At 50.7% G+C, this 126,715-nt stretch overlaps 11 protein-coding genes and 1 non-coding gene across 29 annotated transcripts; 6 read left to right on the forward strand and 6 right to left on the reverse strand.

Moving 5' to 3' along the window:
* Positions 1–1,638: 1,638 nt before the first annotated feature.
* Positions 1,639–4,486, reverse strand: TNNC2 (troponin C2, fast skeletal type). 4 transcript variants are annotated; one of them, XM_072943600.1, is made up of 6 exons: positions 4,361–4,486; positions 2,885–2,936; positions 2,602–2,745; positions 2,394–2,508; positions 2,101–2,237; positions 1,639–1,818 (listed from the first exon to the last, which is right to left on the reverse strand). In XM_072943600.1, exons 1-6 carry the CDS (start codon positions 4,361–4,363, stop codon positions 1,787–1,789), a joined length of 483 nt encoding a protein of 160 aa, XP_072799701.1. In that variant the 5' UTR covers positions 4,364–4,486; the 3' UTR covers positions 1,639–1,786. The 4 variants fall into 4 exon arrangements, with proteins under 4 accessions (XP_072799701.1, XP_072799700.1, XP_072799702.1 ...); XM_072943599.1 differs by lacking the exon at positions 4,361–4,486 and adding an exon at positions 3,074–3,157; XM_072943601.1 differs by lacking the exon at positions 4,361–4,486 and adding an exon at positions 3,066–3,144.
* A 3,626-nt stretch (positions 4,487–8,112) lies between these two features.
* Positions 8,113–13,500, forward strand: SNX21 (sorting nexin family member 21). Of its 2 annotated transcripts, XM_072944304.1 has the most exons (5): positions 8,113–8,692; positions 9,135–9,306; positions 10,617–10,753; positions 12,239–12,249; positions 12,414–13,500. In XM_072944304.1, the coding sequence occupies exons 1-5, from the start codon at positions 8,431–8,433 to the stop codon at positions 13,086–13,088; spliced, it is 1,257 nt and encodes a 418-aa protein (XP_072800405.1). In that variant the 5' UTR covers positions 8,113–8,430; the 3' UTR covers positions 13,089–13,500. The 2 variants fall into 2 exon arrangements, with proteins under 2 accessions (XP_072800405.1, XP_072800407.1); XM_072944306.1 differs by lacking the exons at positions 10,617–10,753; positions 12,239–12,249 and having other exon boundaries at positions 8,118–8,692; positions 9,135–9,313.
* ACOT8 (acyl-CoA thioesterase 8) lies at positions 13,497–24,439 on the reverse strand. The gene is made up of 6 exons (XM_006202488.3): positions 24,195–24,439; positions 22,777–22,913; positions 17,892–18,117; positions 15,838–15,995; positions 15,126–15,320; positions 13,497–13,742 (listed from the first exon to the last, which is right to left on the reverse strand). The coding sequence occupies exons 1-6, from the start codon at positions 24,311–24,313 to the stop codon at positions 13,624–13,626; spliced, it is 954 nt and encodes a 317-aa protein (XP_006202550.1). The 5' UTR covers positions 24,314–24,439; the 3' UTR covers positions 13,497–13,623.
* Positions 24,440–24,604: 165 nt separating this feature from the next.
* ZSWIM3 (zinc finger SWIM-type containing 3) lies at positions 24,605–38,428 on the forward strand. Its single transcript, XM_006202487.3, has 2 exons — positions 24,605–24,971; positions 36,015–38,428. The coding sequence occupies exons 1-2, from the start codon at positions 24,817–24,819 to the stop codon at positions 37,930–37,932; spliced, it is 2,073 nt and encodes a 690-aa protein (XP_006202549.1). The 5' UTR covers positions 24,605–24,816; the 3' UTR covers positions 37,933–38,428.
* Positions 34,854–44,286, reverse strand: SPATA25 (spermatogenesis associated 25). 2 transcript variants are annotated; one of them, XR_012061770.1, is made up of 2 exons: positions 44,141–44,232; positions 34,854–35,266 (listed from the first exon to the last, which is right to left on the reverse strand). XR_012061770.1 is itself a non-coding variant. In XM_006202485.4 (2 exons), exons 1-2 carry the CDS (start codon positions 44,193–44,195, stop codon positions 43,126–43,128), a joined length of 687 nt encoding a protein of 228 aa, XP_006202547.1. In that variant the 5' UTR covers positions 44,196–44,286; the 3' UTR covers positions 43,095–43,125. The 2 variants fall into 2 exon arrangements, 1 of the variants encoding a protein (XP_006202547.1); XM_006202485.4 differs by lacking the exon at positions 34,854–35,266 and adding an exon at positions 43,095–43,757 and having other exon boundaries at positions 44,141–44,286.
* Positions 39,451–42,135, forward strand: ZSWIM1 (zinc finger SWIM-type containing 1). 3 transcript variants are annotated; one of them, XM_006202486.4, is made up of 2 exons: positions 39,451–39,536; positions 40,380–42,135. In XM_006202486.4, exon 2 carries the CDS (start codon positions 40,526–40,528, stop codon positions 41,894–41,896), a length of 1,371 nt encoding a protein of 456 aa, XP_006202548.1. In that variant the 5' UTR covers positions 39,451–39,536; positions 40,380–40,525; the 3' UTR covers positions 41,897–42,135. The 3 variants fall into 3 exon arrangements, with proteins under 3 accessions (XP_006202548.1, XP_072800408.1, XP_031543619.1); XM_072944307.1 differs by lacking the exon at positions 39,451–39,536 and adding an exon at positions 39,548–39,694; XM_031687759.2 differs by lacking the exon at positions 39,451–39,536 and adding an exon at positions 39,550–39,746.
* An 868-nt stretch (positions 44,287–45,154) lies between the features above and the next one.
* On the reverse strand, positions 45,155–47,330 carry NEURL2 (neuralized E3 ubiquitin protein ligase 2). Of its 2 annotated transcripts, none has more exons than XM_015237772.3 (2): positions 46,155–47,330; positions 45,155–45,410 (listed from the first exon to the last, which is right to left on the reverse strand). In XM_015237772.3, exons 1-2 carry the CDS (start codon positions 46,894–46,896, stop codon positions 45,364–45,366), a joined length of 789 nt encoding a protein of 262 aa, XP_015093258.1. In that variant the 5' UTR covers positions 46,897–47,330; the 3' UTR covers positions 45,155–45,363. The 2 variants fall into 2 exon arrangements, with proteins under 2 accessions (XP_015093258.1, XP_006202546.1); XM_006202484.4 differs by having other exon boundaries at positions 45,155–45,396; positions 46,155–47,328.
* On the forward strand, positions 47,183–53,079 carry CTSA (cathepsin A). 2 transcript variants are annotated; one of them, XM_006202478.4, is made up of 15 exons: positions 47,183–47,314; positions 47,522–47,703; positions 47,867–47,978; positions 48,208–48,258; positions 48,349–48,435; positions 48,678–48,833; positions 49,168–49,259; positions 49,595–49,679; positions 50,230–50,321; positions 50,402–50,480; positions 50,564–50,703; positions 51,292–51,367; positions 52,019–52,108; positions 52,283–52,387; positions 52,626–53,079. In XM_006202478.4, exons 1-15 carry the CDS (start codon positions 47,261–47,263, stop codon positions 52,707–52,709), a joined length of 1,485 nt encoding a protein of 494 aa, XP_006202540.1. In that variant the 5' UTR covers positions 47,183–47,260; the 3' UTR covers positions 52,710–53,079. The 2 variants fall into 2 exon arrangements, with proteins under 2 accessions (XP_006202540.1, XP_015093257.1); XM_015237771.3 differs by having other exon boundaries at positions 47,283–47,349.
* Positions 52,996–61,396, reverse strand: PLTP (phospholipid transfer protein). 2 transcript variants are annotated; one of them, XM_006202479.4, is made up of 16 exons: positions 61,229–61,392; positions 60,519–60,629; positions 60,332–60,431; positions 59,534–59,662; positions 59,093–59,248; positions 58,035–58,098; positions 57,874–57,937; positions 57,000–57,091; positions 55,769–55,945; positions 55,627–55,686; positions 55,312–55,476; positions 55,148–55,215; positions 54,035–54,077; positions 53,889–53,952; positions 53,727–53,803; positions 52,996–53,333 (listed from the first exon to the last, which is right to left on the reverse strand). In XM_006202479.4, the coding sequence occupies exons 2-16, from the start codon at positions 60,616–60,618 to the stop codon at positions 53,202–53,204; spliced, it is 1,491 nt and encodes a 496-aa protein (XP_006202541.1). In that variant the 5' UTR covers positions 60,619–60,629; positions 61,229–61,392; the 3' UTR covers positions 52,996–53,201. The 2 variants fall into 2 exon arrangements, 1 of the variants encoding a protein (XP_006202541.1); XR_012061772.1 differs by having other exon boundaries at positions 53,193–53,333; positions 53,889–53,968; positions 61,229–61,396.
* Positions 61,397–73,422: 12,026 nt separating this feature from the next.
* Positions 73,423–85,720, forward strand: PCIF1 (phosphorylated CTD interacting factor 1). Of its 3 annotated transcripts, none has more exons than XM_015237768.3 (17): positions 73,423–74,037; positions 75,787–76,057; positions 77,320–77,462; positions 77,569–77,693; positions 78,848–78,985; positions 79,143–79,273; positions 79,395–79,549; positions 80,230–80,377; positions 80,478–80,561; positions 80,767–80,866; positions 81,906–82,068; positions 82,710–82,882; positions 83,024–83,110; positions 83,196–83,380; positions 84,082–84,175; positions 84,271–84,446; positions 84,532–85,720. In XM_015237768.3, the coding sequence occupies exons 3-17, from the start codon at positions 77,339–77,341 to the stop codon at positions 84,758–84,760; spliced, it is 2,112 nt and encodes a 703-aa protein (XP_015093254.1). In that variant the 5' UTR covers positions 73,423–74,037; positions 75,787–76,057; positions 77,320–77,338; the 3' UTR covers positions 84,761–85,720. The 3 variants fall into 3 exon arrangements, with proteins under 3 accessions (XP_015093254.1, XP_006202539.1, XP_072800414.1); XM_006202477.4 differs by having other exon boundaries at positions 73,424–74,037; positions 75,787–75,957; XM_072944313.1 differs by lacking the exon at positions 73,423–74,037 and adding an exon at positions 74,587–74,681 and having other exon boundaries at positions 75,787–75,957.
* ZNF335 (zinc finger protein 335) lies at positions 82,921–104,092 on the reverse strand. Of its 6 annotated transcripts, none has more exons than XR_012061771.1 (28): positions 103,045–103,701; positions 101,498–101,738; positions 100,616–100,693; positions 100,054–100,359; positions 99,832–99,963; positions 98,860–99,006; positions 97,439–97,691; positions 97,182–97,359; positions 96,356–96,468; positions 95,451–95,469; positions 95,191–95,307; positions 95,024–95,100; positions 94,782–94,942; positions 93,798–94,030; positions 92,806–92,899; positions 92,591–92,685; positions 89,864–90,123; positions 88,813–88,924; positions 88,356–88,730; positions 87,492–87,634; positions 87,257–87,411; positions 87,021–87,124; positions 86,850–86,927; positions 86,534–86,617; positions 86,387–86,452; positions 86,221–86,302; positions 85,949–86,127; positions 82,921–84,437 (listed from the first exon to the last, which is right to left on the reverse strand). XR_012061771.1 is itself a non-coding variant. In XM_015237767.3 (28 exons), exons 2-28 carry the CDS (start codon positions 103,243–103,245, stop codon positions 86,000–86,002), a joined length of 4,032 nt encoding a protein of 1,343 aa, XP_015093253.1. In that variant the 5' UTR covers positions 103,246–103,295; positions 103,965–104,092; the 3' UTR covers positions 85,722–85,999. The 6 variants fall into 6 exon arrangements, 5 of the variants coding, with proteins under 5 accessions (XP_015093253.1, XP_072800411.1, XP_072800413.1 ...); XM_015237767.3 differs by lacking the exon at positions 82,921–84,437 and adding an exon at positions 103,965–104,092 and having other exon boundaries at positions 85,722–86,127; positions 103,045–103,295; XM_072944310.1 differs by lacking the exon at positions 82,921–84,437 and having other exon boundaries at positions 85,722–86,127; positions 103,045–103,295; positions 103,473–103,701.
* A 7,256-nt stretch (positions 104,093–111,348) lies between these two features.
* TRNAD-AUC (transfer RNA aspartic acid (anticodon AUC)) lies at positions 111,349–111,421 on the forward strand. The gene has a single exon. It is a non-coding gene; the product is annotated as a tRNA-Asp (tRNA).
* Positions 111,422–126,715: the final 15,294 nt, after the last annotated feature.

Genomic DNA, 126,715 nt, shown 5'->3' on the forward strand with positions numbered 1-126,715 from the left:
GACCTCATAGATGAAGGACCTTAGAAGAGTCCTGGCACGTAGTAAGCACTCAATAAATTTTGGGTGCTAGGCTCACATGTTGCTAGGAAAGCTCAGAGGTGGGGCACCTAGTGAAGACTAGGAGGGTCAAGGAAGGCTCCAGGGACAAGGGGATTGGGCAGTGAGGAAGGTAACCGGCAGTTAATGAAGTCTTGAGCAGGACAGTGACATGATCAGATTCAGTTTTCAAAAAAACATTCTGGATGCCACCTTGTCTAGGGAGTGGATGGCTGGGAGGAGGTTCTCAGCACCTTGGTAAGCTGTGGTGATGGCGTGAGTTATGACACTGAGTGGACTTGGAGAGGAGGAGTGAAGTGGTAAGGAGACAAAGGAGAAGGCATAGTAAGGAAATTCAAGGTACAAAACAAGCTCCAGAAGTCGTGACTTGGGTCGCATCCCTGAGATAGGGGACGCGGGAGAGCAAGATGGGGCAGGATCTGTTTAGGGCAGGACCGGTTTGAAGTTCTCAGGACGCCCAGGTAGAACCATCAACAGATAGGTGGGACCACAGTTAAGAGCCCTGATCCTGTTTCCACCACACAGCGATATCATCTAGGTTGTTATCTATATGGCTGGGTACCTCACCCCACTCTGCCCTATTTCCTCAACTGTAAAATGGGAAAAAGAGCATCTGCCTCTGGGGTTGTGTGGATAGTTGAGGCGATGCCGGCACAGCACTGTTCCTGGCTGGAAGTACAATCTGGGAAATGTGAGTGAGACAGAAAGGGGAGAAGAGCACATGCAGCTGGAGAGGGAGGGCTGCAGCGATGAATAACAGACTTCAGTGTTTCAAGATGATAATGATATGACTAATAGCATTTATTATATGCTCACTCCGTGCCAGGTTCTGTTCTAAGCACTTTGCACACATTAACTCGTTTTCACAACCCTGTGAGGTAAGTACGATCATTGTCCACATTTTACAGATTAGGAAAGGAAGCAGAGAGCAGTTTGTCACCAGCACTGAGGATTCACTCTCAGTCTGACTAAAGCTCAACTGCCACTGCACTTAATTAGTTTTGACCCAACACCTGCTATAACCGAGTTGTGTATAAAAGGGCTGTGGGTGCCAGAGGGCAGCCAGTCAGGGCAAGGATCAGGGAGGAGATGCTGGTACCTGATCTGGGTCTTGGTAACTTGGAGATGGCATCTGAGCCGGGTAGAAGGATTTGCCAGACTTCAAAAGGAAGAACGGCATTCCAAGGAGGGGGGAACAGAATGTGCAAAGGCCCAAGGGCTTAAAAGGCACCTTAGCTCCATAGCAAGAAGGAGGTCATTTGCCCAGGGAGGCTGGAGCCTCTCAAGGGGAGAGGCGGCTGTGGGAAGGCGGGGAAGGAATCTGGAATTGATTCTAGAAGCAAGGGGAAGCCTTGAAGCGTCAGGCGCCACTCAACCCACCGGCTGAGCTGCTCACTCCCAGCACCAGCAGCCGAGTGCGTGGAGCGCCGCCTCGAGCTCCTATGACCCAATGCTTTGGGTCGTCTCTCCTTGTAACTCGAGGGCGCTCCGGTGGCTCCGGCCCAGGTGGCGCGCTGGACGGTGCCCAGCCAGGCGGATCCCGACCCCCACTTCCCAGGTCCGCCCCTCACTCAGGCCACGCGCTTTGCAATGTTTGCTTTTATTCCTTCTAGACACAGACCCAGAAGGGGCCGCGCCTCCCTCCCGGCGCGGAGAATGGGACCCGGCGGGGGTGGCACCGCCCGCGTCCGAGGGGCGCGCGGTGCCAGCGGAGGCGAGGGCCGACTTCTTACTGCACGCCCTCCATCATCTTCAGGAACTCTGCGGGGAAGGAGGGGGAGAGGCGGTCACCGGTGCCCTCGGGACGAGAGAGACCTGCCCAGGCTCCCGGCCAGTGGAGGGGGTGCCTGGTCATTAGTTGATAAATTAAATTGCACCAAACCGCGGAGAGCTCCCTATCCGCCACCGGTGGGTGGGGAGGAACTTGGCCCCGCCCCTCATCGCCCCGCCCACAAGGCTGAGGAAGCCCAGCTGCACACGCGTGGTGCCCTGGACCTTCGGCGTCGCTGGGTCCCCCACTCCCTGCGCTCCCGCGGCCCTCACCATCGAAGTCAATGCGGCCATCATTGTTCTTGTCGCCGTCTTTCATCAGGGATTCGAGCTCCTCGTCCGTCACGTGCTCCCCAGAAGCCCGGAAAATCTCAGCCAGTTCCTCAGCATCGATGTAGCCGTCTGCGTTCCTGTGGGGGGAGACACAGGGCGGGGCTCAGAACAGGGGAGCTGCCCGGGCCAAGCCGGACGCCCCTTCCTGCACCCCCACCCTAAGAACCTTCGTGCCCTGCCGGCCAGATTCGGGCTGCTCAGCGCCTTGCTCAGCTCCCAGGCCCCCAAAGCACCTGTCGAAGATGCGGAAACACTCAGCCAGCTCCTCCTCACTCTTCCCCTTGGCATCCTCTTTCATCTGGCGCACCATCATGACCAAGAACTCCTCGAAGTCGATGGTGCCGCTGCCTGAGGGAAGCAGGTGGTGAGTGAGCCTGGACCCTGGCTGCCAGCCTCTCCCCACCACCATCGCATCCTTGTCTCCAAGGGCCACGCGCTCACCGTCCTCGTCCACCTCCTCGATGATGGCGTCCAGCTCCTCTTTGGTGGGTGTCTGGCCCAGCATCCTCATCACCGTGCCCAACTCCTTGACGCTGATGTCCCCACCACCATCAGCATCAAACATGTCGAAGGCGGCCTTGAACTCTGCCCAGGGAAGGAAGGCAGAGGGCTAGGGTGAGCCTGGCTAGACTGTCAGCCTCACATCTACCCTCCCACCCTGCCCAGAAACCAAACATTCCCCAGCACACATCCACCCAGCAGCAAGCCTGCCCACCCCACTCACCAGCGATCATCTCCTCGCTGAGGTAGGACCGGGCCTCAGCCTGCTGGTCCGTCTGCAGAAAACATGCACAGTCAGAGAGCCAAAGGCGTAGCCCCTGGGGCACATTCCTGCCTTAACCCCATTCTCCTGCACCCCCACTTCTGTAAGTACCCCTTGGTCCTCCAGAGGAACAGCTCCAAACCTGCACACCCTTTGCATTATCCCACGGCAGCCAACCCCAGTTTTAAAGAACTAGGGGTTATGCCAAGACTCCCTCTCTCGTCAGTAAGAGGTCAAGTCAGGAACCCTGCCCAGGAACCTTGGGCAAGTTACGCAATGTACCCTCACCCACTCATCTCTTCTCAGCAGCTTTTCAGGGATGAGATGAAATCAGAGGTGTGAGAAGGCTTTGGAAAGAGCCAGCACCATCCTAGTGTGATTTTCCAGTTTGCCCCACCTCCTCACAGTGCCTGGGACTTTAATAGGTGCTCAATAAATGTTTGTTGTCAAATAAATAATAATGCAACACAAACTCATGTAGCCCCTCCTGAGGGTCAGGCACTGGGAGCCCCAAGAAGAGACAGACGCATCACACACACACCCCCTCCTCCGTCTGAGAACTTGCAGAAACGGAGATTTTAAGCTTCCTTCTTACGATTCAATCATGGGAGTCAGTACCACTCATGCTGGGCAGGATGTGATGGGGGCCTTGTGAGAGAGACAATAAGATGGCAATAGGGAGTTCTGGTCACATCCTAGCCAAGCCAGCTAGCCAGGGGGCTTTGGACTGAGGCTGGCAACAGTGAGGAAGGGCTGAGGCATCCGAGGAGTTCTTCAGCTGGCTGGCTGCTGGCTCTCCGGCCTATTTCCCTCCTCCTCCCCTCCCCGCCTCCCCTCCTCCTGGCTTGTGCCAGAAGGGCAGGCTATTTTTAGTCAGGAATGGGCAACAGCAGCTGTCCTCCAGGGTCTAGTTACTCCTTGAAGTGAAGTGGGGAGGGCAATCTCAAGAAAAGGACAGCCTCAAATCACAACCCCTCTCCGGGAGGCTGAAGTCTCTCTAACTCGAGTCTGTCATCTTCTGCCCCTTCTCAATCCCCTTGGAGCTCTTGGGGTCCTGCACCTGAGCTGGTTCGAGGCCCTGCAGGTCTCCCATCTTCCAGAGGAGTTCTTCTCTCACTGGCTTGCTGGGTGACTCCCTCTGGCCCTCAGGGTCCCCATCTCCACCATGGAGACAAACTAAGACATTGCTAGAAGCCTTAGAAAGTCCCAGGGAGACGGCAAGGCTTGAGGATGTCTCTGGGAGTCCCAGCCCTCCCCTTTCAAGACAAGTCCGAGGCCTTCTTCCCAGCCTTCCTCCCAGGCACCTGGGTTCCAGGAACTTTCATATTCCATCTTCAGACATCCAGGTTATTGGCCCACAGAGCACCCAGATCTGGCCTGAAAGAGGCCCAGAGGTGCTCGAGTGAATGAAGGGATGAAGTCCCTTCTTGTCCTTACCATGGTTGCTTGTCACCCGGACTCCTCTGCTGCAGGTCACCTCTTCTGCACTCCACCACCCAAAGATACCCTGGCCCACTCTAGCCCCTAGGATTTGTAGGGGCACCCTCTCCTCCCACCTCCCTGCTCCCCAGGACTCAATGCTCTGGCCAATCAGATCCTGGGGTCAGCGAGCCTCCCCCTCCCAGAGTCCTAGCCCATTACCTAATTTAGCCAAGGGCCCTTGCAGAGAAATTTAAGCCTCCGGAGCAGGTGGCAGGCCTTGACATCTTAGATTCTTGGGGGGAGAGCCCGCCCTGCTCTGATGCCTTCGTGACACACACCCCCCCACCAAGAAGCACACTTGATCCAAGATGGGTAATGACAATCAGAATAGAGAAAAGTGAGACAGCATGGGGGAATGGAAGAGCACAGGCCTCGAAAACCCAAGATCCAAGTCCTGTCTCTATAAGCTGTGCAATCTTGGGCAGGTGGTGATACCACTCTGAGCTTCAGTGTCCTTATCTGTGAAATGGGGCCAGTCACAACCTCCTTCACAGAGAAACTGGTAAAGAAGAGCCCAGGTATAAGTCACCTAGCTTGTGCCAGCTCCATAGGGTTGGTGCTTGGTAAGTGGGATGTCCTGTCTTTCAACCACAGTAAGGAGCCGGGACAGGAGGCAGGGAAAGTGACAGTCACAGGTATCGAACCTCGGCAACGTGCCACAGACTGTGCTAAGCATTTTAACGACATGCTCTCCTCCAGTCCTCATCCTGTGAGGCAGCAATTATTATAACTATTCCCTTTTTACTGGGGAGCCTTGTAAAACATAAAGATCTATCGTCATGCTGGTGACTCTTATTAACCCTAACTGAGAGGTCCAGGAAATGAGGTGTGCTCTTGGAGTAGAGATAAACATTGAAAGCAGATTCTTCCCTCAAGCTGACTTCTGTACGGAAAGAGCTATAGGGAGTCACTTTTTTGGTGGGGAAGAGGGGCAGGGGAAGGTTCTCTAGGTGAAGGGGCAGGTGGCCCATTGCTAGAGCTGGCTGGAGAAGTCTGGAGGAGCTCAGCTGGCCATCTGGAGAGTGAAGGGGTGGGCAGATCGAGTCAAGTCCAAAGGGATCCCACCTTGAGAGACCACAGGGTCCACGCTAGGTGTTGGGGGATAGGGGACATTCATGGACAGTATCTGAAGTCAACAGGAGCACTGAGATGGCTGAATACAGGGTCCGGGGCCAGTGAAAGGGAGCTGGACACCAAGGGAAGAAGATGGATAGTGGCAGCTGGGCTGCCCTCTTCCCCTATATATAAATATTCCCAAGGAAAGCTCACCGGAGCCAGGCCAGGCTAAATAAGGCCTCCCCCAGCCAGGCAGAGGGCCAAGGGGCAGTGCCACCCAGGGGATTCCAATTTGGACACAAACATTGAAACCGCTTGATCTCTTTGGAGCAGAGAGTGTAGAAAGCTCAGCAGTCCTTTGTTCATTAATCTGTTCTGTCATTTATTCAGGGAACTAGATAAGGTCCAAACTCAGCGGGGCCACGCCAGGTCCCACTGACCCTTCCATTCTCATCTCCCTTCCTTCTCTACCTCGTGTGCCGCTTTGCTCTATTCAGACTAAAATACAGCTCTAAGCATCTGCCTTTACACCCCCCAGGCCCTTACACATGCTGGGTTTTGTTTTTTTTTTCCCTGTCAGGAACCCCCATCTTCCCCCTCTTCACCTGCCTACTTCCCTATGGTCTTTCTCACCTTTAACATCCCTTCCTCCAGGATCCCTCCTCCCCTAGTCCCAGGCCGGGGAGTCCAAGGTGGCCTCCTGTAGTCGCCCCAATCATAGCACTGGGCATGCCACTGGGTCATGCCCTGTGCTAAGTTCCACAGGCCAGAGACTGTTACCCGCCCATCAGTGCATTTCCACACACCCAGCACTTGGCACTTAGCAAGTGTTCAATAAACCTCATGTTCTTGGTAAGAGTAACAGAACTGAATGGCATCCGGTTCAATAGAAGAAGGAAATTCCTCAGAGTGGTGGATGAATAATCTTCAGAACGGGCCGCTTCAGGAGGTAATGAGCTTCCTGTAACTGAATATATGCAAGCAGGAATTTGATGACCATCTCTCAGGGACGCTGGGGGTAGATATCCATACAGAGTCTAAGAGGAGTGGAGAATACAAGATATCAAGAGATCTCCTAATTCTGGCCCTGTGTGTATGACCCAGGGTCAGCCCCTTCCCTCCACTGAGCCTCAGACCATCTGTAAAGTGGAGGTGCTGGACCAGATTTCTGGACCCTCCTCCAGACCCTCGTGGCTCTGACGACTCAGGGTTTTGTAAACACTTTCTTGGTACCCAGACTTGTGAGGCATTTGCCAAAGTACAAGTTGATATTTAGCCAAGGTCTGGTGAATGGGTGCATGCTGAGTGAATGAACAAATGAAGCATGTCTTTGTTTTTTTTGCCCCAACGCCCCGCTGGGAAGGTGAATGAAGCGTTGTTAAGGCTTTGAAATGACACAGCCTAAGCCTCAAATCCAAGCTCCCCTATTTCCTAGCTGTGGGTCTTGGGAAAGTCAATTTGCCTCAATTTCTTCATCTTGAAAATGGATGATTATTGTCCACAGATAGCCTCCTCCCCAGGATGTTCTGAGGGTAAGACATGACCCCATGTAAAAGACCTAAGGGAAGAGTAATAGTTCAGTGGTAAAACGCGTGCTGAGCATTCACGAGGTCCTGGGTTCAATTCCCAGTACCTCCATTTAAAATTTTTTAAAATAAATTAATTAACTACAAAAAATAAATTTAATGTCTAGAACAGGATAGAGGACACAGTGGAACCTCAAGTAATGAGAGTTCAGCTCCTTCTGCACAGAGGGAGGGCAGGGAGTGTGTGTTCCATTCAAAGCTATTCCCTCACCCCTCTCTCCTGTGCCGTTTAAACAGGGTAGGAGCATATTTCACTTCTTTGGTTGTATAACTAGCAACATCTGCCCTAGTAGGGACTGATATCTAGGCCTTCTGACAGGAAGTGACAATTGATTCTTGACCTTCTGCTGCTCTCTGCATAAAAGATAAAAACAGCGCACTGAGAAGTTGCAGAAATTACCAGGGCCGCAGCGTGAGAAGAGAACATGGTGCAATTCGGGAGACCTGGGTTGCAAGGCCCAACACTCTGAAACCTCTGGCAAGCTGTGTGACTCTGGGCAAGTCACTCAACCTCTCTGGGTCTCAGTTTCCCCATTTGCCTCCTTCCTATATGTGAGGCTCAACTGAGATTTGTAAAAGCCTGTGAACACTGTAGAAACAATAATCATTGTGTAACTGATCGTAATGTCAGCCCCTGCTCTGTGCCGGGCACTGGACAGAAGAGCTGCAAAAATAGTATTAGTATTAATTATTCTTGTTTTACATATGAGAAAAACTAGGATCAGCAAGGTCAGAGGTTAGATCCATCTCAGATCACGTGGCTTCTCTTGGCCTTGGTTTCCTCAACAGAGAGCCGGGCTTCCTACTGTTGTTGGTTGCATAAGGACTTTGAAAAGTTGAAGAGTGAGGGGTGGAAATTTGGAGGCTGGTTAGGGCCAGGCTGGGTCTCCCAGAGGGGCGGGAGGAGTCAAGAAGGGAGTGAGCTCCTCCAGATTGGGCAAGATTCCGCAGGAGGCCTAGGGTCACCCGGGCCTACCCAGGATTCCCAAATCCCTCCTGGAGCAAAGGGCCCGGGATTCCCGGGCGGCTCCGGGAGCGGGCGGGGCTGGAGGCGGGGCGGCGGCAGGAAGGGGCCGGAGCGGCGCTCAGAGAGGCTTGGGCCCGGCGGGGTCCGGTCAGGCTCGCTCAGCCGCCCGGGGCTGCACGGGGGCCCCGAGGGAGCGGCGGGCCCCGGCGTGCTGCGCCGGACGCGGGAGGGGAGGCGCGCCAGGGGGCGAAAGAGAGCTGGGCAGAGCCGCAGGACCCCCGGCGGGCAGGGGCGGGGCCTCCGAGTTGCCCCTCCCTCCCTATCTGGGCCACGCCCCGCCTCCTCCCCGCGCGGGGCCGGGGTCAGCCTCCCGCCCTGGCCCGGGACCTAGCGTCGTACGCTCCCCCTAGGGTGCCATGGCCTCGCGGCTTCTGCACCGGCTGCGACACGCTCTGGCCGGCGACGGCCCCGGGGAGGCGCCGACCGGCCCAGAAGCCGAGCAGTTCCCGGAGAGCTCGGAACTGGAGGATGACGACGCCGAGGGCCTGTCGTCCCGCCTCAGCGGCACCCTGAGCTTCACCAGCGCCGAGGACGAGGAGGAGGAGGACGACGAGGACGACGACGATGCTGGCCCTGACCCGTTGCACCCCCGGGACCAGGCTGCGGGAGACGACGCAGGCGAGTGCGGGAGGATGGAGGCGGGAACCCTGGTGCTCGATTAGGCCTCCGCCCCGGCCGCGTTCCCGAGTTGATCCAGCTGAAACTCGCACTTATTTAAGTGCCCCAGCTACTTCTTGGCTGTGTGACCTTGAGAGAGTCACAACACCTCTCTGAGCCAAGTTCGCTTTTGTCAAATAGGGAAAATCACTCCCATATCAGGGTTGTTTAGGGCATTAAATGTACAGGGTCTGGGAAACAAACGGTAGTAATGGTATTGGCAGCTATGTTTTAGGGGTGGAGATACTTGTTTAACGCCTACTGTCTGTCAGGCAGGTGCTTGGCACCCGGCCCCTCTCTGGCTCTCCGTTTCCTTTTATATCAAATGGGGATAAAGCCTTTATCACCTGTTGGGAGGATGACTGAGGTCATGGCACATAATTTATTTCGAACCTGGCTCCAGGCCCATCCTGTGCTCATGCAGAACGGAGTCCCCCACCTGATGGGCAGCGAGGCAGTCAGCCCCTGACGCGGCAGTTGCAAGATTTCTGGAAGAAGTCCCGGAACACCCTGGTACCCCAGCGGCTGCTCTTCGAGGTGACCAGCGCCAACGTGGTCAAGGACCCGCCCTCCAAGTACGTGGTGAGTGAGGGTCCAGGAACCCCTGGACTGAGTGGAGAAGTCTGGCCAAGAGAAAGCAGGGAAAACTCCAGCTTCTTGGGGGATCTGGCTGTGTAGTGAGAAATGGCTACCCCATTTTAGATGGGGAAACTGAGGCCAGACAGGGGATGTATCTTGAGCAAGTCCTCAGGCAAATGACTTAGCTTTTTTGAAGGATTATGGACCTGCCTCCTAGCCTGACTTTGAGTCTAAGAACTGATATGTGTGTCCCCTGTCCCCTGAGTGTTTTCAAATTGTAGCAAAATGCAAGATACACAGGGAAGAATATTATTCAAGTCAGATTTGAGACCCAAGTTGCATTGGTTAGTGGATAGAAAAATGGGTTTTGGAGCTTGATTCAGATCCTAGTTATTACCAGTTGTTTGACTTTGGGTGAGCTGTGAAACCTTGATGACCCTGTTTCCTCATCTGAGCAATGGGGATAATGCTGGGGATTGTTGCAGGAACTCCAGGAGACGGTACACAGAAAGCTGTTAGCATTGTGCCTGGCATTATGAAGTGTTCCATAAAATGGCAGTTCTGTTATTATTACTTAAGTTTGGGTAGAACATGTCTGGCATCTAGGGCCTGTTGTGGCCCTTTTACAACCCAGGAGAGTCAGTTCTCCAGCACCCACAGCTGTACAGAATAAGCTTGTCCTAAGGATGGGGTTTAGGGGGTTGGTGGGGTCAGGGTGAAGAGCAGTGTTGGGGAGGCCGTTTTCCTCGCTTGTGGAAAGGAGACACTGACATGGAGAATGTGCTCAGCCTCCCTGAAACCCAGCCTAACTGGCTGGCCATGGCAATGGCGGCTCCCTGCCTCTCACTTCCCTCCTCTTCACTACCCTCCTCCATTTCTGACTCAGCAGGAGGGGGGCCTGGAGCCCTGTCCCACATCTGGGCCTCTCCACCCCTCTTGGAGGCTCTTAGTAAAAAAAAAGGGCCACGCCCCTGGGGTGAGTGCTCCAATTCCAGCAGGCGTTGATCTGATGATGAAATCTTAAGTGGCAAAAGTCCTGATAGGGGAGCGGTGGGGGGTCATGCACAGGAAGGGGGCACCAAGGATCAGGTACATAGGAAAAGCTGAGAGGCTAGGAAGTGGGGGGGTAACTCTGGGAAGAGAATGACAAGACAGCCAAGTATGGCCTGGCCCATGTCTGGGAAATGAATCACCTTTGTTCAATGAGGATCCTAAATCCTGATTTAAAATCCCTTGAGGTTTAAGAGCAGAGGCTTTGGAATTAGGTCGGCCTGGGTTTGAATCCCAGCTGGGCTTTGTGACTTAGGGGAAGTCTTCGAGCCCTTTGCCTCCTCTTGGCGCCTACTCCCTCAGCTGTCAAACAGATGAGGACGCCTCCCTTGCAGTGCTGTTGTGAGGATGAAGTAGTAGATGTGAAGTTCCTGGCACAGCACGTGGCACAAGGTAGGTGTGACTCTCACATCTACCTTAATTAATTAAGTTAGTGGAGCAACTCCCTCTTGTTATTACCTATCTCAGTGGGACATTAGAAGGACGAGATGAGTTAATGGATATAAAATGGGTTTTTGTCTAAAAATAAAAGCTAGATGAGCATAAGGGGTCACTACAGACCAGTGCGTCTGATTCCCTGGAATATTTAATAACTGTTCCTTAAAAAAACAAATGAACAAAAAACACAAAGTTTTGCAGTTAATATGTAGTATGTTTGGGGAATGCAGAGTCGAATGAGAGTAAAATAAGTTTCTTTATTGTTAAACTTTCTAACCCTGAATATTAATGTACACGGTGAATCTTCAAGAGAAGGATTCAGCGGGCAAACCTAGTTGACCATGGGTGGCCAGGATATTGGCAGTTTCACAGAACAAATTCAAGAGAAAAATCTGGGTTTGGTGTCAGTAATGCTTTATAGATTAATCCATATTTGGGTTCTCACACCTAGGGGGAGGCTTCATGGTCATCTTGTTCAGTGTTTCCCAACCCTTGGTCACTCCAGCATCGCTTTCCCAATTCTCATCCTATCTAAATGCTACTTGGACCATTCTTTGCCTTCACATTTGTCTTCAAATCAACCTATTTTTAAAAATAAGCTTAAAAGACAACTTTATAGCACATATTTTTAAAAATAAGCTTAAAAGACAACTTTATAGCACAACTGTATGGGGAAAGCCTCCCTTGCCATAAAGAGAAGAGAACCATTATAGTAAAAGCAGTGAAAGGGAAAGTGTCGTGAAGCTGTGCCCAGATGGTGCTGCCTGAAGAAGGCCCTGACCTGAGATTCACTTCATGGCTCTTTTCTAAAAATGGAGATGAGAAGTGTTGGAGAAGAGCTTTTTTTTAAACCAAAGTGGAGAGCCTCTCAATTTCTAGTCAGAAAGATTCACAGAAAATAAGAGGGGGAACCACCTCCTGCCTCTGATTCACTGTTGCTTACTCCAGTACCTGCCAGCTACAAGTCAACATCAGTGCACATTCCACACTTGAGTAAAGACTGAGCTGGGCCAGCGTTGCATTCAGTAGAGCTGGAAGCAGACCCAAGAAGGGGACTGCCTTGCCTGACCTCACCTAGTGAGGGAGTAGCTGATCCGAGGTTAGAATTTGGTCCTGAGAACAGTGTGCTTTTCACGCTGGTCACGATGGGGGCTGCGATGGGCCCTCCAGGTCTGGATTGGGGTAACCTGGCTAGGGATGTGGGGCTGTGTGTCCAGAGTAGAACAAAGCTCCAAGCTGGTATAAAGTTGGCTTTAGAGGACCAAGCAATGGGCCTGGGTCTCAGCACACCGCTGGTTTTTCAGAGAGGCTATCATTAGAGCTAACTGTCCTATGGGAAGGGAGTGCTCCCTGGCAGGGGCAAAAGCGGCAGTGGTCCAGGCACTGAAGCTCATCTCTGTCTTTTTCTTCCTGTGCTGCCTTGGGCCTGGGTCATTTCAGACGAACCTCAGGTAAGATGGGACTGGCCTCCCAAGCTGCCTTCCCAGCAGCTCCCACCCTCCTGGGCCTAGCCCCGGTGGGAAGAGGTGGGGGACAAGAGTTGGAAGTGTGGGGGTGGGGAGGGCAGGGGCCCGTGGACAACTTGCACCCGCCCTGACCCCCACCCTCCCTGCAGCTCTACACCCTCGCCGTGATGGGCCCGGGGCCGCCGGATCGCCAGCCGGCCCAGATCTCCCGCCGTTACTCGGACTTTGAGCGGCTGCACCGAAACCTGCAGCGGCAGTTCCGGGGCCCCATGGCGGCCATCTCCTTCCCCCGGAAGCGCCTGCGCCGGAACTTTACTGCAGAGACCATCGCCCGCCGCAGCCGGGCCTTTGAGCAGTTTCTGGGCCACCTCCAGGCCGTGCCTGAGCTGCGCCAGGCCCCGGAGCTGCAGGACTTCTTCGTGCTGCCCGAGCTGCGGCGCGCGCAGAGCCTCACCTGCACCGGCCTCTATCGGGAGGCGCTGGCGCTCTGGGCCAATGCCTGGCAGCTGCAGGCCCAGCTGGGCATCCCCTCGGGCCCAGACTGGCCCCTGCTGACTCTGGCCGGGCTGGCCGTGTGCCACCAAGAGCTGGAGGACCCTGGGGAAGCCCGGGCATGCTGTGAGAGGGCCCTCCAGCTGCTGGGGGACAAGAGTCCTCACCCCCTGCTGGCACCCTTTCTGGAGGCCCATGTGCGGCTCTCCTGGCGCCTGGGCCTGGACAAACGCCAAACAGAGGCCCAGCTCCAGGCCCTGCAGGAGGCAGGTCTGACCCCCACACCACCCCCCAGTCTCAAAGAATTACTCATTAAGGAGGTGCTGGACTAACCTGGCCCAGACTGAAGGCCACTGTGGGGAGAGGCACTGCCCCTAGAAGGGCGCTAGAGTCGGGGCTGATGAGGACATGGACAGCAGCTGGGAGGCTATAGGGGGTGCTGGGAACCCCTAGAAGTTCCACAGAGAATTTGCAGCAGACCAAGGAAACATGGTTCTGTTGAGCTGGGCTCAGGACAAGCTTGGGCTGGGATGGTGCAGGGAGAAAGTCTGATGCAGCCTCTCCAGCTTATGAATATCTGGGGACTGTGCCCCAGGTCAGGGTCAATGTTCCCCTTTCCTTGGGCCTCCAAGCCAGAGGCAGCCTGGCCAAAGGGCCAGGGACTCTGCCTCTGGAATCCTGGAGTTGATGGCTGGAGGGAAGGCTGCAGTTCTGGCCCAGGGGAATTAAACACCAGCAGCTCCAGTGGTATGCGTCTCTTTATTGGATGCCCCAGACAGAGGGCCCAGCCCTGGACTGTAACTCCTGCGTCAGGAGTCTGGGTAGAAGGGAGAGTCTTGAAGCCCCAGGCCAAGCTGGTACCTCTGGCTACAACTTGCTCTTTGAGCCCTGGGGTGTCACTCGGATCACACCTTCCTGGGCACAGGTCACAGCCAGGACCCCATCCCGACGCCACAGCCGCCCTTGAACCAGGCCCCGGGAGCCACCTGCAGGCAAAAGGAAGGGTGAGAACGGTCTTCTCTCTCCAGCACAGCCAAACGGGCTCCTTGAAAAAGGTGGGACTCAGGGTGGGCTGCCCCATCGCAGGCATGCTGGGTGCTGTGGTCACTCCCAACCTCCACGTGCCCTTTTAGGAGTCCATTACATTCAGTCACTGGGGTTAACGCCTCCCATGGGAACCCCACCTGGCAATTTAAAAGCACTTTCACATATCTGCTGGCTTCCTCAAAAAGATCTCAAGGGGAGAAGTTCTGAGAACAGTCCTTATAGCTTGGTTAAATAGATCTGCCCTGCTTCTGGCCACTTGTGTTAGGAAACTCATCAGTTCCCTTTATAATAAGTCAAACCAGGCCCTCCAGGCTGGTCATTCATTTAAAAAACAAAGAAAAAGAGCTATGCCCAACCCAAAGGGGCAACCCTCCCTCCCCACCAAGGGATTCTCCCTTGCCAGCCCTGGGCCTGAGTCTGATGTTTCGGAAGGGAACTGCTGGTTTGTCTTACCGCAGTAGCGTTCACTTAGTTCTCACAGGAGCCAAGTGAAGCTGGTTTTGTCCCAGTTTTCAGATGACACTACAGTCCATAGAGGCTCAGGAACTTGGCCTTAATGATCAGGCCAAACCCAAACCCAAGAGAATGAACTTCAAGGTGGTTGTTCCTGATGCTGTTGGTACTTGAGAACCCCCTGCCCTGCGTTTAAAGCGTCCTTTAAGTTTTGTCCCTGTTTCACAAAGCTTTTCTTCACTTGAAATGTTACTTCCTTGGGAATTCTGGGCTTCTCTCTTATCACCATAAGGAGTGTCCAAGTAGTGGGGCCCTGGGAGACTGTCGAGTGCCCTGACCACCACCAACCAGGTTAATTGTCAGAATCACTCAGGGAGCTTCTTAAAAATAGTTTCCTGGACCTTATCTAAGACCTGCAGAGTCAGAATCTTGGGGGTAGAATCACAATGTTTTGAAAAAGCTCTCCCAAGTAGTGGTCTGGTGGGCCACCAGCTTTGGATACCTCTGCTTTAATACAACCCTGTTTGTTTAGATGGGGAAACAAGCTCAGAGGAGAGATGGGACTTGCCCAAGATCATACAGAGAAACTGAAGTGGTTCTAGACTAGACCTGAGTCTGAGATAAAGTGAATCACTTTCCCATCATGTTATACAGAAATTAAGAGCTGAGCAGGTGTCCCAATCTCAGGCCTCACCCTGTCATTTTGAAGACAAGGATGCCACAGCCTAGGGGGGCAGGAGAGGAAGTGATCTGTGTGGTGCTCCAGGGGAAGTGGGCTGGAGTCGGGGGCGGGGGAAGCGTCACCCCAAAAAGCAGGCACCTTGCCACCCCAAGGTCAATGCCCTCATCCCACCTGGCCTGACACTCACCAGCCCAGGGGCTCTCACACTCATAGAGCATCCAGTGGTCAGCTCGGAAAGGAGCGTGAAACCACATGGAGTGGTCCAGGGACACCATGAAGCGCACCGTATGCTGACAGTGGTGGGGCAGTAGTGCTGTGCCCAGGAAGGCGTAGTCCGAGATGTAGGCGGCCACGCAGCAGTGCATCTTGATGTCGCCCTCCCCTGCAACAGGTTCCAGCCCCATCATCCCTGGGCTCCTGGGCTTTACAGCTCAGGACCTGCAGAGAGGTGGGGTGAAAGGGGCTGCCATGCACAAATATGCAGACTGTTCAATGCATGAGGGCACCTGGTCAGAGGCTGTTTGTGACGGGGAATAAGGGAGGTGGGGACGGGGGAGGGCGGGGTGAGTGAGGGTTGAAATCCAGTCTTCATTCCCCAGGTGTCCCTCCCTGGACCCTGGAAGTTTTTCCAATTTGCACAAAGGCACCTTACGGTTAACAGCAGACCTGGAGAATTTCGCTCGGCAAGGTGTCTTGCCTTCCCCAGAAAGGGCTGACGTTAGGATGATAGTCACCTCCCCATTCTCCCCATGCAAGGGGCTGAGCCAACTTCCCCATCATGCGGATAAGGAAACAGGCCCAGAGAGGGGAAGTAACATGCCTAAGGCCGCACAGGGCAAATGAGGTGCAGGTCTAGACCCCCAGAGAGTGTTTTCCTCCAGTCCACAGGGTCCTCTTACCAATATAGCCCCTAGCTCGCACCCAGAACATCTGTCTTGGCTCCATGCTCTGCATCTGGCCCAGAGTGGGAGGGTTTACCAGCTTGATCTCAATGGGCACCTCCTGGGCAGCAATTTGGTTCAGCCCCACTCGGTACTCCTCCTGGAGGTTAGGGTCCCTGAAAGTAAAGGGAAGATGGACTGGGGGAGACCCAGGGAGATGGGGGGCCTCTCCTCTGAGATGCCTCTTCTGACCCCCTTCATTCCTCTCTAGGGACTCCCGACTTATCCCCAGAGCTTCCCTCCCTCTGGCAGGCTAGTATTTGCATCCCTTCTTTGCCCCTTAAGAGCCCTGTGGCCTTGCGCAAGTTAGTAATCTCTCAGCCTGCCTTCCCATCTGCGAAATGTGGATAATGCCAGTAACCAAACTGGAGAAAACAAGATAATGCATCTAAAGTCAACACATCATAGAGTCCCATGGCGTACCCAGTAACAGGCACCATTCCAGGCATTTCACACACCTTCCACACCCCTGTGAGATCAGTGTTAGCATAACTGCTGCCTGATAAATGAAGGCAGCACAGAGAGTGCAGATAGCTTGCTCAGGGAGTGGGAAGAAGTGGGAAGAGAAGGCGGGTTTCTGACCCAGGCTGTCTGGCTCCATGGTTCGTACTCTTAACCACTTCTCTATTCTAAATACTCAGCAAACAGGCTCCCTGCTGGATCCAGGTATAACCTGAGTAACTGGGGACACTGTGTCCCAGCCAGGGAACCCCCTTCGCTCCAGTAACGATCACCCCTCATGCTCTTCCCTGGTATTTCCATTTCCATCCCTATCCTCTCGAGCACCGTCTGATAGAACCTTCTGTGATGATGGAAGTTTCTAGATCTTCACTGTCCACTATGGTAGCCACTAGCATCATGTGGCTTTCGAGGGCTTGAGATGTGGCAGTGTGACTGAGGAATAGAACTGCTAATTCTCTTTAACATTAATCAACTTCTTATAGCCACCTGTGGTTAGTGGCTTCTCAAGCACACCGGTAGATTTAGAAACCTTTAGGAACAATGCCTTCCTTTCATTTCCCAAACATCTCTGAGTTCTGACCACATCCCAGGCTCCCAGGCTCCATGCTTATATAGTGCTCTCTGTCAATAGTGCTATAACTTCAATTTACTGAGCACTCACCAGTGCCTTACTACCTATTCTCTCATTTAATCCTAACAGCAGCCTTCTGAGGTAGGAATTATGATTAGGAATTATGATAACTGAGAGCACAGGGTGGGAGAGCAACTCACCAAACTCACACAGCTGGCAGTGACAGAGTCCAGATTTGAACCTAGGGCTTTCCCAGGTTCAAGCCCACCTCCATTCCCATCCCACCATCCTGCCCCACCTCGTGCGGCAGAAGGAGCGGAGCTCTTTTTATGATACAGCGGTGAAGCAGGCAGGGCAGAGATGACCGTTCCCGTTTCTCAGATGAAGAAGCAGGGCTCTGAGAGGCTGGGAAGTTGGGCAAAGGCACACAGCAGGTGGGCTGGCCCAAATCCATGTGACTGTCCTGTGTCAGGACCCAGAGCTCCTTCTGCTGCCCTGGCATTTTCCAACTTTCTTAGCTGTGATCCAAGTAAGTAATCTCTTTGACCAGGTGATGTTCAGAATACTTAAACACACTACAGGAAAGGCAGCGGGGCCATCACTCTGCAGCAGGGACCCTCACCCCTGCCAGACTGCTGCATCATGGGGGACCCCGAAGTAGGGGGCAGATCACTCAGGGATGGGGAAGGTGAGCATTTACCAAGTGGTTATAGAAGTTTTTCAATATTTTAACAACCAGTAAAGCTGTACCACTACCTGAACTGGCTGAATCACAAGCCCTGTATTTCACATTGCAATCCAATACACATGCTCTCACACACAACAGGATTCCTGCCCTTATGACAGGCCAGACCCTCCAGTATCTTCTTTTCTAGTCTATTTTTTTTAAATGCTGGTCAAGATCCACTAAAGGACTCCATGACCCACTAACAGGCAGTAACTGCAGTCTGAACAGTCCTGAAGGCTCCAGGTCTCTCACCTTAAATACCGGTCAATGAGGGTCTTGTAGCCATGAACCTCCTCCGGTGGGGGCACAGTGGGCATGGAGAACTGGTGCTGTATGGGGCTGGGCTGGGCCTGCTGGAAGGAGGCCTGGCAGATGAAGATGGGCTTGCCATGTTGCACAGCCTTCACGGAGCGCACGGAGAAGCTCGCCCCTGTTCGCGTCCGCTCCACCTGGTATAGCACCGGCACCTTCGGGTCCCCTGCAGCAGGCACAGGAGACACGGTGAGCCTGAGTGAACCCCTTAGTCCCGGTCACCATCACCACAGCGGTGGAGTGAGGGGGCACCTCTGCTGCTCGTTCTCCTCTCTTCTTCTGCTCAGTAGCTACTGACCGAGGCCTAAGGCCCAGGTCCTGGAGATACAGAGAACACCGGATTCTGTCATCTAGATGCTCCCGGTGCAGGCGGAGCCCCTCTCTGTCAATAGTACAGAACAGAAGGGACATTGCCAGATTCCCTGTGTTTAAAGCCCAGCTGTACCACTCACCAGCTGTGTGACCTTGAGAAAGTCACTTAACCTCTCTGAGCAGTTAACCCATCTGCGAAACTGGGATCCTTTCAGGATTTTAATGAGGATTAAATGAATTCAGAGTTATAAAGTGTTTAGAATAATATATGGCACATAGTAAGTGCTCTATAGGGGTTTGTTAAATAAATAGCCTCAGTTTTTGTCTTGTTCCCTGTGTGACTAGGATCTTGTCATAAGTCCAGTACCATTTTTCTAGATCAGGGGATAGCAGATCTGGCCTGCTGACTTTTTTTTTCGTCTGTTTTCTTTCTTCTCCTTCTTATTTTTAGAACAAGCAGAGGCTATTTACTCAGAGTTTAGTACAGCAAGGGAGTCAGCCACTATCACTTGAAGTTTGGCAGAGACTCCAAGGCACACAGAGGAGTGGGAAAGCTTGACAGTGAACAAAGAGGTTTCAGGTAAGCCCTGCTTGGAGGCTATTGGCTGGGGGAAAGCTGTAGGCAGGCTAACTAGAAGCAGGAGCCTATGTAATTGGTTAGAGGTACACGTTTGGCTTTCCCTGGTTGGTCTTAAGTTGGAAGCAGGGGCAGAAATTAGGGAAGCTGTCAGTTATTAATCAAGTCCAGGCCATTTGGGGCTGACTGTTACAGGGGCTATGGTCCAGCTTCTGGGATCAGTTGCTAGAGATGATGGTCTGACTTCCCACAAGTCCCATTTGTAGCCAACAGGTTGGCTTCCTGTGCTAGTTGCTACCAACTGTGGGTCGGAGTTCTATTTTCTATATGATCTGGACATTGTCGGAATATTCATTCTCTCAGGAAAAGCATGCTGTCAGTCACTTCATCCTTAATGCAAATGGAAGCCACCTGGCCTTTCTCCTTCAGTATCTGTGATCCCAATGCAGGATGGAAGACACTGGCCCTAGAATGAGGACTATCAGCCCCCAACAAACAGGTTGGAGAGGGTCTTTAGAGGCAGCGAGTCTTCCTGGTGTCCTTGAAGTCCTTTTGTCTGAGTCAGACCGACCTTGGAGAACCCTGCCACATAGGTAGTGAGCTGGGATGATTTTCAACATTGAGATGAAAGAAGCAGTTCTAGGGAAGTGTTACTTCCTCCACCCCATCCAAATGGAGAACCCTCCAGGCACCGGAGACTCATTCAACATCAATAAACAGCACTGTGAACCCTGAAGCCCAGGGGGTTGGCTCGGAGGTCTATTAGCCAACATCGCCAAAGGGGCATTTTTATCAGAATGGGGGTTCCTCAAGGCCAAAACCTATGAGAATGGCTTCCCAAGAGTCCAGACACTGGAAACAGCTACAAGTGCAGCCTGATTCTAGGGGCTGGGAAGGAGATCTCCCTTCCCTATCAATGAACTTAAAAAAAATTAGCTTTCAGCCAATCCTTGGGCTGCAGCTAAATCAGTACTTTCAGTTACTAGTGATTTACCCTTCAGTGTGAACGAGTTCCAGATCTGCTCTTCAGAATTCTTATTGGAGAAGAGCAGGTAGGCTCTGCAATATATTGAAGGAAGGGAGCTAACAGTTACAGAGTGCATTAGTCATGTTGACCGGCAACAAAGAGGCTGCCAGATATTTCTCCAGCAAAGACGAGTTTATTAGGGAACAGAGAATTGCAATTCAGGATCTGCAACCATGACAATCCACGTGCAAGTCCTCTGCACAGCAGAGGAAGGAGAATGCTCTTATTGAGGGGAAAAGAGAGGGCTATAGTATGGTATAGTTGAGAGGGCTATAAAAAACAAAGAATACGTGGCTTTTCATTGGCTGAGTCCTTGGCAGGAAAGAAGAGAAGTCTTTTCTCTTCCTGCTGGTCTCTGCTATTGTTGTAGGGTGTGAGATCTTCCCCTTCTGGCCTCCCAATTCAGTAGAGGTTTCTGTGTACCAATCTTTTACAGTTATTACAGTATCTTTTCTCATGTTGGTCTCACATTAACTATGCAAAGTGGGCTTTACCCTCATTGTATAGATGAGGAAACTGATGCCCTAAAGAACATTTTTTGGAATACAGCCAAGCCCATTTGTTTACATAGTGTCTGCTAGTGCTTTTGCCCACAAAACCTAAAATATTTATTATCTGGCCCTTTACAGAATGTTTTTTGACTCCTGCTATAGAGTCTCCAAGTTCTAAACCTATACCAGTCAGATGACTCCTGGATTACACTCTTCTACCTATCCTATAAATACTTTTTTTTAAATCAAAAAACAAACCGAAACCCCAAACTGACCAACATTCTATTCTAGGCTTTTACAAAAAGAATTGATATGATAAATGGCCAAGGACTCCCAGTATCTTTTATTTTAAAATAACATTGGAGCACCATCACTGTTCATAAATCTTGATGTACCTGGTAGAGGGTCACATCACAAACTAATAAAAGAGCTTCCCTTTTTGCCTTGCTGCCAGGAAGCTCAGAACTAATTTTTATATAAAATTGCAATATGCCTTAGCCTAATTTTTTTATCATTTCCGCCAAATCCTGTTACTACTAGCCTCTTGGCCCTTGAATTTTATTTACCATTATTTTTTAAAATTTTGTACCAAATGTTTTATTTTTTCCATACTTTGTTATTTATCTTTATTTGCAGATTATATTCCATTATAGGTTATTATAAGATACTGAATATAATTCTCTGTGCTATACAGTAAATCCTTGTTGCTTATGTATTTTATGCATAGTAGTTTGTTTCTGTTAATTCCATACTCCTAATCTGCCTTGACTTTTATTTTAATAGGGCTATAATAGCTGTCAATTATTTTAAGCCATCTTGCAGGCTTCCAAGAAGCAGGTAGGGACACAAATAATTGGTGATTATTATGAAATACGAGCGTGGGCCCAGCTCATTTCAGACTGCCCCTGGCTGGAGAATTTCCAAAGAAGTGGATCCTTCCCCTGGAAGCTGGGATGGGCTCTCCCATGGTTTGGAATTATTGCCCAAGAGTGAAAGAGAAAAGCGCAGAAGGAGGCCAGAGTGTAGATTTTGGAGCCACACAAACTCAAGTTCAAATCCCGGCTCTGCAGCTCTGAGCACTTGTGGGAGCTGCTTACATAACCACTTTGGGTCCAAGGTTCCTTACAACTAGAATGGTGGCAGGAATGCTCACCCCCTCTGTTTACTTATGAGGATTAAACAAGGTACAAAGCTGTGCTCTGTAACATGCATATTTTAATTACTCCCATAAATTCATCATCAAAAAATACTGATAGCAATCATTTATGGAAAACCCATAACATGCCAGGCCCTGCACTAGATATTTAACCTGCCTGCAAAGACTCTTAGAATTCTTTTCAGAAACAAGACAATGAAACTGAGTAAGGAATCAGGTAATGTCCCCACCCCCACAAAATAAAACAAGACTGTCTCACTAGGCTAGAAGGATTACAATATCAAAAGGCTAGCAGTTTTGGAGTTTTCAACCAAACTGAGGAAACAAAGAGCACATTTGCTCCCAACTAGCATAAAGGTTTACAAGGTGGCTGGCCTGCCCCAGATAAGCACTCAAATACTTTATGACTGTCAGGCCAGGACAGGAAATAAAAGGATGGGAAGTGAGGGGCAAGGGAATGTAGTATGAAAAGGTGTGTTTACTATTAACTATTTTTATATTTGTAAAATGAGGGGAGAAATCCATTTTTTAAGATACGGATCACATATTATAAAGTACCATAAACTCTTCTCAGCTGATGGAACTATGAAGAAGAGACTGTCAAAATTGGGAGCATTGGCTTGCAAGGGAGGGAAAGCAAGTGAGATTTTGATGTTTCTCAAAAGAGAGCCTGGGTTTTAAAAAATTACTGTCTCCTCCTTTATTTGACCACAGAGCTGTAAGCAGCTATAGAGATCTCGCTCGGTCCCACCCCTCCTCCATTTTTCAGATGGGATGAAGGAGGGGCTGGGGAGGGTGGTTATCTCAGTCGAGGTTGCAGGGCGAATCAAAGGTAAAGCTCAAACTAGGCCCAAGGTCTCTAGATTCCCAGGCTGGTGCGCTGTTCTCCAAGTTAAGCTGCCTGCCTCCAAACTCTCAGGTTACAGCACCCCTCTGAGGACCCAGCACAGGACTGGCACCAGGTATGTAAGGAATAAACAACCAAAGACCCACGGGAAACAGTTAAATAACAAAGTCTTGAGCCAGAAAAGAAGTCCCCAGTGTCTTAGCAGGTATGAGATCTAAGGCACTTCACGGTTCCAGGCCTAATTCCTCTCTAGGGTCCCCTGAGGGTGATCCACTAACTCTCCCTCACCACCCCTCTCTCCTCCTCTTCCCCCTCCATCTCTCTCCCTCTTCCTCCTCAGTCAGCCCCCCAAGGCCAGGAAGAAGTAGCTGCTGGGCCACCAGGGCTGGGGCGGGGTAGCGAGGGGGTGATTTACCTCTGCGAACAAAGTAGCAGTGCAGGGAGTGCACGTGGACATCCTCACTCACAGACTTGGCTGCAGCCACCAGGGCCTGGCCCATGATCTGACCCCCAAACAGCCGCTTGGTTGTAGGTACCCAGTAATGTGTTCCTCTGTAGGGAGAGAGAGAAAGCACGGAAGACTTGGGGGCTAAGCCAAATCCTGCAACTATCAATGAGCCTCTAGTGCAGGATCTCGAAACCTGATTGGGGTCTGGGATCCTTCGAGAATCTGGTGAAAGCCATGATCCTTTCTCCAGGCAGATTTCCTAACATCACTCTACATACAACTTCTTCAGGCCTGAAGGATCGCCCAACCCTTCTGTGGATTTCACTTAAGGATAATGAACCAACCCCATATTTTACACTAGGAGAACAGGGGATCAGACAGGGAAGTTGACTTGGGCAAGATCCCACAGCTCAAATGTTGCCATCCTGAGCAGCATCTGGATCTTTTGACCCCAAATTCAGTGTTTCTTCCATTGCCTATACCAGGGTAAGGCAGAAACTTCTCGAGGCATTGAGTAGACCAAGACGAACCACCAAAGCTGGGGGTGGACTGCATTAAGGCCTGCCACTATGTCCCTCAAATTCGACAGTACAGTTCTTCTAGGAACTAGATTGAGTTCAAAGGGTCCTCAGACTTCAAGTCTAACCCCTTCAGTGTACAGATGAGGACACTGAGGCCCCCAAAGTGTAAAGTTTTGCCCAGTGCATGAGCCCTGTGGAGACTTAAGATTTAGGTTTCCAACTTCCCACTGCCTAGCATTTTTTCATATAATGCATTGTAAATAGCTCTCCAGGGAGTTATTTGTAATTTGTTAAGAGGGGCGGGTGGGCAGGGAAGACAAGTTAATGCCTAAAATAGCTTCCAATCAGCCAGGAGGGGCCTTGGAAGCCCAAACTGTTAAATCTCCAGCAGTCAAGAATTTAAGTGGCATCAGGAAGGAAACTGGCATAGGGCTCAGAATGAATAAAGAGCTACTAGACCCCCACCTAGTGGTGGTGGGGATGGGGTATATAAGAGAAAATGACAGTGAATATGCAATGAACTGCAGATAAGTTTGTGCCCTTGGACGAATCACTGTCCTTTGGAGCTGGCTCCCCCAGGGACGTGACTCCTCAAGGGAGTCTGCTGAGGATATCTTAGATTACCCCTTTATTTGCCCAGATTGCCGGGACCTCCTAGGGATGGGATATGCAGACCACTGCGCCGAGGAGGAAGCCGGGCCAGCTATGTCAGGCACAAGTTCCCTCCCAATCGCGGCAGAGGGATCCCGCGCAGAGCCCATCCTCATCCTGGGCGCTACAAGAAGGGGCAACGAGGTGGCGGCAGTCAAGATCAGAAGCCTCCGTCCCAGCAGGGGGTAGTGCGGACCAGATGCAGCCGGCTACCTGAAGAGATCCTCATCCAGCAGCTCGAGGTTGAGCACGCTAGTGACCAGGACGCTGCGAAGGTCCCTGGGAGGATCGCCGTCGCCCTGTCCGTCCTCTGGAGCCCGCGGGGACGACATGTAGTTCGTTTGCTGCCGGCCCGGGACACTGCGCTGGGTGGCACACACTGAGACCTGGACCCATCGCGCAGCTTCCGGCAGAAGCTAAGTAACCGGAAGCCCCCGGCAGGCACTGAGAAAGTGGGATGCAGGTTATGATTGGTCGGTGCTCCTGTCAGTCTTCGGGTAAGTGTCCCTATCTGCTCTCTAGCGATTGGAGAAAATGAGTGCCAGTCCGAGGAACCCGTGTGTAATTGGATGTGACGTTGAGGGGGCGGAGCCCTGGGACTGGATAATAAGGGCTGAGTGTCATTTCCCCTCTGTCAGACAGCAAAGACGCCCCCCAGCTCTTGGCAACCTTCTCAGGCTTAGGGCTTCTCCTGAGCTCCGTAACGGGCCACCCAATTGGGACCGACCTTTAAGGCATCCTGGGCCCACGCCAGCCTGTAGACCCTCATAGTGTGACCTGTGACCCCTGGTGTTGATTTGGGGTCCAGCCCTTGGTGTGGGCTGAGAGGGCGGCCATGGAGCTAGGCAGCTGTTTCAAGACTTATGAGGACTTCAAGGAATGCTTCAACGCCTACAAGAAGGAGAACAGGTGCTCCTTCATTCTCAGGGACTGCGTCTCCGTCCGCTTCCACAACCTCAACCACGGCACCTCCATCCGCGAGGACATCCTGTAAGGGCGGGGCGGGGGCGGGGCAGGAGGGTGGGGAGGAGGCCGGAAGGTCCCCAGGAGGGCGGCCTGGAGGAGGGAGTGCAGTTGGGCCCCTGTCTCTATGAGGATTCCACAGGCATTCATTGAGCACCTGCTGTGTGCCTGGTAAAAAGAGACAAAACCTCCGCAGGCATCGCTTTTTGACCAACCAGTTCACCTTCACTTACTCTTTCACAGCTTTTCTGAAATTCATAATAACTGCAGTTTGTCCCATTTTTGAGCACCCACAGTATCCCAGACACAAATTATGGCCTTCGCAAATGGATAAAAACTCCTTGGCGAGAATTTTCTTCATCAGTCTTCTCTTTACAAAGCAAGAACACTGGTCCATTGTTGACTAGTTCGTTCATTCATTTATTCATTCGTTTGTTCTATAAATGGTTCTTGAGCGCCTGAGATCAACAACCGTTTTTCAGACACTTCCCATGTCCCAGGCAGCGTTCTATATGCTATATACGCTTTACACCGCAAGGCCATGTTGAAAATTAAAGGGAAATGTTATTTTTACCATTTGGCAGATGAGATAAGAGGCTTGGAGGCTAAGCTAAGGGTTGAAAACTCAGTTGCCTTCAGGACTCTGGTGAAACACCCCAGTGTAAGAAAGTTTAGCTTTTACTTTATAAGAAAAACAATGATAAAATAACAACCAACACCAAGTCTGTATGAGGGAGAACAGATGTGTGAACTGGGCAAAATGGAGAACAGGCTCTATCTAATGAACTCCAGCTGATGGTTGCCATGTGAATATGAAGATCCAGTGTTGCCAGAATTTGGGGCAAGAAGAATCAGGATTCCAGGCTTTATGTGAATTTATCCACTTTCTTTAAAAATGGAAAATCAGTTCAAATTTGAACACATACCACGTGGGCCAACTCTGAGAGTCAAAATATATCTGAATTTGAGACCTCTGGGTTGAGACATTGAGCCAAAGCTCCCTGTCTCGGGAGGCAGGCTGTGTTTTTTCTCCTTCCCTGAAGTCTAGCACTATGCTGGGTATAGATAACAAAAAGATGAATAAGTAACTAAACCTGCCCTCAAAGAGCTTGAGATGGCACACAGTTGGACTCAGGCAAACTGACTAGAATGTGATCAGTGCTTTGAAAGAGATGTGCAGAGGACGACTTGACAAATGCCTGTGGAGAGGTGAAAGGCTTCACACTGGAAGTAATGGTTTCTGCTGGGCCATGAATGAATGAGAAGGGCTAGTGTACAAGTTCAGTGGGTAACTGTTGAGTAGCAAGAAGGATTTGACCAGAAGGAGCTGTGCTGAGGCACAGATATGTGAAAGAAGTTGGAGAAGCAGTGTGGGATGCCATGCTTGGCGGGAGACCGTGTCAGTTGCAGTTCACCTAAAGGGTCTTAGGTACCACTGTGCAGTGTTTGGACTTTAACCTATGCCAGTAGCATCTTTCTAAGCAGTGAATAATTACAAAAAATAGTCTGCTCTCAAGCTGCCCACAGTCTAGGTCAGATAATGTGCAGTAGCCTCCCGTTGCCCTCACGATTAAGTCCAGGATCATTAACCTGGCTCACCAGACCCTCGGACCCTTCTGACCTCTCCACCTTGCACTGTGTGCCCCACCCACACCGGGTCTACTCCACATTCAGCCTCTGTCCAAAGCCCTCAGCTTCCTGGTCCTTGCACTTACCACACCTACTGTTGGAATAACCTTGCCCATCCACTTAGCTCGCTTCTCCTCAGATATCAGTCGTTTTGCATTTTTAAAAAATTGTAGTTGATTTACAATGTTGGGTTAGTTTCAGGTATGCAGCAAAGTGATTCAGTTATACATATATATTTATATTCATTTTTGGGGGTTCCTTTCCGTTATAGTTTATTACAAGATATTGAACATAGTTCCCTGTGTTATATGGTAAATCTTTGTTGTCAGTCACTTTGTATACTGTCCTCTCTGTACTATATATCCTGAACTACAATTTACTTAACATTTTTCTTTAAATTGTTCTAATGTTCAAAGAAACTTATTTTAGAACCTATCTAAGCAATAATATATAAGAAGTAACAGTATAGTGGCAAAAACATAGTATATAATTATAAATAACTATTATTCTTGTGTAATCTGAGATCATTTTGGGCCATTTGTGGAAAACTCTGTCTTAGCAAATTATTACTTTTCCTTCAGATATTAGCATGATTTCCGGGAAGACTTTCTTAACTGCCTGAAGATTAGGTCAGATGCTCCTGCTCTGAGTTCTGGCAGCACCCGGTGCAGCTCCTTGCCCGTTGTTTTGGGATACACTGTACAGAGGTTTCCCTGGTTTGCTGAGCACTTCCAGGGAGAGACTCTGGTTTATAGTTTTTTGCGTTCTCACTGATGAATGTAGTGCTGCTTGCATAGGATCAAGTCCAAACACCTCACATTCGCTCTGAAACACTTTCCAGGTGGATCATCCCCAGGTCTAGCACAGGGCTTGGTGCATAGCGGACATTAAGTAACTGTTGAATGAATGAGTCAAGTGTTAAACATGTGATTCACGGAAATTAGGACTGCAGGGACTCAGACAAATCACAGTGGGCTGGAGAAGGAAGCAAGAAAAGAGGCTTCAGCTGAGCACCCCCAAAATGGGAGGTGTCCGGAGGTGTATTTTCTATTTGCTGCTCTCACAAATTACCACAAACATAGTGGTGTAAGCAATACACATTTAGTATCAGTCTGTTCTGCGGGTTAGAAGTCTGGCACAGGTCTCACTGGGCTAAAATCAAGGTGTCAGCAGAGCTGCATTTCTTTCTGGAGTCCCTAGAGGAGGATCCATTTCCAAGTCTTTTCCAGCTTCTAGAAGCTGCCTACACTCCTTGACTAGTGGTGCCCCTCCTCCATCTTCAAAACCAGCAATGGCTGGTTGAGTCGTCACACCACATCACTCTGACCCTGCCTCGTCCCATCTTCTTCTCTGGCTCCTCTTCTGCCTCCCTCTTCCACTTTTATATTCCATTTTCTATTTTATGTTGGGCCCACTCAGATAATCTAGGATAATTTCCCTTTAAAGAATCAGCTAATTAGCAACCTTAATTCCATCTGCGATCTTAATTCCCCTTTGCCATGTAACCTAACATATTCCCAGGTTTTAGAGGTTAGGAAGTGGACATCTTTAGGGGACCATTCTCTCTATCACAGGAGGATTAACACCCTGGAGGGAGAAATGGTGTGTGAGCTAGTGCAGATGTTAACATACTGTACTTAGAAGGCGGTGAGAAGACCTGCTTAGCCAGAAGGAAGATTTATGCTGGAGCAGTGGGAAGAAAAATGGAGGGACTCAGCTGATAGATTAGAGGCGAGGTTGGTTTTATTTCTTTTTGTTTTTGCAGGTTGAACCATTTAAAAAATGAGTTTGTTTTTGAATGGTTAACGTAGTCATTTAATTTTTTAAAATTTCAAACCATATAAAAGGGTCTAAAAGCCCGTTGTCCTTTCAGTGTGTTGTCTAGATACAACCACCATTACCTTCCTGAGATACTGTGAGCCTAAACAAACATATCTTGTGTGTACCTATGTGTCTTTTTTCTTTAAAACACAGGTGGCTGCCTACTATTTATACCCATCATTCTGCACCTTGCTTTTCTCACTTATCAATGTGTTTTGGAGATTATTCCACATCATTTATTCCATCATATGAGCCCTTTAATTCATTGATTTTAGCAATTGTTAACAGAAACCTGACTCCAGGCTGGTGTCTGGAGACACAGTGTTGAAAATGATAAATTGGGTCCCTGACCTCATGGAGCCTCCCCTCTGGTCAGGGAGACAAATATTAAACTCTAATCACAGAAATACTGACTTACTTACAATAGTAGTAAAACTTCCAGAGGAAAAGTTGGGGAATGACAGGAGTGGAGGTGTTGGCTGACACTTAATACCAGTGCAGGCTCTTGTTGAGAAAAAACCAGTCCATCCCTAACATTCTGTAGAGAGAGTTTACAAAGCACACTCATGTTCATTGTCTGACCTAGTCCTCTGAATCACCGTGTGAGAAGTAGGTTTTGTTATTTGCATGAAATGAGTTAACACGTGTAAAGTGTTTACTACAGGGCCTAGCACATAGACAATATTCCGAAAGATTAGTGCTATTATAATCATATGAGTGTGCAGATGGAGAAACAGCAAAAAGTTGACTGTTAAGAGAGCTAATAGTTCTCCCTCTCTGCTTTACATTAAGGCTCAGAGTTTCATTATGTAACTCTTTGAAAGCTGTTACTTACCCTCCTGAGTTCCACATGCTGCAGCAAATGGCGGGAGAGAGGATTGTTACAGTAAAGGGGAGGCCAGGAGCAGGGCCAGAAGTAAGCAAGACTTGGAAGAGGAGAATAATAAGAGAACCTGTAACAAAAAGTACAGGCACACCCAGAACCACCAGGTGGGAGCCAGGGAGGTCTGAATTGGGTACAATTACAGCCAAGAAAAATGAGAATAGGCAGAAAGGAGGGGGCAAGTAGGAGCAGAGAGTAGGGGAAGAGTTAAAGAAACTATAAGAAAGCAGCTTTCAATTAAAAAATTAAAAAAATTTTAAGTGCCTAGTTAAAACTGAAGATCAGACCCAGCCTGTTTATTGCCAGAGCTCTTAACTTCCCTATTTAACCACTAGGTTCTAGCAACTCTCTAGTATTTATTCATTAGACAAACTTGTAGTAAGAGGTAAAAATGTTTACCCCAGGCATTGAGCTGTGTGGGGTACAAAGATGAGTCAGTTGTGGTCTTTCCCCTTGAGGACAATAATGTGCTGAGCTAGTCTGTGAGGAATTGAATTCTGAGCAGCTCAGGCCAACAGATTTTAGTAGGTTGACTGCTTGTGGGGATGTTGTAAAGTAGATTGTTAGATCCCGGATTGGATGCTGGCTCTGTGCAGAGCACACTGTTTGGGGCTTTTTGAGTGATACATAGATATGTGGGATGAGCACTTCCCCTGCTGGGCTGGAGGGCAGGTGGGGGAAGCGTTTTCAGGAGATAAATGAGCAGAGCAGTGTTTCCCGGCAACCAGATACGCATGTTACTGGTGGTCAGGCGAGATGATTCTAATACTAAGTATTTATGTTAATATCTAAACATAAAGATCCTTATTACATAAAGTGAGCTGATTCAGAGAAAACCATTTGAAAATAATAAGGCAAATGTTATATGAGTGGCTATGGCAGATGTGAAGGTGGTTTGTGATTCCTTGAAATCCAGAAAAAGTCAGCATAGCGGTTAAAAGTGAGAGCTTTTGTCAGGGAGGGTATAGCTCAGTGGTGGAGTGAGTTCTTAGCATGAACGAGGTCCTGGGCTCAATCCCCAGTACCTCCACTAAAGATAAATAAGTAAACCTAATTCCCCACACAATATATATATATATATATATATATATATATATATATATATATATATATATATATATATTTTTTTTTTTTTTAGAGTGAGAGCTCTGAAGTCAGGAAGGCAGGCTTTAACCCTGGCCTTGGGCAAGATTTTTAATGTCTGTGGCACAGTTTCATCCTTTGTAAAATGAGGAGAATGTGGTGACGATTAAATAAAATACATGTACTGGCTGAAACATAGAGGTCAGTAAATATTTGCGAAGTTGTAACTGTAGGACATGATGGAAAGCGGGAGGTATTTGTAAGAGTCAGAGAAATGTGCTGTGGGAGTCCATGCTAAATGACCAAAACTCCCAGTAGACTGGGAGATTTTGTGATTTTATGCCCAGTTTCCCTTCCCGTATATTTATAGATGGTTATTGTGTTTTTCTTTCTGTTATGTCTTTTGGGGAACTGATATTCTTCAGAGTCCATAAAGTATTCTGATGTCTCTTTCCATTGCTGTTCAGTTTAATAGCTATCTTTTTTTTTTTTGTTATTGTTGTTCCTTTTTTTCTTTTATAAGTTTGGTTTTTGGGGGGTTTTTGGTTTATTTATTTACTTATTTAATAGTTACCCTTTGAACACTCTTCTGGAACGCATTCCAGACACTCTGCTGAGAACTTTACAGGCATTGTTTTAGTTAATCCTCATAACACTCTTTCAACTAAGCCCTTGTTATCTGAGTTTTCATTTTCCATGTATCCACAGTCACAGGATTGTGTAGGAAAGCAAAAATCTCCCTAATAAACTAGCCACTTTTAAAAATTAGCCCCTACTTAGTCATTCCTTCCTGCTGATTCCTAGCAGTCCCATCAACACTTTGGTAGTCAGTTTCTGGCTAATGAATAGATGTGGTGAACAACAGGATAAAAAAAAAACAGGATAATACAGTGCAAATAAAACTGACTACGGACTGAAACTGCTGGTCTTCCAAGAGCTGGAGGGCTTGGTGAAGTCCCTGCGAGTAATGACAGAGAAATCCTTATGTCACCCTCAGCCTTGTGCCAGTTGACAAACGGAGAAGGGAAATCAACAGGGACAAAGATATGATACAAACTTGAAAAACAAAGGATTTGCATAACAAAAAAATTAGGCCCTTGAGAAACGTGATAAAGCCCAGGAATATTCTGGTAAAATTGACTTTTACATATTACACAAGTGAGACAGGAAATAAAATATCATAGTGTTTGGGAAAAAAATACACCTGGGCTGGGGAAGGTTGACACTTTAAGTCATTCTTGATTAATCTGAGTTGGCAGGTAGCTGTCATTATAACTTCAATTTTGTTAAATACAACATTTTCATAATCCTAGTCTCATTTTTTTAAAGATAAAATTCCACTTGAATCAGTTTTCCACCATTTTCTGTGAAATATGGTTTCTGGAGAAGTTTTTGGCTGCAATTAACTGAAAACCCTGACTCAAAATGCCTTATTTCTTAGCCACGAGATGATCGTTCAGCAGCCCAGGCTTCTCCCTTCTTGCCGCTTGGCCACGCTCAGGGCTCAGCTCTGCTCTCAGGACGGCTTGGCACAAATGTGGCAGTCACATCCAGGAGAAAAAGCCTGCCTTGATTTCCTATCATGTCTCTTGGGGCAGAACTGGGCCAGTATCCATGGCCATTCCTAATGAGATTGCCTTAATTGTTGCCTTAATTGGCTTAGACTAGCCCTGAAGCACTTAGCAGTGTGGGGGAGGAGTGTGCCAACCTGGCCTTCAGTGAGGGAGGAAGAAGGGGGCTCAGGGATGTTGGGTTGGCCGCCAACAGATCCTGCCACAGCCTCTTTTCGGTTTTATTGAAGAACAGTTAATGTCTAATATTATATACATTATGGGTATACAATACAGTGATTCACAATTTTTAAAGGTTATACTCCATTTAGAGTTATTATAAAATATTGGCTATCTTTCCCAGGATGTACAATATATCCTTGTAGCTTATTTTATACCTAATAGTTTGTACCTCTTAATCCCCTACCCTTATATTGCCCCTCCAGTCTCCCCACTGGTAGTTTGTTCTGTATATCTGTGAGTCTGCTACTTTTTTGTTATGTTCACTAGTTTGTTGTATTTTTTTAGATTCCACATATAAGTGATACCATACAGTATTTATCTTTCTCTGCCACAGCCTTTTAAATGAATTCATTTTTGGTGGTACTGATTATTCTTGGATCAGGTACTGATTATCCTTAGACCAATACTCTTATCATTTGCATATTTATAGATAAGAATTGGAGGCTTAGAGGAAGTAAAGTGACTTGTCTAAGTTCACACAGTTAAGTGGTAAAGCTGGAATTTAAACTCAGATCTGCTGGCTCCAGAGTCTTGTTCCTAACTCAAGCTTTATTGTCTAAAATAGCTTTTTTCCACCTGTAAAAATCCTATTCATTGCTCAAGGTTCAATTTACACAAAACAAGGACACAGATCTTAGGCAAACTTAAAAGCTTTAAATCTGTTCCAATCCCTATAGTCAAGGTGAAGTCACTCTTTATTCAGTTATGAATATATTGCTTTTACCTCTAACCATTCATTTAATTTTGACTTTACTGGCCATCTCTTTGCTCACTAGACTTTGACAGTAGAGACTATCTAATCTGTCTCTGAAGCCTTCTGAGCAACTAGTATAGTGTTTGGTACATAGTAGGACTTTATGAATGTTTGAAATTAAAGGACTTGTCCAAAGTTACAGTAGTGCTAGGACTGGAAGCGAAGTCACGTGACAGAACTCTCCCAGTGGCTCAGTGATCTTCCTAATATACCACTCGTGTTTTAAGAAGGATTTTCTGTGTCATACAATCACTAATTTAATGTTCGTTCAGGGTATGTGTTCAGAGCACCCCATCTGCCAGGGGCAGTGCCAGGCACTGGGAGTACATAGAAATAAGTAGAGATTTAGATGACTACAGTGCCCAAAGAATTCTTCCAGAAGATTTGGGTACTTCACTGTATGGAAGTTATGTCTCAATACAGAAGATTAAAGGAAGCAGGAAGGAAAAAAATAAGAGGCTTCAACCTAGTACCCGTAAAGTTTGAAATGCATGATGCCAGCAAGGACGGCATGCTTAGAGATCTCTGAGGAAGTTACTGAACCTGAACAGTCGAGAGTGTTGAGGCTCAAGTTGAAGAGGGTAAAAATGAGAATTCAGAGAAAGGAGAAATATTTTGAAAAAAGACAAGCAGCATAATGGTTAACTCCATAGACTGCAGCCAAACAGGCTTAGTTCAAATCCCAGATCCTCCAGTTTTAGCTGAAGGATTAAATCCCAGATTCTCATCCGGGAGAACCTCCTTGAGCCTGTTTCCCCATCTGTAAAACGTGGATGGTAGAACCCTTTTCTTGGTGTAAGATGATGCATGTAAGGTGCTTACATGTAGCCTGGCATATAATAATCCTTAATACATGTAATAGTGGTAGGAAAGAATTTAAAAGACTTAACATAACATGGATATAGACATGGAGAAGGAGGAATTAAAAAGAATGCTGAAGTCTCCTGGGAGATGCCGTCATTAATGGAACCAGGAAAGGTAGAAAGAGCTTTATGGTTGGCACTCACGAGTATCTTTTCTTCCTTCCTTCCTTCCTTTCTTTCTTTCTTTTTCTTTCTTTTTTCCTTCCTTCCTTCTTTCCTTCCTTTCCTTTCTCTTTTTCTTTTTCTTGTTTTTTTTTTGGATGAGGTTAACAAACATACACTATGAGCACATAAAGTCAATATAATTTGATGAGCTAGAGCCATGCTAAGATGTTGAGCCCCCAGAAGGGTAGGGCCCAATTTGAGGCGTTGGGGAAGGCATCTTAGGAAGGATTGTGATTACACGAGGTCCTGAAGGATGAGTAAGCTCTGAGATAAAGACAGGTGGGCAGGGCACAACAGAGACATGAGTAAAGGCACGGAGGTGAGACACAGGATAGTGAACACGAGAAGCTGTAGACAGTTTGTCTTTGTAGGGTCCTAGGGTACAATAAAACAAGGTGGCGGGGCGGTGGAAAACGAGGCGGGACAGTTAGGCAGGGGCCGTGCAGCGGTCTCCCCTTGCTGGTCTTGCTGAGCTAGAGATGACGTTGCCGCTCTGGCATTGTGCACGCAGCACGTGCAGGCATTTTCAGCCTCAGGCCTCTCCACCCTGTTCTTGTGGGCCTGACATATCCTATTTTTCTAAGCTTGCCCCACAGGGCAAGCAGACAGGACTGGCTGGATTAGAGTGTTTGGAAGTGGGTGGGTGAGATGCCCAGGCTGTGTGTCATGTCATGCCAGGGCTGAGATTTTTTCTCTCTTCCCCGGTCTTTGGATTGGGACACTCCCTGAGGAGGCAGAGTGTGACCACGTCCTGCCCACCTATGCTCCCTGAGTCATTCATCCAGCATATCTTTGATAAGCACCTGCTGAAGGAGTAACATTTATGTTAAGTACCTGGAATACACAGAGGACTAACTTACTCTTGCCACTTGAAGATAGCCCCACCAATTGGAAAGGTACTGTGTAAACACCCAAGAGGTCACAAGGTTTAGGGGCTGTAACAACAGTAGATGACTTTTATTTAGAATAAATAAAAGGCTGAACCAGGCTCTGTGCTAAATATTATGACTGTGGCTAATTCTCATAATTAGACAACCCCAATTAGATAGTTTTACTTTATGATGAGGAAACTGCAGCAGAGAGGTGAAGTAACTTGCCCAAGGTCAAACAGCTTCCGAATAGTAGAGTCTGGATTCAAATTCCGAAAGTCAGCCCCCAGCATCCCCACTGTTTAACTACTACTGCTACCCAGAAAATCTGCTAAGCATTTTATTTAAATAAATGTTATAAATCCAAAGTAAGGAGCACTTACTGTGGCTTGAGGGCATCCATAAAGGTTTCCTGGAGAAGGTGGGACCTGCTTTGGGCCTTGGAGCATGGGTTGAATGAGGCTAGGAGAGAAAAAAGAGCAGATTTTCAATTTAATCACCATTCTCCTTTGAATCAGCACTGTCAGCCTAGAATGGCAAAGCTAGCAGCACCAGAAAGACCGTCTGGCCCAGGGCTTCTCACTCCCTTAGGATGTGGATGTTTTTCTTTACAAGAAAGATGAACACAGATCTTCCCTCTTAGAGAGGAAGCCCAGAACCCCTGAAGGGCTCTTTTATCTCGGCTGCCTGGAGCAGGAGGCGGTGGCTCCAAAAGGCAGGAATGAAGAGGAAATTTTATTTTATTGTTTTAAGTTTATTTACTTATTCATTTTAATGGAGGTACTGGGGATTGAACTCAGGACCTCGTGGATGCTAGGCATGTGCTTTACCACTGAGCTCTACCCTCACCCCGAAGGGGACATTTTAAACAATGAATAACCAGCTCTGCTGCTGCTGCTTATCCTCCCTTGTATCTTGCCTCAGACTGAATTGTTGACGACTACAGATGGGCAAATGAGAGTAAATAAAAGGGGTTGGGGCTTAGAAGTGCTACAGATGAAAATGAAGGGTGTTTTAGTTGGAGGGGTCTTGAAGAAAGGCCTGAGTGCTTCAGGACTAGAGAGTGAATGTAAGTCTTTCTTTCTTACTTCCTGTGCCGCACTGTGGTCTCCAGGAAACTCAGCAGCAGCTCTAAGTCCCTACAGGGTCTAGTCTTATAAGAGAAAGAGGTGGTCAGCACCTTTTTCATTGTGACCTCTGCCTTCCCTAGATACGTGCAGGTGAAATTTGTCTGTATTCGGACACAGTCAAACAGGAAGAAAACACTGGAGGCGGACTTGTGCCCAGCATACTTGCTCCTGCAGTACAATGAGAAACTGGATAGATTATTTATCAGTGAACTCAACACGCAGCATGTACATGTTGACACCAAAACTGCGGGTCCTAGAGGAAACAAATCTCAGAAGACAACATGCCCGCCGAAACTCCAGCCTGTGCAGCCCGCAATCAAGAAAGACCTTGGCACGGCTAAGAAGTCCCCAGTTGAACCGTCATTTTGCCTAGATAAGGTCCATGCACCCTCAAAGCCAGAACAGGAGGGCATGACTCCTTCTGACCTCGCCAAGATAGCCAAAGTGATGAAGAACTTTCTTAAGGTGGATATGGGTTCCATGGCCTCGTTCAGTGTGGGCAGCAGCCAAGACCTGGACCGGCTCAGCTTCCAGAGCAGCAAGATGAGCGACCTATTCACCCGCTTCCCAGAGAATCTCTTGCTGCACCGGGTGGAGAATGCCCAGGGCCACATCCTCTATGCTTTCTTGGTGGAAAACAAGGAACGAGAGGGGCGAGTGGTACACTTTGCAGTGCTCAAGGCTGAGACAGCCACCTCTGTGGCCAAGATGCTGAATACCTTTACAGAGTTCAACTCCGATTGGCCCAAGGTCAGGGTGGTCTTTGTGGACCCATCTTTCCCTCATCGTGCCATCCTGCAGGAGATCTTCCCTGCTGCCCGCATCCTCCTTTCCATCTACCACACGACCCGACTCTTGGAGAAGAAGCTGCATCGTAGTTCAGCAGATCCGTCCTTTAAAAGGCTCATGAAGGAAGCCCTGCGGGAGGCCGTATTTGTCACTTCCGAGGCTAGCCTGCAAAATCTCTGCCAGATGTCCCAGGCCCTGCTGGATGAGCAACTCTTCAGCTTCCTGCAGGCCCACTGGTTCTCCTGTGAACTGCTGTGGTACATGCACGTCAGGAAGGGCCTGCACGCATGTAACACCTACATGGACAGCCTGGATGTCGTCACCAGCAAGGTGTCGAGCCTCTTCCGGGAACAGCAGTCCCTGCTGGACTGCATCCTTCGCTTTGTGGATTACATAGACTTCTTCAATACCAAAGGCTTGAAGAACTTGCCCACTGCTCCACCCAGGTTAAAGAGAACTCGGTCAGCAAGCATGGCACCAAAGTCCAAGAAGGCTTTTGGGATGTGTGGAGGGAGCCTCACCAGGCTTCCCGTGCAAGAGACAAAGCCAGACCCACAGCAGGTACAGCTGCAGCCACTGCAGCCCTCCCAGGGTGGCATGCTAGACTCCTTACACCAGAGTGGCTCCGATCTGGCCTACAAGCTGTGCCACAATGAGTGGGAGGTGGTACAGAACTCCACCCACCTGGTGGACATGGCTGGCTCCTCCGTGGACGTTCAGCTGCTAGAGGACTCCCACCAGGTGAGCAAAGACGGCTGCAGCTGCAGCTGCTCCTTTCAACAGTGGTACCACCTGCCGTGCCGGCACATTTTGGCCCTGCTGCACACCAGCCAGAAGCCGGTGGGCGAAGCCATGGTGTGCCGCCGGTGGCAGAAGAGGTACCAGCATCTCCTCGGGCCCAGCGGGGAGCTCCAGGACCCTGTTGTGATCCCAAACACAGGCCAGCCTGAGAAGCACACAAGGCACGACATGATTCAGGACCTAAGCAGGGAGCTGGCAAACCTACTGATGCAGAGCGAGGGACCAGAGCTGGAAGAGCGCTGTTCCACCCTGCGCAAGATTGTGGACATCTGGGCTGCCCCCTGCCAGCCGCCTGAGCCCTGTCAGCAGCCTGGGGATTTCAAGGATGTGGGCCACCTCCCTTTCCTCTGGGGAAAGCAGGAGGAAGGGGAGGGACTTGCTCTTGCTGGAGCCACAATTCACGATTGAAACACTTGCACTGGGTCACTAACCCCTCTCCTTGGAAGTCTGAGAGGTCATAGTGGGCAGGACATGCGAGGGGTCAGCATTTTAACCAATGTCTTCCTAGGTGGGGTTCGGAAAATCGTTACAGTGGGAAGAAGAGGAACCTCACTGTGTGACAGTCCTTTGAATCTACCCCCTTTCTGCCCTACCTTTCGCTTTCCTTGGGAGCCTCATTTATTGTTCAAGGCCAAAGTTATCTCCATGCTGAAAGGTCATGCCTCTCTCCCTCAACCCCTGAGGTCTGGTCTTACCACTTTACAGAGATGAAACCTTGCCCCCAGGATATTATCAGGAGAGATAAGATTCACCTGGGAAAAGGGCCAGTTTGCAGGGACAAAGGGAAGGAGGGTGATCCTTGGCTGTTGTTGCTGCTGTTTACAAAGAATTTGTTATTTGTATTAATTTTTATTCATATTAAAGTTTTCGTTTTGTTTTGTTTTTTTAAATAAAATAAAATAAGCAGGGAAAATGTGTGCTGCTTGGACAGGGAAGGAACTAATGGGGGTTGTGGATCCTAATAGAACCTGATGCCTGAAATCCAGTGATTAGCAGTCTGCCCAGTACTTCATCCTCTTCCTCCACCAAGCCTTCAACATTGACCTTAGGCTGCCTCATATTCTGGCAGGAAGAAGCCAGGTAGTTTGGGAGGGAAGAAACCTGAGTCCGAAACAATAGCCGGCAACTTGCTCAGGGCCTGTCAGCAAGCCCCTAATTTCTTTGACCCCAGTTTCCTCATCTGTAAAAATTAGTTGGCCTGTTCTAATTCCAGTTTCCCCTCTAGATTTGATGCAGTTTTAAGCACCAACACTGACTTTTGTTGTTGTTGCTAGTTTGTAATCTTAATCAGGTGAAGCCTGGTAGCCACCCAGCTTGCCAGGAGCCATCTTCGGGGCAACCAAGATCAAAAGATAGTAGTCAGGCTTGGTTCTTGCACTAGTTCACCATGACCTTAAATGGTCACAGAGCCATTCTGGATCTCTCTCTCTCTCCTGTAAAATACTGGAGGGGGCTGAGCTGAGGCTCTGCACTCTCAAGGAGATCTGGATCTCCTCAATTCCAAGGGCTGGGACCCTTGACCCTTTTGGAGAGGCATAATTTTGATCTGGGCCTGTTTCCCCATAAGGCAGAAGATACAGTACAATTACAGACACCCCTTCCTATCCCTTGGGCTTTGGAATTTGACCGAAAAAGAAAAAAAAAATCCGTGAAACACCGCTATTTATTTTCTTTTTTCCTTTTTGGCTCTTGAGGGGGTTTCCATAGTAACGTGCTCTTCCCAGGTGTTAGGCTCCAGAGTTTCAGCCTCAGGGCTCAGACTCCCCTGGATTCAAGTGTCTTCAGGCCTTCATTGGTTGCCGCCAGCCGAGCCCCCTCGTAACCCTGGTAACAGTGCCCGCCCGCGAGTCGCCGGGCTACGATTGGTCGGCCCACTAAAGACCGAAAGCGAACTCCTCAGGCCATTGGCCCGAGTCAAGGCGAAGCTGGCGCCGCGGTTGGTGAGCCTAGAGGTCAGTCAGAGTCAGAGGCAGGGTCAAATAGGGAGAAATGGCGACGGAGCCAAGCTGTGGGTGAGTGATTTCTGAAGGGGTGGAGGTGTGAGGCAGCTGGTGACCGCAGTCACCATGACACAGTTCCCAAAGGGTTGGGAGGTTTGACTTATCTTCTGGCTCCGGGCAGACTCCAAATGGGAACGTCAGACAACCGCATCCTCCCACCCAGGTTAGAGGTGAGAGGTCAGAGGCCGCGTCCCTTCTCTGTCCCCAGTTTTTGGACTTCAGGTACTGTAGAAAGCAGTCAGGAGCCCGAGCCAAAGACTCAGCTACCAGCTACTTACAGAGTAATGGTGGGCAAGTCACTTAACCTCTTTGAGCCTCAGTTTCTCATCTGTAAAGTGGGGACAATAACCTGGTTTGGGGGCTACATAGAGGAAACATTTGAACAAAGTATTGCAGTTAATAGAGGGATTTACGTAGAGGTTGAGAGGCTATGCACATTTGTTAAACCTATTTTACGGTTAAAGGGATTGAGGTTCAGAGGGTGTCACTGACTTGCCTAAGATCACACAGCAAATCAGGGGCAATTGCAGTTCTCTTGTATATAGTATACCAGGACCAAATGAAAGGATGGATGCCAAAAAGTAATTTGTAAATATAAAGTGCTATACAAATATTTTAAATGCTCTTCAAGGAGAAAAAAAAAGAAGGCCGCTCTGGCCTTCCCATCCATTTAAATCTCATGGAAGCAAGTCTTTGCCAGACTTCACTATCTGATATATCCTTTTTCATTTACGTGTTTATTGTGTATCCCCCAGAACAGTGCTGATACACAGTAAGCAATAAAATGTTGTCTGGATCAATAATTGAAGAGCCAAGCCTCTTCTGTCTCCTTAAAACTTCTGTTCTTCTCCATAGGCCCATCTTTGGAACAAGATCTGGGAACTACAGTCCAGCCTCAAGCCTCAACTTAGTTGGAGTTTGAAAGACTGAGAGCCTTCTGTATAGCAGCCTCACATTGAAGATATTTTGACCTTGGCGTCTAGACATCTCCCATCTCCCCCATGGCTCTGACAATGCTGAATGAGCTCCTGATTGAGGACCCAAGCCCATCTCTGCTGCTCTATCAGGTTAGCAAGACTGCCCAGTTAGATACCCTCAACTATCAGAGCTGCTTTATGCAGGGTGTCTTTGCCCATTTCCCTGAGGTTTTATTTATCCACCGGACCTATAACCCAAGGGGCAAGGTGTTATATACCTTCCTGGTGGACAGACCTCGAGTACAGCTGGAGGGTCATCTTGCCCGGGCAGTCTATTTTGCCATTCCTGCCAAGGAGGATGCTGAAGGCTTGGCCCAGATGTTCCAGGTATTCAAGAAGTTTAACCCAGCATGGGAGAGAGTCTGTACCATCCTGGTGGATCCCCACTTTCTCCCGCTGCCCACCCTTGCTATGGAGTTCCCTGCAGCTGAGGTCCTGCTCTCTGCCTTCCACGTCTGTAAGTTCCTCCAGGGCAAGTTCTATCAGCTGTCCCTTGAACAGCCCATGGAGAGGGCGCTCCTGACCTCCCTGCAGAACACAATGTGCTCGGCCACAGCTGGGAACCTGAGAAAGTTGTATACACTCCTGAGCACCTACATCCCCCCGGCCGAACTGCCAGAGCTCCACTTACACTGGCTGCTCAACGACCGCATCTGGCTGGCCCACCGCTGGAGAAGCCGAGCCGAGAGCAGCCGCTACTTCCAGGGTCTGGAAGTCACCACCCGCGTCCTCAGCCAGTCCTTTGGCACCACCCCATCTGTGGAAAAAGGCGTGACTGCTCTGCTCCGATACATGCAGCAGAACTCTGGAGACAAGGCAAGTTTCAGCCTGGGCTTGAGTTCCCCGAACCATCATGCGCCTTCAGACGTCAGCCCTGAAAGCCCCAAAGTGGAGCAGTTGGTAGAAGCCCACATCCAGCACTCTCTCAATGCCATCTGTACAGGCCCGGCAGCGCAGCTCTGCCTGGGTGAGCTCGCTGTGGTCCAGAAATCCATGCACCTCATCGGCTCCAGTTCAGAAAAGGTGAACATACAGATCCTGGAGGACACACATAGGGTGCAGCCCCAGCCCCCGGCCAGCTGCAGCTGCTACTTTAACCAGGCCTTCCATCTGCCCTGCCGCCACATCCTCGCCATGCTCAGTGCCCGCCGCCAGGTGCTCCAACCTGACATGTTGCCAGCTCAGTGGCCGGCAGGCTGTGCCACCAGTCTTGATGACATCCTGGGCAGCAAGTGGAGTGAGACACTGGAGAAGCACTTGGCTGTGGCCCTCCTCACTGAGGAGGTGGGTCAGCTTCTGCAGCACTGCAGCCAGGAGGAGTTTGAACGGCGGTACAGCACCCTGCGGGAACTGGCTGACAGCTGGATCGGCCCTTATGAACAGGTCCAACTCTGATTACCCTCAGCGCCCGGAGAAATTCATACAGACGTATGTACACATGTCCACATCCACCCCTACACACCCCCGCCACACACTCACACTGTACTTCCACCGGCCCTCCTTCCAGGAAAGGAGGACAAGGGTCTTCTATTCTGCAGCCTGCTCCCTAAAATATGTCTAGTTCCCTAAGACAGGAGTCAGCAAACCGTTCCTGTAAAGGGCCCAAGAGGAAATATTCTAGACTTTGCTGGTCATGTACAGCCTCTGTTGTATATTCCTGGTTCTTTTGTTTTGTTTTGTTTTTATGGGTTTGCTTTGGTTTTTTTTAAACAACCTTTTCAAAAGGTAAAGACCATTTTTAGCTCAAGGCCTTACAAAAACAGATGACCTTTGCTCTAAGAGAAAAGATAAGACACTGGGTGGAGATCAAGGGTTGGGGCTTGGTAACAGCTTCCCCAGTCGGGAGATGACATCTGACCCACAGAGGAGAGGCCCCTCAGAGGCAGTGGCTCACCCAGGCTCCCAGCCTCACCACCCCGCCCCGCCCCGCCCCATCCTGAAGTCATTAAAGTTGAATGTTGCCTGTTCTAGCATTCGTCTAGTTTTGTCCTGTAGAAGGCAGTTTAGGAAATAGTATGGAAAGAATAGACTTTGGAGTCTGACATTACATCCTGGTTTCTTCCCAGCCTGATTTGTGAGGCCGGGTTCTGCTTTGTACTAGCTATGGGACTCCAGGCAAATCACCTCTCTAAGCCTCAACTTGTTCACCTGTGAAAACAGAGACCCCTACAGTTGGTAGGATTAAAGAAGACTGGGCCTGTAATGGGCCCGATGCCAGTTGGTGCTCAAATAAGAGTTAATTTTCCTTCTTTGCCTGTGGTCCCATCACCTGCCCTCAGCAGGCTGAGAAACTTAAGGTAAGAGGAAAATTCACACTGCCTGGGACTTCACACAAGAACTTTTGACTCAGTACCAAAACAATACAAAAGAAGCCTCCCCTCTCCCAGCAGGGCACCCAGCCTCAGGTAATTAATTTTCATGGCCATTACTCTGACAAGACCTGTCTCCTGGCTTCATGGTTTCTGGAAGTTTCTTGGGGTCTGGGCCCTGATGAAGGACTGGTGTTCATCAGAGTGGCTCCAACCACCACCCTATCCCCATCCCTGCCATAGGCACCGCCAACCCTGTCTGCCCAAAAACCATACGGAGAAGCCACCCTATGTGTCTGGTGCTATTTCATCCAGCTACAGGCAGGCGCCAGGAGGCTGGCCCCTCCTGGATCTCACTAGGGCCATCGGCCCAGGGGCTGTGTGGGTGTGCACCTGCTCCCACCGCACCCCCTCCACAGGCCCTTCGGGTTCCGGATGGGCCATCATGAAAGCTTGAGCCGCCCGGATCAGGTCCTCTTCCCGTAGGCCTGGGACAGGCACAGTGGGGATGCCAGCGATCATCATGGCCAGGGTAAGGATGCAGATGTCAGGCTGGGAGCTGGCCTCCTTCCCCCCTGCCTCAGAGGGCATTGGCAGAACACCTGGCGGCAGCCCACATAGCAGAAGGGGCCCAGGCCTGCTGGGGTCAGCCAGGCGGGGAGCTCTGCCCCTGGAGCTGCCATCCTCCCAGCCCAAGCTCTCCGGCTGCCTCGCGTGGGGAAATTTGTGGCAGTATTGGCCGTATTCCTTCTGCTGCAGTGTCTCCCAGCTAGCCCCCCCAGGGCAGCCTCTGGCTTCCGGCACTGCCAGGGCTGGGCCCCAGGCTGGGGCAGCAGGTACCACCTGCTCAGCTTTCTGGCTCAGTGGGCCTTGTCCACCAGAGGTCACCACCACTGGCTCTACAGGACTATAGAGGCCCAGGGATGAGCCCGGAGAAGCAGCCCCACCTGCAGAGACAGGAATGAGATGGCATGTTATTCTGGATCTCTTTGAGGAGGGGGCCCTGAGGGGCAGGGCACAGGAGCAGAGCATTGGGAACTGAAGCAATTAAGACCAGCCCAAGAGGGCTGTCTAGTGGTTGGGAACTAGGTTTTACTCTATCCACATAAGTCAGTCCCTAAGGCAGGTAGCTGATGGAGAAGTGTTTGGTGAATGAATGAATGAGAAAGTGGGGAGCTATTGGCAGGGACTTTGGAATGGCTTGTCTTTGAAGAGAATGACTCCAGGGCCAGCCCCAAAATGCCCAGCAGAACCTCCATCTCCCCAGAGCCAGGAAGAAGTTCTCAGGGGAAGTTGTAGTACACCCTCCAGTCCAGGAGCCCCCTCTCACCTTGGCCAGAAGGCAGAAGAGCTGGATGAGTTTGTGGAGACATGAAATAGGACATGGCTGCCCCAAAGCTCCTGTTTGTGAGGGAACAGTCTGCCTCTTGTCCTACCTTCTCCACCCTTCTAGAATGTTACCTCATAGTCCCTCCCTTTTACACCTGGAACCCACCTCACAGAATTGCCTGTTCATTCTAGAACCTATATATGACAATGGGTGGGGTTAAAAGAGTGCTGGACCAGGAACTGGGCATTCTAGGTTCTTGCCTTTACCTTGGGCAAGTCACCTGGACAGTTTTATTCCTTGATGTCCTCGTCTGTAAGATGAGGGTAGTGACTGCCCACTACCTCACCAGAAGTTATGAGGATCAAATGAAATCCTTTGTATGGAAGCAAGTGATTAGAGATACAAATAAAGGAGCCTAGTGTTTTGTGCCGTGTAGTGTGAGAAGGAATATTCTGCATTCATTCATTTGCTGTGTGACCTTGGACAAATACATTCCCATCTCTGGGCATCAGTTACCAACCCGTGAAATGAAGTAGTTGGTCTAGGGCACTGGTTCTCACACTGGGCTGCAAGTTAGATTCTCTTGGGAGCTTTTAGAAATCCTGATGCCCAGCCTTATCCCAGAACATTTAAATCAGAATCCCAGGGGCAGACCCAGTTACCAGTATTTTTCAAAGTCCCTCAAGTGGTTATAATGGGTGCCAAAGTTGAGATCTTGTTCTAGGGACATGCTTCTCAACCCTGGCTGTACCTTAGACTTTCTAGGGGAGCTTTTACAAAAACAACGTCTAGCCCTAATTCTTCAGTAAATCAAATGATAATCTCTGGAGATGGGATCCGGGGCATCAGCACTCTAAGTATCCCAGATAATGAGTAGCAAGGCTAGGAACCCCTGGTCTAAGTGATGTCAAAATGCTCTCTGTCGCTCTGACCTGTCGCTCTGACCTTCTGACCCCCAGTATTGTAAAAGAAGTGCCTCTCACAGGCTTCAAGGGCAAGGAGACCCTGCAAGAATCAGTGTCAGCATCGGCTGTGTTTATTTCCATCCTGGCTGGTAGCAGTATGGCCAGTTTCAGACCAGCCACAGTGCTAGGGCCAGGAAGCACTCTCATGGCCCTGTTTCAGGGTGGCTGCTGGCCTTCACTCATACTTGCAGAAATCCTTAAGTCCTTTGGGCAGGTGGAGCCCATCAATGGCCAACCGGTGCACCACGCTCCTCTGGATCACCAGGCGGCACAGAGTCTGCAGGGACGGCACTGTGAAAAGAAAGCTGTCAAAGGCAAAATGAACAGGAGGGTGGGGGCTGAGGCTGAGGCCCCGAAGATATAGGTCTTGATCCCCTCCCTTTTGTTGTTAACTTGGGCAAGTCCCTTCTGGCCTCCAGGCTCAGCCTGGCACAGGGCTGTTCATGTAATTGAGATAAGCACCTCTTTTGCAACACGTTCACAATGCCGCAGCCCTGTTTCTATGAGAGCAGCCCGCATGCTCGCTTAGCAGCTCCTGTGCGACCCCAACTTCCAGCACAGACCTGACACAGAGTGGATTCCAGTTCACTGAATTCATAAAATGTGATCATAGGTATAAATAAAGGGCTTAATAGGGCTATCATGAACCCGACCTCAGGATTAAGAAGCTCCCATCTGGGGTCAGCGATGCCTTCCAGCTGGTATGCCCAAATCTATGAGCATTTGTCTAATAAAAGAGCACATAATTCTCAAAGAGGACCAAAATTTAAAATCGGTTTAGAATCCATGCCCTAGGTTAATAAAGAGAATATTGGCAAAGCCAGAAGAGAAGTTAGAGGGCATCCTAATCAATCACAGCCAAGATGGGTAAATTGAGGTCCAGAGCCAGGGAGTGACTTGTCCAAGATCACAAGTAGAGGCAGAACCTGAAGTCAGATTCCCCAACTTCTAAAGTAATGCTGGACAGACCAAGGCCTTGAGAGTTCTAGCAGGTTCCTGTCCAGTGGCTGGGCCAGAAGGGGTCGCTGCCCAGGGGGTGGGATACCTACAACCGTACTCGAGCTGGACCAGGCGCACGCTCTTGGTGGAGGCAAAGACGTCCACCACTGCGTAGAGGGGCTGGGTGGCTGGTAGCCCCCGGGCGCTGGGGCCCATGTCCTCGCCGTTGATGACAATGTGCATGTCAGCCGTGCCGTCTGGACGCGGGCAGAAGAGAACGCCCAGACGGCTACGGCGCGCGGTCGGAGGCAGCACGTTCAGTTCATAGAGCTGGTCCAAGAGGTGGCTGTACAGCCCGGGCCGGCTGCGGCCCACCAGGCGGTCGCGGGGAATGCGAAACTGCTCAATGCACAAATACGGTTCCATCAGAAGGGTTGGAGGTCGGCTGGGGGCCGCTGCCTCCGCCTCCGGGCGGCCTTCCCTGGGCACACGGTTGTGATGACGCGTGATGGCGAAGACCCAGGTGTGGCCGAGGCTGACCAAGTCGGGCAGCGAAAACTCGGGCACGATGGTCAGACTGGCGGGGTCCAGAGCCGTCAGGCCGAGACGCAGGTGCCCGCACCAGCCCAGCTCTTTCTCCTCGATCTCCACCAGGAATACCTGGCCGGGGGCCAGCGGCTCGCGACTGAAGCACACGCCGTGGGCGAAGCTCTCCACGCGAGTGGCCCGCGTCCCCGAGGGGTCCACGCGGATGTTGGCGCCGTGCACTGGGTGGAAGCGGGTGGGAGGGGGCTCGGAGCGCACGGGTCCCCAGGGCGCACCCAGTTCCACAGGGTCGGAGACAGCAGCCATCTCCCGGCCATGAGGCAGACCAGCCAGCGCCGGGGGCTATTTTGGGCAGCGGGCTCACAGGGTAACCATGTAAGGTATTGCCCCCCTGACTCCCTTCCCCGAGTCTCAGCCTGGGGGTCCTAGCGCCGCTGGTTCAGCCATCCAGCCTAGAACAGGGCGCCCGGGAGTCTGGGGGATCCTGGCCGTCCACACCTGGGTCATGTGATCGCCGGCGCGCGGGATACGACCTGTGAGGCCCGCGGACCTTCACCGGCTTGAACTGCCGCCGCCACCGCCCCCTCCTTGCGCCGGGTCCGCAGAGACCACAGAAGGGCGGGAGGAAGACTGTCACGTGACGCCGTATCACACGTGATTCGGAATACACATGACTTCCATTCGCAGAGCACCTCCTGGAGAGCAAGGACGCAGGGCAGCAGAGGTGAGGGAATCCGGAGGCTGGAAGAGATCCCGGAGGTTGGAAGGGATTCTGGGGCCCTTAGGCGGTGCGCGGCGTTGAAGGCTAAGCGGGTGGGAGCTGGGGTTAGGCCTGGGCTTCCCCCGCGGCTGCGCCGCCAGCTCCTCCTCCCCAGGGGCGGCTGCGCAGCCACGGAGCCGGTAAACAGCCGGCACCCGTTTCCTGCCGCAGATGTTCCGAACCGTGCTGTCTCTGCCGTTCCTCCTGCTGCTGCTGCTCTCCTGGGCGCTCCGAAGCGAGACAGCCCCCAAAGAGGACGAGATCGATTGCCTGCCCGGCCTGGCCAAGCAGCCGTCTTTCCGCCAGTTCTCCGGCTACCTCAGAGGCTCCGGCTCCAAGCACCTCCACTACTGGTCTGCAGCCCTGCCTCCCAGGGCGCGATTTGGAGGGGCACTATGATGTGCACTTAGGGAGAAAATGGGGGTGGTTCTTAAGACCCCTGAGGGAGCCTGGGAGCAGGGAGGGCTGGAAGGAGCCCCTCCACCTGCACCCACCCTAGCCTGACTCCCCTCCCAGGTTTGTGGAGTCCCAGAAGGATCCCAAGAGCAGCCCTGTGGTTCTTTGGCTCAATGGAGGGCCAGGCTGTAGCTCCCTAGACGGCCTCCTCACGGAGCACGGCCCCTTCCTGGTGAGTGGAAAGCCGCTGTCTCCTCCGTAACCCCTGGTAAGGGGGAAGAACGGGACAGTTCCTGAAGGAAGGGCCAGGGAAGAGGGAGAAAAGGACTTTGTGACCTGGACCATTGGCTCGACTATCAATGCATTTCAGGGGTTTTGCCCGACTGTTAAGTACCCAGCATGGTGGCCTTTTCCCTCCACCCACCTGGCCCTTGGGACTTAGCCATCTCTTTCCTCTGCAGGTCCAGCCAGATGGTACCACCCTGGAGTACAACCCCTATTCTTGGAACCTGGTATCACTGCCACTGTGGGTCTTATGGGGGTGTCTGGGCACTTGGATGGGCTGGGGTGCCCTCTTCAGCCTGTTTTCACTTCCCCTCTAGATCGCCAATGTGTTATACCTTGAGTCCCCAGCTGGGGTCGGTTTCTCCTACTCTGATGACAAGTCTTATGCAACTAATGACACGGCGGTGAGTCTGGTGCCTGCCCACATGCCCTAGCCTCCCTGGCTGGCATGGTGCAGGGAGAGAAAGAGCATAGTCTTGGAGTCCATTTTTGGCTCTGTTGCATGCTACTGTAGTGTGCTCTCAGACAAATAACAGCTCTTGCACAAACAGGGTGGGTTGGTGTCATTATCTGAATTAGAAAGAATCTCCAAGATGATGACACCAACACCAACGCTTCCTGATTCCCTCCATCCCGCCATCCCCAGGTCGCCGAGAGCAATTTTGAAGCCCTTAAAGATTTCTTCCGCCTCTTCCCGGAGTACAAGGACAATGAGCTTTTCCTGACAGGAGAAAGCTATGCTGGCATCTACATCCCCACCCTGGCTGTGTTGGTCATGCAGGACCCCAGCATGAACCTTCAGGTGCAGTGAGGCTGCAGGAGGGAGGGGAGGCAACTTAGGTCAGAGCCTTGCAGTTAGCAAGGTCAAACAGGTCAACTCCCCCATCCTACCCAGTCTTCCTTCATGACATCCCTGCCACTAGCTGGCCTCTGCTTGTGTGCCTCCCACGACCGGAAGCTCTCCTGTCAGGCTGCCAGCTGGTTTTTTTTCTATGTTGAGTGGCCTCCCCCACCCAACCACTCCCACAAACCAGCCTGCCTTTCAGCTTCCAGATTGCTGAAGCTCTGGGTGGAGGTCAAGGGAGGCTCTTCCTCCTCACCATCCAGCTGAGCTGAACGTCCTGAGTGTTTCACAGGGCCTGGCTGTAGGAAATGGACTCTCCTCCTATGAGCAGAATGACAACTCCCTGGTCTATTTCGCCTACTACCATGGCCTTCTGGGAAACAGGTATGGGAGGGGACAGCTGGGCAATCTCCGGGGTGGGGCAGGTCATGGGACCTCAAATCTGTCCTCCAGGCACATGATATCCCACGCTCTACCCCGGCTTATGAGCTGAAGGTTGGGGCTGGGGTTGCCAGAAGGGTTTGGGGCTGAATGGCCAAATAAATATAATTTAAAGGGACTAAGGAGGATTGCAGTATGGCCCCAAGGCAGCCGGGTTAGGGACCTACCTACCATGCCCTGGGGTATGTCTCTGTCCCCTGGGATCAGGTCCTCTGAGATCAGGCCCTGCTGGGAGGTGGAGTAGATGGGTCTCAGGAATTTTCACTCATCTCCTACAGGCTCTGGTCTTCCCTCCAGACCCACTGCTGCTCTCAAAACAAGTGTAACTTCTATGACAACAAAGACCCAGAATGCGTGACCAATGTGAGGTTCTGCCCCCATCGAGAACGGGCCCACACACCCTCCCTGGGGACTCCCTGTTCCCCATCCCCTGTTGTTTCCTATCCTGCACCCTTCAGCAGTCGGGCGTTCTCTGGGACACATGAATATGGCTGTGTTCCCACCACCACTTCCTGGGCAAATCTTGTGACCCCTTTGAGGAGAAAGGACGTCTCACTTAGCAGACGTTTGGGATGTGCCAGGACTGGGCTGAATTATGGCAGTGTAGATTGTTTCTTCATCAGGATTCTCCTTCAGGGGAGATCATATGGTCCACATTCTCCAGATAAGGAAACTGAGACCAAGAATGTTGATGTCACTTGCCTGCAGTCTCAGTGAAAGGGAGTAGAGGCGCCGGGAGTTGGACCAGGCCTAGCAGATGCCTTCCACCGAGCCTCAGTTTCCCTACCTGTGAAGAGTCGGGGAAGGGTAATGACAAGGCCAAGTAGGAGAGCAGTGAATCTTGGGGCACGCTGGTGAGGTCGTGGGGAGGCCAGGCTTCTGTAAAGCATGGTGGCTTGGTGTGTCATTACAGCTTCAGGAAGTGTCCCACATCGTGGCCAGCTCCGGCCTCAACATCTACAACCTCTACGCCCCATGTGCTGGGGGGGTGCCCAGCCACCTAAGGTAGGCCCTGCTGGGAGCCCCTGGGGCCAACCCCAGCCCCATCTGGAGGCTCAGGCTCCCATCTTCCACTTCATTTACAGGTACGAGAAGGACACTGTCGTGGTCCAGGATCTGGGCAACATCTTTACCCTCCTGCCACTCAAGCAGATGTGGCATCAGGTGTTCAAGGCCTTCCTCCCAGCAGGGTGGGGAGGGACAGGGTAGGGACGTAAAGATCCTGACCTTCTGTCTGTGCTCCCCAGACACTCCTGCGTTCCGAGAGGACGGTGCGATTGGACCCTCCCTGCACCAACACCACAGCTGCCTCCACCTACCTCAACGATCCTTATGTGCGGAAGGCCCTCCACATCCCTGAGCAGCTGCCCCGATGGGACATGTGCAAGTGGGTTTCTGTGGCCACTCCTGGCCTGGGGCTAGTGGGCATCAGCAAGGTTCCCAGGGGTCCTTTGGCTAGGGCTTCCCAATGGGGGCGTGCCAGGCGTTCAGGGCATGACAGTGAATTGTTCAATAGGATGTTAAGATCCCTGACCCCCTACGTTAATTGATAATCAGCCACTTCATTCTTAAATGGCCACACTAGTTGTTAAAATATCAACGACTTCCACAGTGTTTAGTAAAGAGAGACTCTCCCACTCCCTACCCCTGCAAGTAAGAGGGTGACGCCTGACACAGCTGGGGCCACTCAGGTCCATTCTGATTGGTCACCACAAGCTCCTACACACTGATGCCATTTGCATCCCAGTCATTGTAACAAACCATTCTTAGTTCTAAATGGGGGTGGGTTGGGGACCTCTGAATTCCAGCCCCCCGGTCCCAGAGAGGTTACACGCCCAAGAAGGGACTGTATCCCAGCTGTCGGCCTCTTAGGCTGGAGCTTGGGAATAGGAGGGGAAAGGGAAGGAGCATTGATCAATTGTTTCTCTTTCTTCCCTAACCTGGACCGGGTCTTCCTGCCCACATGCACCTGCAGCTTCCTGGTAAATATTCAATACCGCCGTCTCTACAAAACCATGTCCTCCCAGTACCTCAAGCTGTTCACCTCCCAGGTGAGTGGGGGCAGCACAGCGGGGTCCACTAGCAGCCTCGGCACTTGAGCAGCCTGGCAAGGCAGGGGCACCTTTAGGGTGCCACTCAGGACAGGGGAAGCTGAAACTCCAAGAACTGAAGTCCTGTGCCTGGGGTCCTGTGGTTGGCCAGGTCAGGATTTGAACCTGGCTTTCTCCCTGCCTTATGCCGCTCTGTTGGAGGAGCCTTGAGGGTGAGAAGAGCTAGTCAGATTGTGTTACAAATGGGCAAACGGATGTCTAGGGTAGAAGAGGGCCCTGTCCAAGGGAGACACTGGCAGAGCTAGGCTAGGACCAGGTTCTGTACAACAGTTAGAGCCTGGGCTCTGGGGTCAGATGGCCTGGGTTCAGGTCCCTTTACTAGCCATGTGACCCTGGGCAAGGTTTTCACATATCTTGAGATTTGATTTCTCCATCTGTAAAATGGGGTTAGTAATGGTATCTACTACTTTCATAGGTTAAGTGTTTAGCAGGGCACTAGACATGTAGGAAGTGGTCAGAAAACACAAGAATTTGCTGGTGTGTGCTATGTAGCTGGACCCCTTGAATTCCCTGAGGGGTCAGGCTTGAACCAGGGAAGGGCTGGGGTATGGGTTTGTTCCACACTGTGTTTTTCCCCCTGGTCTGCTCCAGAAATACCGGATCCTGCTCTACAATGGAGATGTGGACATGGCCTGCAATTTCATGGGGGATGAGTGGTTTGTGGATTCCCTCAACCAGAAGGTATGGTGGGGGTCCTGGCCCCAGGGTAGGGTGGGTGCAGGGGGGTAGGGCAGCTTGATTCTGGTGGATAGAGGGCGAACCTAGAGGAGTTCCGTGCCCCTGGAGGTCTTGCTAGTGGTTGTGAGCAGAAATGAGGGGGCGGTTGCAGGCTGTTAACCTTTCCTGGTGGGGCAGATGGAGGTACAGCGCCGGCCCTGGTTAGTGAACTACGGGGACAGCGGGGAGCAGATCGCTGGCTTCGTGAAGGAATTCTCCCACATCGCCTTTCTCACCATCAAGGTAGGGCCTGGGCCTGGTGAGGACTGGTGGGGCAGGACCCACCTGTCCTTTCCTTCCGGCCTCCTTTGATGTTGGGTTACCATCTGGACCCTGGAAGGGCGAGTTTTCTGGAGGGATGGGGAAAATGGAAGGACTGGGGAGAAGGAAGGTCACTGGCTAGAGTGACCTTTAGGATGAAGGAAGCGCCCAGGGGCGGGGGTTGTACAGGGACGGAACCTCACAAAGCTTTGCTCTTCAGGGCGCCGGACACATGGTCCCCACCGACAAGCCCCAGGCTGCCCTCACCATGTTCTCCCGCTTCCTGAATAAGCAGCCGTACTGATGACTACGGGGCCCAGCGCCTCACTGTCGGGTCCAGACTTCCCCATCCTCTCCTGCTAGGGGGTCTTCTCTATGCAGAATGCCCCTGTGGGGCAGGTCTCGGCTTCCAGAACTGCTCCCACCCCACCTCCATTGCCCTGTGCATCCCAGACCTGGCCGCAGGGCCTCACATAGATGGTCTGGGGGGATATTTGCACTTTATTCCTGGCTGGGGTGGGGCCTGGCCTCTTCCTTGCTTTAAGATTGCTCTCAGCGCACTGATCCGCATTCTAGGAACACAAGAGAGCTTAGGATAGCCCACTGGGAGAGTGGACGGACTGTAATTGATGAACTGGCTGTGATTATGGAATTAAATTGGGTAAGGCTTAAAACCCGTCTTCTCTGTGGCACTCAGTGGGGGTTAGAGAGGACACTAAAGGCTGTGAGGGGGTGAGGGAGGGGATGAGAGGCACTGGAGTCCTGAATGCAGCTTGCCAGGGTGGTGGATGAGGGCTCAGACAGCTGCCGTGGAGGGGGATGGGGCACTGGATGCCTGGGGGTCCCTGGTGTAAGTAAGCTGGTTCTTCTTAATCACCTCTCGCAGCCCTTTGGCAAAGTGGAGATCGGCCCCGATGGTGAGGAAGCCCTGTGCAGGAGGGCAGAGAAGGGAGGCTGTTCATTCCATTACTGAGACCAGAGTTTAGAGATAGAGACTGAGTCCTAGGCCTCAATCAAGTGGGAGAGACAGAACAGCAAAACAGTTCTTAGAAATCCCTGTGAAGGGTGCTGAAATAGAGGTTGCAGGAGCACAGCCTGTGGAGCTCAAGGAGGGCTTCCTGGAGGAGGTGAGCTCTTAGCTAAAACCGGAAAGATTAGTAGACATTGGGGGTGGAGTCAGGGAAGAGTGGTCCAAGGTGAGGACACAGCCTGTGCAAAGGGGCTGGAGGAGTCTGATTAAGATTAAAATGAGAAGGGACAACTAGAGAGCTGTAGAGGAGGGGCAGGCTCTGCCCTCCTTCCCCATCACGCCACTACTCACCGCGTGGCTCGTCACCATCTCACGCACAAAGTTGATACCCTCAGGGAGTGGAATCTCCACCCCACGCCTGGTCCGCTCTGTGGGTGGGAACAGCCGGCTCAGTCTGGACCCACCCAGCTCCCCTGTGCTTTCCCCCTCCCTCTTCACATCCCCCACCCCTACCATTGAGCATGGGCATCACCCCAATCTGCAGCATGGTCTTCAGAGGGGCCTGCAGCGGGATCAGCTGGGAGGGAGGAGGTCTGAAGTCAGGGCAGCAAGTAGTGGGTGGGCCTGCCTCAGCTGCCCACCCCCCATTCTCAACTCACTGCCAGCGACTCCAGCGCAGACTGATTCGAGTAGATTCGGAACCTATGGGAGAGAAGGAAGGGTCCAGTGGGCAGGAGCCCTGCAAGCGCCCCTTTCCCCAGGCCACCCAGGCCTCCCCTCCAGAGTTTCAGTCCCACATGCTCCTCCCACCCACCTTTCCAGGGCGTTCTACCACTTGCCAGGTGTGTAACCTTGGGTGAGTCATTTCTCCCTCTTTGGGCCCCCTTTTCTCCAAGTCGCCTACTTTTATTCGTGGCCCACTTCGTATATGCCAGTCTTCTGCTGGCAGCTTTACCAGTGTTGTTTGTTTTTCTTTAGCAAAACTTAGTGCTTACTCCCTGCCAGATACTATGCATGTTAAAAAAAACAAAAGGTTAAATATTAAAATATTTTAAAAGGCCACCTGATTTAAGCCTCATAACAACCCTAAGTAGGCACTTTTAGGATTTGCACTTTATAGATGAGGCATATGAGGCCCAGAGAGACTAAGTAATTTGCATGAGGTCACATAGCTCATAAATTGCAGAACCTGTCTCTCGAATCTAGGCTCTTAACCACAACCCTGCATTATGTCATTTAACCCCAGAACAACGCTGTCCAATAGAACTTTCTGTAAAACATTCTGTATCTGCACCGCCCACACAATAGCCACTAGCTCCATGTGGTCACAGAAATGTGCACCTGAGGAACTACCGAATTATAATTAGTGACAGGTAAGTAGCCACACGAGTCTGCCACACTGGACAGCGCAGCCTGAGAAACTACTATAGATGCTATATTTAGAACGTGAAGACAATGAAGCTTAGAAAGGTAAAATGAGTTGTCTTAAGATCACAAAGCTGAGCTGTACCAAAATCTGTTCTCATGTGCTTTGCTGTGACTACGGACATGTCTCATCTTTGCTCTGCCTGCCTCTGGGTGGAGAGAATGCAGAAAAGTTACACTATGATGAAGCACTTTTTATGCCTTAACAAAGACCCCAGCTCTCCAGTGGCTTATAGGTAGGACTGAATTTTAGCTCCCCAGGATTGTTGGGCAGCTGTGATTATGCTGAAGACACTGAGGCTCAGAGAGGTTACAGGCTGGCCCTAGACCTTCAGACACCTGCCCACCTGCGCAGGTCCAGCTGTGTGCGCAGCGCCTTCCCCCGGAGTGCCATCTTGGCGCTGAGACGGGCATCCTGTGTAGGCAAGTGGGGAGGGCGGTGTTACTGACCCAAAGGGTCTGCAGCCCACCTCTCCCCAACCCTCCGCAGTCCCCACTCTGGTGCCCGCACCATGGTCATGCTGGACAGCTGGACCTCAGGCTGGTTGGGTGGGACCAAGGCGATGGTGACACTGGCAGTGACGGAGATGGTGGTGCCAGAGGGCTTGATGGTGCAGCGAGGTGGCGCTGTGACTCGCAGCTCTAGCTTCAGCGGAGAGTCGATCACTGCGGGGCTCTGGGGACAGAGCAGGGAGGGAGGGTTAAGTCCCAGGTCTGTTCCCTGGTGAGTCCCCGGGGAGGAGGGGGTGACTCAGACTCTACCCTCGGGAGCCCAGAGACACAAATAGGAAGACTGGCCACGTTCCTACCTCCCGCCAACACTCACCAGTAGGACGATGCTCCCAAAGTAGGTGGCCCTCAGCAGCATGTCCAGATCGTGGGGCACCTGGACAGGGGAATTGAGGGTAAGGCAGGAGCTCCATCCCAGGCCCTCCTCTTTCCCATCCTACAAACAGACCCTGGCATACCTTGTCCCCCACCAGCAACAGCTGCAGGGCCCCTGCTCGGAAGTAGCTCTCCATGGCAGAGTCGAAGAAGAACTCAGAGAAGGCCACATACACCATCCGCTCTTCCTCCTGCAGCTGGGGCTCCACCGCCTGGTTGGGCAGGCTCCAGTTTCCCTCGGCCAGGGGAAAGAAGGCCCCCTGGGGTTGGGGGATCAGGGTCAGGGGCAAGGCAGACTGGCCCAGCACCCAGACGTCTCCAGGTCCTGCGTCAGATTGGACCCAGCTGCTGTCCTTGGGGGACTCAACAAGTACTTTTTGCTGTTAATGGAGGTACTAGGGATTGAACCTAGGACCCTATGCAGGTTAAGTATGTGCTCTGCCACTGAGCTATTGAGCTATATTACCCCATCCCCAACCAGGTATTTTCTTAAAAAGCATAGAAAGGAGCAATTCCATCAAACTGGAGAAAGGAGATTCAGGAAAGGATTCAAGGAGGAGGTGGCATTTGAGTGGGCCTTGAAAGCTAGATGGCAGCAATGATCACAGCTGGTGGTTACGTATACATAGCAATTCTTCCGTGCCCCTTACCTAGACAAACTCCTTTAATCCGCAATTCTCCAGGTGGTATGTCTTCTTACTGTATTATTTCTATTTACATATTAGGGAACAGGCACAGAGAGGTTAAGCCACTGGCTTAAGATCACACAGCTAGAGAGTGGCAGAGCTGACCTTCAGGTATTCTAGCTCCAGAGTCTGTGCTCTGAAACTGCTCCAGTCCACTGGGAGGAGCAATGGTAATGGCCACATAACTAGCTGTGCAGCCTTGGACAAGTGACATCACCTCCCCGAGCAAGTCTCCACATCCCTAAAATGAGCATAACGTCAGTACCAGACTTACGGGGTTGTGAAAAGATGAAATAAGATTATGTGCATAGAGCTGAATATTTAATTCCTTCAGGGGAGATAGGGGAAGACAGTGCATGAGCAAAGGCCCTGAGGTAGGAAGCGAAGGGCATGTTTGGAAAAGAGTAGCTGCAGAGAAACAGGATGAAGTTAGAGATTCAGGGCCAGACAAGATTTAACTAAGGCTCAAATACCACACCCAGGTGTTGAGCCTAATCTTGTAGGCAACGGGGAGCCACAGCATCCCCAGCAATGGATCGGCCGCATCAGAGCTTTGCTTTAGGGGACTAAAACCAGCAGCCTCGGGGAGAAAGGGGTTCTGGTTACACACACCAGCTGGGCAGCTCACCCGGAAGTCCATGTCCAGGTTGCTGGTGGAGGCCACAGGGTCCTTCAGGAGGGAGTAGTCAATGCCGACCAGCTCGTCCACAGCTCTGCGCACTGCAGGGAGGGGCTCGAGTCACTCAAAGCTGTGTGATGCTGGGCAAGGTGCTTAAGCTCTCTGGGCCTCAGTTGCTTGTACATAAAATGGTGATTATAATACTCCCTTCACAGGGTTGTTGATGATCAAAGTGGTTTTCTGTGGAAAGCACTTAGTGCCTCGTGTGCCGTAAGTGCTCAACAATGTTAGCTATTATTGTTGTTGTTGTTGTTGTCATTGTTGTTACTACTACTACTGCTACAGAGATCTCATCAAGTCACTAAACAAGATGGCAAGGGATTCCCTTCTCTCATTGGTTTCCCCTGCCTTCTCTTTCCCATCCTGTGCCCTATGTATGTGGAGTGATGATCTAGCTCACAGCTTAAGAAAAGGGAACTCACATTAATTACCTATTGAGTACTAGGTGATGAACACAGACAAGAGAATTCACCTTAATCGAGCACCTATTAAGTGCCAGGTGATGAACCCAAATGAGGCCCCAACAGCAATCACATATTAAGGATCTTGACAACCATGCCCTCAGTTAACACTCAGAGCAACCCCAGCGGAAGTGGCATCAGCCAAGCAAGGAAACCAAGGAAGTAAGAGGAGTACTTACTTTCAGACATACAGGAAATTGGTGGCAGAGGCCACATTTGAACCCAGGGCTGTTGCATGGCAGGGCTTGGAAGGGGCCAACTCTGGTGCTACATGACAGCGCTCACCCAGCCTCCTCCCCACCCCTACTCCAGCTCCAGGGACAGGGCCCAGACCTCCCAGCCCCGCAGCAGTGCCAACTCACCAGGCACCGTGTCCAGAAGGGAGTTGAGAAGCACTGTCCCTGCGTGGTAGAGCACGGGGCAGATCTGGGAGGTGGGGGCCAGAGTCAAGGTCTTCCAAAGAGAGGGCATGCCCACCCCCGCTGGCCCCAGCAGCTCGCCCCCAACCTGCCTTGGCCCATACCTGCTGGTTGAGGAGGAAGCGCATTCCTGAGGTGATAAATGTGGAGAGGAATTCATATACCTTCCTGTGAGGAGAGGAGAGGCCAGGTAAGCCCATCCCCTGTCCCTACACCAAGCCAGGTCTGGGAGAAATCACAGTGACTGGAGATGGTTGGGGCTGGGGCTAAATACCTCCATTTCAACTTAAATTACTACCTCTTTAATAGATGTTTTCCATGACTTGGGCTCAAATCCCTTCTCCAGGCTGATTCTCAAGACCTTTCCTATCCCTGCCTCACACCAACCAAATTAATCTAAGCAGAGTTCCTCAAACTTACTCTGAGCACCCCCACCTCTATGTGCTTACTCATGCCCTCCCTCCCACCTTCAATGCTCCTACCCTGTATTCCCCCTGTCTGGGCACTGATGCTTCCTCTTCCAGGCAGTCCTGCCAGATTACTCTTCTTTGAACTCCCCAGAGTACTTTCCTGGTCCCATTCTCAAAGCCCTGATGACAAATGTTTTGTCCCTCCAGCCAGGCTTTAAGCTCCTTTCTGAGTCCTCAGGGCCTGGCATACACTTTGTTTGCTAATTAATAAAATAATTGACAGTGTACCAACACCAGATAATAAATCCACCATCTTCTCTCCCCTACCCTTTTCCAGAACCAGCACAAAGTCCCCTTCTCAGCCCTAAACCTAGAACTATGTGACTATTTTTATTAGTTGTAGTAAGAGCTACGAATTACTGAGAACCCAGTGCATGCCCACCGTAAACACTAGTCCTCACAATTATTATCTTAAGTGGCTAGTTGCGTATTATATGCAAGGTACTTTTCTAAATATTTTTACCTAGATTAACACAAACACTCTTCACAACCAACATCTTATAAAATAGGTTCTATTACCATCCCCATCTTAGAGCTTCAGTGACTTGTACAAGGTCACACAGCCAGGAAGTGGTGGTGCTGAGATTTGGACTCAGCTAGTCTGACTCCCAAGCTTGTGCATTTTGCATTGCACTAGGCAAAGGGGCTGTGGGGCTCAAGTGGGGAGCACTGGGGTTGGGGATGGGGCTTACTTGAAGGTTCCCCCAAAGACTGCATGCATTCTGGAGACAGAGGCCTGGCAGGAGACATTGGACACTTTGATCCGGCCAGTGGGATCCCGGGAGAGCTGCAGAGCCGTGTGGATGGACATGCCCTCGGCGGAGGTGTTTATGTAGCCCCCATCATAGCTGCGGCAGGGGTAGGGGTGTTAATGTTCATTCCAGCTGGGAGCTTAATTAAGTTGTCACTGCCCCCCTCCTCACTCCACTACATCATGACCCCTGTTAATAAGGCTTCACTTTTGAACAATTTACCATTCTACCAAATCCCATCAACTCTTACGAAGTGGGTATGAATGTCTCTATTGTACAGATGAAGAAACTGAGGCTCAGAAAGGCTATAGGATTGCTCACAGCTCCACAGCACCCTCAGCCCTCCTAATCCACCCTCTCCTGGCAGTACCAGGTCCTCACAAGAACCAGTAGAGAAGCTGTCTCCGGAAGCGCAGCCCCAAGGAGGCATTGTTGATTTGTAGCATCAGCTCTTGTTCTGGCTGGAAATGGAGCTCTGAGGATGTCAGCTGCAGCTCCGTGACCTTCACGCTGCGGGAGGCCTCAAGGTCAGATGCAGGACCAAGAAAAGGGGACCCCAACCAGTCACAGTAAATTAATTCCCTTCTCCTCCAGTCCAGGTTGAGGAAACTGAGGTGGTGTGGAATGAATTCTTCCATTGCCCCTCATGTGCCCAGCCTGTACTTGGGTGGCTACAAGTTGGACTTGGGTGGCTCAGAGATTAGCTTCTCCTGACCCAGGTGTTAAAAGTGAGCTTCACCCGATCTCTTAGAAGTCTCATTGCACTCCCCTCCCTACCCGAGCCTGGGAATGCCAGACCCTGTCCCCAGGATCCTAAACCACAGGCCTTTATCCCCTGTTCCTCTGACCTCTGGCATTAGCTCCACCCCGGTGCCGGACAACCCCACTCTCATCCATTGTCAAGTTTCTTGACCCCGCCTCTCTGTTGCTCTTTGGCCACGCCTCAATTCCACAGGTTTGGCTTTGCTTTTCTTGGTCCCACCCACATCTTCTAGGCCACGCCCATTGTCTTGGTCCCGCCTGTGAAGGCAGGCTTGGCCTTTATCTTTTCCGGCTTCATGCTGTTTAAATCCTGCCTCGTCGATTTGGACACGCCCCCGTTCCACACGGGCATCCAGTCTCCCGAGACTCAGTAGTATTTCCTAAGCCCCGCCCCTCCCAGGCCCCGCCCCCACGTACTCAGAGATGTTGTAGAAGAAGTGGCCCTCTCTGCCCCGCAGGTCCGGAATGGTGATGGTCTCCAGCTCTTGCTCCAGAAAGCGCAGCCCCTCCTCCTTCACTGAAGTATCAGTGAGACCCTTAGATCCTGCACTGACGGCTGGGGCGACTCCACCCACACAGGCCCTCGCCCGCCCCCGCGCCTTACCCAGATCCAGAGCCTTAGAGGTGATGCGGATCTTGCAGCCGGGGAGCTCGGCGTGAGCGCCTGCCAGCAGCACTAGGACGAGGGCCCCGAAGAGGGCCATGGCGAGTGGGCCTGGGGGTGGAGTGGGGTCGCGGGAGTCATCTGGGCCGCTAAAACCCACTCCTCCTCGGATATCCAAGCAGAATAGGGGGCTGGCCCCTATCGTTACCCTTGAGTTAGCTGTTCGGGGAACTTGGAACCAATAACATTGCCTCTATTGGGCAAATGAGAAAACCGAGGCTCAGAGAGGCCATGCGACGTGACCTCTGGCTCCCAGAGGATTTGGGGCACGAGGGAGAGGGAGGGAACATCCTCGGTTTCCTCGTGCAACCGCCACGTGACAAGTATGGACCTCCAGGGGCCCAACACCCCCCAGCCCCAACAACAACCTCCCCTTTCCTTCGGCGGAGGGAGGGCGCGGCTTGCACGTTACCATGGGAACTGCTGCACGCGCATTCCTGGGGGGTGGCTTGCGGTCTCCTAGGTCCCGCGCAGGGGGAATAGAGGGTGCAGCCGGCTCCACCAGGTCCTAAATCTCTGTCATCGGGATTCTATCTGGTGGCCCCCATCTCAGCGCTCTCTTTCAGGGTATCTCTTCCCCACCCCGGGTTCAGTAGAACATGCGGCTGCGCGAGGGTCTGGAGGGTAGATGGGGACGCGCCCCAACTTACTCTGCCGTGGAGCTGGTGGTCGGCTCGGTCACGTGGGGGCGGCAGGCAGCGCAGGGGATCCCGGCGGCGGGGTCTGGCGGGGCAGCGCTGTTCCTGCCGCCTTTATAAAGCTGGGCCTCCCCGACCCCCCTCCTCTCTCTCTCTCTCTCTCTCTCTCTCTCTCTCTCTCTCTCTCTCTCTCTCTCTCTCTCTCTCTCTCTCTCTCTCTCTCTCTCTCTCTCTCTCTCTCTCTCTCTCTCTCTCTCTCTCTCTCTCTCTCTCTCTCTCTCTCTCTCTCTCGCTCTCCCCTCCTCCCTCGGGAGTTGGGAAGAGATGGGGCGGGACGCTGGCAGCAGAGAGGGCGGAGAGGGCTGTACAGAGCCCCGTGACAAGCCCAGCTGCTGTCAAGACTAGTAGGGGACCCAAGCCCATCAGGAGGGAGGGAAGTGCAGAAGTTAGACGGCCCAACCCCAACAATCCCTGATTTGCTGGGAACTTGGTTCAGAGTCCAGTTACCCGTCTCTTCCTGCAAGATCCTGGGCAAGACACTTCACTTCGGTCCCTGAGCCTCAGTTACCTCATCAAGGAAAATGTGCTGTGATAATAGGAACTACCTTAGATCCAGGGCAATTCACAAAGTCGATGCCCAAGGCACGTTTTTCCCTTCCCTTCCACCCACAGTCATCTCAGGACCTCTCCTTGTCAGGTTTCACTTTGGGAACTACCCAACTGTTTCTGTGTCAACTACTTGCAGACCTTAAGAGCCCAGAGACCTCTCCCACTGGGGTTCAAGAAAGTGCTGCCAGCCCAAGAGGACATTCCAGATTGCTGGAATCACCCTGAGGGAGGTTTGGCATTTCCTCAGGGACTGTGGATTTGGGGTGAACCTTTGGCGCCAGGGTCTCTGCGCAGTACCCCCATGTACTGCCTACCAGTGTTCCCAACTCCTAGGACCGGCACAGCGTAGGTGCTTGCTACTTTTGTTATCAAACGCATTAAAGTGGAAAGAAGAACAATATTGAACACATATTTAGCACAAAGCACTCATCCAGGCATGATGACCAACTCATCTTGATTTGCCCAGGACTTTCCCAAATTTTGAAACTGAAAGTTTTCTTTCCTGGGAGCCCCTACAGTCCCAGGCAAACCATGATGGTTGGTGACCCTAGATCTAGATTCATTTAATCTTCTTAACAACCTATGAGGTCAGTACTACTATGTACCCTCTTTAGCAGGAAACTAGAGGGAAAGATCATCCTTGGCTGCTATTGGGGAACCCACAGACTGTTCACGGCAGGATGTGAAGGGGTGTTTACAGCCCAGTAGTTAAGTGCTTAGACTTTTGCATCTGACAGACCAGGGTTCAAATCCTAGGCTATCAATTCTTAGGTGTATGACCTTGGACTCCTTACTTTAGCCGCCCTAAGCCTCAATTTCCCCATCCTAAAATGGAGACAATTAGGTTATTGGAGGCATGAATGAAATAGGCACAGCGCATGTGCTGGGCATGATACATGGCACACCATTAATGCCAAATAAATGCTAGCTATAATTAGGGGCACGGATCACAAGCAAACAAGGCAGAAAGGGTGTAGGAGGGGAACAGAGAAAGTGCTAAGGCTATCCAGAGGAGGAAGTGCCTCTGTGCCTTTGAACTCTAGTAACCTTTGCTCTTCCTGGAGTCTGGCTCTAGCAGAAAACCTGGTGAACACTGGTTTCCTTTCCTCTCAACTGGAATGCAAGCTGTCTTTGTATCATTGTTATCTCTTGCAGAGTCCTGGCCCCTGTAACTCACTGTCCCCACAGCAGCCTCAGTGAACTTTAAATGTAGCTATGTGACCTTGGGCAACCTCTTTAGGCTTTTGATTCCTCATCTATAAACTGAGGACAATCAAAGCACCTCCCTCTTAGGAATGAGTTAATGCATTTCAAGGGCTTAATAAGCACCTGGCATTTGGTAAGGGCTCAAAAACTGTTAGCTACAATTATTAGCATCATTAACCATCATTCAGTGGCTTTCCATTACACCTGGAATAAACTGCCTCCACGCCCTGATTTCTAGGTATGGGAAAGGGCCTTTCCCTGCCTCTTTTCCCACTTCTCACCCTTTTCATTCTGCTCCAGCCACACTGATCTTTGGTTCCTGAACATGCAAGTGAAATTCTTCTTTGCTCAGATCCTTTGCACTTGCTGTTTCCTCTGCCTAGAATGCTTTTCCCTCTGCTCTTCCCTCTGGCTCCTTGTCATTTTGGTCTCCATTTAAATGGCTCTTCTCCAGAAAGGCCTTCCCTGCTTATCTAGAAGCACATGAGCCTGGTTTCTTTTCTTTATAGATCTTATTTCTACTTAATCTTAGTTTATTGTCTTTCTTCATGAGAGCTGGGATCTTGTTCACTGCTTATTCCCAGTGCCTAGAACAATGCCTGGCACAGAGTAGATACTGAGGAAATATTTGCTGAGTAACTGACCTGGTTTGAAGCCCTTGAGTGTCCCTGGGGAGCAGGCGATACCTACACTACCCTGGGATTCTTGACCAACTCCTGCACATTGTGAGTCTCAGTCCAACTGACTCTATTAAACACAGCCTTGACCTGGGCTGCAGGACGAGAAGGTGTGTCTCTAACCTGGATTCCAGGGGCTCGCCTGCTCAGCCTGCCCTTCTCTGTCACATGGGACTCCCCTTTCTCCCACAACTTGTGCGCCCAACCCTCACACTTCAGAGTGATGCTGGCAGATGTGCAGCCCAGGAGGGAGGGGCTTTGGCAGCCTCCCTGAGTCCTTGGCACTTGGCTTGAGGGATGGAGAGATCAGAATCCCCAAATCCCTTTCCACATTCACCCCTGGCTTTGAAAAGTTAAGGGAAGCCTTCCCAGAACTCAAAGTGACAGGAAAGAAATGCTTTTCTAGCCTTTACAGCCTTATTGCAAAAAACCAGGACAGCAGAGCTGCTAAGCATTTTGGATCCAGGCCAACCTGGTTCAAATCCTGCTTCTGCTATTTTTCAGGGCAGAGGTCAGCAAGCTTTTCCTGTAAAGGGCCAGAGAGTACATATTCCAGACTTTGCAGGCCCTTCAATCTCTCTCACAGCTTAACTCTGCCACTGTAGCAGGAAAGAAGCCAGAAATGATATTTTAATTCAAATGGGCTGCTTGCTGGAGTGGGCCCATGGGCTGTAGTTTGCCTACCCCCTGTAGTTTGCCTACCCCTGTTTTAGAATAAATTAAAAAGTAGATCTTTTGAAGCAGCACGAATGGGCCTGGAAATCGTCATACTAAGTGAAGTAAGCCAGAAATAGAAAGAAAAATACCACATGATATCACTTATATGTGGACTCTAAAAAAATGACACAAGTGAACTTATTTACAAAACAGAAACAGACTCACACAAAGAAAACAAACTTAGGGGGAATGGGGGTGGGAAGGGATAAATTGGGAGTTCGAGATTTGCAGATTCTAACGACTATATATAAAATCGCTAAACCACAAGTTTCCACTGTTTAGCCCAGGGAACTATATTCAATACCTTATAGTAATCTATAATGAAAAAGAGTTTGAAAAGGACATATGTATGTACATGTATGACTGAAGCATTATGTTATATACCAGAAATTTACACAACATTATAAACTGACCATACTTCAATTAAACAAAAATATATTTAAAAAGGGGGGAATAAAAGGAAAGCTCTTTATGAGCCTCAGTTTCCACATCTGTAAAATGGGGATGCTCTAGTACCTGCCTCCCTCTCTGGGTGGCAGTGATATTTTAATGTGATAAAGTATATAAAGTGCTGAATCTAGGAGGGGAGGGTATAGCTCACTGGTACAGTGTGTGCTTAGCATGCACAAGGTCCTGGGTTCAATCCCCAGTACCTCCATTTAAATAAATAAGTAGATAAATAAATACCTAATTACCCCCCCCAAAAAAATTTAAATAAAGTTAAGTGCTGGATCTAATATTTGGCACACCAAAGGGCTCAGTGAATGTCTCTGATTATTAGTATGAACTAGTTGTCTAACAAAAAGTGCTTTGCAAATATGAACTCACTGAAGCCACCTAATACCCTCTAATGTATCATCACCTCCACTTTACAGATATAGAAGCTGAGGCCCAGCGGGGTGAAGTCATTAGCTGCGGTCAGTCTGGCTTCAGAGTCCTTGTTCTTAACCACTCCACTCTCTTGCCCTTCTCTTTGAATGGTCCCATCTGATCCTCTCAGCAATCCCCTGAGGTAGCGGGTATGGCCCCTGTTTTACAGATCAGGAAACTGAAGTTCAGCAGGGGGAAGTAACTGGTCCCAGTAAATAAATACACTAGCCACAGGATCCCAAGTTGGATTTCTGCCCAAGATGTCAACACATATGTCACCTGGCTCCCCCTCCCTCTCCCTGCTTCCAGCTGTGTTTTCTTTGGATCCTTGCATGGCTTGGAGAAGCTGCATCAGCCCATCTCCCCTCCTGATCCTTCCCCCACCCCTGATGCCCACCCAAGCTACCCCTCAGGACATGACCCCCCTCCCTCTCTCTCTGCCTGAGCCCGTGAGCACTGCAGCCTGTGTACCTGGCAACGTGTGATGGTGGCCCAGTTGGAATGAGCGGAGGGGTATTTGTTGGTGGGGGGAACGGATGTCAGATCAGGAGGCCCTGATTACATCTCCCAAAACCACCTATTTCCAGCATGCAGCTGGACAGAACTTCCCCTGCGGGGGCTGGACATTTATCAAAGGGACAGGGGGAAATAAGAGACTGGGACCTTCTGGGTTCGGTCAGGATGGAGTTGTTGACTGCCTTTCTGTGACTTCTAAAACTTGGAGGCCTGTTCTTTTTGGTTTCTCCTTTTCATTCTCATTTCTTCCTTTTCTTGGGGAAGGAGTTGACCACCTGGTCCCTGAAGGTCCTTCCAGGTTGGAAACAAGGATTCTAACAGTTCTCGCAGGATGCTGCTTCCCCAGCCCCTGGGTCCTTTGCCCCCCAGTCCTTGAAACCTCTCCAGCTCAGCTCCAATGTTAACCTCGGGCAGCTCACTCATTCTCCCTGATTTCTTCTTTGTTTTCTTCACAGTCCATCCTGCTTTCCAGTTTCTATGCCTCTTGCAGCCTGCGAGCTGACTCTGACTCATGGTGCCTCTCTCTCTCGATGGTCCTCTCAGCCTCCTATCCTTGCTGCATTTGTCACTCAGCATGGGCTTCCCAGCCTCTCAGTGACTTGAGGAAGGGGTGGAGGGTCTGCAGTGGTGCTGTCTAGATGTTTGGAGTTCACAAGCTATTAAGAGCACGGGTTTTGATCTAACACAGATGGCCAACCCCCCCAGCCAGGAATCAAGAGGACAGCACAGCTCTCCAGCCTCCCTCCTCCCCTCCACAGAGCTAGAGCTCTATTTTAGCACCCCCACCTTTGGTACCAATTCCACTCCTCTCTCAGGTTCTCCATCTCAGTTCATGGCACCATCCTTTACCTAGATGCCCAAATCACAGACACAGGAGTTGTTCTTGTCCCTCTTTCCTCCTTCTACCCCATGTCAGCAAATCCTAGTGTCTCTAACTCCAAACGATGTCCCACATCCATACGTCCCTACATTTGCATCCACAACGATCCAAGTTATTTCCCTTTTACCTGGACAACTTGCCTCGTCCCCTGGCCTCACTACTGCCCCTATAGGTCTAGTTTCCCTACACCAACCAAACTGATCATTTAAGAGTAGAAATTGTAGTATTTCCTACTCTGCTCAAAACCCTCCATTCGCTCTCCATTGCATGCAAAATAAAACCTGGACTCTGGCCATGACCCCTGAGAGACTAGCTGATCTAGCTCTTGCCCACCTTCCTCTCCAATTCCACCTTCCACCACTGTTTGAAACAGACCAAACTCACACAGACTCAAGCTTTCCATTAACTCTTCCCTCTACCAGCCACATCTTTGCACACTGACTTTTGCAATAATTAGCCTCCTTTACTGGCTCAGAGCTCTACTCAAACACCACCCCAACTCAGAGGCACCCTTCCCATCATTACCCGCCATTCTATTTAATTCTTTGTTGTCTGTTTCTTCCAGTAGACTGAGCTCATTTGTGGCTGTATCCCATGTCCAGCACAGGGTCTGGTACACAGAAAGTGGGCAGTTATTATCATCTGCAGATCTTTCAAGAGGAGGAGATTTTATCACAAAGTGTGGCCCTGGACTAATTCCCCCCTGAACCTCTAAGCTCCCTATGCCTCCTGCTGGCACTGCCCACCTCCTTGGGTTTCCTGGGGGTTTTCTGGAGCTGGTCTGCAGCCAAGAATGGCATACTTTCCTTAATCTCTTTAGAGGTCTGAACAATCCCTAAGGTGCCCCCTTAAGACGTCAGCTGGCTGTGCAGAAATCAGGACCCCGACCCAACCCACCCCCAGGCTCCTCACCTCACCTTCCAACAAGCCCCTCTGCTCTGGGGCTGCATGTGCCTTCTTGGGAGGTTTCTTGGTTCTCATCTCCAAGTTCATATGTTTCCTGGTGCGGGAGAGGCTGCTGACCAGCTGGAGCTCCCTCTCAGTGAAGTCAGATAGAAGTTCAGGCCTCAAGTTAGATCGCTGGTTCTCGACCCTTCTGCACCCAGTAGCTTTTAAAGTAGGGAGGTTTCTGCTTTGTTTTCTTATATTAAGAATACCTATTCCCGGGCCTCATCCCCCAAGATTCTGATTTAATTGCTTTGGGATAGAGTCTGGGCATCAGTGGGTGTTTTGAAAAAGTTCCTTGGCAGGTTCTAATATAAAAGACTGACACTAATAAGTATTTGCAAGGATGTGGAGAAACCAGACCCTCATATGTTGCTGCTAGGAATGTAAAATGGTGCAGCTGTTTTGAAAACATTTGGCAGTTTCTTATAAAGTTAATCATAAATCCTCTATATATACAGCAATTCCACTCAGAAAGGAAAATATATGTTCACATAATACGTGCACATGAGTGTTCACAGTAGCAGTATTCATAACAGCCAAAAAGTGGAAACAATCCAAATGTCCATCAGCTGGTAAACAGAAAGACAAAATGTGGTATATCTGTACGACGGAATATTGTTCAGCAGTAAAAAAGAATGAATTACGGATTTGTGCTAAAACCTGGATGAATCTCAAAAACATTCTGCAAAGTGAAAGAACCAAGACATGAAGACTATATTTTTGTATGATTCCATTTATATGAAAGGTGCAGGCAAGGCAAATCTATAGAGACAGAAAGCAGATTCGTGGTGACCTGGGACTGGGGCATGGGAAGAGGGGTTAACTGCAAACAGGCACCAGAGATCTTTTAGTGGGGGTGAGGGAGATGTTCTAAGACTGAGTTGTGATGGTTGCACAACTGGCTAAATTTCCCCAAAATCACTTAACTGTTATTTGAAACCAGTGGTATGTAAATCTTGTGGTATGTAAATCATGCAAGTCAAGCAGTTAGAAAAGGATTTACCAGCCAGAGTTGAGCTTTCCGGGTTAGAAGCCGACTGTTCTAGAAACCCCTCAGCTGGGACCCAGGATCAGTTAGGGTCCTCCCCTTCCTCTCTGCAGGTCAACATTTCCTCTGGTCTCAGACTTTCAGGAAGCTGCTAGCTGACACCCTGGTTTCTCTTTTGGAGAAGTCTGGGATCGAATTCTGCAGACTCAGCTGGTATGGGTATAAACATCCTGGCTCTTGGCCGTGCTGCCCAAAGTAGAAAAATGGGCATCAGAGGGAATGGATGGGAGGCTGGAGGGGGACCACCAGAGGTGCCCCCTACCCCATCCTGAGGTGACTCAAATACCACCTGGGGCTCTAACCCAGAACAGGGACTGAATTTGGGTTCCAGAGCCCAGGTTCCATCTGTAAGCCCCTATCCCTTGGGCTGACTAGTTCTCCAGATGAAATACAGCTTTTCACACCTCCAGGCCTCAGCACAGGCCATACCCTTCCCCCTTCCTTGCCCACCTGGAAAATCCTCTTCTTCCAACAAAATTCATCTCATTGTTATCTCTTCTGAAGCCTTCTCCTTTGCACGCCCACTCCCCTGGTCATCCCAGTGGAGCCCTTGTCTCCTCAGAGCTGGGGGTTGATTTATGTGTCTGCCTCCCCTACTCTTCCATGGGCTCCCTAAGGACTAAGGGCCTGTCTTATTTATCACTGCTTCTCAAGGTTCAGGGTCAGAACTCACTCAACACATCTCGGGCAGTGACCAACTGGAAGGGAGCATCAGACCACATCAGACACTTGCAGGGCCAAGGGCCAGAGGAGACGCCCCATTTCCCTCATCTATTCTTGGACTAAATGGCTTCTCTCATCTGGCCCCAGAATGGCCAGAGAGCCACTCCCTATGGAAACCACAGCTCAGGGTGGAAGCCTCCCTTCCACAGCTTTCCTAGGGCTGGGGCCGCTCGCCTTGGAAACCGCCTGAGTGTTATTTAAACTGGAACCGGGTCTCTGAATAGCTCAGGCTTGGCCTTGGCGGGGAAGGAAGGCAATCTGGAACAAGATCACATTGGAGCCTCCCTTCCCCAACTGTCAGGACCTCAGGGCTTGATCTCAGCAGCTTCTTGCTGTCGTGGGAAAGAACTAGGGGCTGAAGGTATATGGCAACTTGAGGCTGTATGTTTATGTTTCAACTCTAATATGGAGACTGGGCTTTGTCTCATTTGAGGCCGGGGTCCTTGGGGGCCTGAGACCAGGCTCCCAACAAGGACTGGCCAGAGCTGGAGGAACTCTGCTTACTCCAGCCATCTTTCCCAACCCAGACCTGCTGTCAAGTGAGGCTTCTTCAGAAAAGTTGAGACACAGCTTGAAAGCCCCAGGATCTTTGCTCAACCCGCTGTTCCCCATCTTAGGGGTAGAGGATGCCTGGCTGCCAGCAGGGACTCTGCCACAGTGGGCAGCTCATGTTTTTCTTGGTATCCCAAAGGGGAGTGTGTTGGTGTTCCCACCACAGAAATCAGAGCCTGGAACAGAAATGGGGATACCTGCAAAAGTCACCCAGACTTAAACCCAGTGTGGTCTGTCCATGGTCAACAAATATTTATAGAGGGTCGGGCACAGTTCTGGGCCCAGAGACTGCAAGGGTGACAAGACTTGGCCCCACCCTTAAGCAGTCCACAGACTCATGGATGAAGAAAAGTGGACAAACACTGAGTGCAGGTGGCTATAGGAATACAGAAAAGGGGGCTGACCTAGCCTAGCCTGGGTGGAGGCAAGTTCAGGGAAGGCTGCCTGGTAGAGATGACATCTCAGGTTAAGACCTGAAGGCTGACTCAGGCAAAGAGGGGAGGAGGCAGAGGGAGAGTGAAAGCAAACAGCATATGCAGACGTCCAGGGTCAAGGGAGAACTCTGCACATTTAGGGAAATTACAAGTAGTTCAGTATTTCTGGAACTGGATGAAAGCGTGATGGTTTAAAGGTCCAGATTGTGAATAACATGAAGATATGTAAAGGGCTCGGCCCAGCCCAGAGTAAACACTCTGCCATAGTAGCTCTTGTTATAACTATAGTCTTGTAAGCCAAGTTAAGGGTTTGGAACATCATTGTGCAGTCAATGGGGAGACATTCAAGGGTTTTAAAGCCAGGGTGACTTGATCAGATTTGCAACATGACCAGACTTAAAGAGATCCCTGTGCTTGCATGGTGGATTAGGGACCACAAGAGAAGCAAGGCTGGAGGATCAGAAGACCAGTTTGGAGACTGATCTCTAAACCAGCAGTAATTCAGAAAAGAGGTAGGGGGTGGGGAGCTTCAGATAGCCCCCAACAGTAGAATAGAGAAATACACATTGGAAGACAGAACACAGCAATGAAAATGAACTATCTATATGCAGTAACATGGATGAGTCTTACAAGTGCAACGTGGAGCAAAAGAAGGCAAACACATATATAATTCTATTTATATAAAATTCAAGAAACAGGTAAAATGAAACTAGTGTTTAGGGATGCGTGCTTAGGTGTTAAAACTATAAAAGCAAGGAAGTGATTATCATGAAAGTAGTGAAGACAGTGATTACCCTGTGCTTGGCAATACCTTGACTTGAATGACGTAATTTACCAGGTTTTCACTCTGTGACAAATCATTTCCATTTCTGTTTTGTGTACTTTCTTGTATGTAGGCTATTTTTAGTAAAAAAAAAAAGTTTTTAAAAATAATAGGGCTTGCTCTAGGCAGTGGAAATGAGGATGGAGAGAAGGGATGAGGTATATATTGGAGGAACAAGTTTGGGGAGGCAGACAAAGGTGAGGAGTGTGTTTAACACTCTAAGTTAGAGAGACCTGCAAGATATTGAAGCGGAAATGTCCAGGATCCCCGTGTGAGCTCAGACAAGTCACCTGCCCTGAGTCCAGATTCCCTTCTCCACAAGTGAGAGAAGCAGTGTGGTTTTAGGGAACCAGCCTTGGGTTTTGGTGTTGGAAACCCTGAGCTTAAAATTGTTCTCTTACTTCATGGCTGTGAACTTGGACAATTACTTCACCCCTCCTCTCCACTCCCTCAGCTTCAGTTTCCTCATGTGTAGATTTGATATAATCATTTCAACTCTCAGGGTTCTGGCAGAGGATTACATGGTAAAATAGGATAGGCACTTGGGGTGTTCAGTGCTTTGATCATCAATTAAGAGAATGAATAACGAATGAGAAAATACACTGAGAACATGGAAAGCAAGAACAGGTAACAATCACTGTGATTTTTACACTCCAGTGCTATTAAGAACTAGCTGGTGAGCTTGCAAAACTGGGCATTCTGTAAGTCCACAGTGACCACATAATTTATTGTCCAAACCAGGGCCCTTTTGAGAAAGGAGGCAATGTTAATAATTATGCCAAAAGACATAAATCAATACTGTCAATATTAAAAATATTAAAAATATTAAATTAAATATTAAAATTTAATTTATTAAATTTTATTAATTTATTAATATTAAAATTATTAAATATTAATATTTAATATTTAATAAAATCAAAATTTTAATTTTTAATTTTTAATATCAATATTAAATATTAAAATTTTAATATTAAAATATTTAATTAATATTAAAAAATAAAATATTAAAAATTTAAATATTAAACATTAAATTAATATTAAAAAATAAAATTATTAAATTTTAAATATTAAAAAATAAAAAAGTCCCAGGCAGAGGGGGAGGGTATAGCTCAGTGGCAGAGTGTGCTTGGTATGCATGCAATCCTAGTGGTTCTACTGGGGTTCAAACCCCAGAACCTTCTTTAAAAAAAAAATATATATATATATACATAAACAAACAAAGCTAATTCCTCCCCATCCCCCCAGAAAAGACTGTCCCAGGCAAAGCAGAACATGTGGTTCTCCTGTGTCTGTCTGAGATGGGGAGTCTGCATCTGATTTCCTGTCAAGCCTCTCAGGTGAACTGTATGCACCACCAGGACAGGATTGCTGCACCTACTGTGCCTACATGGAGCTGGTTTATTTACAGAAGGCTCAGGTTTACTTGGAGTAATCCTGCCAACCCTGTGAGGTGATAACAGATAACATCTATTAGTTCCAGGTACTGTGCTGAGTACTTCTACAGGCATCATCCCAGTTAATTCTCCCTAAACCTTTATGAGGTAGGCGGACTTAGCGTCCACTAGAGAAAACTAAAGTTTAAAGATGTTAAGCAACTCCTCCAAGGTCACATGTAGGGTGGAGGAGCAAGGGTTTGAACCCAGTCACTGATGGGAACCCTACTTAATTACTGTTCATACAACTTCCTCAGGTTTTGCTGGAACTCCCCCAACCCCACCAAGCTGCAGGGAACATGCACCACGGACACCGGCGGCAGCACAGCTGGGGTATCTGCATCCTGACTCCACCTGGGAAGCGCCAAGTCAAACAGCAGGTGGCAAGCTTGTCTTCCTCTCAAGCTATCACTGGTAGGTCGACTTGCTTGGGCCTGAGGGGAGGTGGAGTTAGAGTCTTCCGCCCGCCCCTACCAAAGAATCCAGTCAGCTAGCTGGGCGTGGGGTACCTAGTGCTTGCCAGTCTCCTGCTGGGCTCACTTTTGCAGCCGGTCTGAAGTCTCAGTTAAATTTTTGCATTGCAACTCGCAACCACTAATCTGTTAGAAAGCTCTCTGATGCATTTAGTTTATATAACTTCCCTACTTTGCCAAAAGCCGTCTATATTATGTCTCCTACAGCTATTTTTAGTTTCTTCTACTCAGGAGCTCTTAGGACCTGTGCAGCCTCATTACAGAAGGCTCGATTTTAGTGCAGCCTGGATAGGGGAAATGGTTGGAAAATATTCTGAACAGACCTAGAGTGGGCAAGCAACTGGCCGGGAAGTGGCAGAGCCCCGGCGGAGTTAGGACCCAGATCCTCCGTACGTCTAGAGTCTACGTCACCAGGACTCCGCCCCAGGGTCGGCGTCGGAGCTGAGACCCCGCAGGTTCCAAACTCTCCCCGCGCCCCCTGCTGCGCACACTCAGTCCGACCCTGCCCGCGCACCGCCCACCCAGGTCCTCGGGCGCCAGTGAGTGTGCTCACAGGGGAAACTGAGGCAGGGAGTGTGCTTGTGAGTCTGTCCCCTCCTCGGTCCACATCCCAGGGCCCACAAAGCTGCCCCCCCTCCTTCAACCCGCATGGGACACCAAGGAAGAACGGGAGGAAGGGGAGGGGGCCCACAGCAAGCAGGGTATAAGGAGTCGGCCGGTCCTGCCACACTCAAGATGGCGGCGCGACAGCGGCGAGGCCCCTCAAAGGCGGTACCAGCGCATGCGCAGCGCGGAGTCCCGGCCCGGGACACAAGATGGCGGCAGCGGCGCTGGGGAGGGCGAGGCGGAGGCGGCAAAACGGGCGGTCGAGCAGAACGTGTAGCCGCGTCCCCTCGAGTCCGCTGCGGGCAGGTAAGAGTCCCAGGAAGCTATGGTTCCGCCGCGAGCCGCGCCAGGGTCCGGGGATCCGAAGCCAGGCGGCGGTGGCCCCTCCGGCGCTTTCCGCTCCGGCTTACCGCTCGCCCCTCTCTGCCGCCGCCGCCATCTTAGGCCCACGGGTGGGCGGCCGGGCTGGTGGCCTGGATGAGGGAGTTGGGTCCGGAGAGCGCGGGCGGAGCGGCCTCTAGGGCCCCTCCGCTGCTTCCGCCGCCACCGCCTTTGTGTCGGGCTCCGACTCTGAGTCGCCTCAGCCCGGGGGCGGGAGCGCGCGGCGGGGCGGGGGGCGGAGCCCGGGAGATGGGCCGGCGCGCGCGCGCCAAACAGCCCGCCCCCGCTGGGGTGGGGGGGAGGGGAGGGCGCGCGCGCTGGGGGTCGCCCCTCCCCGCCATCGCGCGCCCCCGCGCCTGCGCGCTTTGCGAGCCCTTTGACGCCTCCCTACTGGGCAAGAGGATTCTCATTGGTGCGTTACTGAAATAATCCCGCCCCCTCTTCCTCCAATCCTGGAGTCGGAGTTTCTTTTCCTTCTGGTGGATTCCTCCGGTTGCGCAGATACAGTTTATCCTTAAGCCGTTCGGCACTGTTAGACTGCGGTGTGAGTGAGGGTGGGAATCCACAGGGTAAATAAAAACGTTATTTTAGTAGTAACAGTTACCTCTTACTGAGAGTGTACAGTATGCTAGGCTCTACTCATAAGAGACCACAGAGGTTGAGTGATTTTGATTTGATAAATCGGAAAATGGCAGGAGGGTCTGGAACCCCTGTCTTTCCAAACCCAGAGCTGGTACTTTGGCCACCGACTTGCTGCATTCAAATTACGTGGGGAATTAGAAAAGCTTTTTAGTAATAAGTTGGAGAGAACTGAAACGGTGTAAAGTGGAAAAATTAGTCATCCAATCTCTCATTCCCACTTATGCGGTGCGTTTAAAAAATACAAATTTTTGTCTGCCTCCCCTCCCCACTTCTGACTCCTACAATGTGGAGTGAGGGACAGGAATCTGAGGGTTTTTTTGTTTTGTTTCTTTTACAAATTCTCTGATGGTTCTGATGCATAGCTGGTTTTGGAAACACTGCAGTGTCCCCACTTGACCTCACTAAACTATGCTGTTTGTGTCTCCTCGGCATAGTTCATCTACCTGGTGCATCAGTATCACACAATGTTTCTTGGGGAAAATAATTTTCCAATAAAGGGGAACGTGCTCTGTTATATAATACATTTACACGTGTTATTACTATTTTTTTTTAAATTAAACACCTGATGCAAAGAAATGTTTTTCACTCACTGTGGGTGGCTTGTGTCTGTGTCCTCCCATCTGTGATATGTATGTTTGTTAATTTTTTTCTTACCTTAGGTGTACTTTAGTTGGCAAGACCAGGCACACAGTTTGTGGGATCAAGTGTGCAAAGTGAGAATGTGGGCCTCATGTTAAAAACTTACTAAAAAGCTGAAGACGGTGACCGCAGAGCATTAAACCAGGCTCAGGGACCTCCTCAAGTGGGGGCCCTGTGGGACTGTGTGGGCTACAAGTCTGTGAAGGTGAACCTGTTGGTTGGAAGCTTGAGAAGTACTGTTTTCATCCCCTAAATCTCCAGCTCTTCCACAGTGTGTCCTGCCCTGTTTTGGGGGCTCCCGATGTGCCCGGTGTCTTTGTCCCTCCTGCTGTTGTCCCTGCTCTGCAGGATTTCACAGGTCTGCAACTCTCTTTTCTTCTCTTTACTCTGCAGTTGCTGCCACGAGGAATCCCCTGGGACCCCGTCCACTCCACTGCTGAGCAACCACCTGCCTATTGAGCTTTCCTGCAGCCCTGCCCACTGCTTCTGTGGGACCCTGTGACGTGGGGGTCTGTCTGGCGGGAGAAGAAAATCCTCTCATGCTAGCGTTGCAGACCCCAGAGGGTGAGAAAAAGAGGGACCTCGTTCAGCCTTGAGACCTGTGGGCTCAGCCCCAGGGCACCGGGAATTCCTCCTCCCCAGAGAACCAAGGCAGCTCCCCTTGGTCAGTGGTTCCAAACCTTTCTACTATCCTCACCTCCTTTTGTTGTATGTATGTTCTCTTGTTCCCTGCATTCTTATCTGCCAAACTGTACAGATGAAGTATATTTATTTTTCCTTTTTCCAAATTAAGACATCTATGACTGAGTGTACAATAAAATCAAGGACCCCAGTGATTTCTATGATGTTGTCAACAACCAATCTGAACTTCTGATCAGCATGAGATAATCAGCGTGCCCACAATGAATTCATAAAATTTCAGCAGCAATGATAACCAACATTTAAATGTGCCTTTGTGGTCTTTTTGGGTCTTTTTGTGGGCAAATGTTTGATTTCTTTTGGATATTGTTCCATTGAAAACAACTTTAGGAGCATCAGTCTGATCTCAGTTGGCTCCTAGGAGTCTAACAGCCAGGTTGGGAACCACTTTGGCCATTGAGGCTTGTGCTGGATGTGCTTTGGGTGGGGTGGTAGGGAGCACAAACCAGAAGGAGTTGACCTTCCTGGTATTTAAAGTAAATTTTCACCTGGGGATTTCACCTGAACACAGTTCCTTCTCAGTCCCATTGGTTCTTTTAGCAACAAAATTGCTTCTTGCTCTGTAGTGTAGAATGGGGCATCTAATTAGATGCCATGTCCATTCCTGGGCTGTGCTGTGTTCCAGTTAGATTTTACTGGATAAGAAAAGGGAAGAGGAGGAGTTAACTCTTCCCTCCTACGGGGATAGCTTCTAAAAGACACACCCGGCTCTGTCTTGGCTGCCACTGTTGGTTTTGGTAAACACTGGCAGAATGAATAGGTACCATGCTGAGCACTAGAGAGGGCTGAACTGGACTCGGTTTTGAGTCCTGGGAGTGATGACAGTCCAATGAGGAGACAAACCCATTTGATGGACCAGACTTTGCGTACACAGTGGAGATGCTCGTGGCCTTAAGGAGGGGCTCTGAGCACCTAGCCTGGGGAAGGGAGAGTCAAGGAGGAATTCCTGGAGGATGTGAGCCTAGTGATAAGCCAGGCAGAGAATTGGGGAGAGTATTTCAGGCCAAAAAAGCAGCAGGAGTGCACCCATTTTACAGCTGAGGGAACTGCAATCTGAGGGCTCTTTCTGTGGCACCAGGCTGCCCCTCCAGGACAGGACTGGATTGATTTCTTCACATGTGCAGGTGGTCACTGGCGCCCCTGGTGGATTGTAATTGGTGGGTGGGGAGGTGGAACTGACCTCCATGCCCTGCTATCTGTGACACCCTTCGGTCCTCTGTGTGGCAGGTCCGGTGTGGGTGCTGAGATGGCCAATGAGAATCACGGCAGTCCCCGGGAGGAGGCGTCCCTGCTGAGTCACTCCCCGGGGACCTCCAATCAGAGCCAGCCCTGTTCTCCAAAGCCCATCCGCCTGGTGCAGGACCTCCCAGGTACTGGTGAGGGACAGTGGGCGGAGGGGGGGTGGTGGTGGTAGCAGGGTAGGAAGGGTGCCCAGGAGCAGCCCTGACCCTGGCTGGGTTCCATGCCTGTTTGCAGAGGAGCTGGTGCACGCAGGCTGGGAGAAGTGCTGGAGCAGGAGGGAGAACCGTCCCTACTACTTCAACCGATTCACCAACCAGTCCCTGTGGGAGATGCCCGTGCTGGGCCAGCATGACGTAATTGTGAGTGGCGGCCTTGGGCAGAGGTCTCAGAGCAGCTTCTGGCATCTGGGCCTTCCCCAAACATACCCTGAGCAGCTGTTACGTACTTAGTCCTGTCGGGACCCAGGGACACGATGACAAGCAAGACACAATTCCTGCCCTCTCAGCAACTACACTCCAGCATGGACGACTCGTAAAAAGATGATTAAAATAATGTGACACTGACCTTGTGTTGCACGTTGGGCACCGTGCCCACGATGCGGTTGTGAACGAGATAGACCTGGTCCTGCCCTTGCACTTTGCACGCTTAGGGGGCAAGTGGTCTACTAGGGGGAGGGGAGGATTACAGTGTAGCACCTACAAGAAGAGGAATGTCATAGTAGCAGGGATCCTGCCTGGGCCTGGGGGAGGGGAGGGGACAGGGAAAGCTCTGCGTCGGGGTTTAAGGTGAGGAGGTTAGCTCAGTGAGGGGAGGAAGAGGTGAGAAGCGCTGTCTAGAAGCAGAGATGTCAGCTTGTTGGGGAAGTAGAGGCACTGGCTGCCTGGTGGAATGTGGGCTTTGAGGTCTCTGTCAGTTGAGGCACTTTCTTTTTTGGGCACGATCAATCCCCATTTTGCAGATGGAGACACTGAAGCTCAGAGAGGGGGAGTGATGTGGCCCAAAACCTCAAGCCAGTAAGAGGCAGAGCAGGACTCACACCTGATGGGCTTTCAGGGCCACACCTTGCCCACCATCACACTCTTCTTCTTAGTGTCACCAAAGGAGTTCCATTCACAGGGAACTTTTTAAATGCTTCTTAAAAAATGAGCATTTCCTAAGGTTTTCCTTTATTCTTGATTTTCATCCTGTTTCTTAAGGAAAAGAAACTAACATGTACTGGGCACTGATCTCATGTCAGATGTCACATTAAACTGGTTGTAGTCATTGACTCATTTAATCTCTTCAGTGGTGAGGCAGGGAAGGTGAGGGAATTAGGAAGGGAAAGAACTCCCCCGGGTCATACAGTTGCCAAGCAGTAGGCAGGAGTGGAGCCCAGCATTCCTTCGGCCTCCCAGCCCCCTCTGCTCTTCTCCAAGGAGTAGGAGCAGGGGGCAGGAGGGCATCAGGGTTCTGCAGTACTGGGACTTCTAAGCCTCTGACCCTGGTTGCAACTCTGCTGGTCTCTCTCCACTAGTCGGACCCTTTGGGGCTGAATGCGACCCCCCTGCCCCAAGATTCAAGCTTGGTGGAAACCCCCCCGGCTGAGAACAAGGCCCGAAAGCAGCAGCTCTCAGACGAGCAGCCCAGCGGCAATGGCGTGAAGAAGCCCAAGGTGAGTGTGTGTGGACGCTCAGGAACTGGCTGGTCGGCAGCGGCCCAGGCAGCTGGCAGGCCCCCACGAGGGCTGGGCATCAGCAGGCTGGTCGGGGGTGCCATGTTGGAGCTGTGGGCCAGCTCTCTTGACCTGGTGCCTTTGATTCTTTCTCCAGATTGAAATTCCCATGACACCCACAGGACCGTCAGTGCCCAGCTCCCCCAGTGTCCCAGGAACCCCAACACTGAAGATTTGGGGGACATCCCCTGAAGATAAACAGCAGGCGGCTCTCCTCCGACCCACTGAGTGAGTCTTGGCTGATCAGTGTGGGGGCACCCATCGTTGGCGGCCAGCCTGCCTGGGATTGAGGGCTGGGGTCGCAGGCAGGGCATCCCTCCTTTTCTCATTGCTCCTGCCTGTGCCCCAGGGTCTACTGGGATCTGGACATTCAGACCAACGCCGTCATCAAGCACCGCGGGCCTTCAGAGGTGCTGCCTCCACATCCCGAGGTGGAGCTGCTCCGTTCCCAGCTCATCCTGAAGCTCCGGCAGCATTACCGGGAGCTGTGCCAGCAGCGAGAGGGTAATTGCCTCCTGGATCCCGGCCTCCTTTGTCTTCATCCACCGTTAGCACAAGCTGGGGATTGGCCATCTGGGCTTGGGGAGCACACAGTGGAGCCCAGTGGTTTAGAGTGTGTGCTGTGGGAGTCCAGCTCCACTAACTGCTGGCTCTGTGACCCCGGGCTCATAGCTTAACCTCTCTGCACTTGTGGTACCTCATCTGTGCGATAGTGACAGGAACAGTGCCTACAGAGAGGGTGGCTGGGGTCAGTAGTACCAAAATGACAGAAATAATTGTTAACACTTCCACAGTGCTTACTATCTGCCAGGCACTGTTCGAAGCCTCTTTATGTATCCGTAAAATGGCATAAAAACGAGAGCACCTACCCCTCACAGGATTACTACAAGGAGTAAGTGCTTAATAAACCTCAGCTTTTATTAATTAGTAAATAAACTTGCTTAACTTCGCTGAAATATAGAATCTCTCCTTCCCTTCTTTGTTACCCTTTGTAACACTCCTTATAAAACTAGTGATTCTCAGAATGTATTTTGGAAATGTTGCTGAGGATGTAAGCTCCTGACATCACAGGGGCCGGGTCTTGTTCACTGCTGCACCAGTGCTCGCACCGCGCCTCCTGTGTACTGGCCCACGTGGAGCCCGCTGGCTGAACCCAGACCTTCATCAGCTTTCCTGTCCCTCAGGCATTGAGCCCCCTCGGGAATCCTTCAACCGCTGGATGCTGGAGCGCAAGGTCGTGGACAAAGGTTCTGATCCCCTGTTGCCAAGCAACTGCGAACCAGTTGTGTCACCTTCCATGTTTCGAGAAATCATGAATGACATTCCCATCAGGTACAGCCCCAAGAGCTGGGGTGGACCCAGGCAGCTTGGCTTGTGTGCCCAGTCCCACAGAGAAGGGCTCTAACTCTGTCTTCTAATCTCTCTAATGCAGGTTATCCCGAATCAAGTTCCGGGAGGAAGCCAAGCGCCTGCTCTTCAAATACGCGGAGGCTGCCAGGCGGCTCATTGAGTCTAGGTTTGGCTCTGTGACCAGAGTGGGGAGGGCAAAGGCCACCTGACCTACTCATAGGGCTCTGTCATTGTTGGTGGCAGGAGTGGGGCCACCTCCCAGAGGTAGAACAAGGGCTGCGGTGTAAGCCACTATTGGAAGTGGTGGGGGGAGGAGCTAGGAAGGTGGGGTACATTAACAGCCAGCCCCTTAATGCACCCTCGCCTGGCAGGAGTGCATCCCCTGACAGCAGGAAGGTGGTCAAGTGGAACGTGGAGGACACCTTCAGCTGGCTGCGGAAGGACCACTCTGCCTCCAAGGAGGACTACATGGTGAGTGGCCCTGGGCAGGTGGCCAGTGGACTGGCTTTGTGGCCACTGCCTCTGAGATGCCCACTCTGCTTGCTGAGGCGGGCAGCCAGTTTTTGTGCAGTGCAGCACACCTGACACTCCTCGGTCCCCAGACTCACGTCTGTGGAGATGTTTGTCTAGGCTCCTGGCTTTCTCCCAAAGAAAACTTCCATTCAGGTTCTTAATGGAATCCTTTGCTCGGCCACACGTCATAAACAGCTGCCTTTTCCACTTAATGAATATTCAACATCTCCCTTTAGATTTTTAGAAACAGACCAACAAACTGCCTTTTCTCAGCTGTGTGTGGCCCTGTCTCAGTTAAGGGCTACCGCCAGGTTCAGTTGCCCACTTTAATGCATTGAAAACAATTCTGTTTCCTGGCCCAAACCCATCACTTCTTTAACTCTCCACCAGCACTAGCAATGGACTTTCTTTTCAGGACCCTTTTTCACAAGAGACAAGGTTTCGCACTTCACGGTAGTAACTGTGTACTTGACACGTAGAGTGACAAAGGTAGGTGTACTCACTAGCCAGAGTGACTTATTTTCACCCATCACTTTCACACGTGCAATTCAGCAAAATTACAAATGCCTACAGTTAACCTTACAAGTCACTAAAAGCTCAAACTGCAAATCTGCAGTGACCAGGGGGATCCTGACTTACGATGGTCCCTCTGGTAGAGCAGGGATGGTGCCGGTTTTTCTGTTCCCCAGCAAGTATCATGAGATTTGGCACAGTGTAACTCCAACAATAAGTGCTGGCATTCATTGGGCACTTACTGTATGCCAGGGGCCTGGTAAGCCCTTAATGGAAGTGATCGTATTTGATACTCCGACTGCCTTGTTAGGTTCAGTGTCGTGTGTTCCCTGAACAGTTGAGGAATAAGGTTCACGATTCCCAGGGATTTGTCCAACTCACACAGCTAGTAAGTAGCAGAGACTGTTTTAAAATGAGGACTGTTGGAATCTCGCAGCCCTCCCTGCCAGCCTACTAAAGCCCTGATCAGGAGTGTCTCCTCCAGGATCGCCTGGAGCATCTACGGAGGCAGTGTGGCCCCCATGTCTCGGCCGCAGCCAAGGACTCGGTGGAAGGCATCTGCAGTAAGATCTACCACATCTCCCTGGAGTACGTCAAACGGATCCGAGAGAAGCACCTTGCCATCCTCAAGGAAAACAACATCCCAGGTAGGGGGCTGGTGTGATGCTGTCAGCTCGGCATCCCAGGCCCTGGCTGAAGGGACAGGTGAGGCTGAGCTGCAAGGCTGCGGAGTGGTTTGGGGAAGCCCGTTTCTCAGGGCAGTGTCTGGGCAGGATTTCGCCACTCCTCTAGGAAGCAGAAGTGATGAGAAAGGGAGAGCCGGAGGTGGGAAAGGCAGGCCAGGGATGAGTAGTTAAGTGGATCTGCGTTTACACCCAGTCCCTGTAAGCCTCACTGAGGTCATACCTAGCCCCAGGATCATGAGGATTCAGTGGGAATTCAAAGTGCTGGGCCCCAAAAAATCCCAAAATAAGGTACTGTGACTGGTGACGAAGACCATGGCAGCAGACCCACAGCCTGTAGTTTGCCTCCCTGCCTGCCAGGCCCCGAGGCGGGCGGACCGGGGCCCGTGTCAGTACAGAACAGGCGGACATGAGCCACAGTTGTCGCCCTGCCAGTGGCCTGGCTGTTTCCTTTGTTACGGAACTGTCTGAGCTGCAGTTTATTCCTCCCTGGGATGAGACTTACCTCCCTTGGTTACTGCATGTGTGAAGCTCCTGGCCTGTGGTGGGCACTGAGGCTGTGCAGGGTGAGAGTTGGCGGCCCCTCACTGATCTCCTGCCCACAGAGGAGGTGGAGGCCCCCGAGGTGGAGCCCCGCCTGGTGTACTGCTACCCAGTGCGGCTGGCCGTGTCTGCGCCTCCCATGCCCAGCGTGGAGATGCATATGGAGAACAACGTGGTCTGCATCCGGTACAAGGGCGAGATGGTCAAGGTCAGCCGCAACTACTTCAGCAAGCTGGTAAGAGCTGGGGGGAGGGGGAGGCGGGTCCCCTCAGGTGGGAGACATGAGGCTGGCTCTTCCTCCACCTGGAGTCTTCTGCAGGAGGCCAGTGAGAGAGGGAGGGTTCGCTGCTGAAACCTACTGCTTTCTGTCCCACAGTGGCTCCTTTACCGCTACAGCTGCATTGATGATTCTGCCTTTGAGAGGTTCCTGCCCCGAGTCTGGTGTCTTCTCCGACGGTACCAGGTACAGGCCTGGGGCAGCTGGGGCAGGGCTCGACTGGAGGGGGCGGGGAGGCTGCACCCTGGAGGCTGAGCAGGCCGCTCTGCAGATGATGTTCGGCGTGGGCCTCTACGAGGGGACAGGCCTGCAGGGATCGCTGCCTGTGCACGTCTTCGAGGCCCTTCACCGACTTTTCGGCGTCAGCTTCGAGTGCTTCGCCTCGCCCCTCAACTGCTACTTCCGCCAGTACTGCTCTGCCTTCCCCGACACAGATGGCTACTTTGGCTCCCGCGGGTGAGAGCCAGGGGTTCCCCTGTGGGTCCTCTCTCACCTAAGCAGCTGTCCTCCAGAGCACAGAGGCCCACCTCGATCAGCTGCTTCCTAGAGCTTTCGGACTTTGGAGTCAGGCAGTCTTGGGTGGAGTCCTCGCCATCCCCCCTTACCAGCTATGTGACCTCGGACCTGTTGCGGAACCTCTAGGAGCCTGCAAAATCCCCTAACCCAGCCTGTGGCTTGCTTGTTGAATTAGCCCAGGTTTGGAGTAGGAGCACCTGATTCTGGGCATTGAGAGGAATGCAGGGTGGAGATTTTACAGACTAGCATGGTGGTTGGGGGAGCACAGATGAGAGGGGAAGATAGTGCTGCCTCCAGTAGGAAAGTGTGGCCAGGCCAGCAAGAGGGAAAAGCCTGGCAGTTGGGGGATTCCTGGGTGTGGCTTGTGCTGTGGTGGCAGCAGGGTCAGAACTGGATTTGGGCTCTAGCTCCTCCACTAACCAGCTTGGTGAACTTGGGCCCTCCAGCCTGAGCCTCTCTGTTGCCATCCATTCAATAGAGATAGCCACACCCTATCCCAGGACAAATTAAGGGTGAATGTTGGCCTCTGGCCTGACCCCAGCCATCTCTTCAAAGCGGCTGTCTAGGAGTGGGGGCATCGCCTGTTTTTGGTTGAGGGACTGTGTCCCGGTAAGACTTAGAATGCTCACCTCTGTCCCCAGGCCCTGCCTGGACTTCTCCCCGCTGAGTGGTTCCTTCGAGGCCAACCCTCCGTTCTGCGAGGAGCTCATGGATGCCATGGTATCTCACTTCGAGGTGGGTGTGTTGCTGCTGGGGGTGGGGGTGGCGAGCAAGCTGCCCAGCCATCTGGAGGACAGCCCCTGACATCCACCCCGGGCCCCCTCCCACAGAAACTGCTTGAGAGCTCGCCAGAGCCCCTGTCCTTCATCGTGTTCATCCCTGAGTGGCGGGAACCCCCGACACCGGCGCTCACCCGCATGGAGCAGAGCCGCTTCAAGCGCCACCAGCTGGTCCTGCCTGCCTTCGAGCATGAGTACCGCAGTGGCTCCCAGCACATCTGCAAGAAGTGGGTGCTGGGGAGGGTGGGGCAGGAGGGCCTGGCTGACCAGGCCAGGCCGGGCCCCTCCCTGAGCTGCTGCCTTTGCCCACAGGGAGGAAATGCACTACAAGGCCGTGCACAACACAGCCGTGCTCTTCCTACAGAACGAGCCCGGCTTTGCCAAGTGGGGGCCGACGCCTGAGCGGCTGCAGGAGCTGAACACAGCCTACCGGCAGTCAGGCCGCAGCCATGGCTCCGGCGGCTCATCGTCCTCCTCGGAGGCCAAGGACCGGGACTCAGGCCGCGAGCAGGGCCCCAGCCGCGAGCCTCACCCTACTTAACACATCCTGCGGGGAGGAGGAGCCCCAGAGTGCTGGTATGGACTGCTGGGACTCAGGCCTCTCGGGGCTGAGCGGACCCTAGGACTCTCCCTCTGGGGGGCAGCAGGACTCAGGCTGCCAATGACATAGGAAGATTATGGCTCTGCCAGGGCTCCCCCTCCCTGCCCCCAACTCCCACCTTCCCATCTCAGACTCACTCCAAGGCCCTTGTAAATAGGCCCTATGCCTTCCCTCCCTTTCCCCACCCCCATCCTGTTGCCACCTTGTTTCATTTGTAAAAGGAAATACAGAACCCCCCCCCCCAAAATGTGTGAGGGTCTTGAGGGCAGAGAAGGCTGCAGAACCTGGAGCTCCTTCTGGGACCGCACCCCTATACCTCCAGGCTCACCTTCTCCTGACCCCTGGGCCTTCACACCCTAAACCAGGGCTCTGGCATTTAACTAACTTCTCATCCCACTGTCCCCGCAGCTGGGCCCCGTGCTCGTACCCCTGGGAAGCAGCGGGTAGGTAGCTGTGTCCAGGTAGAAAGCTAGACCCTTGTGGGCCCTGGAGCCACCACAGGGATTGGGAAGCCAGGGTTTTACAGTTGAGGGTCAGAAGGAAGAGCGGCTCAGAGCCACCAGGTCTTAGGGTTTGGCATCGGTACAGGCACCTGGCTGTGTTCCGAGGATCTCTGGGCATGGTGCCAGTGCTCCCTTGGGGCTGGGAAGGAAGCAGGGTCTGAAGGGGCTCAGTGGGGTTCTCACCAGCTTAGCCATCTCCCAGTTATCAGGCCTCTGCCCCAAGCAAGGGTCTGCCTTGCTGCTGGGCCACTGTACTTACAGAGCCCAGGCAACAGACACCACAGGGCTGGGCAGCCTCCACCTCACTCCCCTCTTTGTGGGCTGTTAACGGGCTCCTCCTGCTTCCTAAGTCCTTGCTGGGTTCAGGCTGTAGCAGCAAGTGGACAAAGTGAGCTGGCCAGGGCTGGACTCTGGTCCCTTTATTGAGACTGAGGGTCCAAACAAAAATAAACCTCTCTTCCAAAGCCTGCCTGCAGGCTGGGGCCCCAGCATGTCCTGGCTGGGGCCCATGGCTGTCCCCTACCCTCAGCAGCACAGATCTGGCTCCCCAGGAGTGACAGGATGCTGGCTGCTAGTATCTGAGACCCTAGGTGGAGCAGGGAGTCAGTCCCCGTGGGCCCCTCACCCCCAGCTGGGCTGGCCCCAACATCCATGGTCTGAGTTGGATCCCTGGGGCTCAGTCATCCGTCAGCGTGATGACGTCGTACTCGATGCCCTGGTGTTGCAGCTGTTGGATGTGTTCAGGCACTGCCTCCTCTGTGCCAAACAGACCTTGGGCTTGGGCCATGGCAGCATCAGCCACCGCTGCCAGGGGAGGGGAAAGGATAGTGAGCCTGAGGCCCAGGTGCTAGGCCTGGACCTCAGGCCCCCGTGATCCTCAGGGTCCAGCCCCCATACCTGTGACAGCTGAGTGTGCTGCAGCCTCAAGCTGGGCCTGTGTGACAAGCTGCTGGCTGGGGGACACGGGCACGTACTGGATCTGGAGGAGAGAAGCCAATGAGATATGGCCTTACCGGACCCTAGCCCATGCCCCTGCTCCACCTGGTTCCCCAAAGGGCCCTACCTGGGACTCCTGAAGAAAAGGGGCCCCTCGTTCATACTGGATGTGTGTGATCTGGCCCTCCTGTACCTGGAGAGAGGAAGCCAACCCAGTAATCCTAGGAGGAGAATGTACATCCCTCCCCTCACTCTTGTCCCAGGTCTGGCCTACCTGGATGTGATGGCCCTCTGGGACCACAACATATTCCTGGGGTAGCAGGTGCTGGACACCATCCTGAGAGATAATGTACTGTACCTGAAGAAGGATAGAGAAGAGGCAGGTGCTGGGGGTCTGCTCACCAGGAGCTCAGCAGGGAAGGCAGACCAGGTGACCAGAGACACACCCCTGATCAACAATGGCAGCTGCAAGCAAGGGACCCCCAGAGTGGTGGTTTGGAAAGTACTGTCCCTCCTCAAAGTGGGCCTGGGGCTGGGTGGGGAGGGAGGAGTGTGGGCACTCATGTCTGAGGTGGTCAGCAGCAGCTCACCTGGTTATCAGACGTCACCAGGTGCTGTACTGTCTGGCCATCTGCCGTAGTGATCTCTTGGATATAGGTGGCTTCCTCCTGCCAGGGCCAAGCCACCTCTAGCTTCAGATCTCTAGGCATCCCCACCCCTGCCTGTGACCTACCATGAGGGCCCCCAATTCAGGCTCTCACCTGATTGGTCACTGTCTGTTCCTGGGCCACAATGATGTGTTCCTGGCCCAGCGCCTGCTGTAGCCGCTCTGGGCCTAGAACCCCGTGACCGGACTGGAGTGCAGCTGGGCAGAGAGGAAGACACTCAGGGGCTCTGGAGAAACCTGAAATGCCCTGGCCCGACTCTGGCCCACGGGTGCTCTCTGGGGCAGTGGCTCAAGTCTCTTATCCACCCTGGGGCCCCAGGGGCAGCTCACTGTGCAACGTGGCCAGTGTCTCATCATCACTGTTCAGGATGATGGTCTGGGTGGGGGTCCGGGCTGGGGCCCGGGCAGTCGGGGTTGCTGCTTTTCTCCCATCAGGACTGTGCAGCCGCTGGATGTGGAACTTGAGGTGCCCGTTGCGGTTGAACCTGAAGGGGAAGGAAGAAGGCTCAGGGGCAGCCCCACCACATGTGCCCAACAGCCTGTACCCCCATGCACCTGGCCTTACCGCTGCCTGCAAAGGTGGCACTCGAAAGGCTTCTCATTGGTGTGGGTCAGCATGTGCCGGCGCAGGTCCTTCTTATTCTTGGAGGCAAAGCTGCACTGGCTGCACTGGTGGGGTCGCAGGCTTGAGTGCTGTGCCATGTGGGCCTGCAGACGGGCAGAGTCAAGGGTGTTGGCTGGGTCAGGACAGACAGCTCTCCCCAGATAGAGCTGCTAGGGACCCTGACCTCAGTGCCATGGATCTGGGAGGAGCCGAGTAAAAAGTACACGCCAGACTAAGGTCTAGTGCTGCTGGGTGTTGGGAGAAAAGCCACAGGCTCCGTCACTAGGCCACCTGGAAAGCCCTGTCCCTACTCAGACTCAGTTCACCCCCCTATGTAACTAACACACAGGCTCAGATGAGGGCCCACTGAAGGTCTCTTGCAGCCCTAACGCTTGAGCCCTGCTTCCCTCACTGTGCTGCTGAGGAGTCAGTGTGGTTGCATCTGGGAACAGGTGGTCCTCAGGCAAATGGCCAGGGGCCCTGGAACCCAGCCTTCTCCACACTGCCCCTGCTCCCTTGGACTCTGCCCTCTGTATCCTGCAGGACTTGAATCTCCCTGGCGTGCCACTGCCTCTGTGACATCTTCCCCAGTATCCCAAGCCCACGTGACTCATCCCGTTGTGCTCTGCTGTGTTCACGTAGTTCCCCCTGGGGACACTGTCGGTCTGTTAGTCACGTGGCCTGGTTTGCCTTCCCACCAGACTGAGCTCCCTGACAGCTGGGGCCCTGCTGAGTCAGTGGGGAGGGAAGGGCTTTGCCTGAGGGGATGCTCAGTCAAGGTTTGTTACACGGTCAGGTGCCAGCAGAGGCACATGGGACACCTACCCGGACCTCAGGCCACTGGCGAGCACTGAAGGGGCAGTCGGGGCACTTGAAGGCACTAGGCCCAGCGTGGGCCCGTTTGTGACTCTCCATCTCAGCTCGGCCAGGGAAGGCCTCAGCACAGATCTTGCAGGAAAATTTCTTTGATGATGCAGTGGCTGCAGATGGTGGCGAGGAGGGCACTACCAGGCCCAGGGCTTTGCTGGCTGCAGGAGGTGGGGAGGCAGAGCCCTGGGGGTCCCCTACCCGGTGGGTCCTGGCTGGAGACAGGGGCTCAGGGCCGTCTCTGGGCAGCCCCCCACACTGCAGCAGGGGCCACTTTGCTCCAGAGGCCAGGGCATCCGGACTTGGGAAGGAGATGGAGCCATCTGCAGTCAGCTGTGGAGAGACTGGGGAACATGAGGCACAGAGGGAGGGAAGGATGAGAAATGGGGAAGTGGCGGGCTACCCCGAGCCTCACCTCAATGTGGTGCAGCTGGGTCCCATCGGCTGCCATGATGTAGTGGGTGCCAGCTTCTTTCAGGGTGTCGCTCACAACCACAGCCTGGGCTGCCTCTCCTGGGGGCTCCTCACTGTGAGCACAAAGGAGGGGAGAGGTGAGGCAATGTTCTCTGAGAGGCTGGAGGGCCACAGGAGTCCCCTTCCCCAAGAAAGTCATCAGCTGAGTGACTGCCACCACAGGTAGAGCCCCAGTTTAAATCCTGGCTGCGCCTCTTACCATCCAATCCTTCACTGCCTCTTCAGTAAATGGTGACCACGTGTCTAATGTATTGTCCTGCTCAAAAGTGGTCATCCCTACTCTCTTAATGGGCATGGGTGGCGGGTTGAAAGGCCCCTGGGGTCAAGCCCAAGGCCGGCCAAGTGGGGCAGAAAGAGAGAGCAAGTGGGGGCAGCAGGGCTGATAAGGACCCACAGCCCATGAGCAGATGCTGAGACTGGGCTGCTCAGGTGCTGGCCCCGGGATCCGGACTCCCATCCCAGCTAAACAATTCGGTACTTAGATGCAGGGCTTCCTCAGAGTGCCTAGGGGTTCGACAAACGTGGAAAACAAACACTTCTGCCCCAAACGTGCTCAGTGTAAAGGAAGCCAGGCACACCTGCAGGGCCTCCAGTTTTGTTAAGGCGCCTGAGCTCCTTCCAAAGGTCAGAACTGGAAAACACCTTCGAGACCATCCAGAACAAAGCACACATGAGCCAGCATTCAGATCTACTGCATGTCTGACCTTAGGTGAGTTCCTTCACCTCCCTCCTCGTTTGTAAAGTGAGAGAAACGTGGATCTCACGGAAATGGTTTAAGCGAGTTCATGAATGTCAAGTACCTGGAACATCTTCAGTGGCCAAAAAATTGTAGCTCTTGACCTCCTGCAAGGGATATCACTTCCCTACAGGCCAATCATTTTACATGTATTAGGAGCCAACTAGGCTTGGGTGGGAAGGTGGGGTCCTCATCTGACTCCCCCCCAGCACACCTATAAATGGCTGAATGGGGTCTTGCAGGCGGCAGGTCTCACCTGTAAGGTGTGCCGGGAGCTGATGTGCCCTCCTCCACAGGGGGTGCCGTGATGACGCTGTAACCAGCCCCGCTGAACGGCCCAGGTGCCAGGGTGATCTGCTGTAGGTCGGGGGGGCCTAGCTGGCTCTCAGCAGCCACACTGCCCCCTGGCTCTGCCACGTGCAGGGTTACCACTTGGGGAGTGGCACCTGCTGGGGAGGGCTGCCCACCGGAGGACGCTAACTCTGTTTCCACGTCCTCTGACTTCACCACAGCCACCTGCAACAGTATCAGTGGGCATCATGAGTAGAGTCTGTGGCAAAGGAGCTGGCATTCAAGGCCTTTTTCTATCTCAGGGCCTCAAAGCTCCCCTACACTCTGGCTGGACCCAGTGTCACTGCCAGTCAATTGCACAATAACAACTGTGTGCTCCCAGCAACTGGAAGGAGACTTTGCCATACATCCTATGCTGAGGACAGGCCCCACAGCAAGGAATTATCTGGCCCAAAGCGCCAAAGTTAAGAAAGCCTGGGGTAGAGGAACAAGCGGCAAACCATTTAAGAAAAAAAATGAGTCAGAGCTCTACCTCACATCCTCCTCCAAAGTCTGCTTCACATTGATTAAAGACTGAAATGTAATAAATAAAACTTGAAATATCTTAAACGAAAATGTGGATATTTTTATAATTTTTGGGATGGGAAGATTTTCCTAATCACGACAAAGGACGCTAAAACCTACAGCAAAACAAACCATAAAATGAGATCAGAAAACAAAGGGAGGTATTTAATGATCCATATTAGAGATAAAAGGTAGACTTTCCTCATATACACAGAGACCTTACCAAGTGATAATAAAGAGACTAATAATTTAATAGAAAAATAGATACAGGACCCAGGTAAGTCAGAGAAGAAGTAAAATGGTCTATGAACACACAGAAAAATTCAATCTCATTTATGATCACAAAATTACAAAATAAGACCACAACATCTACTCCCAACGCACAGAAGGGACCTGTAAAGACTGACGCTACCCAGTGCTGACAGGGCTATGGGGAAACACACTCTGGCGGTGGTCATGTAATTAGTGTATCTTATTCTGAGGCTCCATACCTCGGGATCCATTGATTCTACTTCTAGGCGGCTTTTTAAAAAAACTAAAAAACATGTTTATGAGCACCTGAAAATGTGTGCGCACTGGAGCACTGCCTTGAGTTAATAAAAAATTGGAAACCATCCAGTCATAAAGGACTGACAAAACTTCAGGAAATCTATCTGATGGAGTGATGTGGAGAAGTCAGGACACAAGAGATGCGTGTGTGTGGCCAGGTGGTGCCTCGTGCTGTCGAGGGAAGAAAAGGCAGGCTGTCGATCAGCATGGGGAGTGTGATCCCATTTTTTGAGGATCACAAGATCTATGTGTTGGTGAGCTCATGGACAAAACTCTGCAGAAATGCTTATTAAGCTGTTCACAGTGGAAACTAAGGGGAAGGGAGGAATTTTACGGACTTTCTAAAGAGAGTATTTCTTAATGCTCATTTTTGTTTGTTTGTTTTGTTTTTTTTCTTAATGCTCATTTTGAGTTTTACAACCATATGCTTTTGTAACCAGAAAAACAAAAAACAAAACACAAGAAACCCAAAATGCATGACACTGGCATAAGAACAGCAGACAGAGCAACAGAACAGAACTTGTCTAGAAACAGACTCCTGTACACGTGGGAATCTAGTGCACGATAAAGAGGGTATTCTGAACCACAGGGAAGATTTGAGGATTTGATCTACTGCACTGGAAAACTTTTGGAAAAAAAATACAGTCCCCTACCTTTCTGTATACACCAAAAATAAATTCCAGGTGGAATAAAGATTTAAGTGTAAAAAATGAACCCCTAAGAAGAAAATACAAATGAATATTCATATAATCTTGAGGTGAAGGAGGCCTTTCTAAGGATGATATCAAAGGCGAAAACTGTAACAAAGTGATACATTTATCTAAAAATGTAAAACTAAATAACCCCAAACACTGCAAACTAAACCCTATGAAGATTTCCAGGTCCAGCACCAGGCTTCCTCCTCCATGGAATTTTGTGTGTCCCTGAGCAGCATGTTACTATTCCAAGTTCTTGGAAATTATCATTTCAAACATACGATCTACATCTTTTCAACAGGCTGGGAGACAAGAGGTGCTAACAACGTTTCCCTGCCTTAGAGAAGCACATGAGGAGAGGAGGGAGGCAGTGGGGTGGAGGAGGGAGAAGTAAAGACAATGAACTTGAGGGCTTCAGGTGCATGGAACAAGCAAGAGCTCTGAGCTGGAGAAAGCCTTGGGAGTCCGTCAGGCTGCAGGAGGTGGCACAGAATCAGGACACGAGGCTAGATGGAAAGCTACTTCAGACCCACAGGCACAGGGCGGCCACAGAGCTAGCAGAAAACCAACGAGAACAGGGTCCCAGAAACAACAAGGGTCGTGCTTACTACTCAGCATGGTGGAGGTCGCTGGTGACTGCAGAGAGTGGAGTGGGAGATCCTTTGACCTCCCTGGCCTCCTGGGGCCTCCCTGGCACAGCTGGTCCCCATCCTCTGCATTTGTTTGCTCGTTGGGTTTCAGTGGATCTGTCTCCCCACTAACTGGGAGCTCCCTGAGGACAGGGCATGTCCGCTTCATCACTCTCCTCCCTCCACCCCTGTGTCCAGTGCAGAGCTGGCATCAAGCGTAGGCGGGCTGGAGAGAATTCCCAGCAGCTCACCCACCTGCAGGGCTGTGCCCCCCAGCTCCCGCTGAGTGCTCATGTTCAACAGCAGATCCAAGGCTGTCTGTGTGGCCATGGCAGTGGACTCCTCAGCTCCTGCATTGGGTAAGACCCGAGCCTTAGAAAGGGCTAGGAAACTGACACCCAATGCCCCCTTCCCCACCCTCCCCATCAGCACAAGCCCTGCCCCTGCTACCACCCTCCCTCAGAACTCACCTTGCTGGTAGATGATGGTAGCACCACCCAGGGTGTCAGAACAGAGCAGTGGGGGGTTCTCAGGGGACTGGAAAGGTGCTGCCTCTGGGGGTATCTGTGGGGCAGGAATATGGCCAAGTGTGAGAGGGGGCAGCTCAAGATTTAAGTGCATCACCAAGCACTTCCTGCATGTCAGACACTTTATGTCTATTGGCTTATTTCATTTTCACACAAGCACTTTTCAAGATATTTAGAGTTCAATGCTACTGATGAACCGACTAAGGTTAAAGATCCCACAGCTAGTAAGTAGCGGAACTGGGACTTGAACACAAGACCATCTGACTCCAGAACCTCTCTGTGTTCTACCAGCACATTGTGATAGTCCATCTTTTGGGGCAGGCAACATACTTAGCTATAAGAGTGTACTTCTCAGCCTCCCTTGCAGCTAAGTAAAGTGTGGCCATGTGGCTAAGCAGGAGCTTTTGATAATGTTCACGAGGAAGGTAAGATGGCTAGATGGCAGGCATCCTTTTTACCCTCCCCCCAGCCCTTCCTCCTGCTTCTTGCTTGGGATGTGGCTAGGAAGGCTGGAGCTTCTGGAGCCATACTGGACCATGAAGCAACCATAAATATTGTGAGTTGTATGCCTAGGATGACTGGGAAAGAATACTGAGAGCTTGGTTCCTGATGACTGACCACGGAACCACCAAATCAGCCCTGGGCTGCCGACCTTTGGGCTTCTTTTATGTGAGAAAATGCTAAACTATTACCACAATTAAGCTAGTGATATTTTCATTCTTTAATACTAGTGCTGGAAAACCACCCCTAGTCTGAGCTTAGGGATGGCATTTGTGACCTCAGCTGTTCTTTACCATAATCCAGAGAGGCAGAGGTCATTTCGTTGTACCCAATGTGCAAATGGGGATGTTGGGGCTGGGAGAGGTGGCATCATACTGGCATCCTTGCCCTGCCTGCAGACCTTTTCTGTCTGCTGCCTGCTTGGCTGAGCTTACCTCAGGAGTCCCTGGGGAGCTGGGTGGTGGTCCAGGGGCTGCACTATGCTGCTGCTTCAGCTCCTCAATCTGCTGCAGAGAGAAGAAGGGGCGACGGCGGGAGGGGGGCTCCTCAGGGTGGCGTCGCCCCCATTCCTCGAAGCTGCTCGCGTGCCGGCACCGCACATGCAGGCGTAGATTCTTCTTGTGCCTTGTGCTGAAGTGGCAGTACTCACAGGCAAAGGGCTTGGCCCCTGCAGGCACACGTGAAGGGGCGCTTGGACTTGCCTACCCCCTCTAGGAAGCCTTCCATGACCTCAAGGCCCTCCCCAGCTGATTCACTCCCAGAGATGTGTGCTCAAGTTCAGGGAACACATGCTCTGTTCACTCCAGTGGGCCGGGACACAAACGAACCAGGTCCGCCTTCCACATTCACAGCCTTCCTGTGAGAGCCTATTTTTAAGGTCACTCAACCACGGCTCCTCTTATGAATCACCTCCCCTCAAGGAGCCAGGATTCCAACTAAGGGACCCCTGGCTCTCTTTCTCTAATCTTCCCCAGCGTGCCTGCCAGAGGGCTGCACACCAGTGAGGAGGAAGAACCAGCTTTCACTGTCTATCCTCCGTGGGCCAGCTTCAGCTGCTTCATCTGCCAAGGGCAGGGCCTATGGACGACCCGTCTCTAGCCCCAGCGCCCAGCACAGGCAGGGCTCGGAAACAAATGGAACTCATTTTTATAACAACCACATGGTTGGTATCCCCCCTCTCACTGCTAAGAAAGGCTCAGAGAGGACAAGTGACTGGCCCCAGGCACACAGAGAAGAGCTGGCTGAGTTAGAGTCGGACCTGAGGTTAGAGTGCATCCTAGAGGGGATTCTCTTGCAATTGAAGGGCAGGGGCTGGGGAGGCCAGCGGGGAGGACAGAGCTGAGCCTCCGACTGGGGGCCACGGAGCCTGAGGGCTCGCCAGCCATGGTGGGGTGGGGCTGGGGCATGGCCAGCCTGACCTGTATGCTTGACTGCCACGTGGGACAGTAGGAAGTCCTCTCGGAAGGTGCGGTAGGGGCAAAAGGTACATTTGAAGGGCTTGTCGCTGACGTGGGACAACTGGTGGTTCAGCAGTGCTTTCTTGTCCTCACAAACAAACTCGCAGAACTCGCACTTGAACCTGGAGGTGGTCAGAGGGGGAAAGCTCAGTGTTCGGGTGCGACAGGGGTGCTGCAGTCCTAAGGCCTCCTTGTCAGTGTACCTGCGGTTGGCGACAGCCTGGATGTGTGTGAGCAGATGCATCTTGAAGGTGTAACGTTTCTTAAAGGACTTCCCACACTGCAGGAGGGTGGAGTGAGTTAGATGGGGGATCCCCCAGGCAGGTCCTCACCCCGACCCCACACCAGCCCTGCCCTTGGCCCTACCCACCTTGTCACACATGTGGGGCTTCTCTGTGCTGTGTGTCTTCATGTGCTGTGTGAGTCTCTTCTGCATGGGGTAGACACGGCCACACACAGGGCAGGGGAAGGAGCTCAGCTTCGGGGTCTGGGAAGGGACAGGAGGAGCCAGACGGAGAGAGGAAGGGAGGAGGGAGAGTGAGACCTCACCTCCTGCCCTCACCTCCTGCCCTCACCCCCATAAGTGGCCCTGAAGCAGGCTCTCTTCCCGAGTCAGGGCCCCAGACTCACCGGATCTGGTCTCTTTTTCCTGGGGGAGAAAGGCAGAGGAGTCAGACCATTGCTTCCCCAAGCCCAGCCCAGATCCTCTCCCATCAACCAGACCCAGTCTCAGCCCTGAGTGTCCCCAGGCCCCACCCAAGCCCCTTTCTCTTAGAACAGCGTTTCCCCAACTGGTGTTTGCTAGGGGGAATGTGAAGAGGTGTGCTATGAACAGGTTTTGCAGTCAACTAAGTTTACTCATGAGTACATTCTCTCTCTGTGTCACAAAATACATTTGCATTTTAAAGGTTCTAAGAAGTCCTGCAGGAAAGAGAACTGTCAAACCAGGTGTTTGACCTGGTGTCCCTAATCTTATTTGGATGTAGAATTAATTAGTTAATTATCTACTTATCTATCTAATCCATCCATCTATCTAAACCTAGACACATCTTGGACAGCTGGCTTTCCCACAAATAGATTAAGTCACTGTCCTCATGGATCCCAGTATCCAACCTCTGCTCACGCTGCACCCCTGTGCATCTCACTCCTTCCTGAAGCTACAGATCTAGTTATAATTCAGTGAGTAATCACTAGGCCCCTAAGGGTTTTTGTTTTTCACCCTCTTGTCCTAGGTCTGCTCTATCAGGGCTGTGAGATAGCATGGACCTGGAGCCTGGAAGATCTTTAGATCATTCTCTGATCCCCTTTAGGTACACGATTTCCCTTAACCCCGACGACTCCCATTTTGCAAAGCTTGAAGTAGGAAAGAGACCAAACAAGGCCCTGCTACTGCTCTACTCTGCTGTGGTCTGGGATGAATCGCCTTGCCTTCCCCATGTTTGTCAGGTGCCGCGAATGCGGCTTACTCAGAGCAGGGGCTCGGTAAACAGGAATCTATGGTGACCCTGGGCCTCTGCCGCCCCACCCGCACTGACCGGTCCCGGCTGTGCACCGCCGCGTGCCGGATGACGTCCTTCCGGTAGACGCTGGTGTAGCTGCATTCGTCACACTTGTACGGCTTGCTGCCCACGTGATTGAACATGTGCTCCTGCGAGAGAGGCAGAAGGACGGCGCTGGGGTGCAACCTCCCTTCCTGCCCACCTGCCCAGTGCCCACAGCCTGAGAGCTGCCCCTTCCCCACTGCACTCTGGGACTCCCCCCTCCTCCAGGGCAGGGTTCCACAGAACAACTTCGCATCCAGGGCCCCGTGTGAGGGAGGAAGCACGGTACGCAGAAAGCACAGGGGCTCCGGCCATCCGTGCTCAAGGTATCTCAACATCCGCCCATGACAGCCAACTCTGCCTCTCTTTGTGCAAGCCAAGCTGCAGTTTCCTGGGTCCGACACCTTTATGACCTCATCAGGCTGTGTGAGGATAAAATCGGAGTGCCTAGCAGGCCCGGGATAAAAGATGGGCTCGGGCTACTGCAGGCCCACCTGGCACCTCCAGTTAGAAAAGGAGCCCCTCTCCTGAGACACGTTACTGCCACCTGCTGGAAGACTTTCTAACACGCTGAATTAGACTAAAGCAGCTTTGCTGCCACCTGCCAGGTGTGGCGAGGAAGAAGCAAATCTCTGAAGATGTGAGACCACCACGCAGTGCGTGCCCACCTCTGACATCCTCCAGTGAACCGTGGCCCAGACATGCCCTGCGAAGGGGCAGGAGGGTGCCCGGTCCACTCCCTCTCAGGGCCTTCTCCTGCCCAGTGTCCCTTCCTCCTCCTGCCCTGGCCCGTGCCTGCCTCCCGGCTCCCTCCGTGCACCTTGAGTGAGGACCAGCGGCGGGAGCGGTAGCTGCACTGCAGGCACTTGAAGAGCTGGGGGTCTCCGGCCTCGTGGGAGTTGACGTGGAAGCGCAGGTCCTCGTGGGACAGGAAGCGGGAGCCGCAGATGCGGCACAGGAAGGGCCTCAGGAGCGGCTTGGGCGACTTGTAATAGTACCTGTCAGGAGGGTGTTGAGGAAAGGTCTGGCTGGGTGGGGGGCCTGGCCGCCGCGGCCCCCCATCTCTGCTCCACATACTTGCGGTATTTCTTGCCCAGGAAGCGCCTGGAGGGTCGACCGCGGCGGCGGGGTGGGGCGTCAGGCTCATCCTGACAGGACAGCTCCGTGTTCTCCGCATCTGACTGGCTCACACCGGGTTCCACTGGGGGCTTGGCAGCCTTGCCCAGGGCCACCAGGCGTCCGGGGCCCGAGGAGCTGGGGGTCTCGGGGTCTTGTGGCTCTTGAGGGCTCTGTCCACTCTGGGAACTCACTAGAGGCTCTACTTCCACACCTGCCATGGACACACCAGAACAGATATGGACAGGTGTGCCAGAGGCCAGCCAAAACATGCCCCCCACACTGTCAGGCCACTGATGGGCATGCCAGGTCACGGGACTGACACACAGCCCGTGGTTAGAGGGCAGCATGGACACCCGCCCTCTGACGTGCCATTAGCGTGACTTAAACAGGACAGTGTGGAGCAGCAGCGAGAGAGCAGGGACTGCCCAGCCAGGAGACCTGCATGCAGGCTGAGTTCTGCCACCAACTTGCTGTGTGTCTTTTGGCAAAGCCACTCCCCTCCCTGAGCCTCATTTTCCTTATCTGTCAAACAGAGCCGGTAACTGCTGCTCTCGTGACCTCTCAGAAACATTCTAAGATCTGGGGAGCAAGAGCAACACTTAAACACTGGTTTTCTAGAGGGAGCCCGGGTGGCAGAAGGGCCGACGGGAGGAAGAAGACCCCACTATACACGCTCATGAAGCCTTTGCAGCCTGAACAACGCAACGTGTTACCTATACAAAAACATCAACACTATTCAATGTGTTTTAAAACTTAAAAAAGTGAAGCATGCAGTGCTGGTAACATCCTGTTTCTTGACTGGAGTACCAGGTTACTAAGATGCATTCACCTTGTGAACACTCACTGAGCCGGGCACTTAGGAGACATGTGCTTTTTTCCACACATGTATCTCAGTAAAAAAGTTATTTTAAAAAGGAGACTCAAAAACATAACACCCCTCCCACCTCCAAACAGCTACTGTGGGTCTTTTGTATCTATTTAACCCTTGAAACAAACTGAAGAGGCAGGTGCTATCACCTCCATTCATAAGGGAGTGGGAGATTTAAGAAAGAAAGTTAAAAAAAAAACAAAAACAAAAAGGAAGCGAAGCGACACGTCCCAGGTCACACGTCTGCTAGGCGGCAGAGCTGGCACTCACACCCGCAGCAGGTCTTCCGCGTCCCTGGCCCTAACGCTCTACGTTGTGCTCCTCAGACATAGCTTCAGGCCTCAGACTTGTCCTCAGTAATAATTCTTAAAACTTTCCCCTTGATGAGCAGGCCTGGTCACGCTGGTGGGTTTGAGACATGCTGCTCTGCGCAGCACACACAGTTCCCAGGCTCCAAAGAAGCAAGCAGGGATGAGGCCATCCCTGAGGCCCACCCACGTGGAAGTCTTACCATCCGGGAGGTCCGAGGTCTCCAGGCGAGGCAGCTTCCGGGGCCGGCCAGGTCTCCTGCGGGGTCTGGGTGTACTGGGAGTAGGGCGCTGGGGCCGTAGCTGCCGGCCCCGGGGCTCGTCCTCAGCCGGGTTGTAGTCACTGTCCTCTGTAGAGACAGCAGAGAAGGTGGGCATCAGTTTTGACCTTTCAGCCCTGACCCCTTGCCAGCTCCCCTGGAAAGAGGCCCACTTCCCCAACCCTGCCTACTCCTTCCTTCAAACCCATCAGTGATGCCTCCTCCAGGAAGCCCTCCTGATATTCCCCTGGCTGACTGTGAGTGTCCCTATCCAAGCCCCTGCAGTCCTTTCTCTGCACCTTTCCTAATGCCTACCACTAGCTCATACGGCACCTTTACGCAAATTAGAAAGCACCCTTTCCTCAACACATTTTACAGCCAATGTTAGAAAATACTTGTAATAAACATTCAAGTCTACAAACTCTGCAACTTTGCTACCCAATGCGGGGGCCACTAGCCATATGTGGCTATTGTGCGCCTGAAACGTTCCTAGTCTAAAATGAGACATAATTAAGTGTAAAATGCACATTGGATTTCCAAAAGTTAGTATGACGAAAATAACTCACTATTAATTTTTTATAATGATTGCATTTTGAAATATTTTATACATCATGGGTAGACAAAATAAATGATTAAACTTAATTTCACTTTTTTAATACAGCTACCAAAAATAGTACATATGAGGTCTGCATTCTATTTGTTGGGCAAACATCAATGTGACCCTTAGATATGGTGCTATTTTTCAGTGCACAGTCTATACAACTGCACACAAAGGTCCTGGTCCCCAAGCCCCAACTCGTCTTATACTGGAGGTGCTTCTAGCTGTGTCTGTGCCAGTTCTCTTCCTAGCCCTCCATGGGGGCCAGAGGGAACTCAGTATTTGCAGATGTGGGTGGGGGTGGCACGGTAGCCTACCTTCCAGGTCATCAATGGCACCAGCATCTACGATGTCATCGTCATCTTCCTCCTCTGGCCCCTCTTCCTCCTGCGTCTTGGCCGAGGTGCCCCACTTCCGCAGACGTCCCTTTTTACCACCTGCTGCTGCTGCTGGGGACAGGATGACAAGCCTGCCACATCTGACCCTTGGCACCCTAGCTCCACGTGCGCAGCCAGGCAAGCAGGCTGCTATTCACACACCTGGGCGGAAATGCCGCTCCCGCATGTGGCGCAACAGTGTGGCTTTGGTGCTGCTCCGGTACTGGCACATCTTGCACTTGAATTGCTGCACTACCACCACCTCCATCATGGCCTCCAGGCTCTGTAGGTCTGGCTCCTCAGTGCCAGAACCCAGGGGGGGCTGTGCTGGGGAGCTAGGCCCACCCTGTGCCTCTTCAGGTGGCTCCAGGCATGTGGATGTAGACGTGGGGCCATCGGCAAGAGCCTCAATGGCTGCCAGGCTGTGGGCCAGGGCAGAACTCGACATTGGCGATGCCATGGGGGCACCTGAGGGGTGGTAGTAAGGTAATCAGAGGGAAGGAAGTGGAAGGGGAGGTTGACCATGAGCTACAGCTACCCCCTCCTAGGCAAGCCCAGGGATCCTAGAACCCAATTCCCCACCAGACTAACAGTGGGGAAATTGAGGCCTAGAGCCGTGGATAACCTACCTGCCAAGATGACACGTTGAGTCTGTGGCAGAGCCTGTGGCTCTTACTCCCCGACCCACTAAATGGCTCCCTGGGTCTGGTGCCTGGGGTCTTACCATCGTCTGGTCCCTGCAGAATCAGGTACCGTGTGGTCTCGGCCCCGCTACCCTCAGCACTGGTCACGGTGATGCAGCCTAAGCAGAGATGTGGGGAGGGGATGCCCAGCTGATAATGACAGTTGTCAATGCCCACACTCATTCTGACTTACCCATGATTGTGAGCCAGCTGCATTGCCCCTCTGAGCCTCAGCTGCCCCGCTGCCCACCTCTAGTCCAGGGCAAGGGTGTTAGGAGGTCTGGTGTGAGTGACATGCTGGCCCAGGAGCCAGTTCCCAGCTGCCTGCCTTTAACCATTAAACATGGAGGGTCCCCTCTTTCCTCGCCAAACTTCTCCAAGGTCAAGGCCCTGCTCCTGCACCATTTTCTTAGGACTGGTTTTCTAGACCATCCCAGGGCTTTTCCAGGTACTACAGCCCTTACACACATCTTTAATAACAGAAGGTAGCGTGGTCAATCATGAGCACCAGCTCTGCAGTGAGACTGTCTGAGCTCATGGCCCAATGCTTGCTGATGACAGCGGGTATATTATTTTATGTCCTCTGTGCCTCGCTTAGCTTTCTCATCCAGACTGTGGGGATAATAATAAAACCTACTTTTTGGGGTTACCAAGAGGATTAAGGAGCTACTGCATGTAGAATATTTAGAACAGACCTCAGTACAAAGTTAGGAATTACTGTTTCTATATTTAGTGAGTGCTTCTCACGTCAGGCTCTGTACTGCACTGTCTCATTAAACCTTCACATCATTTACCACCAAGATACCAGGTTACTGTTCCCATGTTACAAACTCAGAGTGGTAAGGTTATTTGCCTGAGTCTGTACAGCTGGTTCTGCAGGGAAACCCCTGTGGGCAACTCTTGCTCCAGGCAGCCTGACTCACTCTGGATGAGGTCGGGCCCGATGGTGGACTCGATGATCTTGTCGATGGCTGAGCCCAGGTCCGAGGAAGAAGCCGTACAGTCGGACACCAGCATGTTGGGGTCTGGGAGCGCACTGGAGTGCACCAGGGCTGGGGGGCCACCTGTCACCCCTGCCCCTGGCCCATGGGAAACAGAAGATGAATCAGGGAGGTAGCCATGGGGCAAGGGGTCTGTGCTGGAGCTGCTCTCGGATACCTCCTCCTGCGGGACAGGAAACAGGGAGAGAGGGAGTTCAGGAGCTAGGGACGGGGCAGGGCAGGCTGCCACCCACCTGGGGCCCCTTGGCCCAAGGACATGTGAATGGAGCCACCCACACCCTCAACCCCATTGAGGACCAGTGGGAGAAGCTCTGTAGTCACGAAGCCTCCCAAGAACAAGCCCCCGGATCCCTGGCTCTGGTCACGTAAAAGGCCTCACACCCTCCACACCCTCCACAAAAGCCAGGTGGACCTGTTTTCATTGGGCTTTCGAATAAGCTAATCCCCTCTGCCTGAAATACTCCCCAGCACCACAGCATGGCTAACTCCTACCCAGCTTTCTCATTGCCCATTTAGATGGTACCTTCTGGGAAGGTGACTCTGACCCCTAATGCCAAGTTAGGACCTCTCCGTCTTCAATGCTGCAGGCGTCTGTGTCCCCCGATCTCATCATGGTTCACTCTGCAGTATAAGTCTGCCTGGTCAGACTCTACCCTCCATAAGGGCCAGGACCACATCTTTCTCATATCCTGCTGTATCCCCAGGGTCCAGCACAAGCTGGGCACATGGTAGGTCCATCTCTGCTGAATTAATGAGACCCATGGACCCCAAAGTGAGGGCTATTGTTGGGCACCCCTATAATGTGATGTACTGAAAATGATCACTGCCTTGCAGATAATGACAATGGTAACGGCTAATACTTACGAGTGCTTACCATGTGCTGAACACTGTTTTAATTGCATGTATCAGTTCATTTAATTTCCCCCCAAAATCTATTGAAGCAGGTACTTTACAGATGAGAAAAGTAAGACTACAAATTGGGTAGCTTGTCCAAGCTCACAGAGCTAAGAGGCAGCAGAGCCAGGAGGAGACTATTTTACAAAGAGTTTCCAAGAAAATGTCTGGTAGGAGCTCACAACAGAGCACCCTCAGCAACTGATATTTCTGCTCCATTTTACAGACCCAAGACTGAGGCTCAATTAAGTCTCCCAGTGAATCAGAGGTAGAGCCAAGACTTGAACCTACATCTCAAAGAGTGAGGACAATGAGTAGCACAGTAGATCTGAATCCTGGCTCTGTGCCTCAGTTTCCTTCTCTGTAACATGTTGAAAAGAACGGTTATGTGTCTTACAAGGTATGAGGCTTAAATGAGAAAATCCATGCTAGGGGCTTGGCATGATGCCTGGCTCACAGTACACCATAAACAAATATTAGTTATAAGCAAGCCTTGCAGACTGCTTCCCCTTGGCTGCCAGGCTCTGCTGCCTGCGGTCCCTGCTTCCACCCACGCCAGCCAGCACGGTCCATACCAGAGAGCTGCTGCCGCGATCCGAGCTCTGCCCCACACCAGTGTCGTCGGCCTCCGCCGGCGCCGGGGCGGCCGCGGCGTCGCTGCTGTCGGCCGACACGGCTTCAGAGGTGCCCACACCCAAGCCGCTCTCAGAGGGCTCCTCGGGCCGGCCAGGCCTAGGGGCCGCGTCGCTACTGCTCTCCACCTCGTTCTCCTCCATCCGCTCCGAGGGCCGCCCGACAGGGGGGCGCAGGGTCCGGAGCCTTCACTCTGCGAGAGAAGGCGATGGGGTCTGGAACAGGTGGGCCTCCTCTCCAGCCCCGCCGGCCCACCCAGCTGCACCCGTGTGCCCATTTCGCGGATGCAAAGACTGAGTTGTCGACAGGGCGGGGCTTCGCTCTTGCAGAGCGAAGGGAGCTTCGGGAAAACATGACCGAGAAGCCTTGCCTCCCAGTCTCGGGCCCTTCCCCCATCCCCGGGAGGGTGGTCAATGGCGGGTAATCTTGACCCTTTCCTCCTCTCCTCCATGACTCCCGCAGAGTGGTTCGCTGTAAGGGCCCCGTCGGACTCAGTGGTTCAGCCCTTCGGTCCCCCGAGTCCCCCTGGGTGCAGGGTCGGTGGTACAGCCCGCAGGCCCCCTGGGTCAGCGGCTTGCTCCCCCCTCCTCTGGTTCCCGTGCGGAGGGGGCTGACAGCTACGGTCCCGGGGCCTGGAGACTCGGGGCTGTCCCCGGCGCTGCCTGCGCTCCAGGCCCGACGCCATCTTGTGGCGGCGCCGGTTTCCGCTCAGGCAAGTGCGAGAGCGACTAAAGGGCCTGGGACCCCGGGGCCCTGTTCGGGCAGCCCCGCCGGCCCGGACCTCGCCGCCGGATATCCCCGCAGTGTTGCCCCACTTCACGGCAGGGTGCGGTGGGGCGACCTGAGTCCACCTGACGCTCACCTGACGCTTTCGTAACCGCGTTCCTCTCCGACTCCGGCATCGATGAGGTCGCCATCCTTTTTCCCTTGCTGCGGAGGGACCCATCGGCCTACCGTAGGCCGGAACTACTTCCTACGACGATCCGGAGAAAGATAGGCTTCCAGTGTACCGGAAGGTGGCCCCAAGGCCTCACAACCATAATCGAGTCCGAAGAGAATCTAGAATTTTGTATGTCGCCTAGTGTGAGAGACTGAGTCCACTAGGGGTTGGGGACTACTTTCACGGCGGAGGCATACATAGGATGATTATGTGACGTCACTGCTGGGTCCCTTCCCTGGGCCGCAGGGTTGGGCGCGGCTAAGGCTGGTCCCACTTCCTGGGGCGTGGCTCCCGGTGGCCACGCCCTTCCCGGAACAGCTCCGAAAAGCGAGCGACTGGGAAGATTTGGCTTGGCTCGGAGACGAGGAAATGTTACCGGCTTTTAACCGGTTAGTTTACATTCTCATCGAACCCAATCAAATCCTTCCCGATTAGGTTTGATGGTCGTGGGAGGAGGGGAGCATATAATCCTTTTACAGATGGGGAAACAGGCCTGGAGATGGAAATGGCTGGTCCAAAGTTACAAGTAAAGGGACTCGGGATGTAAGCCTGGATGGCTGGAGTTGGGGAAAGGGAGAGTCAGTGCTCTGCTCGTAGCTTTGTATACAAATCTGTTACATAATAAAGCTGGACGTCAAGATATTCTCCGCAGCTGTCTTCTGGTCAATATAAATAATATAGATATAGTTAAAGTGTGCAGCCTTTCAGAAAGGTATGACCTCCTGATGCCCGAAATGCCACCTTTGGCAGTATCCTCTGTTTAAACCTTTATATAATTTTGCGCAGGAGCCTGGCGCCCTGGTTTGTCTCTTAGTGTCTGTGTTGCATAAGTTGTCAATTGAAAAGTACAAATTTGGGGGAAAAAACTCCTGCAAAGAAAACTTATTTGAAGACAAAGTGCTTTGAGCACCTTGTGTGTACCTATGAGTTGACTATGAATTGTTTCCTGGGTCCTTTCCTAGGAGCAGGTTTTGGTAAGGGGAATAGAGCATGAGGCTTCTGGATTGGCTATGCCCTCCACTCTCTCTTCCCCCGCTTCTGTAGGACTAGGTCCTCAGAGCAGCCCTGGAGAGAGAGGTAAACAATGGCATGATAGCAGGTTGGCTTTGTACCATTGGGCAGTTTCCAGTGTGGACTGGATTCCTCAGCCCTGCAGAGCCACCTCCAACCCCCATCCCATGTCAGTAGGCTGTACCCTGCTTCTGACCAGGTCACCTCCTTCAAGGATGTTGGGGTACTTGGGAGTAATCCCACAGCACCCATTCCCATCCCAACTAAGGCCCAATCCTAACCTTGGCCTTTGCCACCAAATCACAGGATTACAGAATATCATGATATAGAAGGTAACAGCCTTTTCATGGAGCCCAAGACCAGAGAGGGAAAGCTCGTGGCCCAAGGTCATGACTGCTTGAAACAATATATAGAATTCTGCCATTACAAAGACAAGCAAGCCAACCTACCTGGTTTTCTGCCTGCCAATCCAGGGTTCTTCCTACCAGAACATGCAATTGTAGTTCTGGCCTCAGTTTTGATGGAGATACTTCTAGAAGACTCTGGGTCAGAAGGGTATTAAAGTGAACCATTGAGAAAAATGCTGAGGAGAGGAGCTAAGAGGGAAAGAGGAGGGAAAGCACCTTCCATGAGCACCTACCACATGCCAGGCACTGTACATGTGCTTTGCTGCATCATGGTACCTGAGGAAGCAAGGGTTATTATAGTCTTCCATTGTAGAAAGGAGACTGTAGAGGCTCAGAGAGGGGAAGAGACCTGTCCAAGGTCACACAGCCAACAGGATAGAACTGGGATACAGTCACAGGTCTGTCTGATTCCGAAGCCCTAAGCAATTTAAATACCATGTGAAGTATGCCTCCTAATTATAATACCTAAAATACGCTGTGCCAGTCACTGTTTTAAGCATTTATCTGCATTAATGTATTTCATCTCATAACTACTCTACGAGGTAGTTGCCATTATTTTTTCCATCTTACATATGAGAAAACAGGCACAGGACAGTAAATCTAAGGAATCTAAGTAAGAGTAGAGCTGGGTCTGAGAACAAGGTGATCTGGCTCTAGACTCCACACTCGTAAGACTGCTGTTCTGTTTCTCATGTAGTAATAATACCACTACCTGGTTCTTAGATGATCCTTCAACTGTCTTTTCCTGAGCCAGGAATAGTGGTTACTAGTTAACCATTTTCCAGATGAAAGCACTGAAGCCCAGAGAAAGTGATTTGCTCAAGATCACACAGCAAGTTTTCTGGCCTAATGGAGAGGGCTGCCTTTCTAGGCCAGATCTCCTGCAGCAAATTCTAATCATGCTGGTAAATGTTTATTGAGCCCTCACCAAGTACCAGGTGCTTCATCAGGTGCTTTATATGCATTTTTAAACTGTAATCACAGCAACCTGAGATCCTAGGGATTCTCAATATTCCCATGTTACAGATGAGAAACTGAACCTCAGGAGCAGTGAAGGGACTTGTCTAAGGTCATGCACTTGATGGTCAGTAGATGGTCAAACTCTGGTTTCCTGACTCCCAGTCCAGTGCTCCTCCCACAGTCCAAGGTGCCCCAGGAGGACAGCAGAGCTGAGAGGAGGCGGCCAGCGGGTGGATGCTGTGGGGCTCATCGCTACCTTCTCTCTCTATGTCATTGTTATCTTTGAGTTTAGCCAAACCTGTTCTTAAAAGACCTATTTATAGCTTAAACCTGTACCACCACTTGGGATGATGAGACCTTTAAGTTGACTCCCTGTGGTGTAAATTAAGGCTTCGTTTTATTTGTCCTAAATCTTTCTCTGTCAGGGTTGGAGGATGGAAGGGGAAGTGAGGGAAAGGTCCTTGAACCAGAACACTTGGATTCAGAAAACAATTGCCTAACTAGAATAGTAGCCCAAAGAGTATTTGCCTGTGCAGGCAATTCCTGAGACCCAGGTAGCAGGTGTCATTTATGTAAATGTCTCATCTGATCATTACACAGACAGGACGGGTGGGAAGGATTTTCATGTCTTTTCATCTGTCTCATTTCCTGTGATATTCCCAACACTTAGCACAATTTTGTGGTACCAAGGGAGCTACTGGATCCTTATTACTGAATGACTGAATGAACCTTCACTTTATAGACAAGGAAACAGGCCTAGAATATGAGGGAGTCTAATTTGGAAAATTAGAAACAAAGTTGTTGGAAGGGCTGAAAGAGTGATTAAGGGAAATTAAGGCAAACCTGAGATTAGCAACTCAGGAGAGCCATGCCTTCCTCTAGGACTAGAGCTATAAAGAGAGGAGAGGGCATTACCTAGACCAGGAGAGAGAAACAGAAAAATTAACTCGCCCAATAGTCCCATACCTAGGAAGGGGCCATATCCTGCATGTGTCATCAGGCGACTCTCCACCGGCCCCCAACTCCATTTGATTCTTCTAGGCTCTTTACCTTTCCATGCCCAGCTTAAGCATCACCTCCTCCAGAAAGCATTCCAGGACTCCTTCCCGGTGTAGTTGCTGTCTCCCTAGTGTGAGTTCCCCAAGCACCCTCTATATGCCTCTGTCATAGCATATATACCACAGTGCGAGGCTGCCAGTTACCTTCCAGACTCCTCAAGAGATTGAGCCTCCCAAAGCCAGACCTGGGTCTGATTTGTTTCTCTGCTGGAAAGAAAATGATTGTTGAATGAGTTGGCTCGGTAGGGTGATGTGGGGTCTGGAATCAGGCCAAATCTAGGCTCCAAATATCCCAGCACCCACATTTATATGTTGTGTGACCTTGGACAGCCTTCATTCCCTCTGAGTCTCAGTTTCCTCATCTGTAAAATGGGAACAACAATAGAAACTTTGAGGAGTGAAAGGGAGATTAATGGGCAGTACAGGGAAGCTCAGGCTCTGGGCTTGGACTGTCTGCAGTCAGCCCCCAGCTCCTTTTTATGCTTCTTAACTCTCTGTTCCCTCACCTATAAATTAGAGATGACATTAATACTTCTGATAAGATCTGTGAGGATTAAATGAAACAATGAATGGGAAATGAGTGAGTGCTCAGAAGTGGGCCTAATATCATTATCGATGGTGGCTAGCCCCGGGGCTGAACACTGAGTATGTAAGTTCTCAATGATAGACATCAAACAGGGATCTCGTCTTATTTACCACGGTAGCCCCATTACCAAGAACAGTTACTGACACATAGTAGGTGATCAGCCAACCTGATGGGCCACTGAACAATGGCTGAGTTATATATGGTAATGTTATTCTGCCCATGGGCCAGTGCTTGTATGCCTGTCCCCTCTGCCCCAGGCAGCAGAAACGATGTGTGTTCTACACCAGCCCAACTCTGGCTTGGAGATATCTTATACAGGTCAAGGGGCCATCTTGGAAGAGAAGGTGGGGGCTTCTGGACCTGTGAGAAGGGGACATGAATGGCAGGAGACATAGACCTGGAGCAAAGGATTAGCAAAGGGATCTAACATTTACTGAGCACCTACTGTGTACCAGATGCTGTGCACACTTTATTGCACTTCATCCTCACAGGTACTTGCAAAGCACTGATCATTACCCCCATTTTAGAGGTGATGAAACAGGGTGCAGGGAGGTGATGAAACTTACCCAAGGTCTTGCAGAAATGAAGAGATGCAAGTGGACTCGAACCCTGGACTATCTGGCTCCAAACCTCCAAACTTCAGCTCCTTCCATGGTACCTGCTGCTTCCCAGAGGGCAGGGGCATGGAATCTGAGCCCTGAGCCATACAGGAAGCTTCAGGAGCCAATGCCAAGGCCAGGATCTGGGTGAGTGACAGCTTGAGAGCACAACTGTGACAGCTGTGCTGAGGCTGCCTGAAAGCAAGTGGTGCTAAACTCGGATGCCTGGGAACAGGAGCTGTGATCATAAAGACAAGAGATGGCCAAGGGTTGCAGAAGGGCGCCGTGGAGGTGCTGGGCCCCCAGATAGAATGTCCTTGGGCCCCACCCCCAACAGAAGAAGCTCCCTACTAAGTGGCTCTGTGACCTTGAGCAAGTCACTCAACCATCTCAGTTCAGCATCCTCATTTGTCACACAGCATCACCATGCTGGCTGCATTGTCAGGGAGTTACACTAGACAATGCAAAGAGACAGAACTGGGGTGAGACCAAGCCACGGCTCCAGTGCTAATTAGTTGTGTGATCAGAGGCAAATCACTTCACCTCTCTGAGCCTCAGAGTCCCCAACTGTATAGTGGGCAGAGTACACGCCTCACCAGACAGATGTGAGGATGTAGGCGTAAGGTCCAAGCTCTGGAGTACAATTGCCTGAGTTCAAATAACATTCCACCACCGACAGGCTGTGAGCCTTTGGGTAAGCTGCTTGATCTCTCTGTGCCTCAGTTTCCTCCTCTGTAAAGTGGGGGTGAACATAGGCGCACTCACCACATGGAGTTGTGATGATTAAATGACACAATCAACAGAAAGAACATAGAGCAGCAGCTGGCACAAGTAAGCTCTCAGTCACAGGGAGAAATCTTAGCCCTGGACTTGGCATCTAATAGTAACAAGTCCTTGCTGAATGCCAGGCATCATCTTAATCCTCAAAGCAGTTCTATGAGGTAGGTGACATTACTGTACCATTTTATTCATGAGGAACCTCAGAGTTATTCAGAAGTCCAATGACTTGCCAGAGGTCACACAGAGATCAGAGGATGGACGCGGATTTGAGCCCTGCAGATTCTCAAAGGCGCTCCTTTATTATTAATAAAGGCTCCATGAAAAGGAGCTATTAGAGTGTCTATTTTATGTGTGAACGTTCTTTAAAAGCAGAGGAGATGTTAGTTATTTGTGTCCCAGTGGAGTTGGCCTTAAATGAGCGCTAGAGGCTGAGGGTAAAGGCTGGGTGAGGGCGGGGTTGGGGTGGGGGTTGGGGTGGAGGGACGAGGGACCGATCAGCTCGGCTCGCGTTTCTCTCCAGCAGGGGGCGCGCGCTGCCTCCATCATGCCTCCCGGACGGGAACCAGGTCGCTGGGCGGGTGGCCTGTGCAGCAGCCCATCCAGGAAAGGCCGACCTTGGGGACCACAAGGAGGGGCAGCAGCAAGAGACAGTGTTAGCCTGTGCAAAGCCAGGGGCATGCCAAGAGGCGCTTACGTCTCTGCGGTTTCCAAATCGGGCTGTTGAGCTGCATCTGGCAGAACTTCCCAAAGGTGCAGATGCTTCAGCCCATGTAGCTCCTTTCCTTCCTTCTGGGTGAGGGGCCGGGGATCTGAAACTTTGAAAACTTTTAAGAAATACTGTGTGGGAGTGAAAAAATCAACAAACCGGAGCTATAGATATTAACATAGATAATGCTCAAAAATGTAATGTTGCGTGACAAAGCAAGTTGCCAAATGCACATAATTTAATCTCTCTCTCTGGGCTGGCGGGGGTTGGGGGTGGGAGCGGAGTCCAAGGCAAGAATACCAACTAAGGCCAAGCCTCCATCTGCATCCCACACCATCCCCCGTTTTGTGTGTGGGCGCTCTAGCCCAGGTTCAGCTCCATTTAGTCCTCATCCCACCCCTCCCCAACAGTCGGCTCTTGTCCACCTCTCTGGACTAGAGGTGCACACTTAGGTAGATGGTCCACCCTCAGCGGGATGGACCCTGAAAAGAGTCCTGCATAGGAGGTGGAGGCAGACTCGGTGCTTTTTCGGCTGGATGTTCTGGGGTCACAGGTACCCTGGGTGTGATCTCAAAGAGGCTGACAGGCGTGCACATTTTCTAGAATCCTTGCCCTGTGAAGGGCGGCACAGACAGAGAAAGGCCAGAGGGAGACCCATCTAAAGCCAGACTTGCCCAGATCTAAGAGCCATACTATAGGTTAGCACTATTTGTATAAAGGACAGACATGCAAAACACTGTAGTGTTTATTGACAGATAAGGAAATTATAAAAGACTTTTTAAATGCATGGGAATAAAAACATGTGTATTGGATATCACCAAATTTAAAATGGTGTTCTCTCTAGGGAGGGAGGAGGGGAGTGAGATCACGGAAGGATGCACAGGGATCTTCAAATTGTGACTCACGTTAAATTACTTAACCAGGATGGCAGGAACCTGAGTTTATTTCAGTATTATTTATATTATTCCTATGCCTAAACTATTTCATCATAGAAAAATTAACCTTAAAAAGGACTGTATGCAAAAAGTAGCCTATGTTCATGGTTAAAAAAAATCAGTAAGTACAAGAGATATGAAGTTCAGGTAAAAATCGCTCTTCCTGTCCCTCAATATCAGTGTGACTTCTTAGAGGTGACCACTGTTATCGGGTCCTTGTGTACCATCCAGAAATGTCTTTTAAGAATCTGTATATACTGAAGGGGAGGGTATAGCTCAGTGGTAGAGTGTGTGCCTATCATGCTTGAGGTCCTGGGTTCAATCTCCAGTGCCTCCATTAAAAATAAATAAGTAAACCTAATGACCTCCTTCCCCAAAATAAAAAAAAAATGAAAAAAGAAGAACCTGTAAACACTGGATGTATAATACTCACTGTTGGAGACATTGCTTCCCCACCCCCATGCCAAGACACACAATATTTCTTGTCTTGGACTGTTTTCCATAAGAACATATAAATACACAACATTGTAAACTCAATTTTGAAAAAAGAACGTATAAATATATATCATTTTTTTAATGACTGGATAGAATTCCACTTAATGAATGTACCCTATTTAATCAGTTCCCTACTAATGGGCGCTTAGGTTCATTGTGATGATAAGCATTTTTGAACCTGTATATTTGCTTGAGTTGCAAGAATAGTACAATGGAGAGCAGGGAGGGTACAGTTCAGTGGTAGAGTTAGTGCCTAGCATGCATGAGGTCCTGAGTTCAATCCCCACTACCTCCATTAAATAAATAAATAAAATAACCTAATTACCCCCCCAAAAAAGATAACTGATTAAAAAAAAGCCAAAAGAATAGTACAATGAACACTTGTGTAAGTATATTTATAAGAAAAAAATCCTAGCAGTGACATTGTTGGGTCAAAAGTTACGTCTATTAAAATTATTTCCAAATTACATTCCCCTAAGTTCACACCTATCTGCATTCTGAGTAATGACATATGAGGCTGTCTGTTGCTCCATGCCCTCACCAACACCAGATTGTTTATCTTTGTCTTATTGATTTGTAGGCACTCTTTGTATGTAGGGAAATGGATTCTTTGCCCTTTGTGTTGCAAACTTTTTCCCAGTGGAGTATTTGGGTAGTTTTTTTTTCTTAGTGGACCTTAGCAAAATTGTATTCTTATTTATTTATCTTTATTGAAGTAAAATTCACATGATATAAAATTAATCATTTTAAAGCTTACAATACTAACAATTAGTTAGTATTTAGTACATTCATAATGCTGTGCAACCACCACCTCTATCTCACTGCAAAACATTTTTTTATCACCTCAAAAGAAAACCTCATATTCATTAAGCAGTCTATCTCCATTCTCCCCCTCATAAAGGCCATTTTGGTTTTTGGCCATTTATTTTTTGGTAGCAAAATTAATTAATCTTTTTCTTTATTTGGGGGGGAGGTAATTAGGTTTACTTATTTATATATTTTATTATTATTATTTTTTAATGGAGATACTGGGGATTAAACCCAGGACCTCATGCATGCTAAGCACGTGCTCTACCACTGAGCTATCCCCTAGCCCAGTTAATCTTTTTCATAACAGCTTTGAGGTTTTGTATTTTGCGTAGAAATGCTTTCCCCATTCTAAGATTATTAAAAGCAAATCATTTAAAAATTACTACTAACAGTTAGTGAAATCTGAGAACCTGGGAACCATGATTCTAGATCACTATCACCAGTGTGATTTTCCCGAGAACAAGGGTCTGCTGCTGCCCCCAGCTACAGCACCGAGCACAGAGTTAGGGGATCGGTAGTCAGAGAATGTTTGTGAAAGGCAATTCCTACCTCAAGATTATAAACAGAAAACGTCTCACATTCTCTTGTAGATCTTTTAGGGCGTTTTTTTTTTTTCTCAGTTACAATTTTAATCCATCTGGAATTTATTTTGGAGATTGGAAGGAGGTAGAGATACAGCTTTATTTTCTCCCAAGTGACTAGCCAGTTGAACCAACACCATATTGAATAGGCTGTCCTCCTCCACAAATTTAAAATGCCACCTTTAGCATATACTAAATTCCCACACATATTCTGCTCTATTTCTGGACTCCCTGTCCTGTCCCGGTGACCTCTCTGTCTGGGATTCTGCAGTTTTTAAGGCTCCCCACGTGGTTCTGGTGCAGCCCAGCTGCAGCCAGTGCTTAACTGTGATGAGATATGTTTTCGGATTCTTACTCAAAAGAATGAAAAAGGTGTCATAAAGTTAAACGTCATTTGATGGGCCCCGTCTTTTATTTTGAGATTGTCTTTACAAAAACCTTTTCTTTACAACTTTTAAATAAATGAATGCCAATATTAAAGAGTCATTCTAACTTATTTAAGTACATTTTAAAGGAGCTTATTGGAGAAATACAAATCAAAACTACAATGAGGTATCAACTCGCACCAGTCAGAATGGCCACCATCAAAAAAGTCTACAAATAAATGCTGGAGAGGATGTGGAGAAAAAGGAACCCTTCTACACTGTTGGTGGGGACGTAAACTGGTACAGACACTATGGAGAACAGTATGGGGTTTCCTTAAAAAACTAAAAATAGAGTTATATGATCCGGCAATCCCACTCCTTGGCATATATCCAGAGAAAACTGTAACTCGAAAAGATACATGCACCCCAGTGTTCATAGCAGCACTATTCACAATAGCCAAGATATTGAAGTAACCTAAATGTCCATTGGTGGATGATTGGATAAAGATATTGTGGTATATATACACAATGGAATATCACTTAGTCATAAAAAGAATGAAATAATGCCATTGGCAGCAACATGGATGGACCTAAAGATGATCATACTAAGTAAATCAGAGAAAGACAAATATCACATGATATTGCTTATATGTGGAACTGAAAAAAATGATACAAAGGGACTTATTTACAAAACAGAAATAGACTCACAGACATAGAAAACAAATTTATGATTACCAAAGGGGAAGCGGGGGGAGGGGGGATAAGTTAGGCGTTTGGGATTAACAGATACAAACTACCTCATAGAAAAGAGATAACCAAAAAAGTACCTACTATAGCACAGAGAAGTCTGCTCAATATCTTGTAATAACTTACAATAGAAAAGAATCAGAAAAAAATGTATATATGTATAACTGAATCACTTTGCTGCATACCTGAAACTAACACAAACTTGTACATCAACTATACATCAATTCAAAAAATAAAGTTTAACTTACATAGAGAAACATGCACAAATCTTAAGCGTACAGCCTGATGAATTTTCTTTAAGTGAACACACCGGTGTTAATGTCCTAGAGCTGCTGTAATAAATTACCAGAAACTCAGTGGCTTAAAACAACAGAAATATATTCTCTTAGTTTTGGAGGCCAGAAGTCTGACATCACGGTGTTGGCAAGGCTGCACTTGACTCTGAAGGCTCTAGGGGAGAATCCTTCCTTGCCTCCTCCACCTTCTGGTGGTTCTAGGAGTTACCTGGCTTGTGATAGTGTCACTCAATCACTCTGCCTCCATCTTCACATGGCCTTCTTCCCTGTGTCTCTGGTTCTCAAACTTCCCTTGGCCTTTGTCTTCTAAGGACACAAGACGTTGGATGTAGGGCCGGCTCTAATCCAGAATGATCTCATTTCAAAATCTTTCATTTAATTAATTTGGAAAGACCCTTTTTCCAAATAAGGTCACATCCCCACATTCCAGGTGGACGTATCATTTTTGGAGAGGGGAGTGCAGGGGTTGGGGAACAATTCAGTCCGCTGCACCATCATGTAACTGACATCTCACATCATGAGCTAGAGTCTCAGCACAGCCCCACAGGACCCCTCATGCTTTGCCCCAGCGGTGAAGTAACCACTGTCTTGACTTATTTTTCCCCCAATTTTTTATTTTGAAAAATTCTCAAACCTTCAAAAAAGTTACAAGAATAATACAATGAGCACTCTTATAAGCGTCAGCTAGACCCACTCGTTAACACATTCACACAACTGCTTTCTGTCTGTCTGTCTCTCTCTCTACAAATATATATATCTATATAATACTTTGTAACTTTTTTATTTTTATTTTTTATTGTAGTTGATTCACAATGTATTAGTTTCTTGCGTACAGCATAGTGATTCACTTATATATATAGGGGAAGGGGAATATAGACATATACACACATACTCTTTTTCATATTCCTTTTCATTATAGGTTACTACAAGGCATTTAATATAGTTCCTTGTGTTATACAGTGGGACTTTGTTATTTATCTGTTCTGTACATAGTAGTTTGTATCTGCCAATCCCAAACTCCCAATTTATCCCTTCTTCCCACCTTCCCTCGCAAGTAACCGTAAGTTTGTTTTCTATGCCTGTGAGTCTCTTTCTGTTTTGCAAATAAGTTCATTTGTGTCATTTTTAAAAGATTCTACATATAAGTGATATCATATGTTATTTGTCTTTCTCTAACTTACTTCATGTAGTATGATCATCTTCAGGCCCATCCATGTTGCTGCCAATGACAATATTTCATTCTCTTTTATGGCTGAGTAATATTCCATTGTATATATGTGTGTGTGTGTGTGTGTGTATATATATATATACAGATTTTCTTTATCTAGTCATCTGTTGATGGACATTTAGGTTACTATATAATACTTTTTTTCCTGAACCACATAGGAGTTAGTTGCAGACATCCTAAATCCTCCATCCCTAATCTGCAAAGAACTAGGGCAGTCTCCTACATAACCACTTTCAATCTGCAGTCTGTATTCAAATCTTTCCAGTTGTCCCACCAGTATCCCTTAATGTGGGTTTCTTAAATTGAGAACCCAATCAAGAATTTCATATCACTCTTAGTGTCCATGTTCTTTTCTTTTTTAATCATTGTTATTGCTTTTAAAATTTTCTGGCAAAACAAAGAGTTGGCAGCCTTATGTCAATTCCCAAATACTCTGAAAATTGTGCTGGTCCTAGGAGTCGCTCTAGACCAGCAGCACAATTCCAGAGAACTTTTGTGATGATGCTGATGATCTATGACGTTCAGGATGGTCACCACTAGCCACGTATGGCTTTTGAACACTAGAAGTGTGGCTAGTGAGACTGCAGAATGGAATTTTAAATTTTAATTAATTTTAATTAAAACAACCATATGGACCCTGTGGCCACCAGGTCACACGGCCCAGGTCTAGGCCAATCAGAGCACAAAGTTCAGGCGGAGCTTGGGTCTGAGTTCTCTTGTCCTCAGCCCATCTCTGCATGGGGGGCTGAGTGATGGGAGGAGCGAGAGGGAAAGATGAGAGCTCTGAAGTCTAACATGGCCCGTCAGCCTACGTCTCTCCTTCCTCAGGCTCCACACGTATGTATTGAGCACCTACTGTGCGATAAGTTCTGAGAATAAGGGATGAATGGTCTCTGATGAGGCTTTGTCAGAGTGGATCATAAATATCTCTGCATGTATTTGTCTTACGCATCAGTTTGCCACTCCCTGAGGTCAGGGGCTTGGCTGGTTACCTGACACTTAGAAGGAGCCTAGTGAGAGTTTGCTGAATGATTGAATGAAGCTGTGTAGGAGGGGTAGAGTCTTCCAGATTGCAATTAAGAGTTCAGGACAGGACGGACGGGAGAGATGGTGCTGTTTATCAACAAGAGGCTGGTTCAACTCAGGAGACCGGACTTCCTGTCTAGGTGCTGGCTCTGACTTGCTCTGCATTCTTGGCAAATCTCTTCCCTCCTCTGGACCTCAGTTTTCCCAGCAGTAAAAAGAAGTGGATGGGCTAGCCCAGGGTTCAGGGGCCCTCTCAGGGTCAGGGTCAGCAGGGATGGGGAGCCACACAGCACTTTCTCTTGATCCATTTTTTGGTGCTGAGGTTCCCTTGAGATTTAGTTTCTTAAAAGAGTTCTGGGCCTTTAAAAGTTAGGAGACTCCTGAGCCCGAGGCAGCACACAGAGTTTGTGAGGTCACAGGGAGGATAGCCTGAGTGGGGTTTTGGGGAAACTCCCTGGCTCTCCTCTAGGGCCCCAAGTCTGCTCTAGGCCTGCACCTGCCGGGAGGTAAGTTCCCTGCTGGGAACGTCCCTCTGAGATGATGATCCGAACAATCCCTGCAAGGAATGGGGGTGTGGTTTGGGAAATGAGCCTTGAATCTTGGGGCAAGGCGAAAGGGAGGTGTGCTTCTCACCCACACAGAGACTGAAGGACTGGAGCCTCAGGATGTGCGTAACTTGCTTCGTCCACCCGTGGGTGACTCAGGCTGAAACTTGCTGTCAAAGGCACTCACTCTGTCTAGGCCTCCTTGGAGAGTATCTAGAGAGCTGGTGCTTGCCTTCCATTTGCCCTTCAGGAGAATGCTGCTGCAATGGGGCCCGGACTGGAAGTTGTCAAAGCTGCAAAGCCCTGCTCCTTTTCCATGTGGCAAACTCCTATTCACTCCTCAAAACCCAGCTCTGGTGTGGTTCCTGATGAAGATTTCCCTGACCGCTCACCTCTCCCTCATAGGGTTAATCACCCCCTTTTCCAATATGCAGACACTGGAGCCAGATTGCCTGGGCTTGAATAACTGCCACTTAATTGCTGTGACACCTCAGGGAAGTTCTTTAACTTTTCTGTGTCTCTATTTCTTCATCTGTGAAATGGGAAAAAAATCACCCACCTCATTCTGTAGTTGTAGGATTAAATAAATTAATACATATATATGCCTAGCACCATGCCTGACACATAGTATGAGCTCAAAAAAAAAGCTGACCACTATTACTATTATTTTTCTATATTTAAGAAATACCTGCAAAGACAGTGAACACAGCAGATAAGGGTCCTGCCCTCAAAATGATCTCAGCCTGTGGGCAGAGATAGATAAATAAACAGGAAATTCACTCTGAATTTTGAAAAATGCCGCAATAAGGGAAGTGGTGGGTTGAGGGGAATCATGGGAGCATGGAAAAGCCCCCCTTCCCAGATTGGGTGGTCAGCAGCATTTTTCTGGAAGTAACATCTCAGCTGAAATCTGAAGGATAAATAAGATTTAGCCAGACACAGAGGGGAGGGCAGAGAGGGGAGATGTGGGAAGGGTTTGTGATGGGGCGGAGGTGTGTGTGTTGGGGGTGGGGGGGGGAAGGAATGCGCAAAGGCCCAGAGGCCAGAGCATGGGGATGGAGGAATGGGGGACAGAGTGGGTGGTTTGGGCCCATGGCCTGTACACCGGTTACTGAATGCATGCCTTTGTGTTCTGTCTTCCTCCTGGTTTGTGAGCTCCTACAGGACAAAGCTCCCATCTCCATTCCTTCTATCTGCCCGATGCCCAGCACCCAGCCTGGCACTCGGCAGGACCTCAACGAATGTTTGCCAAATGGAAATGGGAGATGAGGACCTTGCCTTTCCCATCAGGGAGCCATCTCTGGCAACTTTTTCACTTGTTTATACTTGCGAGTTAGAAATTCTTAATAGCCTTGCAGAGTCAAGTTCATTTGTGTGTTCGGAATTGTCATCTGCTGTGTATCCCAGACTCCTGTGAGTTGGATGGCTGAGTTAGGACAAAGCCAAGTTTCTGACCCAATGAGGTGCCCACAGGTCCCATTCCTGAGTCCCTCTCTAGACACCTTTTGTGTCTGTAAACCATCATACTTCAGTGTGTATTCACGTTCCCTGGGGTCTGTGCAGGTGATGCAGATTCTGATTCAGCTGGTCTGGGGCCTGGCCCAAGACTTTGCGTTTCTAACAAGCTCCTAGGTGACGCCAATGCTATAGGTCCACAAATTATACTGTGAATAGCAAGATGCTAGACCACATTGCCATGGCCTTCATTGCAATAGCGATTGAAAGAGCAGGTTGGCGCCAGGTTCTGAGGGGCCTTGGATGCCAGGCTAAGGAGTTCAGTCTATATTCTGGAGACGCTAGGGAACTATGGAAGTTTTCTGAGCATAGTCAGGGAGAGCTGATCAATGAGATGAATCTGGAGTGTCAGGGCTGGAACCAAGAGGGGCTGAGCTATTGTACTACCAGGAGAGAAGTGGTAGGGCTGAAGCTGGAGCAGTGGCAGTACAATGCAGAGGATGGAGATTGTCACGGGGTGAACCGTGGTCCCTACCACCCCGCCCCAACTCCCCCTCCCCCCACTGCTGCAAATTCATATGTTGAAGTTCTAACCCACAGTATCTCAGATTGTGACTGTCTTTGGAGACAATCTTTAAGAGGTAATTAACTGAAAGCAAGGTCATTAGGGCACATACGAATGCAGTTGGACTGGTGTCCTTACAAGAAGAAATTAGGACACACAGATGCACAGAGGGAAGGCCATGTGAAGACACGGGGAGAAGATGGCCCATCTATAGGCCAAGGAGAGAGGTCTCAGAAGAAACCAATGCTGCCAACACCTTGATCTTGAACTTCCAGCCTCCAGGACTGTGAGAATGTAAATTTCTGTTGTTTAAGCTCCCCATACCCCGACCCCAGCCTATGGTACTTTGTAATGGCAGCCCTAGCCGACTAATACGGAGGGGATGGGTTTAAGAGGATTATACAGGTTGTCAACTGCTTGGATGACATGGGAATGGGAGGGCGGCACCATAGGATTACGTGCAGATGGCTTGGAAATTGGGAAGCTCATGGAGGAGAGAGTGCCATGAATAGAAGCAGGAGGGGGAGCCTAGAGGGAGGAGCAGGGCTGTAGAGGAGTGGATTTGGACTGTGCTGCACTAGAATAGGCTTTTGGAGATGAGGCTGGCGGTGCTTGCAATCAAAGCCAGACACTCAGGAGGTTGAAGAGAAGGAAGAGAATGGTCCTTGTGTCAGTTGGGGCCCTTGGCTGCAAGCAATCAAAACTGGTTTGGACTAACTTAAACAGAAAGGAAGATATCAAAAAGGTTTCTGAAGGCTCCCAGCAGTAATGTGAGGCCAGACTAGGAAGATGAGCTGGAGGGAAGGAGAGCTGATTGGCTGTGAGCAGGGACAGCCTTTGGGAACTCTCAGGGCTGCTGGGCACGCACTGCCACCCGTACCCATTAGCAGATTCCTTCCCAGCCTCAGAAGGGGCCTCAGAAAGATATTTCATTACTGGGAAACCAAATAAAGACACGACTCCCATTACCTTGTAATAAGCTTAGTACTCCCATTATGAAGATGAGGAAACTGAGGCCCAGGAGGGAATGTCATTTACCCACAGGTCATACAGTTCAAACCTACGTCTGTCAGATTCCACACACAGATCCTTCCACGGCACCAGCCCTCACCTGGCAGGCTCATCCTGGGGCCCATGGTTGGAGCTGGAAGAGCCTGAGGTGGTCTCCAAGCCAGGCCCCTTCTGAGGCTGGGAAGGACTCTCACCCACCCCTCTGAAAGGGGGGGGGGCTCCCTCACCCCTCTGCTGGTGCTCCCTCACTTTTCCCACTGGAGAAATCCTGCATGGCCTCTCATCAGGGGCAGGGCTGGAACTGCGGGTTCCAGACCTCAGGAGGCTTCTAGCGCTGTCCTCTCTGCCAGCTGCAACCACGCGGAGCCCACGCCATCTTCCCTTCTTCCCAACACCCCGGCTTCAGGTATATCAAAGTCCCAGCGCAGCGTGAGGTTCGAACACATCTCAGCGGGCTTTGTGAATACATTAGTTTTACTTTCCTCCAACATGCCACCGGGGTGGGGGGGCGGGGGAAGGAGGGGGGCACTGGAGCTCAGCATGCAAATTTATGCAGATCGCATTTAAATGAGGGTGTCCCAGGATTAATGGGAAGGAAAGGCAACCAGCAGGTCTGGGGCTCTGCAGCGGAGCAGCCAGAAGAAAAAAAAAAAAACCGGCTCTCCCGGGAGGGTGTCTTGGGCTGTGTTTCAGAGCGTGTTCTTTGAAGCAATGTCTCCGCAGCACAGGGGAAGGAAGAGCTGCGGAAATTGGTTCTGGATACTTCCTGGCAAAATGTTCTCAATTGCTTCAGCTATGTGGGGGGTGGGCTGGGGCAGGCGGGTGTGGAATCTCTGAGTCTCTCTCAGTTACCACAGCCTGCGGGGGTCACTGATTTCTAAACCAGGGGAGCTTGCTAACATCCAATTCCGGGCCCCACTGATTACTGAATCAGAGTCTCTTGAGAATCTGGGTTTTTTTTTTTTTTAAAGTCCCTGGCCTTGGGAAATACCGACGCAAACCAGGGTCTCTTAATCTGGAGTCTCTTACAGTTTCTGGGGCCAGGTATAGCATTGCTCTCATCCCTAGCTCCATATGAGAGTCATGGAGGCTTTAAAAAAATCCCAGTGCTCAGGCTGCACGCCAGACCAATTAAGCCTGACTCTCTGGGGGTGAAACCCGAGCCTCACTAGTCAAAAGAAAATCCCAGGAGACTCCAGTGTGCGGCCAAATTTGAGAAGCATTGCTGAACAGGTATTCTCATAAGACATTTGTTATACCTGTGTTCTCTTTGAGGCTAAATTTAGCTCCAGGCCCTCCACCGGTAGTACAAGGAGCTTCTAGGAAGGGGACTGTAGTCACGGCTGATGTTCAGCTGGGAAGTACCAGTTGTTAAAACATTGAAATATTTCCCTACCCATTGTTAACAGGTGTTGCTTCGAACCTTCCAAGTGCACCACAGCCCTATCTCCTTTCTCCAGATCCCTAGGACACTAGATCCAGGAATTACAAGGTTAATAATGGTCAGCTCCCCCTTCCCAAGGGGCCTCCTGGAGTTCCTTGGATAGAATCACTTCTGGTGTGTGTGTGTGTGTGTGTGTGTGTGTGTGTGTGAGAGAGAGAGAGAGGTCCTGGTTGTTGTTAAGTATTTGAACATCAGTCCTAGTTATAATACTGCAGTGAGGAATATCAGCTTTATAGTCAGAGGGGCCTAGATTCCCACCTAATTTTGGTACTAGCTGTGTGACATTTGGCAAGTGGCTTCACCTCTCTAAGCCTCAATTTTCTCATCTGCATATAAGGTCAAAGCCCTCCCTCTCGGTGCTGGGATGAAGCTCAACTAAAGCAGAGATCTCAAACTGGAGATGCCTAGCAGATTTGTTAAAACAGAGATTGCTGGGCCCTGGCAGAGGGGCTGATTCAATAGTTCTCGGGGGTAGGGGGGCAGGTGAGGGTCTTCATTTCTAACCAGTTCCCAGGTGCTGTTGATGCTCCTGCAGAAATAGAAGATGCCTGAGAAAGTGTACCTTGCCTAGAATAGGGGTGCAACCCAGGTTTGTAAAAGGGGCAAAGAGGCTGCCAGTTGCCCTGTGTGCTGTGTGGACGTCTCTCTCCCACCCTGTTTCCCAGGGTTGTCGATTTATCAGCACTGCCAAGTGACCACTTAATTTTTAACCTGGGGTTTCTTGAGGGTTAGGGCCTCCACCTGCTCCCCATAGTGAAGAGGATCAGATTTAGACCTTTGGAGGTGGTGATCACTGAGAATGTTTGCCTTTCCCCATAAGTCATTAAAGTAAAACAAAACTAAACCAAAAATGACTATATAAGGAAGTCTACCGAAGATCTGACTTTTCCCATGCTGGCTACTTGGAGGATTTCTTTTTTTCAAATATCAAAAACAATCTTTGTGGCAGGAAGGGATGAATAAGTGGAGGGCAGAGAATTTTTAGGGTAGTGAAACAACTCTATGATAGCACAATGATGGATGCGTGTCATACATCACACATTTGACCAAACCCATAGAATGTGCACCACTAAGAGTGAACCAGAAACTATGAATTTGGGGTGACTGTGATGTTCTAATGAAGTTTCATCGATTGTGACAGATGTACCATTCTGGTTGGGGGAAGTTAGTAACAGGTGAGGCTGTGCATGTATGGGGGTAAATCTCTGTACTTCCCCCTCAGTTTTGCTGTGAACCTTAAACTGCTCCAAAAAAATAAAGCCTTAATTAAAAAAATACAACCTTTCAAATGTGTATTTGGGGGCTATACCTGCTTTGCTGGGACCCGAAGCATAGTCTTACTTGCCAGTGGGCAATCCGATGCCTGGGGAGCTGGAGCCAGGTGCATCCTCTTTCTCCCCCGAATTGGTACACTTCTCCGTCCACAGCACCGTCTCTTCTTGTGCACATGAACTTCTCACCTTAATGGAAACTCCACTTGTCATTCCTCTGTCTTTTCCAGCTACCTTGATCTTTTATTCACCCCACCTCCATTTTTTTCCCTATGGAGCCCAGTTAAATGCCCCACACCTGTTTTCTCTGTCGCCTCCAGCCTGACTTCTGGGCGTCCCCCACCCTCTGGGCTTCTTCCCCCACTGACTTCCTTCTTGCCAGACCCAGTGACCTGATCTTAGCACGAGATTTGGAGTCAGAAGGCCTAGGCAGGAGCTCTGTCACTCACCAGCTGTGTGCCAGTGAGCAACCTGAAACACTTCTCTGGGCCTTGGGTCTGTCACCTTGAAAATGGTTTACAATCTCTGCAATAAAGTGCACCCCGCTCCTGCCAGCCCCACATTAACTATTAGAACGATCGCAGACCGAGGTGGCTGGAGCACATGCGCAATGTGATGGCAAGAACAGGGTGCTGCTGTCAGGTGTGGGCTGGGTCCCAGGTCTGCCCCTTGCTAACCATGTGGGCAACTCCCTAAGCCTCCCAGATTCCTCACCTGTAAAATGGGCTTATGAATCCTTATTTGTAAAGTTAACTGAGATCATGAGTCCTAACTTGTAAAGGTGAGAGCATTAGAGTAACAGAATCATAATAGCTAATATCTCCCCATGCATACCTACTATGTGCTAAAAACTTGCAATGTCTAATCCCATTTAATCCCTCCATAACATGTTGAAGTAAGGACTATTCTATTCCTCATTTTACAGATGGGGAAATGGAGGCAGAGAGAGGCAGACTGACTTGCTTAAGGTCACACAGCCAGGAGTAGGAGCTGAAACTTGAACTTAAACTCTTGATTCCAAAGTCTATACTCTAGGACTTCCTATAGAAGGAGCTCAATACAGATGGGTGGCTGGCATGACAGGATTATTACTGGGGCCTCTGCAGTTAGTGTGGGAGTTGCTGACACCCTGGGGCTAGGAAAGTAGGTGTGTTTGTGTGGGCGGCGGGGGGGGGGGGCAAGCTTGAATGATGCTCTCCCCTCGGGCAGTGTCTTGCAGTGCACACAGCTTCCTGCTTCACATCCCAGACACCAATGTCTTCCTCACATCCTGCCGGAGCCTCTCAGGCCTGGCTGCCCCTCCCCTCTTGGGCAGGTTTGGGAGAAACAAGGCTTGGACTTCCCCCATCCTAGACACAGGGAGAGAATCTTCATCTCGTGAGGCTGACCGCGATCTGGGGCCTGGAGTTACTAATAGCAGCCTGAAGGGCTGTGTCATCCAACTGATGACTCAGAGCTTGAAGATCAGCCCCCTCCCCGTCCTGTTGGGGCCTCCACCTGGGTGAGGGGCTTAGTGTCCAAGCTCTGACTCTGGACAGAGTTAGGGGCTGCCCACCTGGGGGTGTATCCTGCTCTCCCAGTGCCTTGGCTAAACTCTGTTGTGGTATTGAAAGGAGGGGCTGGGGGAAGTGGGAAAGGGATGTGGTGACAGAACCACTTCCTGCCCCAGCTGTGTTGAAAGCCAAACTCCCCCTAGTTCCCCTTGAGGGGGGCTGGGGAGCCAAGAGGTACAGGAGGAAGTTGGGAGGGGGTGAGGAAAGGAGGGTTCTTGCTTGGACTGACTCCAGGAATCAAGCTCTGGGTTTCCTAGCGGGGTGCTCTCTCTCTGCTCCCCACTTGGTAAAATCAGCCAGCAAGCCCAGAGGCAGTCATAATTAGAGTAGCAGCAAGCATTTATTACCATGTGCCAGGCACTCTGTTAACTCAGTTCGTTCTGGCAGCTGCATGAGGTAAACACTATTATTGCCCCCATTTTACAGATGGGGAAACCGAAGCACTGAGTTCTGTCAATTACTCAGATCACACAGTAAGTTGGTGCCAGAGCTCCTTTTTTTTTTTTTCTCAGCTAATCTCCACAGTACAGGCTGTTAGCTACCATTCCTTTTTGCCCTCCAACCCCACACATACTCTGTCCCTGGCTGGCTCTGTGACCTCAGAGAGGTAAATTCCCTGCTCTGGGCCTCAGTTTCCTCATCTGCATGGTGGGAGTAATTAGACTAGATAAATACACCTCTGTCTTATGCTGATTGTCTCTCCAGTGCTTAATTACTCATTCAATTTCTCCCCAACTAGATTTCAGCTCTGTGAGCACAGGGACAATGCCTATCTTGGCCATTACTGTATTCCTAATTCTTAGCACAACACCTGGCCCATAAAAACTCAACAAATATTTCTCAAGTAAATGATCTTTAAAGGTTTGAGAGCCATGATCAATGGTTTGAGTATATGATAAAAGCTTTGGACTCTTTACATAGAAAAATCAACATATATCAACAGTCCTCAGCTGGGAGCAATTTTGGAACTCCCACCCACCCAGGGAAAATTTGGTAATGTTTGGCAACATTTCTGGTTGTCATAACTGGCAGGAGGAGGTGCTACTGGCATGGGGTAGAGGCTGGGGAGTCTACCAAACATCCTTGGGGATAAGCCCCTCAAGCAAAGAATTATTCTGTCCCAAGTATCAATTGGGTTAAATTTGAGAAACGTGACATAAATACACAGATATGGCATTTTGTACAATTGATGGCCTGTTGAGGGTAGTTCAGATGAAGATCCCCTGGACTGGGGAGTCTCTTTGCTTCCATCTCTAAAATCATATTTTTCTATGACCCCAAACTCTGAAGCTTGGAATATAGTTCCCCTGGGTCCCCTGCCCTAACCTCTGATTCCCCAAAGACATGAGCCTCCTCTCGGATTTTCAGTGGGTGCAGAGGATTAGGGAGGAAGGGTCCTGGTTTTAAGCCCCCCCTCCCCCATCCCATTCCCATCCATCCCCTCCAACCCCTGGGCATCTCAGTTCCCTGTAAATGGTAATAAAGATGAAAAGCTTCAGAACCAGGCAGCCCTAGACCTGAGTTCTGATTCTGCGTAATTCACTCACTGTTAATAACCACGTTCCTCGACTAATCTGAACCTCAGTTTCCTCCTCTGAAAATGGGAGGGGTACTCTTTAAACATACCTCACAGAGTCGTGGGGATGAAATGAGACGCTTACAGGGAACTTATCACAATACTCAACACAGTGAATCTCAAAAAGTGCATTATTATTCTGGTTCAGAGGTAAAGTGACTTGTCCAGGGTCGCATAGCCGGGAGATGGCGGAGCTGGGTGCTTCAGTTTTCCTGTAAAGGAAGTTACCTGTCTCCGTCTCCCAGACTCATTTATTAGATAAGCACACGAAGTGCCTGGCATATAGTAGGCTCTTTAAACACAGCTTGTTGCATGTTGCTGTTGTCCTTCCCAAATAATGTGTTGAAGAAGGCAAGTACAGATCCTGCCTTACACTGGCAGGCTGGGGAGAAGCGAGGGAGGGAGGATCCTGGTTATTGGCATAGTGGTGGTGATAACTGGGGCTGGAGTTGTGCTGAGTGGAGAAGTGAAAGGGCTCCTGGAGATCACCACCCACCACCCCTGAGTTTGTAGTTGAAGAGTCCATAGTTCAGAGGGGAAGGCATTTACTCTAGGTCACACAGCTGATTAGAGTCCAAGACCCCAGTCTCCTGACTCCAAATCAGAATCACGGTCTTGGCCCAGGTAATTAAAAGCCGTCTCTTTAATACTTGCCATGTACAC

Source organism: Vicugna pacos, chromosome 19 (genome assembly GCF_048564905.1).
Source record: "Vicugna pacos chromosome 19, VicPac4, whole genome shotgun sequence".
Taxonomy (NCBI): Eukaryota; Metazoa; Chordata; class Mammalia; order Artiodactyla; family Camelidae; genus Vicugna; species Vicugna pacos.

Coding starts and splice junctions, on each gene's coding strand:
- ZSWIM3 (XM_006202487.3), top strand. CDS start 24,817: ATGGAGCTAGGCAGCTGTTTCAAGACTTATGAGGACTTCAAGGAATGC. Junction 24,972..36,014: donor TCCATCCGCGAGGACATCCT/GTAAGGGCGGGG, acceptor TGCCTTCCCTAG/ATACGTGCAGGTGAAATTTG.
- ZSWIM1 (XM_006202486.4), top strand. CDS start 40,526: ATGGCTCTGACAATGCTGAATGAGCTCCTGATTGAGGACCCAAGCCCA.
- PCIF1 (XM_015237768.3), top strand. CDS start 77,339: ATGGCCAATGAGAATCACGGCAGTCCCCGGGAGGAGGCGTCCCTGCTG. Junction 83,381..84,081: donor GGCTACTTTGGCTCCCGCGG/GTGAGAGCCAGG, acceptor CTCTGTCCCCAG/GCCCTGCCTGGACTTCTCCC. Junction 84,176..84,270: donor CCATGGTATCTCACTTCGAG/GTGGGTGTGTTG, acceptor CCCCTCCCACAG/AAACTGCTTGAGAGCTCGCC.
- SNX21 (XM_072944304.1), top strand. CDS start 8,431: ATGGCCTCGCGGCTTCTGCACCGGCTGCGACACGCTCTGGCCGGCGAC. Junction 8,693..9,134: donor GGCTGCGGGAGACGACGCAG/GCGAGTGCGGGA, acceptor ACCTGGCTCCAG/GCCCATCCTGTGCTCATGCA. Junction 9,307..10,616: donor GTCAAGGACCCGCCCTCCAA/GTACGTGGTGAG, acceptor TTTGTGACTTAG/GGGAAGTCTTCGAGCCCTTT.
- ACOT8 (XM_006202488.3), bottom strand. CDS start 24,313: ATGTCGTCCCCGCGGGCTCCAGAGGACGGACAGGGCGACGGCGATCCT. Junction 22,914..24,194: donor CTGGATGAGGATCTCTTCAG/GTAGCCGGCTGC, acceptor CTCTCCCTACAG/AGGAACACATTACTGGGTAC. Junction 18,118..22,776: donor CTGCTACTTTGTTCGCAGAG/GTAAATCACCCC, acceptor TGCCTGCTGCAG/GGGACCCGAAGGTGCCGGTG.
- NEURL2 (XM_006202484.4), bottom strand. CDS start 46,896: ATGGCTGCTGTCTCCGACCCTGTGGAACTGGGTGCGCCCTGGGGACCC. Junction 45,397..46,154: donor GGTCCAGCTCGAGTACGGTT/GTAGGTATCCCA, acceptor TTCTTTTCACAG/TGCCGTCCCTGCAGACTCTG.
- ZNF335 (XM_015237767.3), bottom strand. CDS start 103,245: ATGGAGGAGAACGAGGTGGAGAGCAGTAGCGACGCGGCCCCTAGGCCT. Junction 92,900..93,797: donor GCTCCCCAGGGACTCCTGAG/GTAAGCTCAGCC, acceptor CCTGCCCCACAG/ATACCCCCAGAGGCAGCACC. Junction 87,412..87,491: donor TGCCACCTTTGCAGGCAGCG/GTAAGGCCAGGT, acceptor CTTCCCCTTCAG/GTTCAACCGCAACGGGCACC.
- SPATA25 (XM_006202485.4), bottom strand. CDS start 44,195: ATGTCCTATTTCATGTCTCCACAAACTCATCCAGCTCTTCTGCCTTCT. Junction 43,758..44,140: donor TCTTCTGCCTTCTGGCCAAG/GTGAGAGGGGGC, acceptor CTGTCTCTGCAG/GTGGGGCTGCTTCTCCGGGC.
- PLTP (XM_006202479.4), bottom strand. CDS start 60,618: ATGGCCCTCTTCGGGGCCCTCGTCCTAGTGCTGCTGGCAGGCGCTCAC. Junction 54,078..55,147: donor ACACAGCTGGACCTGCGCAG/GTGGGCAGGTGT, acceptor TCTCTCCCATAG/GTTCCGAATCTACTCGAATC. Junction 53,953..54,034: donor CTGCGCTGGAGTCGCTGGCA/GTGAGTTGAGAA, acceptor CCTCCCTCCCAG/CTGATCCCGCTGCAGGCCCC.
- TNNC2 (XM_072943598.1), bottom strand. CDS start 3,082: ATGCAAAGGGTGTGCAGGTTTGGAGCTGTTCCTCTGGAGGACCAAGGG. Junction 2,509..2,601: donor CGAGGAGGTGGACGAGGACG/GTGAGCGCGTGG, acceptor TGCTTCCCTCAG/GCAGCGGCACCATCGACTTC. Junction 2,238..2,393: donor TGTTTCCGCATCTTCGACAG/GTGCTTTGGGGG, acceptor CTCCCCCCACAG/GAACGCAGACGGCTACATCG.
- CTSA (XM_006202478.4), top strand. CDS start 47,261: ATGACTTCCATTCGCAGAGCACCTCCTGGAGAGCAAGGACGCAGGGCA. Junction 50,322..50,401: donor GGGGTGCCCAGCCACCTAAG/GTAGGCCCTGCT, acceptor CTTCATTTACAG/GTACGAGAAGGACACTGTCG. Junction 50,704..51,291: donor CCCCGATGGGACATGTGCAA/GTGGGTTTCTGT, acceptor ATGCACCTGCAG/CTTCCTGGTAAATATTCAAT.